The sequence below is a fragment of the Dermacentor silvarum genome, chromosome 1 (genome assembly GCF_013339745.2).
Source record: "Dermacentor silvarum isolate Dsil-2018 chromosome 1, BIME_Dsil_1.4, whole genome shotgun sequence".
In the NCBI taxonomy this organism is placed as follows: domain Eukaryota; kingdom Metazoa; phylum Arthropoda; class Arachnida; order Ixodida; family Ixodidae; genus Dermacentor; species Dermacentor silvarum.
In genome coordinates, this window is record NC_051154.1 from 78,973,899 (window position 1) to 79,104,186 (window position 130,288).

The following is a 130,288-nucleotide window of genomic DNA, read 5'->3' on the forward strand; positions in this document are numbered from 1 at the left end:
CATACATTTAACAGACGTATATAGGTATTACAAAGTTATTTTCAATTGGTGTGCATATAAAAATAAAGGAATACCATCTCCATATTACAAATAATAAAGCTGGTGATGACATCCCACAGTTACCGAATAGTAATAGTTCGTCGAAGACTAAAAAAAAGGCAAGACAAACAGAAGAACGTGGTATTTAGGCACATTGAAATGAATGTGCATGGGGTAAAACTGGATCGAACACACAGTACGGTTCTGAAAGAAAGTATTCGCGCAACTGTTTTTTAGAAAGATTGTTAAAATTGGCCCCATTGTTCTGATATTTGTTTAAAAGATATGAGACATTAAATGGCAGTGATAGTTTGCCGTAAGATGTGCGCCATCGCGGTACATACCATCTCTCATGGACTCTATAGTTCGATGGTCGCGTTTCTTTTTTTTTTTTTTTCTTTTTAGTCAGGAATTATTGTTCAAGAAATCGTGTTTTTGTTAGCTAAGAAAAACGAGTGCCGTAAACCGTACTTGATAGTATACGAGCGTGACATTTATAACTTGATAACGGAGAAAGAATTCCTCGCAGAAGGGAATTCCTTCTCTTAATTTCCTTCAATAACAGCGCATACCACTGCACTACGGGGCATTGACCAAGAATCGGATGTAATTAGCAAATAATATTAGTGTTGTCTAGAAAGCCAAGTAAACGAAATATCGCAGGAAATTGAAAATAACTCAATGAACGAATAACGCACTTGAAATAAATTATGGGGTTCTACGTGCCAAAATCACGATCTGATTATGAGGCACACCATAGTGGAGGACTCTGGAATAATTTGGACCACCTGTGGTTCTTTAAAGTGCACCTAAATCTAAGTACACGGGTGTTTTCGCATTTCGCCCCCATCGAAAGGCGGCCGCCGTGGCCGGAATTTGATCCCGCGACCTCGTGCTTGGCAGCCCAACACCATAGCCACGAAGCAACCACGGCGGGTTACTTGAAATAACTACCTTGAAACAAACAGAAATTCCACAACGGCAGGGCAAACATTTCAAAGAGTGAAGGCTCCCGGAGAAAGAATGTAAGTAAAGAAACATTCAAGTTCAAGTCGACGAAACGGCGTTTCTAAAATATTTTTCGCGAAAGAGAAAAAGCAACAATGCAAGAAAGAAATGATCGATATGTGTCAAGCAGTGGCGTAGCCAGAAATTTTGTTCGGGGGGGGGGGGGGGGGGGGGGGGGGGGGGGCTGAGGTTGCAGCGCGGCCTCCTCCTTATAGAATTTGTCGAGGGATCAAATACATGAATAATAACTGCATTGCCAATGCCATTGTATATTAGATACTGCAAACGAATTATTGAACGCTACGCACTGTCAAGTAAAATATGTATTTTTTCATAAAAGAATATATTCGTATGTCCTAAAAATTCTCGCAGAAATAACTGATATCAATGCGGCCGCGTTTTTTTTTTTTTTGTCTATTTAATAAGGAAGGAAAATATCACACGGACATTAGAACTATATGTGTTCGAAACCGAGAAAGCAGTGTATACAGCTGATATGAAGAACGTAAAGGCCATCTAATGAATAAGTTGAGGACAAATATTTTGATGAATCTTCGTCATTCAAGAACCTTGTTTACATTTTTGCACATATGCAACGGCCAGGAAAAAAACCTCAATGAGGCTGCCCCTCGTTGCAATAGATTGCGCAGGAGCAGCTGTTACCGGTCGTAAACTTGCGCACCGTAAACTTTGCGCACAGAAAGACAGATGATCTAGGCAAGAACAAAACTATGATCGCAGACATTGTGATATGTACTCGGGCCATGCAGCGGTCGCGACAGCACCATACAGGTAGAATAATAGAGGAATAATGCAGAAATCAGTACGAAAATGTGTAATTTAACTGCCTGCACAGCGGCAACAATTATTATGCACCCAAAATTAAAGGAGGGTTTTGCTTCGTTTCAAAAAAAGAAATAAAAGCAGGTAGCTAAAAAGGAAAGAAAAGGACAAACGAAAGCCACAAATGATGCGGCAAGTGACTACCCAATATCCGAGTGTATTTTTGGCAAACGCATCGTGGGCCGGGCTTTCAATGAGCAAGGTCGGTCAAAATTGGTTATTGATGTCCTGGTAATTTTCGTATTCGCATGATAATTTTGATCATGATGCTAACTGCTAGAATAAACGGCTAAAATTTCTGCGGTTTTAAAAGCTAACGAACAGTCATACGTTTTCATAATTACGAGCTTATGTACCTGAAGGAATAGAGCTTTTTACTTGCATTGATTTTTGCTGCTTTGCTATCTAAAGGACAAACTTCTCTAGGCGGGGAAGTTGAGCGAAGCGGTCAATGACTTCGGACACGTTGATGCCGACGTCTCTGTGGGTGTATAGAAGCACCAGCCTAACCATACGTTCCACAGACATTGTAGAGCGCAAGTAGTTTTTTAGTAAACTCTTGTAAAACAAATATTCTCTGTGCGCTGGCAGTGGTCACTGGAAGGGTGACTAGAATCTGGAACAGTTTGTACACATTTACATAGAACCTGCAGTCGCAATGCGAGATGGGCATCTATTCCGGTGCTAAAACCTAAAACACTCCCTCGATGTCGTTGGCATCCTTGTTTAGGTACTTTGCACAAACAGTAGGCTGTTCGATTCCGGCGATGTCCGTCGTTTCGTCAGCAAGTACGGAGAAGCAGCCTGCTTATGCAACTAGGCTTTCTTTGATAATTTCGCCACAGATTTCTATAATTTGGTTTTGTGCATCTGGGCTTAAATACGAGGCATTACTGGGGCAACTTTCCAAATGGTTCTTTAGATATGTATCTCCACAATCAGCTCGCATGCGAAGAAGCGCTCTGAAAATACCTGTATTTTCAGGGGGGCCTATGCTTGAATCCATATGGCCACTGTCCCTGTGGCCAACGAGAGCCAGACCTTGTAGCCCGCAAAAAGAATTTACTCAATAATAGGCCATTTCCTTTCTCCTGTTTTCTCAAATTTTACTTTGCCTGCCCGGGTCCAGCTGATCGATCACATTGGGCTCGCGTCCTGAAAATGTTTGGAGAAAATTAGCAGCTGCTAGCTCACAGTCACGGTAATATTTAGTATTTTCGTGTGTGTGGAAGATTGCGAGCGCGTGCTTTCATTTCTGGAACGGCTTGGACACGAGGGCTCCAGTGCACGCATGTTGGTCCAAGTTTATAACAGCATTAACCCCATAAAGTTCCAGAATTGAAAATCTTTTGAAGCACGCCTTTGGAAATGTCAGTGCACCTTTCGCGTCAAAAGTTTATGAGAACTTTACACCCACAAAATTTCGGAATTGAAATCCATGCACTCCGTAGATTCCGCGGCCGCTGCGAGATGCCGCAGCGCGCCTGCTCGCTATCGAAAAGCCCTTGAAAGTTTGTGCTCGGATGGGGCTCCTTGCGTTACGTGACCCCAGGTACCGCGAAATCCACCACAGGTGCCACGAAATCCAGCCCGAGTTTGCAATGTTCGTGCCGAAATGTCTTTCGAGCGTGAAAAAGACATTGTAGACAGATTGCAGAATGATTGAACATAGCTCGCCTACACGAACATGTCGCAGCCTATGGACACCTGAACAATGGAACATTCTGCACTCAAGAACGAATTATGGTCAACAAATGCTTCGACATACGTACACTTCCGACTTTACTCAATAACCTCGTCTTACGAGAAATAGACCTTCTGTCCTTATGCAGCCTGCACAACTACTTTCAGTCAAACTAATCCTTGTTGTTTAATGAGTTTGTTCATATGCTATACTGTATGACTTTTCCCCCCTTTATTTGCTTTAGTTTATGCTGCACTGAATATAGTGCTATGTTATGTATTTTTTTCCTATTTTCGTATAATAAGACTTTCTTTATGTAATCTATTATGCTCATATATAAATTCAATATTTCCTTGTTAATGCAGACTACTTGTTTTTCTAATTGTTAAAGTGTATTACTACCTGTCTCGTATACACATTTTTTTTTAATTGGCACCTTCCCATCTGTTTACTCACATGTGAGCGCCCGACGCCCTCTGTTGCCTTTGATGGGTTTTTGGGCTGGTCAAGTTGCCTGCGTGCAACTTTTTATTCAGAACCCCACCATGTCATTCTTTTCATGGGAAGTAAATTATTATTATTATTATTATTATTATTATTATTATTATTGTTGTTATTATTATTATTATTATTATTATTATTATTATTATTATTATTATTATTATTATTATTATTATTATTATTTTTTTTTTTTTTTTTTTATTCCCGGCATCTGTGGTAGTTTTGGTCGGCGGTGCATGCCGGCACGAAAAAATTTCGGGGGGGGGGGGGCTGAAGCCCCATCAGCCCCTCCCCCCTGGCTACGCGCCTGGTGTCAAGATCCCCACAATACTATAGCACGGGGGCACTCGCGGATCCAGAGACGCCGTCAAGACATGCTAGCACTTCTTACATATGCAATATTGTCACGGGTACAAAACTATTTACACGATGTATTTTCACGCTACTGAGACACAGCAGCTGAGACTCCAGAGAGGCTGTTGCCACTTCGTCGTCTTCTGCGTCGCCGACATTGTCTGCTTTCCTCACCGTAACACAACCCCCGGCGGAAAAAGCACCGTCCCGGTCAGTAGCGCACCCAGGATCTCTGCCAGAAGGGGGGGGGGGGGGGGGGGGGGGGTTGACAGTTTGCCAATACCATCTAAACAGCACTAATTTCGATTTCTTCACGGGAAATTATCAAAAAATGCGCTTTTTGCGAGTGTGCATGCAGACGATTGCGCATCTTACATCTTAATTGCAGTACTTAAATGCGTAAGGAAAGAAAAGGGGTTAAACAAAAGGGGGGGTTAAGTCGGCCTCAGGGGGGGGGGGGGGGGTTCCAACCCCCGAATCCCCCCCCGTCGGTGCGCCACTGGTCCCGGTGCTTCAGACGGGGACATCGGGAAGGGAATAGTAAGGCTTAAGCCGAGAGACGTGTACGACGTCAGGTGATGTGGAACCAGGTGGCATGACGGGTTTCACTGGGATTATCTCATAGGTGACATTGGTCACTTGACGTAGAACGCGGCAAGGGCCTTTGTAGCACGGAAGGAGTTTCTCGGAGAGCCCCACTCGGCGGCAAGGGGACCAAAGTAGGACGAGAGAGCCTGGTGAAAAATATGTCTCACGATGGCGGCAATTGTAAGCGTGCTTGAGTTTCCTGAGATGCCAACAAACGAGTACGGGCAAGCTGGCGCGCGTGGTCAGCGTGGGCAATGGCGTCGCGGGCATACTCGGACCTCGAATGCCATACCAAGGGGGGCGAAGCGTCCAATGGTAATACTGGGTCACGACCAAAGAGCAAGAGAAAGGGGGGATACCCCGCAGTATCGTGGCGTAACGAATTATAGGCGAACATGACATATGGTAGCGCAACGTCCCAGTCAGTCCTTGTGGTCGGGTGAAACGTATTTTGATAGCAAGTCAGTGATGGTCCGATTAAGTCGCTCAGTAAGGCCGTTGGTCTGGAGATGATAGGACGTAGCTATAGTTAGTGCTATAGTTGGCAGCAGTGCGCAGGCCGCGCGATCATCTACTAAAAGTATCTGCTTTTGCAGTGACAACGAAAGGAGCCATATCAAGGGCTGCAGCTGATCCAGGGAACCAAGTGTATCTCGGGCTGCAACTGTGCTGTCACGAAGCTAGCGCCGTAGATCGCCGCAAGGAGCGCTCTCCGTTCAGCGCATGCCGACTGATCGGAGTGACAAGCATCGATCAACCCATCAGCGTGGGCCAGCTGTCGCCCGGGCTCTTGAAAAGCGGACGCACCCTCATCTATCCTCTCAGTTGGCAGCAGTGCGCAGGCCGCGCGATCATCTACTAAAAGTATCTGCTTTTGCAGGTAAGCACCCGCTAGGAGCAATTTCTTGATCTTTTTGCGCGCTGCGCACTGCTGCCACACTTCTTGCGGTTCCCACTTTTGATTGTTCCATTTGTTGTTCTTTTTTCCAATATGTCTAAGGATTTCGCAAAAACTTTCGACGATTTTAAGCGTGAAATGAGATTAGAACTTCGTTCTGTGAAAGAGAGCGTGAAATTCTGCAGCGACACTTGCGATGAGATGAAGAAGATCACCTCTGAGGTTAAGGCACTGAGAAAGGAACTCAGCGAACTTGTTAAGTGTAATGAAGGGTTGAGGAGCGAGAACAAGCGGTTGACACGACAAGTTGAAGAGCTACAGCAGTACAGGAGGCTCAACAATTTGGAAGTAAAGGGTGTCAAGGCGAATGCAGAGCCTGTTGATGTCATAAAAAAATTGGTGAAGTTGTTGGCGAACCAGTCAGTGAATTAGACATCGATACATGTCACCGCATTCCCACTCGGAACTCGGACGAGACGAACATTATAGTTCGTTTTGTTCGACGAGAAAAAAGAAACACGTTCCTTTCTAAGGCAACGAAACAGAGCCTTAATAACAGTACGCTTGGTTCCTCGGATGGAGGGGCTGTCTATGTTAATGAGCATCTATATCAGTTTAATAAGCAGTTGTTAGGCGCCGCCATTGCACGCAAGAAATTAGTGTCATGGAAGTATGTCTGGACTATTGGGGGTAAGGTGTTCGCACGTCAAAGTGAACTGACTGACGCTCTGAGGATCCCTGATCATGGTGATCTGGAAAAAATGACTAGGTAAGATCCATTTTCTAAGATGGACTGTCGCGTCGCCATGAACTGCGAACCAACTTGTGCCATTAGCGATGCCCCATCGGGGCAAGACAAAACTATCTTTGGATTAAAGTTTATCTATCTATCTGGCTATAATGTTGAAGGCTTCAAAACGAAGCTTGGCTCTGTAGAGAAACGGCTCAGTGCTATTCATTTTAATGCTCCAAGTATCAAACACAAGGGTGACCATCTGAACTTGTTTTTTGCTTCCATAAAGCATAAATCTGATTTTTTAGTGTTTACGGAAACATGGCTAACATCCCATGAGGATCATCCCCACTTTTACAATTATACTTATAATGGATTATTAAGGCCTCACTGCAAGGGTGGTGGTCTCGCTGTGTATGTAAATAAATTGTATCAACATTCTGTAATATATTAATTTTGCGTAATAGATTCTAATGTGGAATGCATTACTGTATCAACAAAAAATGTATTGGTCGTTGCAATATACAAACCTCCCACCAGTAACAAACGGCACTTCTTCGACTTCCTAGAAAATTTACTGGTGTATCTGACTTCTACCGGACGCGTACTTATTATTATGGGTGACATAAATATCAACTTATTGTCGAACGATTTATGTGCAACGCAATTCAATAATACCATCGCATCCTTTGCCTGTTGGAATTGTATATGTTTACCTACAAGGGTAACTGTTGAAACAAGTAGTCTACTAGACGTATATATTACAAATCTGGTGCAATCTAATAACATTCTCTCTGGTGTCATCTTCTATGACATAAGCGATCATTTGCCAATCTTTTTCATCCTGCCTGTCATACACGACATAGATAAGAAGGTCTCACGGTTATACAGAGAAATTAATGCTAACACGATGAATATGTTCAGAACATTAATTGAAAGTGCACATTGGGATAATGTGTACGATACAACTGACGTAAACAAAGCATATGCTGCATTTATTAAACAGTTTCTTTGGTGCTACAACAATGCCTTTCCACTAAAAGAAATTAAAGCTTGCAAGAAGTTTAAAAAGCCTTGGATGACTCGGGAACTATACAAAAGAATTAAGACGAAAAACCATTTGTATCACAAGTTTGTCAAGAGCCGTGATGCCAACACCCTCATTGAATGTAAAAAATACAGAAATAAACTTAACCAGGAGATAAAAGTAGCTAAATCTACTTACTACATTGATCGGTTTACAAAAGTACAGTCTGACAGTAGGAAAGTTTGGCGTGAAATTACCTTTTTAACTAATAAATGTAAGTCGGACTCGCCCCTTACTATTATGACAGCCAATGGTGAGCTTACAGGCTCTGATCTCGCAACCACTTTCAATGATTTTTTCATTAATGTAGCAGATTCTATATGTCCATCGGTGACCATATCAGTGCCAGACACACTTTTAATCTAATCGCTCCCTTAAAAAATTCTATTGCGCTTATGCCTACTACTACTCACGAAATAGTTTCATTAATTCATAAGGTAAAAATCATGTTCACCTGGGCATGATAGTATACTAGCAGTACCTTTGAAGCATGTATCTTCTTTAATATGTGACGTCTTGTGTTACATCGCAAATCGTATGTTAGAAAGCGGAGTATACCCAAATCAGCTGAAGATAGCGCGCGTATGTCCAGTTTATAAAAGTGGGGGAAAGAATGACATATCTAATTATAGACCAATTTCTGTTCTACCCGTTTTATCAAAAGTTTTTGAAGGTGTCATTAATACTCGTCTCGAAAATTTTTTCAATAAGTACAATGTTATTACTTCCTCGCAGTATGGATTCCTGAAAAACAAATCAACTGAGCAAGCACTGCTAACAGTAAAAGACAAAATTATTAAGAACATCGAAATGAAACAGTACACTCTTGGCCTTTTCTTAGATTTCCGAAAGGCATTCGATTGCGTTCATCACAACACCCTGCTACACAAGCTTAACAGTTATGGCATACGTGGTGGTATTGCATCTGACTTGCTAAAGAGCTATTTAAATAATAGATTGCAGTACGTTCAGGTCAATGGCGTGCCCTCAGAGAAATTGGAAATTCAGCATGGTGTTCCTCAAGGATCAATATTAGGGACCGTTATTGTTTTTAGTATACATAAATGATATTGCTAACATATCCGAATCGCCTAATCTGGTCATGTACGCTGACGATACGAATATATTTTTTTCATCCCACTCCTTGTCCCAAATGGAGGCTACGGCAAATGCATATTTAAGAAAGCTACATAACTGGTTATTGACCAATAGGCTAAGCCTTAATTTATCAAAGACAAACTACATTATTTTTCATCCTATCAATACAGTAGAAAGTATCACTCTCAAAATTGTCTACGAGCATACTGAATTAAAGCGAGTTTCAAACCAGAAATTTCTTGGTGTTTGGTTCAACGAGAATCTTTCTTGGAATTTTCACACCAACAAATTAATGTCCGATCTAAGTAAAACAGTCGGTTATTTGCATATGATATCTCATTTGTTGCCCCCCTGGTTAAAGATATCCATGTATTACGCACTCCTGTACTCAAGGTTATCATACTGTATTCTTGTTTGGGGAACTACGACGTCCAGCAATTACCTTAAACTAATTTCAATTCAGAAACGCGCTTTGCGTGCTATTGAGGGGTCTCGATGGCAGACCTTCAGATTTACCTACCTCACCATTATTTCAGAAACATGGCATCCTTAATGTAAAGGAAGTATATAATTTCTGTCTACTTAAGTACATCCATCGTCATCAATTGTTCTTTTCTTGTCCAGATAATTCCAGCAGCCGATATGCTTTCCGGACGAAACGTAAACTTGTTCCAATCACACGCACCAATTACGGCAAGCAAACACTAAGCTACCAAATTCCTACAGTAATAAATCGGTTTCCCTTTGAAACTGAATATTACCTTCCACAAAAACGTTTTAAATCTATAATTAAAAAACGCCTATTGGAACAAACGGAATGGGATATTTATTTTGTCAATCGACTTTGTATTCATTTTTACCTTTGAGATGTTTTTCTCTTAGACACTTGTTGCCAGCTTTGTGATATTGTTTCTGTGTTTTAGGACTGTCATTTTTATGTTTGTAAAAATTATTTTATCTTTATACCGCTCATACGATAAGTTGTGAGTGCGATTTAGTTATTCTTTTCTTGTTCAAATTTCATGCATGTTCTTACTGCGTAATGCTTTTTGCAAGGCTTGAGAAATTCATTGTCAGTTTGTTGTGAAGTGCTTGTGCACAATGCCAGCTGTTCCACGGGTGACCAGGACCTTGTCAGGCTCTTGCCTGTTGTCTTGGCGCTCTCTTTTCGTTGAAAAGAAAATAAACTTTCACTTTTACTTTCACTTTCACTTTCACTGGTAGACGAGGAGCGTAGGCTATCGGCGGTGACTTGGAAGAGGAAAGTGCGGCCACGGTCAGTAAGGAGCTGTCGCGGGGCGCCATGGACTAAAATGATATCCCGGAGTAGGAAATCGGCGACGTCAGTCGCGCAGCTCGTGGGAAGCGCCTGAGTGATGGCGTAGCGCGTCGCGTAATCAGTAGCCACAGCGATCCACCTGTTGCCGGAGCTGGACTCGGGGAAAGGGCCAAGGAGATCCAAACCCACGCGGAAGAATGGCTCAGTTGGAATGGCGATCGGCTGTAAGTACCCGGCAGGAAGCATTGCTGGCTTTTTCCGATGTTGACAGGGCTTGCAAGCAGCTACGTATCGCCGTGCGGAGCGTGCGAGGCCGGGCCAGAAGAAGCGGCGGCGCACGCGGTCGTAAGTGCGAGCAACCCCAAGGTGTCCGGCAGTAGGGGCGTCATGAAGCTCCTGAAGCACGGTTGAGCGGAGGTGTTGGGGAACGACAAAGAGAAGGGGAGGACCGTCAGGGTGAAAATTGCGGCGGTACAATATCCCGTCGTTGAGAACGAACCACCGTAACGATGGATCAGTAGGATCCGATTGCATTCGGTCAATGAGGGTCCTCAAGGTAGCGTCATGGCGTGGCTCGTGGGCCATGTCCCAAAGCTGGGAAATGGAAAGAACACTTGCGGAAGCGTCCGTGTCGGCGTTGACGGGCGTATGTATAGGGTAACGGGACAAGCAGTCAGCGTCATTGTGTAGGCGACCAGACCTATACACCACAGAATAGGAATACTCCTGTAGCCGCAAAGCCCATCGTCCAAACCTCCCTGTGGGATATTTTAAGGACGAAAGCGAACAGAGGGCGTGGTGGTTCATTACAATAGAAAAGGGCCTGCCGTATAAATAGGGGCGGAATTTCTCTACTGCCTACACAAGGGCCAAACATATTCGCGCTCGGTAATAGAGTAATTCCGCTCCGCAGGTGACAAAAGACGGCTAGCGTACGCGATAACACGTTCACGGCCGTGCTGGACTTGTGCCAAGACGGCACCGATGCCGTGGCCACTGGCATCGGTGCGCACTTCTGCAGGGGCTGACGTATCGAAGTGTCCTAAAATCGGCGGACTGGTCAGTATGGTGGTAAGGCGAGAAAAGGCGGCGGCCTGAGATGCTCCCCATTAAAACGGCACACTTTTCTTCGGGAGATCTGTCAGAGGGCGTGCTATGGTGGCAAAATCTTTAACAAAGCGGCGGAAGTATAAGAGCAAAGGCCCACGAAACTTCTGACATCTTTTGCGGACTGTGGGACAGGAAACTCTTTCACGGCGCGAATTTTCTCCGGGTCTGCGGTCGGATGCCAGATGCATTGACATGTCCAGCGACAGTAATTTCACGGTGGTCGAAGTTACATTTCTTCGAATTGAGCTGTAGACTGGCCTTGCGAAAAACAGCAAGTATACAGCTGAAAAGCGCTCAAGATGTGTGCTGAATGTGGGCGAGAACACACTAACATCATCTAGGTAGCAGAGACAAGTCGACCACTTGAATCCTTGGAGTAATGAGTCCATCATACGCTCAAAGGTAGCCGGAGCGTTGCATAGCCCAAAAGGCATAACTTTGAAGTGGTAAAGAGCATCAGGCGTTATAAAGGCGGTTTGTTTCACGATCGAGATCATCCACAGCAATTTGCCAATATCCGGACCGTAGGTCGATGGAGGAAAAATACTGTGCCCCGTATAGGCAATCAAGGGCGTCATCTATACGAGGTAGTGGGTAGACGTCCTTCTTCGTGATGCGGTTGAGGTTCCGGTAGTCGACGCAGAATCTCTATGTGCCGTCCTTATTTTTGACCAGCACAGCAGGTGACGCCCAGGGACTTGACGATGGCTCAATGATGTCTTTCGCGAGCATCTTGTCTACTTCCGTTTTGATGACTTGGCGCTCCGAAGCTGAAACTCGGTAGGATCGCCGATAGATGGGAGGATTATCGCCTGTATGTATACGGTGTTTGACAAGTGACGTTTGGCCTAAGGGACGGTTGTTCAGGTCGAATATGTCCTTGTACGAAAGCAATAAACTGCAGTGCTGTTCCGCCTCCACAGGTGTGAGATTCGGGGCGATCATTTTCCTAGTGTCGTGGTCAGTACAATTGGTACACCGGAAAGGCTCACAGGAAGGTCGACGGCAAAAGTCTCAACGCAGCGAACTTCTAAAGCAGTGATCGTAGCCAGGGTGATATCGTTAGGCAGAATTTGCTTTGTGAGCCCGAAATTCACCAGAGGGAGATACGAGCGATTGTCTATAACTCTCAGTATTGTGTGCGGGACAGTAACGTTGTGGCTGAGAACGATGGCAGTTATAGGAGCGGAGATGTAATCACGATCGGGAACTGGCGCAGATGGCGCCATTTCGATGTAGGTCAATGCCTGTGGTGGAACGGGAACAAAATCAGTCGGCCTTAGGCGAATTTCGTGAGGTGTCGGAGGATTGTCTAGCAGAGGCAGGTCAAGACGCACAGTACTTGAGGAACAATCGATGAGCGCTGAATGGGCAAAGAGGAAGTCTACGCCTAGCATGAGGTCATGGAGGCATTGGTCAAGCACAGTGAAAAGGACGACAGTATGGCGGCCGGAAATGCTCACACGGGCAGTACACAGTCCGACCACAGTCACCGTGCTGCCGTCGGCGATTCGCACGACCCGAGTAACGGCAGGCGTATAACAATTTTCCTTAAATGGCGGCGAAGGCGGCTGGTCATAATCGATATGTCCGATCCGGTATCTATGAGTGCTGTGACGGGTATGCCATCAACGTGGACGTCGAGAAGGTTATGTCTCGTAAACAGCGCCAAAGGAGGATTTTGCGGCGAATCCGACATTACAGCACTACCCCAAGGTGCCGCATTTCCTAGTTTTCCGGCTGGGATGGTCCTGGGTAGGTCGGCGAGGGCGAGCAGTGAAGCTGGTGCGGACGTGGCTGGTGACGTTGAGGCGAGGGCGAGCGAGTATAGCTGCGAGTAGAGGTAGCGGCGTCGGAAACGTCGTAGAAGCGACGGGGTGAAGAACTGCGGGGGGAACTCGAATTCCAGAAAGTGTTTCGAGGCGGGCCCAGACGGCCAACGGTTACGGCAGTGACGGGAAACGTGACCGATTCGGCCGCAGCAGAAACAGATCGGCCTGTCATCAGGTGTAGGCCAGTCCGATGATTCCGCGCACTGTAGGGATAACGGGCACCGCAGGATGGACTGCGATAGGACCGAGGCATAGGAGCAGTTCCGGTGTGAGGACGACTCAAGGAGCAGGCGCTGGGGAGACCCATATTAGCGATTTCCTGGCGAACTACGGACTGGATCAGCGATATCGCCTCAGCAGTGTTGGTCCAAGACGTCTGTTGAGGCGAGACAGGAAACACTGCCTCGAGTTCGCGGAGCACAATGCGGGTCCCGTTTTCACTTGGTGGTGGCAATCTAACTTGGTCGGTTGGGTCGGTGCAAGAAGAGGTCGCTGCAGTATTTAGAAGCCTTGTAAACTGATTATGTATACGGCGGCTCTTCGCCTGCTCGAAACGGCGGCATTCCTTCATGATGGCGTCGACAGTCGATAGGTTTATAAAGACCAGAAGGTTGAATGCGTCGTCCACGATGCCTTTGATAATGTGGCCAACTTTGTCCGCCTCTGTCATGGACGTGTCAATTTTATGACAGAGGGCGATCGACGTCCTGAATTGAATATAGGAGACATACGACTCGGTAGCAGTTTGGGCACGCGTGGCGAGTTGTTGCTTGGCGGCTATAGCTGTCGACCGGTCGGATTGCCAAAAACGTCGGACAGCTTCTCTTTAAACAACTCCCAGCTGGTGAGCTCTTCCTCTTGTGTGTAATACCACGTTCGCGGTGTTCCGTCGAGGTAGAACACGACATTGGCCAGCATTATGGTCGGATCCCACCTGCTCACCTTGCTGACGCGCTCATACATCTTCAACCATTCTTCTACGTCAACACCATTGAGGCCGTTGAACTTGCCGGGGTCTTGCGGCTGAGGTAGAGAAACGTACTGGGTATGCGTAGTCAGCGATGCAGCTGCAGACACGGTGCCTGCCACTGGATGCATGTTCCCAGGCTGGGTGAGACGTCCGCTGCGGAGCTCCGTGGCGAAGACGCGTACCCAGCACCTCCCACCAAAATGTCACGTGTATAAAACGATTTACACGATGTATTTTCACGCTGCTGAGACACAGCAGCTGAGATGATGACGATGAACCTCTGTCATGGCTCGCACCCACTAAGGGGGATAGGCCAAGAATCGGGCGGCAGTGGGTATGCTAAAGAAAATTCATATTTGAAAACAAGAAACGCAAAGTAAAAGACAAAAAAGCAGATGCAGCTGAGATTCCAGAGAGGCTGTTGCCACTTCGTCGTCTTCTCCGTCGGCGACATTGTCTGCGTTCCTCACCGTACCAATATGTATGTTGCGCAGAAATTCCCCGCGCAGACAAAATTGAGCCTGCACTGACCACCGTCAACTGCAGTGCTCCTCTTCTCTCCCCCCCCCCTCTCTCTCTCCGTCCTTCGTGATGAGGCTATATGGCATGAGGGCCCCCTCCTTGTTGCCATCGTGGCTTCGGACCTGGACACGGGAAACGTTGCTTATACCAGCCGTATCAAGATAGCTTTTTTTTTAACGCAGATGCGCCGAACACGCAATCTCACCAAAGAGACTTCAATTTCTCGAGTTCGGTAAAAAATTGCTGCAAGGGAATAGCAGGTGTCAATATTCAGAGGAGTTAGTTAATATGTGGCCCGACAAGTCTATCATGGTTCCTTAGGTTAACGTGCACCCAATACACGGTACACCGGCGTTTTCGCATTTTGATGGGGGTGAAGTGCAAAACCGCCCGTGTATGCATACCATGCATTTGGTGCACGTTTAAGAACCCCAGGTGCATGGTCGAAATTAATCCGGAGTATTCCACAGCGACGTGCCTCGTAGTCATATCGATATCAACAGTATTCCACAGCGACGTGCCTCGTAGTCATATCGCGGTTTTGGCACGTAAAACCTCGGAATTTATTCTTTCACAGTCTACGCTGTGCAGCTCGAGACTCGATCAGCTAAATAAGGAAACGTGCTACTAGTAGGTATTGATACTCTTTTTACGAGCCTCTTTAAATCGCTTCAAAGGAGGAGCGAATTATTTCTCTGCGATGCCGTCTTAATATTCTTGCTGTTCGAAAGGGACAGGTGGACGCTGTCAGCTGAAGATGGGCTCGCAGCGTTACACAAAACTTCCTGTAGCATATACGTGGAATGCCAGCAAACTTGGAAGTAGAAAAAATCGAGAAGAAGACATAGACAAAGTGACAGCCACCTTCCTGTCACTTTGTCTATGTCTTCTTCTCGATTTTTTCTACTTCCAAGTTTGCTGGCATTCCAAGTATAACCATGTACCAACTAGCCCAACAAGCCACTCTCATTTCCTGTAGCATGCATGGACCAACTACGCAACTGTTCAGAGCGTAAGACGCAAGGTGTTATTACGCTTGAAAGCCCGGTGCGTTGATGCGTGAGCAAGAGGCGTAACTCCCTACTCATCAAGATGACCGCTGCAGGAAACTACGCGGACGCCGAATGCGCCTCGTGCGTGCCTTGCTGGCAACCGAGACTGCTCCAATTTCTAGGCATACGCTCAGTAACGCATTCTGCGCAGTAGCTGAGGAAGTGTTGTAGGTCACAGGTATAAACGTACGCGGAGCTGGACCACGGAAGATGGTGCACCTGTCTTCAACAGCTAGTTCATTGTTCGAGTTGGGCCCAGGCCGCCCAGTCGGCGGAAAAATCGGAGCCTATTTTACGGTTAATAAGAAAACTGCAATAAGAACTTTGATTATTTAAGAGCGTCGTTAGAGCGACGTTTCGCTGTGATCTCTTGATGGGGATGGAAGTGCTTTACAGAGTACTTTATGAAATCCATGAGCGCGTGTTCGAAGACAAAGGCTTGAGGAAGGAAAAAGTAAACAGGACAATCATACAAGCGCACCTGTTCTGGTTACTCGTTTCATCTTCAGCCCTGGTCTTCGAATTCGCGTTCACTATCTTCAACAGCACGGTATACCGTATGAACCAACTACAGCAACCACAGCAATTATAGAAGATCTCAACAGAATAAAAAGTGCTAAACTAATATAATCTGTTCAATTCCATTTTCTAGATACGTGCATGCATGTATAAGCGCACATCTGCTCAATTATGGTTCTGCTATGTAATACTCCTGTCTTCAGGAGTTTGTGCACAATTCTTTCTGTTATCGACTATTTAGTTCTAATTATTTACTCGTTGTATTTTGCTCTAATCTTGAGTATTGACTACTCCCCTCTGAGTGCTTTTGCCTTGAGTGCATAATAAATAAATAAATAAATAAATAAATAAATAAATAAATAAATAAATAAATAAATAAATAAATAAATAAATAAATAAATAAATAAATAAATCCAGACAACGAGTAACCCTAATTTTTTTTGCCGGCAAGGCTTTATTTTGCCAGGATTTCTACGACAGAAGTAAATTTAATATGTTTTATTTATTTATTTATTTATTTATTATTTATTTATTTATTTATTTATTTATTTATTTATTTATTTATTTATTTATTTATTTCAACATACTGTCAACCCCATGGAGGTTATTACAGGAGTGGGTGAACAATTTTTACACATACATGTACATTTGCAATCCTGGCTTAAGAAAATACAGGTTAGGGGGGAACACATACAGAGACGCAAATAATATCATTAAGTAAAAGAGAGGACTGCCTTCTCGGCAAGCTCAACAAATATGGAAAACGTTGTTTGCGCGGTGACACACGGGTTCAGTTCATTCCATTCTCGCACAGCTTGTGGGAAGTAGGAAAACAAAAACGCGTTATTATTGCAGGAAAACTGTTCTAGTCAATGTGGGTGCATCTGTCGAGTCTGGCGAGTGGACTTAAGGCTTATAAAGTCTGAGTTTTAGCTTAAATGAGTTGTGGAGTAACATATATAAAAACTTCAATCGCTGTAGTTTCGTTCGGCTTGATTGAGTGTGAAGGCCTGCACATTGTGATAGCTGAGTTGATGAGTCGGTACGCTTGTAGCGGTTATAAAGAAAACGAATATCTTTCCTTTGAATCATTTCGAGTGTGTGGATGTTATTTTTCCTGTGCGGAAACCAGACTATATTCGCATATTCTAAGATCGACCGAATAAGTGTGACATAGGCAAGGTATTTAGTTTCAAATGTCGAATGACGCAAGACTGCGGATGACGGCATGGTTGCGGATGAAAACACTGCTTCAAGGTGAATAAAAAAATGTTTCTTCACTTGATGACGACACGTTCACTCGATCGTAGAAACATTTACCGGCAAAATCAAAGATGATGTAGCAGGAGCTATTTGTCTGAAATCAGATACGGCACGGTGAGTCTTGAAGCCCGCACGTCACGTGTCAATGTCTTTCAGCACAATAGGTGACGATGAATGTGTTACAGTCTGCGTCGAAATGACACAGGCGCAGTTTCATACTGCGCCTGTTTTTGAGCGGTTTCAGACGTATATAGCGCTCGCGAGGCGTTTGGAGCCACGTGACTTGGCCCCTTGTCTGGAGGTGTCGCCGTGTCGCTCCGTCTGTTTCCGCTGAGCGACGCGGGCCCACCACCTCCTTGCACTTCAGTTACGCGCCTGATAACCACCCGTCGCGTAGGCCGCGAGCCCGTTTGTCTCGGTTCACTTCCTTGCGAGTCTCCTCCGCCTTCTACTGAGGGCAGCCCTTGGAAACTTGATATATTTCGTCGCATTGAGCCGGCACGCACACACTTATTCATCCCAAGACGAGAAATGCACTACATGTCCGCGGAGGCGACAAGTGGTGCACGAGCGTTTCGCCGCCGCTGCTGCTGCAGGCGCGCCCCGAGTCGCGTGGGCGACCGCGCCCGCAGGGCCACGGCGCACGCCTCCAGCTGCTCCGTCCCACGGAGGCCCATCCCGCGCGCGCCCACGGCCGCACAAGACGGCAAGCCCGAGAACAGCCAACGGCACCTGCAATTTCGCTGTGTTTGCACGCGTGCTCGTCTAGGGCGACAGCCGGGGAAGACAGGACCGTCAAGACACGACCGGCAAGAACCACTATATAACGAGGATGGACCCGCGAAGACGACGGCTGTAACTCCGATATAGGCGGTTTTATGACGCATCAGCCTGACAAGCACGCGCATGTCACTCTACATGGGCGCCGATGCGTTTCGCAGTTTTCTGACCAGGCCTGAACCGGGGATGAACACGCGTTCACCATGCACCAGTGACTCCTGCTGGTATTCACAGATATAACGGCAGTCCGTTTACGGTCAATGCTATATAGGCAAAGCGACCTGTGAGTTCGTCAGCCACTTGCAGCTGCGGAAGGCATAACTAAGCGGATCGCCGTGCAAAAAGTGAAGCAACGCGTAACAAAAAGACGACCACACATGACTACGACTGTTGTCAAGTGCAGGCACCCGTCACTGCGAAGCTATACGGAGCATGGGCAAACAGACGGACGCATTCGTAGAAACAATATAAACAAAGGAAACACTTTGCTGAAGTGCCGCATCAAGCAATGACGTCACATATTTTCGGTATCATTAAATTGGTTGTATTTTCGTTGCGCCTATTATGCTTGCTATGAGGAACAGTAACCTTTCAAATTTTCGGTAAATGTCCGACACCGAAGTACGTCGAGGTTTCCGCATATTTCTGCAAAGACGGCGAAGTACTGCGCATTTATAGGAAGTCGAATATTGCCGCCTGAACACGTCGCCGGCCTAGAGCCGCACGTGGACTGTGGGAGCTGTTTCACCAAAGCTTAGGAGATCGAACACCCTCTTTAGGAATATAAACAGCTATAGGTTCTGTGGGCTGTAAACAACCCTCGAAATAACGGCTCCTGGCTGCGCTTCTTTCGTTGGGGAAGTTTTATACTTGTCACGCAGAAAACCGCAAGCGCAACCTTTGCTGTCACGCACGGAATGGCTTTCAAGAATTTCACACAGCCCCGTCAGAACGGCCTCCGATTAGCGTTGCCGGCACGCAGAGCGCAGAGAGAGACACGCGAGCCGCAACGCGCGCTCAAGAACGGCGACGAAAGGAGATCCATGGATGAAGAGGAGCAACTACGGCGCGACAGCCACGCTTCAGCTATATAGAAGCTCGACATAAATGTGTTTAGACTGTGGACTCAGAGCGCTTAACGCTTTTGGAGCACCTTTTGAAACAGCAAATCAGCCTTTTTAGAGTAGTTAGCGGGCACACATTCTCGCAAATGTTTATATAAAGACGCTCACACTTCTGTTTAGAGCGCTCGAGCGCTGCGCTGCACACCAAAAAAAAAAGGAGTTGCCACAGCAGCTGCTATATAGGTTCAAAGTACCAGGCTGAATGCTGCGTAGCTCGCGCGGTCTTATAGCTTCCGCTGGTCGCAAGCACGTTCTGTACGCCAACAGATATCAATCACTTTGCACTGCAGCGCCACGATTCAGCCCTCTAGGCAGAAGTGCGGACACACGCTTTCCGAATACCATTCATCATCATCACCATCATCATCATCAGTCTATATTTATGTCCACTGCAGGACGAAGGCCTCTCTCCCTGCGATCTCCAATTACCCCTGCCTTTCTATTTTTATTTCTTTCAATAGAACAAAAAGAGATTACGTTATCTTATTATATGACTTTTTGTTCAATTTATGGTCAGAGACCGAATTTATCTTAATTTTAACAGAATTGGCTCCTACGGGGTAAAGTGGAAATTTTTTTCATCAGTACTGTGAGGGAAATGAGATACGTTCATCTCTTTACTATCCTCAGTTAACATTTTTGTGCATGCAGCTTCACCAGCCACGGAAGTATACACAGATATAGATCTCGTATGTTTCACTCGTTTACGGTGCCTCTCCTCCTGGGATTTTTGTTTCCTCTCCTCGACGATCTTGAGATTTTCTAAGAGTCCCAACACACAGTCCGCCTGCAGAATGGGGGTTTCTCCTGAAGAAGCGAACTGTGGACTGCATCCCAAGCCACTGGTGTAGGAGCGATTGTGATGTTTTACAGCTGCTTCTAAAGAGCATTTCCATCCACCAGGGAAACTATCGTACATCCTGGTGTACTGCTTCACATCTTGTACAGCCCGCTCTGCAAGCCCATTCGCCGCTGGATGGTATGGCGCACAGAACCTGATCGATATATTGTGTTCTCGGGTCCATCTTGCTAGTTTTTCACTCTTGAACGCTAGACCGTTGTCACATACAATAGTCCTGGTAGTTTTAAACATATCCCTTTCGAGGAGAGCAATGACGATATTTGCATCTTCTTTTCCTGCCGCGACCATTTTGGTGCATTCATCTACAGCCAGAAGAAAAGCTTGCATTTTTCTGACTCCTCGTTTCTTATTCAGTTCGGCAAAATCCAGGTGCTTAACGTCAAAAGGCACGTTCGAGTGACAAGGTAATATCATGGCGTCCGTAGGCTGCTTATATTTCACTTTGTTGACTTGACAAATGTGTCATGAACGAGCGTACTGATTCACTTCTTCCTTCACGTGAGGCCACGTAAATCTCTAGCTTGTTGTAGGTGCGCCAAAATCCGTCGTGTCATCCAGATTCTGGGCTATCGTGGTACAAATAAAGCACCCTGGGAACCAGCGTTGGCGGGACTTCATACCGACCTTCAATAAAAATCAGGTGTTCAGAGCCTTCCCACAATTTTACTTCATTGATTTTCTCCGATTTTTCTTTGTTTGACTGTATCATCACTCTAGACAGAGCATCTGCATCAGTCAAAAGAGGTCCAGGTCGGTGGGAGATAGTGAATTCAAACTGCCGCAAGTAGTTCACCCATCTAGCGATACGTCTTTTAGGTTGGGTCATGTTCAAGAGATGAGTGAGGGCCTGGTGATCGGTGTACAAAGTGAACTTCGCACCTTCTAGGTACCTACGGAAGTACTGAATTGCTTTAAGGACTGCAAGTGCTTCCTTTTCAGTAGTGGTGTAGTTAAGTTCAGACTGCTTGAAGGTGTAGCTGTAGTAATCTACTACGTGTCGCTTTTCTCGGCGGATGCTTCTGGACATTTCTGATACAAGACTACACCTGTCCCATAGTGTGAGGCGTCGGTATTCAGTTCAATAGGTAAAGTAAAATCTGGTATACGTAGAATAGGGTCAGCAACAATTTTGTGCACCAGCTCGCAGCAGACTCTCTCACATTCGTCATTCCACTCAAATGGAAGTTCTTACTGCGTTAGGCGCGTGAGGCATTTAGTTTCATTCATACACTGATATTTTTTGTGAGAAAACGAAAAATAAGAAACAACATAGTATGGAAATTTTTTAAACATATCTTTTCTGTTCTCTGTTAGCTTGTGTTTCGGTGACTTCACTCAAAATAATCTGTTTATTGTTTTTCCGTGACTTTACGGGAAAAAAATTTTAGATAGTTCATTCCACTAAGGGAGTAACTTTTACTCCCCTCGTGTATATAGTACGACAGATTCAAATGCTGGGATACGGTTGTAACTGATCGTACATGTATACAAATAAGCACGCTACGTAGAACATATGAGAAGTGACCAATGGCAAAACATCTGGCGCCAAGACACCCAACACTACGCGACACATCCAATTATCCACTATATAGAAGTTCATATAGTCATGATATGAGCGCCATGACTCGCCCTGATTGCAGCTGTATGTTATTCCGAGGCTAATTAAGACCAATTGGCTCGTACATACGAGATCTATCTGCATGTATACTTCCGTGGCTGGTGAAGCTGCACACAAATGTTAATTGAGGATAGTAAAGAGACGAACAAATCTTTATTTCACTCGCAGTAGTGATGAAAATTTTTTCACTTTACCGCATGGGAACCAAGTCTGTTAAAATTAAGAAGAATTCGGTCTCTGACTATGAACTGAAAAAAAGTCATATATAATAAACTAACGTAATCTCTGTTTTTTTTTTTTTTCATTGAAAGAAATAAAAATAGGAATTTGAAGTTCTTTTTTATTTCACATTTATTTTTCACAGTGTAATAATACGTCTTTCGAACAGGCTTAACTCCCCTGATACTGGGTGCAGAACAAGAAGCAAGCTTGTGCCGATGCTTAGGTACTGGGAGAGCGCTGTGTGCAGAGTATTGAGGCACATTTTCCAATATATCGGAGAAAATCACTCCCGATATCGCCGTCTCTTGAAGTAGAAGCTATACGAATTGCAACGGCGTGGGGAAGTCAATTCCTGCGGTGCTTGTCTGTGGCGTGATGGGCAGAATGACTTCGGCCCACGCTTCGCTGCCGTTCATAAAATGTGTCACCAAATTATTGTTCGGGCCTTTACGTCCCACACTTACGTTGTGAATTATGGGGGTCGCCGAATGGAAGGCTCCGGGTTAATTTTGATAAGTTCTTAAACATGCAGTTCGATAAGGTACACGAATGTTTTTAAGCTATAGCTCCTCAGATGCTGAAATGTGGCTGCCACGGCTGAGATTCGATACCGCGACCTTGTGTTCTAAACAGTAGCAGAATTCCCCAGGAAATGAACCACTGCGGCGGCTGGAACTAAAGCTGGTACAATAGAAGAAATACTTCGGACTCGCCGTATTCTCCCGTCCATTTTACTCTGTGGCATATACACGGTAATCGATTCGGTGGTATTTTGTCACGCACCTAATCAAGGCAAGCCACAACTCAAAAGCGCACCTATAGTCTAGCCGAAGCGCACATTAGCAAATATTATTTGGAACGTTGCGGCGGGACATGGCCTCTTTTTCTTTATCGCTTCTGTTTTAATTCCGAGGCGTGCATGGTTCACCATCCGCACGGGACGCCAAGCGTCAATAGCTTTGATTTAGTGCGAGGTGCGCGTAGTGACAGACACCGAGGAAGTCATTCAGAAACAGAATGAAAGGCACCTCGATTACGACATTCGTGTTTGAGCCAAGCTAGATGACTATTGGTCCATTCTATTCGACTGAACTTTCTGAACTAGATCCCGAGGTGCTGCACTTCGCTATTCGTTTCACCAGTTCAACATGGCGGCATCTGTACGTCGCCAGTCGATTCACTCAGTGCAGGCTTCGTGCAGGACGAGTTCAAAGTATCATGAACTTGAAAAAAAGGGGTACCAGCGAATACACAAGGACGCGTACACAAGAAAAACGCGTTAGACACGGACGGACGCTGGACCTTCAACTGTGCTTTATTGGAATGTATACATTACAGCACAAAACATCTGCTGATGTTCATCATGCGCTAACTAGCCCAAGAGCATGCGCCAATAGAAGTTCACAGTATCCCCTGCACTCGTCGGAAAGGTACTGCAGCGTTCGTGCCCGTGCCGGTTCAGCACGAGCAATAACTGCTGTGAACTGTCTATATACATAGTTCCCGAAGTGCAGGGTGAATCGAATTGACCTTTTATATCGCAGTACCTGAAGCCCTCTCCTTACTGGTGCAGTGTCGTGCGAGTTATCGTAAAATGGCTATACACATATGCAGTGACCTTGGCCGCGAGTGCTTCTGATTTTCACGCGCTGACGAAAACAGCAACATTCGCGCAGATCTCTGTATAAGATACAAAGAAGAAATAAACGCACGTTGATTCAGCACACATCTCTGTCTTACACTTGCGCGGCGAACACAACGGTCGTCGCGATCTAACGACATGGTAAGCAGCCAAGCATGGTAATCGACATGGTAAGCTTAACAAACATTCCACGAGCGCTCTCGCTACACGCGAGGTGCGCGGCAAGGCAATTCGCAGCAGGGACGCGGCTCGTTGTTTCAGTGCCGCCGTCGCCATTTGTGAGACGTGGTGTCGAGGCACATATTTTGCGCAGCCGAACTATTTGAGCGATTTAGGCGTTTTTGACCAATGACGGTATCAGTGACGGTATGGCGACAAGCTTTTACACAGAAGCCTGCGGTAACTATACGGTATAAACTGCGTATAGGCCAACGCGATACAACGCCCGATACTACCTACAATGCACGGATGCGGTGTAGCACAAAACGTCCTGCTTCCGTAAACGACACCGCGTTGCAAGTGAAATGTCCTATTCAACATTTCACCTTTCGCTTCATTTTCTTAAAAAAAAAAACCTTTACGTGGTATTACATAAGGGGCGGGAACACAAGAAATTGAAGGAAAGGTTGTCCAGAATATTATTTACAAGAGAATGTTATTTCGCCTTTGAAGGCAGATGAAGTGATGATGACCAGCGACGTGGCAGGCAAGGCCGTTGCAGTCTGCCGCTGTGGCGATGAAAAAATGATGGCGAGAAGTGCATATACGTGCATTTGGGCGAGCAACATTTAGTGGGTGGCGTGAGCGCAGCGATATGCGTGAAGGTGGTAAAATGTAAGGCGCGTGGCGAAGTGAACTGATGTAGAACTTGTGGAGTAATGATAAACCTGGCGGCGATAGAACATAGTGTATCCAAACCAGATTCTGCTTTTAATGATGATCACGCACATATATGAGTATGACGACTGAATGAACCTTGTGGCGCGATTCTGTATGAATTCTAATACGTTGTTCAGGGAAATCGAGTGACTATTCAATATGGGGAGTGCACATTCAAATTCCGGGTGTGTTCAGATAAGGACATACTAAGAGGGATTCCGAATATTTTTAGTTTTCAGAGAACTTTTTATATGAGGTGGGAAAATATCTCTGTAGAAAGGAATCAATCTTCATTTTGCGAAACTTAACACGGATTTCCTGGAAAAAGAAAATCTTATTTCACTAGGGGTAAAAAAGCGCGTTTGAACGATTTGCAGATTTTACAATTTCGAAGGTCTTTCATTATAAAATTAACGCATTGTACCCCGCCAATTTTTTTTCGCTAAATCTAAACCACTAGCACAATTGGCCAACGGGAAGGTAAATTCATGTCACCCCTAGTATGTTCTTGAAAATTGCGAAATTTGGTTTTTGAGCAACTGCCTCTGATTGACCCCGAAGTCGATCTGGGCGGTTTTTTTTTTTTTTTTTTTTTTGGGGGGGGGGCAATTTAGCTAAAGCGATGAATCTGAAAAACATTTCTGACAAATCTTCAAAAGGTATTTCGCAAACAAAAACCAAGTATGCAACTACACCACGCATTTATTTCGTTATAAAATCCTAAAATGTCCAAATTGCAAAAATAGCGAAAATTAAACATTTTAGACACGTTTAAAAAATTATCGAGGATTTTTATGAAATTTTATAGGATGCCCACCCAGTACTGGTAAGTATAGTACTGCAAACACATGTTGTATTATTTTATTTTAAGTTTGAGCCTATGTTAAGACCCATGTATTGTAATCCCGAAGATGCATGTCGTTCTAATAATAAAATAAAAATCACACTCATACTGAATTATGAACTCATTCTTCTTGTTGTATCAAATAAGAGTGACTCAGATGGTGTCTTCGTTGCCTCCATTTAGCCATGAAATGAGTTGAGCTAGAGTTTTCAGGGCTCCTGCCTTCGTATTCCTACTACGTGGCACGTTGATGTAGCAAGCGGGCGAGAGCGCGTATAGCACGTTTTTTTTTTTTTAAGACTAGTCGGGGGAACCTATTTCTGCCATTGATCTTTAATTGCATCTGCTATCTGAAATGCTCCCCGTGTACATGAATGACGCACCAGCCTAGTGGGAAAGCGCGATAGCGGCACTGCAGCGGATAAGCCATGCTCGGTATGTTCAGATGAGGACAGTCACAAAACGGGTCCCCAACATTTTTCATTTTCGCTTAATTTTTTTTTTAATTAGGCATAGAAATTCTTCCACACCACGGAACTGCGACTACTTTTCCAACACACTTTTTTTTTTTTTCACCCACAAGAAATCTTAACTAAGACAAGGTGCAGAAACCTCGTTATCGAGTCGCAAAACGTTTCAAGCTTTAAAAGCGCGTGGTATAGAGAACAGTTTTCTACACGTTAACCCTTTTACTCCATATATATACCACGCTGACACGTAATTAAGACAAAGTGAATTTAATTAATCTTAGCACGGTGTGGAAGAAAACAACGAATGTTCGTTTTTAAAAGACAAGGCGGAAATTGTTTAAACACATTTTGATGGTAGTTTAAGAAAAAAATTTTACGTGCCTGTATGAAACGTGTGTCACAATACGGCTTCTTTGGACAGGACTGCAATATTCAGGAGCATAGCCTTTGGTGATCCCAGCAGCATAAATAAGAACTGCGCCGTTTAGCTCTTTTCAACCTTTAGTGAAATAAGATTTACTTTTTCAAGAAATCCGTGTTAAGTTTCACAAAACGAAGGTTGTTCCTTTCTACAGCCATTGTTGCCAGCTCATATAGTAATTTCGCTGAAAACTAAAATAGTCGGGACCTCCGGTCTCTCCTTATCTGAACACACCCTTCCGGCCTAACAAGTGCCTAACACCTGCTAGTAACTTTACATGTTGAGGAGCATTGCTACCGTTACGTTTTAGAAATTCTAATGCTTTATTAGCAGACGATGTGACGTTAGCCGCATGTGAACACCAGTTTAGGTTATGCGTGATAGTAACGCCTATATACTTGAACACGTCCAAGGTGGCCATGGGGATGTTAGTAATATTCTAAGGGAAGCGGGAACGATGGCGACTACCGAAAAAAAATGACATTGCTTGACAATGAGTGAATGACAATGAATAGGGTTTAGGACCATTAACCAGCGATCATGCCAGTCTTTAATGCTGTTTAGATTATGCTACAGCGAAATGTCGGCATTAATGTTAGTAATAGATCGCTAGACAACGCAGTCGCCAGCAAACATTTGAATCTGAGAAGAAATTGCATTGGTAGATCGTTTATGTTTATACAGCAGGGGGCCTAATACCTAACCTTGGGTAACGCGAGATGTTACGGGAAGAAAATGTGAAGTAGTGCTGTTAATACTGACGGACTGTGAGCTGTTGCGAATAACTTCCTTTATCCATGTTAAAACGTCAAGGTACAAGTTCAACCGGGAAAGTTTTGAGCGTTGATGAGCTACTTCGTCATACGCCTTTGCGAAGTCAAAAAAGATCATATCTGTTTGAGTGTTAGTATCAAGGTTTGAATGTGGGTGACAAGAAAGATAGCTATTGAGCGTCACATTACAGACCTTTGCGGAAGCCGTGGTGTGATGGATGAAAAAAGTTATTGCGCATGCCATCTTGGAAATTCATTACGCGTGAGTATATGACATGTTGCATGATGTTTCAAGGGACACTAGTTACAAAAAGGGACGACAGTTAATCACGGTTACCTGATTTGTAAACTGGAACGACCTTACTCACTTTCCACACGTCCGGTATAGGGCATGCCTGATGACAGTCTTTGCGAAAGCAGCCAGGCTAAGTAAATCGCGGAGATTCGCTTTAGGTTTTTTAAAAGCTTAGAGGTGATTTCATCGACACCGGCTGATGCGGATAATCTCAATACTTCACTGTCAGTCGTGTCACGTGGCAAGCCATGTTTCGGTTAGTATAAGTAAGTCACTAGCTGGCGGATGAAGATACAATGTTTGATACCTGTTCACGCTTCGGAAGAAAGCTTCTTAATTATGTTAGTAAAAACAACCCGAGAGAGAAAAAGTGGGTTGAGGGGTTGCGAATAACAGCGCAATAGCTGTGATACAGTTCTTTCATTGATTGCGATGATTCGTAAAAAACATAGCGCTTCTGGCCGATAAACAATGTATTATAGCGAACTGAAAAAGTGGAACAGATTTGTGTTGGGCTACTGAGCACGAGGTCGCGGGATCGAATCCCGGCCACGGCGGCCGCATTGCGATGGGGGCGAAATGCGGAAACACCCGTGTACTTAGATTTAGGTGCACGTTAAAGAACCCCAGGTGGTCCAAATTTCCGGAGTCCCCCACTGCGACGTGCCTCATAATCAGATCGTGGTTTTGGCACGTAAAAGCCCATAATTAATTTTTTAACAGATTTACTTTGTGTAAAAGCGATAAGATGTTTGCGCGCGTTCAGCACTTCCTTAGAATCCCTATGCTGTAGGTAGTACCTTTAAGCTTACGGGCATTTGACAGGATCGCTTCTTTTGTTTTGAAGAAGGGCTTGGCAATAATGGGCCGGTTGCGACCAGGAATGTATCGTCCGAGGCAAACCACGCGCTCGATTTCTTTTGATCCTAGAGTATAAAATTAAAGTGGTCAGGACACTGCCGAATGACCCGTTCTTCTAAACGAGCAAAATATTCAGCAGGGTTAGTACCTCTAACGTCATAAAAGATCAAGTTATTGCGCCGAGAGCGGTTTTCGGTCTCATCAAAGCTGGTTTCAAGATTACAGACCCGACGGACCCTTTGAGCGGTGTCCGTTTGCACGGTTCCGAGATGCTGCCTCAAAGGCTCGATTTGCTGACAGTTTATTTCCACATTAGTTAAGCGTATATTTAGGTCAGACAGGGCGTTATTGGTTGTAAGGAGCTGATTTTTCAATCTTGGAGTTCGAGAGAAGTTTGAACTATACCCCACAGATACTTTTTTTTTTTTTTTTTTTGTAGTTCTGCTAACAGAACGGCCGTACCGGGTCCAGGGTTCATCTCGATGTTGCCCGACAGCAGCAGCAGGAAATGTACAGCAGCAATACATTCACTAGCCTAGGCAAGGGTCTGCGGTGCGACCCGACAACCTCCTTACAACCCCCTTCCAAGCTTGGGGGACATGTTGGAGCGACACAGAAAGCAAGGCAAATTCGACTCCGCAGCAGAAACAGCACCCTGGCAGCTATTCGGCGTCTCACAACACTAGCGTTGCATGCGTCGCACCTCAATGGTGTCAATTGTGTATGAGATGAAACAAAAGGAAAACTGTCAGCGTTTGTAGCTTGAAGTGTACTGCACTCAGAGCACTGTACGCACCATGGCGTGGTTATGTACACAGCCGCACGGATGCCAGCAGCGAAAAGCAGGGCGATGTCCAGGCTCCGCTGCAGAGTCGATTGAGCGTTGTTGTGTCTGGCGGTCCTTCGGGACAAAAGGAGGCCGGCGCCGACTCAGACGCGCCAATCTGGCGCTCCTTTCTCGCGGCCGAGAATTGTCACCTGGGACTGAGGGATTAGCAGTTGGTCTCCAGGCTATCTCATGCGTCGCTAAACGGCAGCGTCACCCCTTCGGTGCGGTTCCGTGAATTACCAGCGCCCCCGAACCACGATGAGGCCCGGCGCCGATTGCGACGCGCCAAACTGGCGCCATTTCGAGACAGCCACCGCTCTCCCTGGTTCCGCGAACTGACCGCTATGGAGAGGCGAATCTTGAAAGGGGCCAGTGTCTGGCAATCCCGGGGGAACGACATCAACCTTCGGTTCCCAAGGTGTCAACCACTGCCTGTATTCGGGGGCGACCTAGCAAGATTGGAGGCGGAGCCCGGCGGGAAACGACGACACATCACGTGCGGGATATGGCCACCTGATCCAAGATGCTGTTTGGCTCAAGAACTGCAGTGTATTCCCTCGACGAGTGAAAGAGGGAAACGAAAGGGATAAATACAGCGGGACTTGAGTGTTGTGGGACGCTGGAGGCTTGACCATGTAGAGCACGCTTGACGATGTAGAGCACGCTCGACCATGTAGAACGCTCGGAGATGCAAACGCTACCACATGCAAAGATGTAAGCACGTAGACGGCTCCAATATCATGGAGCCCTTCTTGTAAAATACCATGTACAGTGTATATAAAACAGTTTTCTAATCTCCCTGGATATCTCCTCCTCTCGGCACCGGGCACGGCACCATACCTGGAAACCTTCGTGGCCGCTCGGACCATCACAATTCGCAACAGCGTCCACTTGGCTTGACGGCAAACGCACTGCGCATCTGTCGCGTCCCTCCACCCGCGGGCCGCACGTGCGCGGTCAATAACGGGACAGCACGGCGCGAACGCGCCTTTGCACAGAAAACATCTCGAGACAGACTCGTTGTTAAAGGCACATGAAAAAAAAAATGCCGGAAAAGGCCCATTTTTAAGCTTCTTGCTAAAAAAGTTCAGTTTGTCGTTTTTGTTTGTATTGTGGGCTGGAGCATACAATTGAATTTATTTTCATTTACAAAGTTGTGTAGTGTATCAAAAGCGTGAAAGCATAGAAAATTTAGAAACGCGCTTGACCCGCTGATGAGATTCCGACGATCGCATCGCCGACTGTGCCAACGCAGCTCCTAGATAGCAGGCCTGTGCACTCTGCATTATGACGTCATGCTATTTGGACCGACATTTCCACTGTCAAGCCCGGCGTGAAGAAAGTGGTGACGTCGAAATCACCGCGGCTTACTCGGGAGCATCCCCATTAGATTAATGCAGTCGAGCAAGGTAGCATGACGTCATGGATCTAAGCGCATAGGAATTGTGCTATCTAGGAGGCGTTGACTATGCTAGCCGCGGTATCGTTGTGCTTCGAGTGTCACTTGCTTTTGTGGGCACAGGTTCGCCCAATAAAAAGTTAGTTTCGTCATTCACAGTCTTCCTACACTGTTGTTAACCGTCACTACAACGTGACATCTGGTGGAGGTGCTCGTGCGTTCATGTACCTAACGTCCCCGCAAAGCCGTGATCCAAGCCCGAACCGCGAAGACAACACCAACGTCGCCAAGGGTCAGCGAGCTAGCCGCAGGCTACAAGGACTGCTACCTGGGTACGGAACTCCTCCAGAGATGACCATATAAATTAAGGTCAACTCAACAACCACAACGGAAGCCCCAGCGTCCCCCAGCGTGGTGCAACAGCCCAGGTAGTCACCGATCTCCCGCGGATCGTCACTCGAAGACGCGAAAAGCTGGCTGGAAACGTACGAAAGGGTCGCTACGTTCAACAACGACGACAAGCTACGCCATGTCTACTTTTCCTTGGAGGACGCCGCTCGAACGTGGTTTGAGAATCGAGTCAGCCCTGACTACATGGGACCTACTTCGTAGCACCTTCTTCAAAACCTTCACGAGCGCCGTGCGAAAAGAAAGGGCCGAAGCTCTGCTAGAAGTCCGAGTGCCACTACCCAACGACACCATCGCGATTTTCACGGAGGAGATGACTCGCCTGTTCTGACACGCTGGTCAGAACAGAACAAAGTTCGCTTCTTGATGAGGGGTGTGAAGCAAGAGCTCTTCACCAGATTGATACGCACCCGCCCAAGAGCGTTGCTGAATTTGTTTCCGAGGCCACAACCATTGAGAAGACGTTCGATATGTGGACAAGGCAATGTAACCGCCGAACGCTGTCCCCAAACTACACCGATGTTCAAGCACTTGGCACCGACGACCTGCGCGAGACCATCAGAGTGGTCGTTCGCGAGGAACCGCACAAGCCCTTACCGAGGTCGCAGCCTCAGCTGGCCTCAATCGCAGTACTCGCCAAAAAAGTTCAGCGATCACTCGGAGTCCCTGAGGTGCAGCCGGAACCGCTGCAGCCCCAGCCGGAAGCGATTACCTACGCCGCCGCCGCCAGGGTCCCTCTCCGCGCCCATGCCAGTAGAGTTACTCTATATATATGCGTGGCTCCCACAGCTAGGGAGGGACCTGCGGGAGCCATATACAGTAACTTTACGTGCCAGGGCTCTACAATGCTGCAAGTCCGTCGTCCATTGCCGCCCGCCTGTCGGCCAGTGCAGCTTCCCTATAGGTACACAGAAGTATAGAACGCTCCTGACCACCGCCCACTCTGCTATTACTGCGGAGAAGCCGGCCACATCTACCGCTGATGCCCTGACCGCGAGATGGGACTGCGAGGTTTCACCGTTAACGCGCCGCGCCCACAGCAAGGTGAACGGCCACGAGACATCGTCGACTATATCGCCGCAAAGTAGTGAAGGCCCCGACGTCCTTCGCCGTCACCAGGATGCTACCTGTCGCCCCAGCGGCGACCGCACACAGGACCAGCTTGTGGCCGGTCCGTAAGCGCATGTCCGCAAAATTAAAAGCAGCAACTGATGGAGGTGCGGTTGCTGTTCGTTGAAATACCTCCGCCGCCGAAAAGACCTTCTGCACGACGTAGCGACGACACGGCGCCACCCGAACGAAGCCTCGAGGACAAGAAGACGCCGCCCAAAGCCGACCTGACTACCCGACGTAACATCACCGGACAACGCGACGCAGCCGTGACCTGACGCCGCGCCCTCACCGCAAGACAAAGAACCACTGACTTTGACGTGCTTCTCGACGGCCACGAAGTCACCGCTCTAGTAGACACTGGAGCCGACTACTCCGTCACCAGTGGATTATTCGCCGCAACGTTGAAGAAAGTAAAGACTGCATGGGACGGTCCTCAAATTCGGACAGCTGGAGGACACCTGATAACGTCGACTGGAATCTGCACGGCAAGAATTACAGGTGATGGCCGGACCTAAACTGCGACGTTAGTTGTCCTCCAACAGTGCTCGCGAGACGTAATTCTCGGCATGGACTTCCTGAGCCAACGCGGCGCAATCATCGACCTGAAGTCCAAGTAGATAACGCTATCCGACGACCACGTGATATCGCCGGAGAGCTCTCTGAGTCACTATGCATTGAGTGTGCTTGAAGATCAAGTCAGCATCCCCTCTTGCTCCAGTATAATCATTTCCGTCGGCACCAAAACACTGGAAGTAGGCATCGTCGAATGCGACGAACATCTACTGCTACACCGCGAAATTTGCGTCGCAAGAGGAATCGCTGGACTGCTTGGATGAAAAGCGACAGTAATGCTGACAAACATCCAGCCAGGAGTACAAACACCTCAGCAAGGGCACGACAATCGCACGAGGAAATTGTGGAAACCAGCGATGAGTTTGTCCTCTCCGAGCAATGAGTTTGTTACCCCGATGGCCATAGTTCCTGAACCAGCCTTCGACATCAATCGGAGTCTTCCCATGAGTAAGCAGCAACAGCTCAATAGTCTTCTCCGACGATACAAAGACTGCTTTTCGATGTCACCGAGGATTCGACAAACACCAGTTGCTACGCATCGCATAGTAACCGAAGAATGCGCTCGGCCATCCCGTCAGAGCCCATACCGAGTTTCGACGCGTGAACGAGAAGCCATAAAGCAACAAGTCGATGAAATGCTACGCGACGAAATCATCCAGCCTTCGCAGAACCCGTGGGCGTCTCCTGTAGTTTTGCTGAAGAAAAAATTCACCGACGATTACGATACTCCCTAATGCGAATTTTGAGCGCAGCTGTTCACCAGATTGATGGCGGTGTTCTGAATTCGCGACATATAGTGTGGCAAATAATTTGATTCTGAACGACAGGGTCCTCTCGGCGGCGGCGCTGAGCCTCTGCTCGGGCAGTTCGTTTAACATGAAGCTAAACATTTCGAAAGAATTACCTGTCTGGTTGGGAAAATTGATTAAGACTTAGCGATTGACTCCAACCAAATAAGGAAATTTACTAGCCCGAGGTTTCGGAACCAGTTAGGCTCCTTCTTCAGGAGGTATTCTTCGGAGGTGGCGGCACACCGCCACCTCCGAAGAATACCCCCTGAAGAAGGAGCCGAATACCCGAAGAATACCCCCTGAAACCACCGAAAAATACCCCCTGAAGAAGGAGCCGAATTGGTTCCGAAACGTCGGGCTAGCAATTTCCTTATTTGGTTGGAGTCAATCTCTAAGTCTTAATCAATTTTCCCAACCAGACAGGTAATTCTGTCGAAATATTTACCTTCAAGTCTATACGTGCAGACTTCGGACAAGTGGCAGTGCAACTTGCAAAAGCGGCACACCGCCACCTCCGAAGAATACCCCCTGAAGAAGGAGCCGAATTGGTGCCGAAACGTCGGGCTAGTAAATTTCCTTATTTGGTTGGAGTCAATCTCTAACTCTTAGTTCGTTTAACAGCAGCGGCAGACGAAGCATTTCCACCGGTTGCGTCGCTCATTGTTCAGAAAGAAAGCGTGAACATGTTTCTCTATATATGGCGTGAACACGGAAACGCGTGGCTCTCGCGGAGCGCATTCTCTAGCGGCGGCGGCGCAGGCGAAGTAGCGCATGCGCAATGGGTCCGAAGCCCACGCTAACGCTTTGTTTCCATATACGATATCGTTGGACGCGCTCGCCGCATGCCTAGTAATGCCTGGTCGCCGCCGTTGGGCATGTCTCGTGCGGCACTCCGCTTTCCTCCTCGCGCTCTCGCCGTCTTTCATCCCCCGCTGCGCTCCGCGTTCGCTCTTTCATCCTTCGCTGTGTTCGTTCACTCGGTTACGCCGAGGCACGCCGACGCTCAATGCAGGAACGGGCGCCTAAGAGCTGCGCTCTAAAAGGACGGAACCCTGTGTTTCTGAGTGGATTATCGGCGGTTGAAGAAGTTAGACAGTTTAGTTCCAAGTACGCAGAAGCTTTGCGTACGCAAACATGAGAGTTCTACATGTTTGCGTGCGCAAAGCTTCTGCGTACATGAAACTAAAACTGTCTGTTGACGAAGAAGGACGTATACCCGCTCCCACGGATAGACGACGCATTGGACCGGCTCTGCAACGCGAAGTATTTATCATCGATGGATCTCGAGACTGGCCACTGACAAATAGAAGTCGATAAGAGTCATCACGCCGGGCGGCCTCTACGAGTTCAACGTCATGTCATTCGGACTGTCGGCACCTGCAACTTCCAGCGCGTCATGGACATGATATTAGCAGGGTTCAAGTGGCAGACGTATCCGCCGTGGTTGCTTAGTGGCTATGGTGTTGGGCTGCTAAGCACGAGGTCGCGGGATCAAATCCCGGCCTCGGCAGCCGCATTTATATGGGGGCGAAATGCGAAAACCTTCAGTGTACTTAGATTTAGGTGCACGTCAAGGAACCCCCAGTGGTCCAAATTATTAATGAAACCCCTGTACCTCATAATCGGATTGTGGTTTTGGCATATAAAACCTAAGAATTTTTGGTGTGACAGACGTGTCACGTCTACTTGGATGACGTCGTTGTCTTCGCCGGGAATTTCAACGATCACCTTAGGTGGCTTAGGACAGTAGCAGAGGCCATCAAGCCATCAGGGCTCGCTCTGAAGCTGAAAAGTGTCGCTTTGCCTACGATGAGCGTCTGTTCCTAGGCCACGTCATCAGCAAATCTGAAGTCCGTCCTGATCCGCAGAAGATATCTGCCATCGCTGACTTTACACAGATCACCGACAAGGGAGTGCGCAGATTCATTGGCCCTGCGTGCTTATCACAGGCGCTTCGTCAAAGATTTTTCCCGCATCGCCGAGCCATTGACATATCTCATCCGACGTCGAGTTCAAGTGGAAACGCCGCAAATCGAAGTATTCGAAGAGCTTAAACGACGCCTGCAGTCACCACCAATACTGGCCCACTTCCATGACGATCGCCCACACCGAAATCAGCACCGACAAAAGTAGCCTAGGCACTGGCGCCATCCTAGTCCAAAGGAAAGACGAATTTGAAAGGGTCATTGCTTACGCTAGCTGGCCGCTGTCGAAATCAGAAGCCAATTATTCGACGGCGGATAAACAATTCCTTGCCATCATTTGGGTTACCACGAAATTCCGCCCATACTTGTACGGCAGACCCTTCAGTTGTAAGCGATCACCATGCCTTGTGTTCGCTGGCAAACTTAACGGACCCTTCAGGACGCCTCGCACGATGAAGTCTCAGACTCCAGGAATTTGACATCACCGCCGCGCACAAGTCGGGACGGAAGCACTCTGATGCCGACTGCCTATCACGCGTTCCCTTTGAGCCGCCACCGCAAGACGAGGGTAACGACGCTTTTCTGGGAACAATAAGCCCGGGAGACTTCGCTGAACATCAACGAGGATACCCGGAGTTATAGAAAACCTCGTCGAGTAATTGGAAGGCAACACCGACGTTGTCCCTAGAGCATTTAGGCGAGGATTGTCTTCGCTTTCCCTGCAAAACGACATCCTCGCAAAGAACTTCTGACAAGTCCACGCCACTTTCTTGCTTACTCAGCACTGCGTCCTGAGGTTCTGCACGCCCTACATGACGATCCGACAGCTGGGCACCTCGGATTCTTCGGTACGCTAACGAGGGTAGTACGTGGCCGCGCCTGACTACCGACGTTGCCCACTACGTCAGGACATGCCGAGAATGCCAGCGACGCAAGACACCACAAACAATGCCAGCGGCATTGCTGTAGCCGATCGAGCCACCTTGCCGACCTTTCCAGCAGATCGGAATGGACTTGGGGCCATTTCCAATGTCAACATACGGGAACAAGTGTATCGTCGTGGCTACCGGCTACGTTACCCACTACGCCGAAACGAAAGCCGTATACCCAAAAGTACTGCTGCCGAAGTGGCGAAATTCTTCGTCGAGAGCATCCTGTTACATGGTGCCCCAGAAGTCCAGATAACCGATAGAGGAACTGCTTTTACGGCGGAGCTTACTCAAGGCATCTTGCAATACAGCCAGACAAGTCACCGCAGGACAACCGCCTAGCACCCGCAGACGAGTGGCCTTTTACAGAGCGCTTGAATAAGACCCTCACCGACATTGTTATCCTGTAGTACATAGTACGTCAAACACAAGACCTGGGATGAGGTCCTTCGATTTCTCTACATAACCTTCGCCTATAACACGGCGGTGCAAGAAACAACGCAGATCACGCCATTCAAGCTGGCTTACGGAAACGAACCCGATGACGGCGCTTGACGCCATGCTGCCACACGTTATCGGCGTAGAGAATCTCGACGTCGCCGCCTATCTGCAGCGCGCCGACGAAAGCACAACATGCCCGCCTGCGCATGAAGAGCCAGCAAAGGACGTACAGCTGACACTACAATCTTCGACGACGCTACGTGGAATACCATTCCGGCGACCGCGTTTGGGTTTGGACCCCGATACGCCGACGAGGACTTCGTGAGAAACTTTTGCAACGATATTTCGGACCCTACTATAGATCATCCGACGTATTGGGGCAGTGGACTATGAGGTCGTGCCAAAGGGCATTACGCAATGACAGCGGCGCCGCTCGCGACCTGAAGTAGTCCATGTTCTACGTCCGCTGACGACATTCGGGACATTGCTTCTTTCTTGTTTTCGTTTTTTGTTTTTTTTTTTTTTTTTTTTGCTACGGGAACTTTAGTTTTTCGCTCGTGTGTTGGAGCATCGGAACGATGCTTCTTATTTGGACCGGGCATTGACACGTGTACTTATCTGTCTCGGATTACCGATTTTCCCCGGCTACGCTAAACGCTGTTGTCAGCGCAGGAAGTGCCTGCAGCCCTGCATGTATCGGAAGTTTCTCGAATGTTATCGTCTGTGATTTCCCTACAGGCCTCCTGGGGGGGATACCCCCTTGTTTTTCTGAAGGCACCTCCTTAATTTGCAACAATTTTCCTTTCTTTGGTTCTAACACGCGGCGGGAAATTTTGTGTAATAGCACCGGAAGAAGGGCATATGTACGCGAAAGGACACATTGTCCATAGCTTGCTTGTGATGGGAGACTCCAACACGAAAGAAAGTACGGCGCATACGACGACCGGGTTTTTTCGCGCATTCGCGAGGACGCGTAAAGGACGCGCTCACATCGCGCCCGCTTTCTCGGTGTTTTTTGGGTGGACCACCTCCAGGGACCAACCGAAGATTTAGACCATCTTATCCGGGAAGTGTTCCGGAATCCGACGACACCAATTATCCGCGAGACGCCGTTCCAACAGACGACGCCGCGATAGAAGCAGGATGGGAGAGGGTCCTGTCTTTACGCGAAAAGTGGAAACAAGCAAAGGAGCGCAAGCAGTCCCAGGAAGGAGACGCGTCGCTGGGCGCGGAAGCTAAGCCTAGCGCACATCGCAGCCATCCGAGAAGATGGCGGCTGCCGCCTTTACCCCGAGAGGATCTGACGATAACTATCCGTCCGCACCAGGGTCTAACCCTCAGAAATGTGACCAGCCAAGAAATGGCGCGAGCCGTAGTGGAGGCCTGCCAAAACAAGGTACCAAGTGATGATTTCATCCTACGCATCAAGCCGGGGTCAAACATTGCCATCTTCTCTACACCTGACCAGGATACGGCGCGCCGGGTACAGGCGGTCAGTTCGCTTAACATTAATGGCCGACCTCACCCCATCAACGCATACGTGACAGCTGGTGAGGGGACGGTGCGTGGAGTCATTCACGGCATCGAGCCGCATACGCCATCCGCAACGTTCAAAGCTCATCTCAGGCTTCGTACCCAGCAGGTGGGAATCGTGGACGCTCGAATTCGCAGAGTGCCCTGATCACCTTCTTCGGAGACATCGTGCCAAGATGTGTTTATTATTACGGTGGCGAAAAGACATGCCGGCCATACAGAAATGCGGTGCAGTTTTGCAGGAGCTGCTTCAGGGTGGGACATCGCACAGACGTGTGCCCACAACCCGACCTTCCCGTTTGCCGCGTGTTCGGAGCGCGGGAACCAGCCGACGGACATGACTGTTCTCCCAAATGTGCCATTTGCGGTGAAGAGCATCCGACGAGGGATAGGGCGTGCCCCAAACGCCTCAAACCTCTCAGACAACTTCGAAGATGTCCATCGAAAAGCGGCCACCAGAGGAGGCCCCCGCATTGGTTCGCCACAGAGGACGAGGACGAGGAACTCAAGAATTTCCCGAATCTCCAGGAAAGCGGGCATCGCGGACATTCTCTAACCCGGTCGCCGTCGAGGGAGCAAGCCTCGGTGGACCAGCGGGATCAACAGAGATCATTGTCTAGACCTCGGACACCGCGTCCACAGCAGAAGCAACAAGGACGTGAACAGAAGGGGCAGAATCAGGCCACATCTTCTGGGGCTCCGCTGGCAAAGAGCCAACCACAACAGAATCAGGTAAGCTGGGCGCAAGTCGTGTCTCCCGCTGCCAGACCCAAGACAACAAGTACACCTATTACGCAGCACCCCGAATACCGTAAGATAGTAGAAGAGAATCTCCTTTTAAAGAGTTGTTTATCTGAGTTCAGGGCTGAGCTTGAAGATCTAAAGAGGACGGTGGCAAAGAACACACAGATAACACAGATACAACCTAACAGACCAAACAATGCGCAACCAGTAACAACAGAGCAATTGGTACAGAATATGCAACTGCTGTTCGCAGAGTTTCACAAGTTCAAACGACACACGGAGGAGTGCCTCGCGACGCCTGTGTCGCGAGGCACTGTGGCTAGTGAACTAGCCACAGTCCGGGGGCTCCCACGAGAGGACCCAATAACTTAGAGGTTACGGACAGCGATTGTACCAATCATGGCTATAGGCACCCGAAGACCAGATGCGAAGAACGCATTGAGATATGGCAGTGGAACTGCTGCACGTTGGACAGAAAGCTCGCCAACTTCACACAATATATTGAGTCGGCGTCAGTGCCTCCGGACAATATTTGCCTACAGGAGATAGGAAAATTTCGCCGGAGCCTTAAGCGCTATGATTTATATGAGCATCCGGACTACCCTCAGATAGCCACGTATGGTAAAAAGGACGTGGCGCTGAGTGTATAGTAACTCTTAAGTACATTCAGGGGGAACCAGTACAGCATCAGAGAATTACAGTTTGGCCGCACAAACGGGGTAAGCCTAAGACGGTAATTTTAAATACTTACAGCCCCCCCCCCCCCCCCCCCCTCCCAGGGAACGACACGCGGAGTTCGGGAGCATAGTGGCGGAAACGAAAACGATGGACACAGGCGCGGATCCAGGGGGGATGTCCGGATGTCCTGACCCCCCCCCCCCCTCAAATTTCTGCATCCCCCCTCGCTGACAGGGGGATGGCCCTGTCGCAAAAAAAAATATGGCCACCAGCATTCTTCAAAAGTATTTTTCGCGAGTACCATTGGTATCAGCCCTGTAGAAGTAAAGCTAGGTCGCTCACAAGCTTAGGTTGTATTCCGTAGGAGTGTGGTGTCGCGAAGTTGCCGTAGTTTTTCTCATAAACACCTTGGACCTCCTGGCGCCGACTCGTCCTGTCGGTGGCGTCGAATGATCGAGGGGTCGTCCCTTTTGCCAAGCACGCCGAGGTCCGCTCGAGCGCCTTAGCGCCTGATTAACTTAGTTTCCCCTTGGGGTGTCACCGGTTACCTCATTCCCTGTCATCGGTTCCGTGACCAACCTGCTTAATGAAAGAGATCTCTCGCTGAAGTGTTCATATATAAATAAAAAAAAACTAACATCTAAACTAAAAACTACGCATAGGCAACTGTTTTTAACTGTAGCACTCATTGTGCTCACAGTTGCACGTTGACAATATCCAGTACGAGCACAGTACCGTTCGTACGCTACCAGTTTTTCATTGTGACTTCGCAGTTTTATTGTCGTACATTAAGCATAGGAGGCTCAAACCCGCCGGATCCGTTTATCTGAGTGGGCGTTCTCGCAGGAGCGGGGCGAAGTCTCGAGCCGTGGCTGCGAAGTGGGGAAGCGTGACGTCAGCGGCGAACGACAGCGCGCGGGCCTAGGATGGCGTCGCGTGGTTAGAGAAACGGGAGCAGATGCGCGCCTTGTGTAAAGGATGACGTCGCGTGAGAAACAAAACATGAAGACGCTGGCTCGCGCTCTCGGCTACTACGCCATATCGTTATTCTTGTAGGTGGCGTCGTGAGTCTTCATACGCGGTAATTCGCATATCGTAAACAACCAGCGTAGTGGTTGCCGCGTTGGAGCGGAGGGTTACGCCCGTATTCAAGAACGTTCCTGTAGTCAACGCAACACCTCGACTTAAGAGGAAATATAGCACCGCCATCCCTCCAAAGAAGTGGTCACTGAGCTTCATGATCATGCACGGGAATTCTTTAGAATTGTCGCGTCTTTATCAGTCGAGAGGAGGCGCTGTGCTCAACAAGGTGGAGTGGAGGAACAGCTTCGAGTCGAGGGCTGTTTGAGAATAGGGGAGTTAGTCCTCCAAATCAAACGAAGGTGTATCAGCCGAAAACAAAGAATCTTCTTAAGGAAATCAAGGTGTCCCAACAGAACTCCAAAGACGGACCCGTGCTTACGCATTTAAAACGAACCTGCAAAAGATCATCCCAAATTTTATTTTAAGAAACAATACAGGCTAGATATACCGGGTGTTCAAAATTAAGTTTTATGGTTTTCTTAAAATTAGACACTGGCAGGCACGTGAAGACCATCTGCGCAAATAACTTATGTGGCCAGGGGGACACAAGGTGAGATGATAATTATCGCTGTTAGCAGCCGAATTAACTGAAATTGATGATTAACTTTTTATTGGCTGAAGTGTGTATGTTTGTATTCAAAAGTTAAAGCCAGTCGTGTTTCTACACAGTTTCACTTGGAAGAATTCTTCTAGCATGTCTGTGCTCCGAGATATCCAACTCCAAATTTTAATTGTCGTTCGCATGATTACACATGCAACTTGCAAGAGAGTGAGGATCGGCGCAAAGATCCTCCCTGATGTGACGCCGCTGTTGCGAGCGGCATTTAGTCTGACAACGGGGCGGAGGCATTGGCAAAGATAATAATTGTCCCCCTTCCCCTCACGGCTGGTGAAATGAAAAAAAATCGAAGAACCCGTAACCGGGAGAGGGGGGGGGGGGGGGGGGGGGCTGTCGTAACACGCGACCGCGCAGCCTGTAAAGATGGCGGCAGCTGCCATGCCGAGATAATGGCGCGAGCGGAGAAGCCGGAGGGCAGTACGCGTGCGTAATGGTGACTAGACGACCGGGCATGGTCCTTGCCTGGGCTACGCAAATAAAGTGACTGCTGATTTCCAAGTATTGTAAGTTTTATTGAAATCAAGAGTAACAGCGGCACCATCAACAGCAGAAAGCTTTTTAGCTATGCTAACGAATATTTCATACTGCCGCTTAAAGTTTGGTGTTGTCAGGCACAAATCTCATGACAACACTTCACCCATCAAGATGTCAATGCCCTAAAAATGTTCAAAATGTCTCCCTTCCACAGCAACGCAAAGCATAAACCGCTCTCGCGTCGACTCGATTATTCTGCGCAGTACGACAATTGAAATTTGGAGTCGGATATCTCGGAGCACGGACACGCTAGAATAATTCTTCCGACTGATACTGTGTAGAAACACGACTGTCTCTAAGTTTTCAATACAAACATACCCACTTACTGCAGTCAACAAAAAATAGTTGTTCAATTTTAGTTCATTGGGCTGCTCACAGCGATAATTATCATCTCACTTTGTGCCCCCCTAGCCACATAACTTATTTGCACAGGTGGTCTTCGCGTGTGCCTAATTTTAAGAAAACGATAAAGCTTAGTGTTGAACACCCTGTATTATCAGGCACAGCCGCCAAGCAAATGGCTGTATTGGGTAACGTCCTTTGCTCGGAGAAACCGATACCTGGCTTCGCTACAGGTCTTCTTCGTCTTTCTGGGGTTTTACGTGCCAAAACGAGTTCTGATAATGGGGCAGTGGCGCACCGACGGGAGGGGGGGGGGGGGATTCGGGGGTTGTACCCCCCCCCCCCCTGAGGCCGAGTTAACCCCCCTTTTGTTTAACCCTTTTTCTTTCCTTGCGCCTTTGAGTACTGTAACTTTGATGTAAGACGCGCAATCGTTTGCACACTCGCAAACTTGCGCAGAAAGCGCATTGTTTGATAATTTCCCGTGAAGAAACTCAAATTAGGACTGTTTAGATGGTATTGGCAAACTAAGGCAAACTGTCAACCCCCCCCCCCCCCCCCCCCTGGCAGAGATCCTGGGTGCGCTACTGCTATGGGGCACGCCGTAGTGGAAGGCTCCGGATTAATTTTGACCACCTGGGGTTCTTTAACCTGCACTACAACGCAAGGACACGGGCGTTTTTGCATTTCGCCTCTATCGAAATGCGGCCGCCGCGGCCGGGATTCCATCCCGCGATCTCGTGCTCAACGCCTGAGCTGACTGAGCCACCACGGCGGACATCAGGTGTTGCTCTAGCAGTATAAAACGCGGGTTTATCGTGAGCAAAAACGGTAAATTTCGGTAAATAAGAAAGGATACTATCATCATCATCATCATTGACAGAAGCTGACCCCCCCCCCCCCCCCCCTCAGAAAAAACCTGGATCCGCCCCTGGATGGACACGGCAATGGACAAGGATGGATGGATGGATGTAAAACTTTAATTAAAGTCCTGAGGTACGCGACTCAGTGCGCAGCGGGCCGCTCCCACGTTGAGGACAGTCAGGCCATGTCCGACCGTCGCATCGTGGGCCCTCTGGATAGCCCATAGTTGCACCCCGGCATCGGGGCTCTTGATAGTGGAGAGCCACTTGTCCTTCATTGACTTGTTCCTTGCCTCGCAACGAGGGGCAACGTCAGCATAAGGATAATGGGCAAGGATGAGATTATTATTTTAGGGGACTTTAATGCGCAACACGTAGAATGGAGTTATATATAACTTCAGTTCTACGTGTTAACCCTATAGGGTTAACTCTTCAAAGGGGCAGACGCTGCTAGATCTCATGGGAAAATACGATCTCGCACTTCTAAACCAGGCCGACATGCTCATTAGAAGGGGAAACAGTGCATCCAGAGACACATCACCCGACTTAGCCTTTACGAATAGGGAGGAGGAAGCGGTATGGACAAACCTGGGGGATAACCTTGGAAGCGATCATTTCATACTAAGCATATCCGTAAACTCTGCGAGAATAAGACGGAGAGTGACCGAAGCTAGGTTGACAGACTGGACAAAATACCCCGAGCAGCAGGTCACGACAGGATCGATCACGGACATTGCGGAGTGGGCAGCTCAGCTAAGGGACACGTTAAAACGAGCGACAAAGACAGTGGCCACAACCAAAAATTACACCGTGGTGGACAAGCACCTAATGAACTTATGGGAAGCCCGTCGTGGGTTGACCAAAAGATGGAAGAGGCAAAAGATGAACCGCAAGCTTAAGATAAGGATCGCTCAACTGGCCGAGCAGGCGAATTCGTATGCGCAGGAACTATATGAGGGGAATTGGCGTCAATTTTGCGACTCGCTCAGGGGAACGCTGGGGACGAAGAAAATGTGGTATGTCCTCCGCAGCATGGTGAACCCGGGGGGAACTAAAACGGCTGCACAGAAAACGCTAAAACGAGTACGCAGGCGACCCAGAGGACTTGATCCAAAAGCTCAAGCATTTTTATGTGGGACCAACTGAGGGTGACATAACGCCTCGCAAAGAACGGTACGAGGGACCGCCCCAGCCGGATATGGACGCCCCGATTACCGTGGCTGAGGTGTGCGCGGCGGCTCAATCCTTTCAAAGGAACACGGCACCGGGACCGGATCAGATCACAAATGCCATGATCCGGAACCTCAGCCACGAGAGTTTGGAGGAGCTCACCAAATACTTTAATGAACAGGTATGGATAGAAGGAGGAGAGGTCCCCATCGAATTGAAATCAGCCAACATCTTCTTGATTCCGAAACCGGGCAAGCCTCGAGATATACACAATCTCAGGCCTATGTCCCTGACCTCCTGTGCAGGAAACCTCTTCGAAAAAGTAGTACAAACTCGACTCGCGGACCACATGGAGACAAACTACCTTTTTCCCGAGAACATGTTTGGTTTCCGTCCCAACATATCTGCCCAGGATGTTTTCCTAGCTTTACAGCAGGAGGTACTACACCCACATATTGGGGCAGATGACAACGTAGTGCTGGCCTTAGACTTGCGGAAAGCCTTCGATACAATATCTCACGAGGCCATTCTGCAGGGCCTGGTGTCAGTGGGCTGCGGGGAGGAGAATATATCAATACGCAAAGAGCTTCCTGTGTAATCGTAGGGCGACCATAGGAATAGGATCCACAAGGTTAGAACCTTTCACGCTGCCGAACCGGGGTACCCACCAGGGCTCCCCACTTTCTCCGCTCCTCTTTAATGTGACCATAAGGAGGTTAGCAACAGAGTTGGAAAGGGAAGCGAGATTAGGAAGTGCCATATACGCGGATGATATCCCCATATGGGTAACTCAAGGATCCTACGGTGAAAAACAGGACCTTTTGCAATGGGCCATCGACCAGGTAGAGCTTTTCGCACGAGAGGCGGGAATGGCATGCGCCCCCGAAAAGTCGGAGTTCGTTCGGGTGCGTGCAAGATAAGCCAGGCGGGCAAACCGGTCGAGTATAGAACTCACTCTGAACGGACAGGAAGACCGCGAAGTGCAAACCCTAAAAATTTTGGGGATATGGATTCAACCGAAAGCCAACGCGGAGCACGCGATACGGTTGCTGAAGGGCACGGTGATGAATGTAGCGAAAATGATCCGCAGGGTCACGCGCAGTCGAGAAGTCTTTTCGGAGGAAGAGACAATTAGACTAGTGCACGCTTTTGTCGTCAGTCGAGTCACGTATAGCATCCCGTACTTAAACACCACCGCACAAGAGATTAAACAGTTGGACATTATAATACGACGAGCATATAAGGCTGCTCTTGGGCTCCCTCAGAGCACCAGCACGGAACGGATGGAGAAGCTAGGGGTGTACAACACCTTCGAAGAGCACGCAGCGGCCGGTTTTGTGTCTCAGAGAGAGAGAGGTTAGGCAAAACCAAACAAGGGAGAACTGTTCTAAACAGACTGGGGTATGCACCTCGTCCGTTTTATAGCGCAGACGATGCATTACTTCTCGATAGGGAAATTCGGGCACGTATATGCGTGGCACCAATCCCAAAAAATATGAACCCGAAGTACCACGGGGGAAGACGAGAGGCTCGGGTGCGAGCATTGCGAATGAGTTTCGAAGGCAAGCCGGACGTCTACTACACGGACGCAAGTTACTCTGGATGTGGCATACACATCGCAGTCGCCACGTGTCAGGAACGAGTAGTAGGGGCATCAGTGAAAACCGCATGCACGGCAACGGCTGAGGCGACCGCAGAAGCTTTAGCTTTGAATGACGCCGAATGCCGAGGGACATCCGCGGCTGTCCTCACCGACTCACAGGCGGCGTGTCGCCTCTTCCTGTCAGGGACGGTACCCCGGGCGGTGATTAGGATCACAGACAATAAGCTATGCAATTTTCACAGCCTCACGTGGTGCCCGGCACACGAAGGCATGGAGGGAAATACGAGGGTGGACCGAATAGCTCGAGTACTAAATATCCGAGCGTCGGACATGCCACGTAGGGACTTTCCAACGACTGCGAGAGATATATTGGAACAACAAAGAGAGGAAAGACGGGAGTTCGGCAGGCCCCATCCTAAATTGACCAGACGGCAAGCGACGGACTGGCGCTGACTCCAAACACTTATCCTAATCTACACAAGCTAAGACAAATACATGGCGAAGCGTACGCAGACAAATGTCCGTGGTGTGGCGAAAAGCCTACATTGGCACACATCACACTCATATGCGCCAGAAGACCTCCACAAGCACACACACACACAAATTTACTATAAAAAAACACTTTCTAAGGCAGTGGGAGGCATGGCTTGCGGACGACGAACAGGACAGTCAGCTGGCTCTCCTGGACCAAGCCCACCGAGCCACTCAAGCCAGTGGGGCCCTGGACTAGGGGCTCCACCCACATTTTCCTTCTTTTTTTTGCCTTTTCCCAATAAAGTTTACTCTCTCTCACGACGACCGCCCGGGCTTCAAAGCGTCAGGACCAGGGCGCAAGCGTGGGAAGCGTGCAGCAAGGCGGTGTTGCCGCGCGGCGACACCGAACCGAACGCCGCATCCGTCCCCGTCAACGGCGGTGACACGCCGCTATGGACAGCGCTGAGCGTTTACGTCGCGCGCGTCGGAGAAAGAGGAAACAAAATTACTCCTCTCCCGCTAAATGGAACCATGTGTGGATGCAAAGCAGCGGGGAGATGGTTAGCTTGAGCGGGAGATGGTTTCGCGGCAGCGGCCCGAGCGCTCATCGCGGCGCTGCACATCGCGGCGCGCGCGCTCCGTCATTTTCATACCGCGGAACTACCGTGGCGCCAAGAGTATGCAGCTGTCGCACCACCTGTCGTGCGCGCCGCTCCGGATTCCTAGAGGAGAGAAAGGGGGGTGGGCGTAGAAGAGAGAGGGGACGCGCGTGCGCTGTGGGGGTGTGGCACGCGGGCGCCGCTCCGTGCAGAATTCCTAGATGAGAGAAAGGGGGGAGCGTAGGAGAGGCGAGAGGGGGGAGGGAACGCGCATGCGCTGTGGGGGTGTGGGACGACGCGGGAGGGACGGACAAAGCCGTCGGCAAGAAATGCTTCGCATTTAAAATTTAACAGTGGAACGCGATAGCGTTATCGGGACCCGTTCGCATCGCATTTTTCTTTGAGTCGGTTTCACTTCAACACAGAACGTGGGAAAGCCAGCTTAGAAAGACCAAGCTTGCAACGATCCTATTAAAGTCGGCTTCACTTTTGAACAGAAATGCATTGCTGGGAAGACGTTTTTCCAGAGGCAATATAAGTCGTCATATTAAAATGTGAAGTCCCTAGGACCTTTCTTTATTATTTTAATCATTGTTTGCTTTGCCCCGACGCGCGCGCGTGTCCAAAACGCATTAAGTAGGCCAAGTCCCAATTTGACGATGATGATGATTTATTGGCATCCCCTTTGAAACGGGGCGGCAACAAATAGTCATCTAGCCTGCTTGATTTTGAAGTTGAATTTATTTTCATCACTATAGTACAAAAAATAGCAGGTGATCCGGTATAATCAGATATACTATACATGTTCTTTAGCTAGCATTTTTTATACCTCTCATTAATATTTTTCTTTTTTTTAATTACATTGTACCGCTACCTATGATTTTAAGAGATCATGTGATATAAATCTTTTCCCTGCTTTTTTTTCCACCAGTACTCTAATCGTCTCCTTCTTATCTATACGGCTGATCTGTTGATGTTTCCTTCCACTTTAAACCCAAGCGCTTCTGGGAGTTGCACGTTACCAACGGTTCTCGATGGGTGGATGCCGTCGCATTCCATTAGGATGTGCTGAGTGGTCTCTGGATCTTTACTGCAGCATACACATGTCACATCTAGTTCCGAATATTTGCTCCGGTATGTTTTGGTCCTTAGGCAACCGGCTCGAGCCTCAAATAGCAAGGCACTGCCCCTTGCGTTATCGTACAGATTTTCCTTTCTAATTCATTTCTTCGCATTCTTGTAAATCTCCATAGTCATTTTTGTTTCTATTCTTTGCATCCAATTCACGGCCTCTATTTCTCTCACTTTCTGATAACTCCTGGTTGTCTATTTACAGTTCCGATTATCCTGTACTTGGATGCCAACTTCCTTGACCTCTTCCTCCATTCTCTGTCCACGCTTTTCATGTATTGTGCACTTTAGCCGCCCATTTATTTTCATCCATGTTCCTGGGCCTTTCTTCAAAACTAATTTTGCTCTGACCTCAAAAGAGGCCCAACCCATGTCACCCTGCACTACCTCATTTGTGGTATTACCGTGGGCTCTGAAAGCCTTTGGTTACTGATCTTTGGTTAACTTCCAACCCCGACAAGATATCCGATTTTAAGCATAGAATGGCATTTGCGAACGTTAGCGCTGGCACCATTACTCCTTTCCAGATTCCACGCACCACCTCATACTTATTGTGGCCCCACAGTGCTCTGTGTTTCATTATTGCTGCATTCCGCTTCCCCTTTATTTTCAGATTATCTTGGTGGTTGCTTAAGTAATGATGCTGGGCGAATGAAAATTCTACCACTTATAGAGCTCGACCTCTTCATTCAAAATCTACTTTTAGTTTTAGGATATTTCAATGCTTTCATGTCCTAAGTGCCATGCATAAGTGAGAAGCAGTGCATGTTTGTGCAGCTGCTGGACTTAGCAGTTAGCAAGATAGAGCAGTGCAAAATTACTTTCCTTATCCCTAACACTCCACTGAGTGCTAATAAGCAAGATCATGTGATTCCCTTTACAGGCAACATTTTAAGAGAATTTCGTATCTGGTGCCCGAGTACATTAAAAATTTTCATCCTTAAAAAAGTAAAGTGATTGCATCAACTCCTAGATAACTGCATTCTACATATCCTAAAAATTACGCCCATCAAATGTGGTCTTGATTGGACCACAATAAGTACATAAAATGTTGTACACAAATGCCTTGTTTTGCTCAAAATATGAAGTTAAGAAAAATGCGATTGAAAGTTATAAAAGTTGTTTACTTCTGTTAATTATTATTATTACTTCCCGGGGAGATTGTGATGCGGCAAAGCTAACCTTGGAGAGAAAAAGCTTAAGCCTACTACCTTGCACGAGCAGAATGGCGTGCGACACCGCGGTTTGACGTATCAGCGCATGAAAACGTGTCATATCTGTGCCTTTTCTTGCCACCGCGAGTGCTTTAACCGAGTTTATTATACTTTTCCCGATCATTTCTGGCTCCGATTTCTTGATATGTGAAATAGGAGAGATCAATGTTGCTGAAACAACTAAAAACACAAAACCTATTTCTTTAATGAAAATCACCGTTTTTTGACCCGCCTCTCCCCTTTTCTTTTCTTAGTTTATGTGTAAGCCGAGGTACTTATATTGCTTCACTATGGGTATTACTTACTTGTTGAATTGACACCACGAAGTTACTAGTCTCTTCATTAAAGATCATAATTCCCGATTTCTCTGTGCTGCCGTTGCTGCCAGTGCCATCTGGATAAGATTTTCGCAAGTAGCATACCCGAGCGCGCCGCTGTTGGTACGGTAGAAATGCTGGCAAAAGAGGTTTGTGTTTGAGTTTCCTCATAACAGAATTAAGTTTTCTCGTACATTCACATAACAGTCCGACGCCAAGATGTCTGTAGGTTGTGGTTAAGTCGTACTTTAGCATTTTTCTGACGGATTTCACTGTGAGAAATTAAATTTTTGTTCAGCATCACCTTGCACCACGCGGAGGGCCTGCGCGTTCCGGGTGGTTTGAAATAATTTACTCCTGCCCTAACACCTTGCGCCACGCGATCGGGGTGGTTCGGGATGATTTTCTCTGCCACGGACGCTGGCATGCGCACCAGCGAACATGTCCCAGCACACGGCCCCGGCCCTCCTCCCCGCGATCTTGGCGAAGCGGCGCGCGCCGACGGAAGGCTCGAGAAAGTTCCGGAGCTGTCAAAAAGACAGAGGAAAAGGGACGTAGACTTCCACGTACTGCGGCTCCCACCCACTTTCTCGGCGCCCCTTTCCGTTTCTAGATTTTTTGAGCGTGCTTATACAGGAGCGTGCCGCATGACGTAATTCGGTTTTAGGTCAAACACGGGCAGACTGAGGCAGTCAAAACGTCTACCACTTGATAAACTTGCTGTTGTATCCACCCACTTCTGACCAGATTTTCCGCATTACGGTAAGTAATCCTTTTGTTTACTTGCCTTCGTACGCAACATTTCTTGCTTTATTTCGATTTTTGACTTTATATTAATAACAAAAACTACATTAATACTGTCGAAACGATACTCAAGCATAATTCGATGTCTTCGTAATTCGCGAATTGCCCAATATGTCATATTTCTTAATATCTTATGGAAATGGGTGTTGCAGTATAAACTGTTCCAAATTTTTTATCAGAATATTACATTTAGTTGACCAACCTTTCTGGTATTGCTTTCGATTCGGAGGGCTTAAAGCACCGAGATATATGCTTCGCCTAAATATATATAAACGCTGATTTGTTTCAGCATGGTTGATAAGAGTCACGCCTTTGATTGTTGGTATGCTGTGCAGGATGTTGACCTCTGTTCATGGCATAATATCCCTGGTGTGCTACATGGTAATCTTTCTTATTCGCGGATTTATTATTTCCTGGGTTGAAGAGATTATTTATTCGCGCATGTTTGCTGTGCTTTTTTCTGAACAGTAGAAGTGATAAGCGTTGTTGAAACATTTAGTCTAATAACAAAAAGTATAAGCAACAAACTTGTACTATTGATTCTAATCTACTTGTTTCGGTGCAAAGTGAAAAACCATTTATAATGCAGGAAAGGTGTTCTGCCTTAATAAAGAAGAGCATGTGAAATCGACTAACCCGCGAGGCATACAGTAGATGTAACGAACACACATGATAATTCTATGATCAGGCTTACAATTTTTTCTTTGTTGTATAGGTTACGCCGGCACTGAAGCGGCAACAACCTATCCAGAGCTTCTTCCTTCCTTTGAAAACATCGAAGCAAGATCAGTGTAAAAACGTGGGACACTTCCGCTAGTGCATCTGAGTGTAGTTTCCCGCCAGAAGGCCCGCAGCTGACCACCGAAGAGTGCACTCAGCCAAAGGGCATTCCCGGTGTTCATAGGTCACGAGATTCTCCTTCATTGAGGTTACCAGTGACGACTACTGGTGCAAAATTTGCAAAAGGGCATACAATGAAGGGAAGCTTCTTGTTGATGGAAAAACCGGCGGTGCATGGATCATCAAGCCAGTCAGCAAGTCCAATGCATCCAAGCTTGGTGAAAAGGCCGCGAAGCACGACACTCAGGACACCACAAACATGCTATAAACATTTTGAGCCAGTCGCAGTCAATTTCAGAGGTCATAAATGAGGCTGCAAAAAGTTCCGACGATCAAACTAAGGTTATGAGAAAGAACATGGCTGCAGCATCCTTTCTTTTCAAGCAGGAAGTAGCCCACACTACCAACAGGAGATCCTTTCCGAGTACATTTTCCATTATGAATCCTGAAATCGAGCAGTGGTTCAGGGGAAGACCCACAAATGTGCATTAGCTTTCTGCAAGCAATTCAACTGACTGGTTGGAAGCATGTGGGGCGACGGTGAAGAAAACAAACGCTTGAAAAGGTCCAAACCTCTGTTTCCACGTTCAAGAAGTTTTCCTACATGGCCAACGAGCGCACCGACCTTAATGGACGCCAAATCCTGTGTCACTGCATACGCTATCTTGATGTCAATGGCGAACCGACGGACGCGTTCCTCAATGTCGAAGTTATCTCTGACGCATTGGCTTCTTCTGTGACCATGCATATCCTGCACGAGTTGAGCAAGTCTGGACTCGACGCAACCAAGATGGCTCCTTGTTCATTTGATAGGGCTGCAAACTTCTCTGGAAGGCACGGAGGGGTGCAGGCTTTACTTAAGAAGAAATGCAACCCTCATCCTTGTTACACTCACTGCAGAGGTCATTTACTCCAGCTTGCCATAGTGCATGCTGCAGAGTCGTCAAAGGAAATCAAAAGGAGTCTTAATCTCGTCTCATCACTCCACTCTTTCTTCAGTAAGAGTCCTAAATACTTGAGTATTCTTGAAAACATCGAAGATGCTGTCGAGTTGAAGCTGAAACTCATGCAGCCAGGAAAAACTCGGTGGCTCTCTCATGAGCAATCGCTGGCTGTGATACTGAAAGTACTTGAGCCGCTGATACTCGCTTTGGAAAGCATTTACTAAGATGGTGCTGACATGAGTAGTGAAGCTGGTGGACTATTGTTACAGCTACGCTCAGAAAAAACTATCACTGTTATTACACTTGTCGATCATTTCCTGGGGCCATTGGCGTCTTCAAACAATGCCATCCAGTCAACTACGACAGCGGTGGATCTTTGCCCTGTGATTCAAGCAACCACGGAGGCTATTGCAGCAATTTCTGTGGAAGTAGTGCTCGAAGATAGTAAGAACGTCAGCAGAGAAGCTCCTTGAAAATGGCACTTTAGTGGAGGAATTAAAAGACGATAACAAGAGCAACCTCACGCGTCAATTAAACAAGTACAAATCCCTAATTCTGGACAACCTTTGGCAGCGACTTATCGACCCCACCTCAAACCTGCGATCTTTCTATGTGTGCCTATCGCAAAAGCAAGACACACTAAACTGGAGGGAAGTCCTCCCAGCAATTGGCTTGCCGTACAATGAACACGCGAGGAATTTAGATGCGGAGTGGAACATCTTCCGACGCCTGAAGGAGCATTTGACATCCACATCATCTTTATCTTCCCTTCTTCGTTGTTCCCCACTTCGTCGCTATGTTTCCCAAGTTGCAAGATGTTGTTGGTCATCTTTTGTTGCTACCGAACACCACAGCCACCGTCAAGTGCTCCTTTTCATGCCTGAACCGGGTTTTGTCGACAGAAAAAATCCGCCTTCTCCCTAACCACGTGAATAAGCTGCTGAGCATCACCATTGAAGGCCTGTAACTGCCAGATGTCCGAGATCCCACCGAAAATGACCGACGCATTTTTCAAGATTTTATCGTGAAAGTGGTGGGGTGTTACAGCAAGAAACCCAGGCGGATGCAACTGTTCGGAATGTCGTTGCGAATGCCTACATATATTTGTGGCAGTTTAGTTTTATTAGTACGAAGGACATTGATGCTCACTTTTTGGTTAATAATTCTTTTATTAGTTTAGTTATCCAATGAATGGTCAGGATGTGCAAAGTGCCTGTGCTTGTACATATTCAACCAATTGTGTGTAGCAGCTGTAAATTCATATCTTGATATGTCAATGTCATGCATATCATCGTCACCAATACCTAAGCTCCCATATACACCTTCTGTGTGTGCCCTACAGTATTCAGCATAGATTCGACTACCTGGTGTGTGTGCTTAATTAAGAGTTGATATGTGATGCCTAGTGCACAAGCAAGCATGTTTTACAGCATTTTCCACGACTGCATTCCGCGAGTGGGGTTGAGCAGCTAGATTTTGTAGGTTTTATTGCAAGTAGTCTGAACTGCCGCATAGTTTCTCGACACGTGTTTTGTAGTCATTCTTTAATTTTGTCTGTTCAGAAATCAGACTTTCGTCTTTGTGTAAAGTGAAGTAACTGTTCGCAATCTTTGTCGCGAGTGTTGGAGTCATGGACACTAATAAAAAATAAAGATGACTACCCGCTCCTAGCTCCTCTATTCTCAATGTCCCCCCCCCCCCCCCTTCCTAATTTCAATTCCTGAGGAAACCCCTGGGGCCGTATTCTGAAACGTTCGCCTAGGCGAAATCAGCGTGCGCACTGATTGGCTGGTTGAGCAAAATTGAATGACGTCGCGCTCAACCACCCAATCAGCTCATCCAATTTTGCTAAAACAGCCAATCAGCGCACGCCTGAAAGCGAAAAAAGAAATTTCGCCTAGGCGAACGTTTCAGAATATGGCCCCTGGATAGTGATGGTTCTGTCCGTTGTCACCAAACCTTCTGCATTCTGATTGCATGCGCGAAGAGAATGTGTAGCACTTTCTGGAAGACAGGCGGCACCAGCCGACGCGCTTCACCCGCTGATGAGGTTTTGACAATCGCCGACTGTGCTCGCCACCATCGCCGTGCTTCGAGTGTCACTTACTTTTGTGGGCATAGGTTCGCCCAATAAAAAGTTAGTTTCGTCATTCACAGTTTTGCTACTGTGTTCTTGACCGTCACTACAATGTGACAGTAAATTTGTGAATAAATACAGGGTTCTTCTTTCTGGGGTTTTACGTGCCAAAACCAGTTCTGATTATGAAATACAGGGTATTCCAGTAATCATACACAAAGCTTCGAAAAAATTATGGATCATTTTACATGAATAAGACCAAGTGCCTGTTGTCCAGTTGAAAACTGCCAGTAATTCTTTAGTCCCCTACATCCAATTATTTAATTCAGAGCAATTAGCTGACTTTTCGAGTGTTCTGTCAAGATGTCAATTAGGAATTTGTAAAGAATTCTAAGATACATGAAAATTAGGTACTCGAACAAGGTACACATCGTCCGTTTACTTCTTCCAGCAAAGAGAGAAAGTCTATGAAATATTAAGATATCAAGGTACGCCAATATCCTGAGCCACTACAGACTGGGTAGGAGGATCTACCCACCCCTGCATCTCAAGCTGACAAGAAAAGAGGTGGTGATATTCCGCAAACTACAGACCGGTACATTCCCGCACGGCACCCTCCTACACGCCATGCATACTATTAGCTATACTTACAAGTGCGCCTTCTGCTCTGCGCCCAATACCCTCTACCACATGGTATGGGAATGTGGGCAAAACCCATCGACACCACACATCACCGGACCAACCGTCGAGCAGTGGGAGGACCAGCTGACAAGCCCGAGCCCTGAAGACCAGCATCGCAGAGCCAAGCTATCGACTCAGGCCCACGGCATCCTGGCCTAGGGACGCCACTCACCTCGGACGATTTCATCGTCAGCTGATTTCTGTAGATAAAGTTTATTCCTGCTCCATGTGACTGTGTCCATGCACACTATGCATTGAGGCAGGCAGGAGCAACTCTAAAGGAAGAGGGGGGTGCAGCCAATGCAACCCCAATGAAGATGGAGAATCATGCTGTGCCCCCACAATATAAAAATTCAGGCATTACCCCTGCATCAAGGCACCCTAGTGCACAACTTCTCAGTGATTTTAGCAAGCAGGGGATAGCGTCATCAAACAGTCTCGGCGGGAAAGCAAGCTGGGCTATGCGTGTTCTTTTCAAAATATGCAAACAGCTCCTGGTAATTATTGCGTACCAACATCAAGGAAATGTGCTGCACTGAGCAACAACCCTCTAATGAAAAGCTTGCTTCCCACTAAGACTCTTTGATGCCACTGCTATTCCGAGCGCAATGAGTAGTGGCATGGCATCTTTCATGCTTCGAGAGCTTTTCTTTTTCTTCGAAAGAAAAATTTCAACGCGATGTGCACCTTGCTCGAAACATCTCATTTTGACATCTCTTACGATTCTCTACAACTCTCTCATTGGAATCTTGACAATTAGAACCAAAATGTAAACTAATTACCTTTAATTAACTGCATGTGAGGGCCTAAAATTTACTGGTGATTTCCCAACAATACTTCAAACAACATGCACTTGGTCTTATATGAGTAGAATGACCCATCTTCTTTAAAAGCTTCTTGCATAATAACTGGAATGCTCTGGATATTAGCACCAGCTTGTGTAAGCACCACATGGTGACTGACAAAGTACAGTGCGAGTGAGTGCACCTCTGTTGTGCGTAATGAAATAATATATCATGATATAAAACCTGTACATAAAATATGGCCTCATAGGTGTCTCTAAAGCACACATACCTCTTAATTGAATACTGCATGATATTGAATGGCTTCTTTGACTTTTGGCCTACACCATTTTTAAAAATTGTGCCTGTGTCACCGAATAGAACGGAATTTTGACCAACAAAGCAGTGCCAGTTAGTGCACTTTCGGCATTACGTAAAACCCAGAAGTATATAATGTCGACTCATAGCTATCTTTAAAGCACACAGACCTCTTTACAGAATAGCACAATATTCAATGGCTTCTGACATATTTCTTACATTCGGTCTACCCCATTCTGGGCCACTAGGTATGTGCCCATCTTGGCCAATCCTCTAGAATGGGCATGGGTCACTTAAGTGTGCCAATGGATATAGACGCCTGTATATTTACATGTGTGTTGCACCTATCTCCGTGTACACGTCTCCGCAGTATTCTTCCCTTGACAAATACCAAAGATTGCCTTCGCGCTCACGACATCGCTGTGTTGACGCCACACCATGCACATCTTACTGCCACTACAGTTTATATTGAAACTAATAACATTGTCACTAGCTCCCTTGAAAACACATTGCTGTATGGCTTCCTGCAAAAAATTTACTGCGGTAAGCTACGAAGAGATGTTGCAGATTGAAGTGGAAAGAGGCATAAAAACACATAGCTAATGACCATTAGCACAGGTTAGGCTGCTTTAGTGCACACCTGGAAAAAAAAAAAACACATTTATAGAGTTGCTTAACACCAATATCATGTGGCACAGGATGCTCTTCCAGAACTTTGAGTATTTATGCTTCACAGCATAGCACAGACCCAATTTTGCCTGCCTGCAATCTTGCAGTGGCTGCTATTCCCAAAGTCTATAAGCAAAAGTCTCCTGCAGTGAACCAACGCCAGAGGTATACCAGTGCTGTAGAGATGTATGAACACTCTAGGTAAACAACTATCGCTGCATAACTTCAACACTGCTTTTCCTGAATTAGTATCCCAAGTTGGATGTGCACCATGACTGAATTTTAGGAGGTGCCTTAAATTGAGGTCCCTGTGGTCACCACGTTTTTAACAATGAAATTGTAAGAAAACTCGGCACTAGCGAAATGTGACTACTTGGCTTCTGCCAAGCTTTTTTTCAAGTGGTTTGGCCGGTGCAGCAATATGGGACCCTTTAGCATCACAAGAATGGTGCCATTTCATACAGAAAACACGGAGTGCACGATATCAACCAAGTAGTATTAAACTTGTGTCACCTAATAAAAACAAAAAACAGAATTATTAGCTCCTGTACCAGGTACTACTGTTTTTCTTTATTATTTATTTGCAGATACGTTCATGCAAAGGGTTCAAGTTCAAACTTTAAGAACAGCACGTGTTTAAGCACTCAACTTGACAGGAAGTGTCGCCACGTACAAACGTAAACCAGTACAGCAACCCAATCTCAAAATTTACCGCAACGCCTCCGACCCGTATATTTTGAGTCTGGCCTTGTCTCCTTGCCCTGCCTTCGACGACGTTCCTTTTTTTCTTGAATCCAGGCAGCTGCGCTCTTTGGGCCCTTGCCACGCAGTTTATTAAGCCGCTGTTTTCGCTCAGTGCATTCAACTTGGTCGCGCTGTTCCGACGACGCGCCAAGAGCAGCGGGCAGCTTTTGCGGTCCGCCGGTGAAAAGCACGAGGAACATTTTCTTGGCTTTCGAACTGTTTGGGTAGTCCACCACGAGTCCTCCGGTGAAGCCTGCGCGCATGGCCTGCTGAGTCAGAAGCTCCACTTGATCGGCATTCTCCGGGTAGAACTGGAATACAGCGCGTCGGCCGCGTCCCAGACAAGCATATAGGCTGGAGAAGAATGCGTGCAGGCGTTTCACGGGGTTATGGCTTTTCTTGTCAGCGTTGCACAACCACTGCAAAGCTGAGATGCTAATTGCACCATCGAAAGCACCTGCGCGGAAGCAGACACCTTGGCCTAGGTCGCCCAAAAGCATGTCGCCTGCTGCTTCCCGTTCTTGTGCCACATTCAGCATGGCACGACTGATATCGACGCCGACCCAAACGTGGCCCTGTTCTTCCAGAACGTCGCCACTCAGTCCGCTGCCACACCCAAGGTCGAGTATAAGGCATGTCTCGTCATCTGGCAGAGCCAAAAGCTCTACGGCACGCTCCGACATGGCAGTCTGAATCTCCATGATGCGCGAGTTGCTTGTATACTTCTCCGCTTCTTGTTCGTTATAAAATAGCTCTGGAGGAGCTGAATACTCAGGCCTTCGGGACATTTCAAATCTTAATTTAGACGCGGTCCACAAAAAAGATAAGAACAACAGTCAGCACTGTCCTTCCACGGTTACAACCACGATGATCATCACTCCAAAACAGTCATGACTTGATGCATAACTGGCACGTGCAACTTCGCCGACTGGATTGGCTGGGTCACTGGCTTGGCTTACGTTCGCTTATAGGGGGGGGGGGGGGGGGGGCATATGACGTTGCGTCTGGCATCTGCGATCATGCTAAATTAAAGAATGTGAACACTACTGTGGTGAACACTATTGTTCTTATACGTGTAATTTTCTGCGCGCTTGAGTGCCGTGTTGTATGCCTTTCACGTTAATCAAACTGGATCACTTGCCTATTTTATTTTTTTTTTTTAACTTTTGTGTTGCCGCGTTTCTATCCGCCAGGTGGCTTTTCTGTTTTGGTATGTTTTGGTCACGTGCGCGACCATGCGAGGCATGCATGGAGGAGTCCGTGCCACAGCGTGTTCGAAGCCACATTCTGCTATTAAATAGTGAAATAATTTTAAGTATTGGTGTGACTGCCCGTTCAGCGTTAAAGTTTGAGGGTGAGAAATCGCTCGTGAACAAATGACAAATGTTTTCGAGTCGACAGGGCGTGAGGCTGACCGCTCTCGCGAGGAACGTTTTGTACTCGTCTGGAAGCCGGCAGTCAACATGTGCGAGTGACTTCCCCCGCACGGCACATAGGTCTATTCCAAGAACGCTGGTTGAATACAATTGTTTAAGATCTACTGTGCCTGTCCAGCCAAGTAACCCCAAGCTGCTTCGTGTGGCCATCATAGGACAGCCGAATGTTGGTAAATCCACGTTGGTCAACAAACTGATGCATTGGAAGGTCTGCGCCGTATCGAGCAAGGTACACACGACCAGACACAATGCTAAAGCCATTTTAGTGAATGGTGAGACTCAAATTGTGTTTCTGGACACTCCTGGTATCGTCGACATCCATCACGGCAAAAAGCACCACCTGGAAGCATCGATGATTGTTGACCCTGAGCACGCACTTCTCGGCGCCGATCTCGTCGCAGTAATGGTGGACGCATCTGATCACTGGCGTCGTCACATGCTCGACGAGGAGACCCTGAGGTTACTCGAGTGCAACGCACACTTAACCTCAATTTTGATTGTGAACAAAGTCGACATTTTGAAGTCAAAAAGGCAGATTTTGGAGTTCACGCATTCATTGACTGGTGGGGTGGTTGGAGGAGTAGTTGCCAACCGCGAAAAAATTGTGAAGAAAAGACTGAGCCCCGAGGAATTGTTAGCTAGAGCCGAAGAAACATCAAAAACAGGAACAACAAACCTCCAGAAGGAAGCTTTGGGCGGAAGGGAAGTTCTTGAAAAAAGTCAAGGTGAGAACAAGAACTCCTGGCGTAATTTTTCCCGTGTCTTTATGATATCTGCACTAAACAATGATGGAGTAAACGATATCAGAAACTTCTTTCTTCAAGCAGCAAAACCTTCAGAGTGGATGTATCCATTTGAACTGGTTACTGACCAAAATCCCCATGAGCTGGGAACCCTAATTGTGCGAGAAAAGGTTCTCAACCATTTGCCTCGGGAAGTGCCATACAACCTTCATGTGAAGGTAGCAGGGTGGGATCTGGACACAGCTGGAGTTCTTCATATTGTTATGGAGATTGTGGGGAAAAATACACGACATGTCAAGCACATCCTAGGTGAAGGTGGGAAGACAATAAAAGCAGTTGCTGCTGAAGCACGGCAAGATCTTGCAGCGACCTTCAGATCCGATGTGTCCCTTAAATTGGTTGTAAAAACTGATGGATAAGTGTTGCTTTAGTGATATTTTATGCATCATTATTCACTTTGCTGCTTGTGGTCAGAATAATGCAGCACAATAAGCACATGAAATAATGTACAAGAGCGTAAACTTTTGTAATGACTCGTTACAAAAGCATAAGAATAAAGTTTGATCACAGCATAAGTTATGTGTGAGCATTTTGTCATCAGAATCCTGTTTGCAGTACTACTTCTATGCACGCAAGTGAGTTTGCATTAGCTTGGAGCAGCTTTTGTCGTAGGCATCTTTTTTTTTTTTTTTAACATGTAGCCAATGCTAGATCGAGCAGTTTTGATGTAACACTATGTATGTAGGGCTGGTATGACTGGAGAAGACAGGTTAAATCTTTAATCAGCATTAAAGGGGCCCTGAAACACTTTTTTGAGCATAGCAAAAAAATGTTGCCGATCTGTTAACGAGGCTTCTATAAACATGTGAGCCAAATATTATTGCACTGGATGCAGCAAGGAACTTACAATCTCGTGTCAAAAGCATTAAAAAATCGCTCTCTACTTCTCATAGTCTTCGTGCAGCATCATCATAAAGCAGTGAAGCCCACAACAGCTATAGGCTGATTTAGGGATCGTGAGAACTTTCTCAATAATACAGTTATTGCTCATTTGAGTTAAATAAATGAAAAAAATATATATCTATATATCTGCGATCTGAAAAAGACCGGCTATTTCGTCTTTGAACAGCCGGTTTAAACACGACAGTTCCTGCATCTGCTGCGCATGGGCCTCCGAGATGAAAAGCAGAGCGTAGATGATGCGGCCGCCACAAGCTGTCTCGCCACCGAGATGTTCAACCTTTGGGCGTGGCCAGCGGGGCATTGCTCTCTTATGCCCCCTTGCCGTCTACCTTGTGTAAATTCCCATATGCTACTGGAAATGAAGGGAGAAAGAAACCCGCTCATCGGTCTGATAACGTCGTCTAACTTTGTGTGTGCTTGAAGGATTGGAAAAATTTTTGCAGCATGAGATTTGTGAGGCAATGTAATTTAATAGTGAGGCCATTCTATGAATAGCTAGAAAAGTGTTGCAGGGCCCCTTTAACAGTCAACAGGTCAGATTTCCTTCAGTACCATTCTCTTGCACGTTGTTATGCTGCGGTGCCCAGAACAGACCAAATACATTATGTATGGCTCCCTCTTAGATGAAGCACAGTTTGCCCACTTTGGAGGCTGCTGTAGACATAGGTGCCCATCCTGATAAAAATACTAAGCATTGTGACTGAACTAGCAAATCCTTGAATTGAGAATGTTGACACGGTGTGATGGCTGCACTTTCTCGGGCGCACACTATTTTGTTCTTGTGGCACAGGCATTAGAAAGGCCAGGAAATCAGTCTAAACTCTAATGCTTCCTAGGGCACTCTCTGGCATGTAGTGTTACAAGCTCAGTAGAGGCCAGTGACACCAGCTGAAACTTTTTTGAGAGTTTACTAGTGTTGTCGTAAGCTTCCCCAAGCACAAGTTGGGAGAGCTCTGCACATACCCAGGACAACCTGCAATCCTAGCCCTTGTGATAAATGATACTAGGAGAATGTTTGCACCAACCAACCATGACAAGGAAGAATCATTTGTATCTGTGTAGCCATGCCGCTGAGAGCAAATATCAAACATAACCAGCCACCAATGCACATGGAGCACTACAAAGCATGCATGCACATGAATTAATGCAAGATTACCCAGCAGCCGATGAATACAGTTTAAAACTGCTGATGGCAACAATATTAGTCAATGTTGGGTGATGGTGTAGAGCACACTATATTCCACAGTGCTGACACATGCAGCACTGAACTTCAGTACAATGTCATCTATGTCCAACCGAGAGAAAGGGAGAGAAATTTATTTACAGAAAGGGGGGCAGAGAGGGCCTTAGCTACTGCTTGCTCTTGCCTGCTACTCTGCACTGGGGAAGTAGGAAGGGAAAGGAGTGATAAAGAGAATGAAGTGCATGTATACAAGTCCATCGTGGATGCAGCATCTCTAAACCCATTTGTCTAGTTTAGTGTCTTGTATAGAGGTTAGAGGCTGGGCCCTATAATCACAGCTGCACTGTCATCAGATGCGTTCTGCTGTCAATGTATGCAATCAAAGAGACTAGCTTCTATCGTCATGTGTACGCAGTACAAATGCAAAACACGTTTGCAAGTGCATCTGGCAACTGATGGTGTTCACAGTTTAGATTGATGTCACTGCAACCTGTAAGTTGTTCTGTAGGTATTGCCACACACAGGGGCACACGGCATGAAATAACACACACAGCTCTACTTTCATCAACATTCTTTATGTTTCAGGAGTGCTGTATACCATGCTCATTAACACACATATGCCATGTAAACAGAGATGCACACTTACACAAAAAAATATCTAAGGGATTGAGATTGAATGATCTCCTGACCTAGAAAGCTAGCCCATGCGCAGATATTCCAGTTCTTTGAATGACAAGGCCACTGACAGTTTACTTACACACGAGGCTCCAAAAGTGGCGATGCATTTCGCTTCAATAATCAGCCAGGTTGCCTCTGACTGATGTAATTCAAAGAACAGTAGAGGCAGATTACGTGATAGACCCACCATTATGTGTATGTTTGCTGTACTGTCTGCCGCACATTGTAGAAATGTGAAACAGAATAATTTGCTTGAGGCCAAGAGATGGCATGCAGGACTTCACAATCCCAGAGATCTGAAGTTTGACCAAAGGTCTAGGCAAGACCCACAAAGGTGTTTCGGGAATACTGGTGGGAGAGAATCTCGAAGGTAGAATGTTGTCGTGGTATATGGTCCGTGAGAAGCTGCAGCTACGGTGGGTTGCAGATAGTAAAGACAAGGGATTGTGCCTTTGTTGGATCAACAAATGAAGGTACACTCTAAAAGGCATACATCATATATATACACCGATAGGGAAAGCATAAGCTTGTGCTATAGTACCAGTGTTTAATGTGCTGGGCAGGTCCACCCAAGCATATGCACAATGCTTGAGCTTGAATACTCTCTAGTCTGTGCATACAGCTAGAGCTTATACTTGTCATACCTGAGAGCACTGGCATGTTTTACTGATTATACCCTACAAATAGTGTTGGTATAACTGGAGTAGAGATGCTTCTGAGAGATGCCACCTAGTTCTTGCAATAACACGGTGGACGTGAGTGAAGCTGTTTAGCTTTGATTTCAGTACAGTACATCCGCCCATATACCCAAAAAACAGGTCCGAGCCATTGCAATGGTTAACACTAGGCTGCTCACATAGCAACAGCACCATAATTGTTTAGTAAGGCTGCGAGCATTCTAGCAGACTTGTCATCTCGATGCCTTTGGCATATTCAGGTGCCTGTCACTCAAAACAGTGCCCTCGCGACTAAATTACGCTTCTTTCCAGGACAACCGATCTGCTTCAGCATATGCAGCCTACATCCCTTCAAGCACATTATGCTTGCAAGGCCAAGTAATAAAGAATTGCTGATGCAAAATTCTTGTCTCTTCCTTTTCTTTTTCTTTTTTATTGATAGATGCCAAACCAGTAACTGCAGCATGCAGTCTGACTTCCTCCAGTGTGAAACAAATAATAGTATCATTTACCACAAACAGTTCAAAATGCATGTACCAAGTGCAGTGCAGCTTCGTGCATTATGTGAAGTCATGGTAATTGGACTGGTTGGTTAGTTGGTTCGAAGTGAAATTGGCGCAACCCACTATGGGAAGATAGGTCAAGAATTGGAAGGGAACCAAGAGGAAAAAGAGTTGCGTATGAATCAATATTAAACAAATATTTATAGTAAATAAATGAATTGGAGATTATAAACAAGTGGCATCACAAGCCACTGATGCTTATGCTGCCGACCAGCATGATTACTTCTATACCATGACTGTGCAGCCAAGGACTGAGCATGTTCAGGCATCTGCAATGTCGTATCAGCCTTTCTATTATGCCTCACTCAATGCTACTTCTCACTTGACACAGAGTACGAGGAGATAATAGATAAAGAGAGAATAGCGAAGGAGCCACTTGGCATTTCCAGAAAAGTTACAAATCACGACTTACTCTAATGCAGTCTTGTGGAGAATAAACATCAGATGGGATGGGGAAAGCATATGGCTATAGTGGTGTAGCAAATGGCTTAATTCACACAATTTATAGTTACTCTAGGTGCCTCCAGTTTCTGGCATCATGGTGTAGATGTGCAGTGGCTTTGACACTATTTCTTTGGGTCCCCAATACGTTTGAGGCCCCTATTCTAAAACTCTAATAATTGCTGGGGTTTTACGTGCTGAAACCACAATATGATTGGGAGGCACGACGTTGGGGGACTCCGGATTAATTTTGGCCACCTCGGGTTATTTAACGTACACCTAAGTACACGGGTGTTCCTGCATTTCGCCTTGATCGAAATGCGGCCGCCGTGGCCCGGAATCAAAGACGCGTCATCGAGCCAGCAGCACGACACCTTACAAGCTAAGCTAACACGGTGGGTGAAGTTCATGTGATGTGGTGCACTGATGTCATCGTTGTCATCGTGGCAAATATGTTTCGATATTGGCAGAATGAGTATCTGCATCCATGACGTTACGGGCAAACCATCTAGAAGTAAAAGCACCAGAACCCACCTTTGGCGCGGGGTCTTGCTCCCATTCTTTTTTATACGCTCTCGCATACTTGGCCCACTTCCCCATGTTTGGATTCTCCTCCCTGAGGAGGATCCAATCTTACGTCCAATCTATCGAAATGAATCTCGAATCTAAGCACGAAGAAAAATTCATCTAGCAGGAAAACGAAAATGGCAGTAAAGCTTCGTGCCAGAAACGTGGGGTACGTCGAAAGCTGTGCCCGGCGCGATACTTCATCCAGAAGACATGGCCATGAACACTCTGGAGCGTATCATCCACCCGTGCTTCCCTTCTTTCATGTCGGCACCATGATCGCCCGACGGTCCCGACCCTATGTTATTGCTCTGCCTTCCTGAGCTGTTAGTATAGTGTACTGTGAAAAACCCACTACTCCCAGGTTCATCCCGATGCCCGGGGATCGGGTGCCTAAGGGAAAAAGCAGGGTGACAACAGCGCAGAGAGGGAAGGAAAGGTAGGGGGGGGGGGGAGGGGGTCATTTCGCACACACACACACGCACAGCCACGCGGCCGGCTCAGCCAGCTAAAACACAGCCTTCGAGATTTGCTTCTACCCAATCAGAGCCATCTCTGGAGCTTGGATTAGGGCGCCACATATAGCCCAAACACAGCCAAGTCGCAGATTTTCAGTAGCCCAAATATAGCCACATAGCCAACTCGTCCAAGTCGACGCCAAAAAATTTTTCCCGTAGCCCAATTTGGCTATATATAGCCAAACCTGGCAACACTGGTGACAACAGCGCAGAGAGGGAAGGAAAGGTGGGGGGGGGGGGGTCATTTCGCGCACACACACACGCACAGCCACGCGGCCGGCTCAGCCAGCTAAAACACAGCCTTCGAGATTTGCTTCTACCCAATCAGAGCCATCTCTGGAGCTTGGATTAGGGCGCCACGTATAGCCCAAACACAGCCAAGTCGCAGATTTTCAGTAGCCCAAATATAGCCACATAGCCAACTCGTCCAAGTCGACGGCAAAAAATTTTTCCCGTAGCCCAATTTGGCTATATATAGCCAAACCTGGCAACATTGGCGACAACAGCGCAGAGAGGGAAGGAAAGGTGGGGGGGGGGGGGTCATTTCGCGCACACACACACGCACAGCCACGCGGCCGGCTCAGCCAGCTAAAACACAGCCTTCGAGATTTGCTTCTACCCAATCAAAGCCACCTCTGTAGCTTGGATTAGGGCGCCACGTATAGCCCAAACACAGCCAAGTCGCAGATTTTCAGTAGCCCAAATATAGCCACATAGCCAACTCGTCCAAGTCGACGCCAAAAAATTTTTCCTGTAGCCCAATTTGGCTATATATAGCCAAACCTGGCAACACTGGTGACAACAGCGCAGAGAGGGAAGGAAAGGTGGGGGGGGGGGGTCATTTCGCGCACACACACACGCACAGCCACGCGGCCAGCTCAGCCAGCTAAAACACAGCCTTCGAGATTTGCTTCTACCCAATCAGAGCCATCTCTGGAGCTTGGATTAGGGCGCCACGTATAGCCCAAACACAGCCAAGTCGCAGATTTTCAGTAGCCCAAATATAGCCACATAGCCAACTCGTCCAAGTCAACGCCAAAACATTTTTCCCGTAGCCCAATTTGGCTATATATAGCCAAACCTGGCAACACTGCATGTCCACCATTTCACTTCTGGCAAGATATTCCACATGCTATATATCATATATGCAAGCAAAACTTGGTCACCAAGCAGTGCCAGTAGTTCAAAACAAATGTGTAAAGATCTATGGCAGACTTCTAATTAAATGCAAAATTTAATGATATTCTCTCAATTGATCATGTCAAACTACAAAGATCTCTCATATGAGGACTCAGCTTGTAATTATACTATTATTATAATTAGTCATGGTACTCATCTAGTGACTTCCTATTGGAACAATTTACATATCAAGCCCCATTGAAACCAATCTGCCTTTAGCTCCAATTATAATACAAAGTCGAAAAGAAATGTGCATGGCCTTAGTCTACTACTTCAACTTACAAGGCCAGAGAGCTTTATCTGTAATAGTCTTAATGCACTGATGGTGGGCCTAATATATATTTCTATTAGCCTATCAGCAAGCACTATTACTTTTGTATCTGTGGAAATTAACCATAGACTACCTAATGAATAAGCAATTATACTAGACAGATACAAACTTTCAGACTAATAAATATCCTATACATCAAATACAAAACTATTTAGACTAATACAAATCTGTATTGGAATTTTCGCTACGGGGAGTACCATCCAGTTGCCTACAAGAATTTTCAGAAAGCTTGCACTGCAAGAAAGGCTCGAAGACTTATAGCTAAAGGGCTCCTCTCTGAGTAACATTGGAAATTGTGGTTTACACTGAAAGTTGTAAAGTGCCATCCAAGGAGCATTGTGCTTCAAAAATGTTCAAGTACTAGCACAGATAGAATGAGGAGGTGGGCTACCCTACCTGAGCAGTTGCGCCTCAAAGAGTACCCATTAGCGACATTTCTCTCATGCCTTCTAAGCGCCTACCTCATTCTTTTTTGTAACAACGCCTGCTCCTGAAACTGCCGCCTCCTTTGTTTCCCTTCTCTTATTTTCGTGTGCGCAGTGTATTTTTAGAGGCGGTTCTGTGTGCTCTGTATTTTACCGGAATCCCCAGCTTTTGCACACTACTGCATGCAGGCTAATTGTGCAGTGCAAGCAGTTTGCATGTGACAAAGAAGCACCATTGCACATGATGTTACTTGCTTGCTGCCTTCCTGGATCTTTTGAGGAGAAGAGGACACGGGCTTTTGTTTGAATTTTCAGCTGTTTTAACAGCATCTAGCAGTGTAATACTTTGCAGATGTGATCTGTGCACCGCAATTGTCTGTCTGCAACACTCAAACCTGTTGAGGGGCCCTTTAAGAGGTGCTCTTCATAGGCCAGAAGCCCTAGTGCAAAATTTAATGCCATCCTGCGCACGCATGCAGAGGCCACAGATTATATCAACATTCTGAAATCTCTTGAAGTTATGTCACTTAATTCAGTTTAGTGAATGAGAAAGATGAAATGTTGGCCGCAACATACTAATTGCTCCCCATCACGCCAACCTACAACACTGCAGCACCTATGGTACACAAGTAATCGCAGTCACACCCGCCTCCACTGCCACCAAACCACTTGGCTCAAGATCATCTTGCTTTTCAGAGCACACATTCTCTTTACAATGATATGAACACCTCCTTCTGTCCTTCACTGCAGTAGGCAAAGGCGCCTGTCCTTTCAAGGAACCAATGCTGAAATTCACTTGGCTCATAGCTGTACCAAACAGTTTTGGCAAACAGCAAGTTGTTTCACAGTACTACCTGCCACCACTTCTCTGGAGAAACCGGTGCCCATCTACTGCAAAAAGTAAACCTGCGTATCTGTCTTGCGTGTTAGCACACCATGCACTGACTAGCAATGTTTCAAACAGCTGTTCACCTCTTGTTGTTCTAAATGTCACTCATGACAGTCGAAGACACACAGTACAACCTCACACTATCCCTCATTCCATTTCTAATGAACGACAGGTGCTGATGTGAAAATGTAGATATTGCAAAATCAAATTGCATAAAAACTACACCAACACCAAGGTGATAAGGGACCTAACTCCAATTTTTTAGAAATATAACATGAACCTACAAGCAAAAATAAAGTTTCATGATAGAATAAATAAACTTTGCATTCGAAATTTGTCACCGCCATGGCCACATCGTGGCCACACTAGCCACAATGTTTGGTCTGGCCAAAGAAAACAGCCCCATACATGAGTTAAATTGTAAATGTTTAGCCTCTCTCTCTCCATACACGTGAATTCTGGTATAAACTTATTAAATTATGCTTTAAAATGACACATACAAAAAAGTAGAAAACAAGCACAGAATCACGCAATATTTTGTCAGATATTTTCTCCTGCTTTTCTTTATTTTTGTTGCGGAATGGGCAGCAAAGCAAGCTAGAGAAATTTTATCACCATACGAAAACAATATACACATAGCGTACTTCAACCACTCTCAAGAATGTAATTGATGAAATAAATGGCACAGTGTTAATCCTGCAAATGTACAAAGGCAATTTTTACATACATGCATATGTACAATTTAAGGAAGCTCAGTGTAATTACTTGAGAGTTAAGACACGTTTGTGTTTTGGTCTTCTGGGCACTAAAATGTTGCATGGATTTGCATGGCTGAACTGCGCTTTGCTTATACTAGCTGCACATATTTGAAAAGGTTGAAGTGCAAAACACAAGACCACAGGGAAGAGAATATGGATGAGACGGGCACTACTAACAACTGTGAATGTTTATTCTAAACCTTTTTGCCACAGCAGGACATAGCCTGCAGGCCCCAAGATTCTCCGAATCCAGCAAGACAGCAGACAACATGTGCCATCTGCACGTGTTGTCTGCATTTTCTGTTGCTGAATTCAGAGAATGGCATAAGCAACCACTCCTTGATCCACTACACTGCCAAAGTGTGAATTTTATCTCTCAAGAAATATAAAAAACTCCACAACTATAGCCGAGCAGACATTGCATCAGTGACGGCTGAAATGGAATCGTTTCTTCTTGATTAGATGAGCAATTTTTCTAAGCCCTGAGTTGAGCAGGACTGCTGTCTCTGTAACAACAAACTACAATGCGAAGGTTGTGGGTTCGGTCCTCACCGGCGACAAGTGATCTCTTCATCCACTTTCATTCAACCTTTTCTTTGTTTCTACATTTCAATTTCAACCACAGCTAATTACCCCTATGCTTTTCTTGACTTCATTGCCTGCTGCCTTTATATGGTCGTGATTAACAAAAGCTGAGCCCCTCTGTTTCCCTTCTCTTTGTCATTCATAGCAAAGGTCTCGAATCTGGCAGTCTTGATGCCATTAGGTATATATGAGAGCTTATTAGCCACATTTCTGCTCTCCTAAGTTGACATGTTACGCGACTCTATCGGGCAAAAAAGGGTGTTCCACATCCGTCTGCAATGGCTCTGAGTGGCACTGGCTGACACTTCCAGGGCTAGATCTAGTAAACATAAATATCCAAGTTAGTGGAAGAATTGGTGGCCATCACTGTAGCTCAATCAGTAGTGCATCACACATGGAATGTGAAGTTTGTGGGTTCGGTCCCCACTGGCAAAAAGTTATCGTTTCATCCACTTTCATTTCCCCTTTTCTTCTTTATTTTCTACTTCTAAATTTCAGCCATAGCTAATTACCCCTATGCTCTCCTTGGCTTCATTGCCTGCTGGCTTTATATGGTCATGATTAACAAAAATCGAGCCCCTTTGTTTCCCTTCTTCTCATTCTTTCCTTAGTCGAGCATTTCATACCACTACGAAAGATAATTTCTAATCCCTGGTTGCCACGGTTTACTCCATCTTTAAAATGGCTATTCAAGATAAAGTGTTTCCTTGATTGTGCAACCAATGATTTGAATCATTGGAAAGCCTACTCTGAAATTGACAAGTGCGAGAATGTGTGCCAAAGATTAATTTTTTAACGCTATGTTGCCAGAATTGCTGCAAACAAACATGTGCAAGTTCTGGAATATTATCTATGGCTCGGATAATAGCCCTATTCACTTGATCCGTAATGGTAACACCACTGCCTCTATTGACTCTATCCTCTATTGACTCTATCCTCTATTGACCAATGCGGTTCTGTGTTGAATAATGCCTTTGCTTTTTTCTGCAAAATCACTCCTGTTTCTTTTTTGATATTAGTACATGACTGCAGCTTCCTTTCCATAGATCCTATTAGTGTCGGTTCCGTCAGCATTAGTAACCTTATTAGTAACCTTAAGATTTCCTTATCATCTGGCTGTGATTCTATTACTGCAAAGATATTGAATATGACCAAGGTGTATTCCTTTAATATCCTTTCTATTATTTTTGTTCAATCTCTAGAGTCTTCTACCATTCTCGGCGATTGGAAAGTAGGGGAAGTGGTTACTGTCCATAAATCATGTAACACATATTTTTCCAATAACTACTGACCCATATCACTAACAAGCATACCATGTAACCTTTTAGAACATGTTATTGTATACTCTCATCTCATCTCATTGAATTCCTAGAAGACAGCTCTTTTTTCTCTTTCAGCATGAATTCAGGAAAATGGTTTCTTGTGAAACACAGCTGTTATCCTTCACTGTTGATCTTAGACACTGACAATGTCTTCAATGTTGATTGTATATTTCTTAATTTCGCTAAAGGCTTTTGATGGGGTGATCACATGACTTACTTCTTTTTAAACTTATCAAGCTTAATAGTACTATTGTCACCAAAGTATTCAGCTGGATTGAAGACTTCCGTTCTAACCGCACCCAACATGTAACGGCTAACAATTGTTCATCCACTGTCTCCTGGTTTTGTCTGGCATCCCACAAGGATCTGTCTTGGGTTCCCTGCTCTTCCTTATTTCCATTAACGAACTCCCTGTCTGTATTTCCCAACGACACTTTTTGCTGACAATTGCATTATTTATAGGAAAATAACTAACTCCTCAGATCATAAGTGGAGAGTTCCCATTTTCAGGGGGCGAGGGGCTGAGGTCCACTAAGCTCTGTATATATAAGCACGTTTTCATGCATACATCCTCTTATAAAATAATACTCCAGGAAAACATTCTGTGGGTATATATATGGTATGTGTGTTTGTGTGTATTTATTGTGTGAGCCTTTCATTGCTTACTTTATTGCGATTAATATTATTCAGTTGAGTTGATTTCTGCAGAACATTTCAATTCATGAAAAACTACATCTACTTCTGAAGCAACACCACTGTTTGAATAAGACTGCGGAATGATGCGCAGGCGTTTGCAAAGTTTTGCTTGGCATTGCCAGAACTTTAGATATGTAGTAGCTGCATTAGTAGTGTGGGGGAATGCACGACTCTCACACTTCCCCTGATGTTAGAAGAGTCTGTTGCTGGGTCTGTTGGTACATACTTGTAGAAACGATGGAACCCAGCCTTTAAGACGCAAACACCAGGAGAGAAGTAGACGGACACACGCTGGGACTAGTAACAATCACAACAATCACAGAAGTTCGCAGGGAAGCCAGAGCATGCATGCGTCGTACATACCACGTGACTGCATTATCAGCAGTCCCAGTGTGACTATCAGTGCATACCAAATGACCATCAGCATTACTATCAGCAGTCCCAGCGTGTGTCCGTCTACTTCGCTCCTGGTGTTTGCGTCTTAAAGGCTGGGTTCCATCGTTTTTACCACTGATGTTGTTTTCCCTGCATGGCTCCCACGTCTCCTGTAATCCGGCTTCTCCGCGTTGCGCTGCTAACGCCACCTAATGGAACGGTTACTGGGGCGCAAAAGTGAGTTGGCCTGTAGTTGGCCCTTCCTCCTCGTGCTCTTCAATCCTCTTGGGCTTGGAGTCGACGAGTGACACGGACGTTCCGCGCGTGCCCCAATCCATGCTTCGCGGGACCGTCCCGAGAAAGGTTTTGGAGCGCGGCACTGGGATGGACGAACGTGGTCGTTTGAATGCGCCACCGTTCGCGTGACCGTGCACACGAACGAGTTGGTGTCCAGCATGGAGCGAACATATTCGCTCGCTATCCGATCACGGTGAGTCGGACTTCCTCAATTTGTCACGTGCCCATCGGCATATTCTGTGGGTAGTAATTCGGCTAGCAGGCATTAGTGTATGAAAGGTGCAATAAATGCCCATTTGATTAGCACTATTGTGTTGTTCCTTTGTCCCAAGAGCACATTATGAGACCCCACAGTAGATAACGCTTATTGAGGCTGTCAAAAAATACACTCACGATAAATGTTAAATAGAACACCAATACATTACGCCGCATATTTTCAGAGTGCTTTTCTATGCGAGCTTGATAGCTTCAATTTTGCATTATAACATATGTTCCAAAACTGTTGTTGCAAGCTTAATTAGTAAGGTTTAGTATAATTACGTGCTTGATGAGTGCAATTGTTCGTGCATGTCATGTTCACTGTGGGGAGCACAAAACAAGCCGTATAAATCACATGATTATAGAGGTAAGTAGCTATGTTTTCATTACGGATAAATGTAAATAATAAATGATCAAACAGTTACTTCGTAAGCTGTTAGCACGGCCCACTCTGAAGAGAAGCAATAATGTTTCAACATATATAATTCAGATCTGTTTTGCCCGTCATTGAAAACGACTCCACCGAATTGCTAAAGTCTGCAGGCAAATTTTTTCACAAAAAAAGGAGGTGGTCACATTACCAATTTTAGTTGCATGTAAAAAAAAAAAAAATGGCGCCGTTTCACCCGAAAGGCGATACAACAATTACGATAGCAAATTAGAGAGCTATACGGAGTAGGGATAGTAGTTTTATCAGCTGCATAAACTTGGACACATTCGCTTACTGACTGGATTAACAATTAAGCGTGGTGTCAGCGCGCACAAGCAAACATGAATAGATCACACTCGATGACCGCAGACAACCACTGTCAAAACGCTGGCGTGAGCAAGCGTTTTGACAGCAAGATCTGCGGTTTGCCCCCCCACTCGAGAAATAGTTGGTACGCCTCTGGCTGTTTCTTCATGTTACCACACCAACTCACCCAGCTCATTTTACTTTTGTTTAAGGAATTTTCAACCAAAGCTGTGCTTCACTCATGCACTTTTAATTACTATGGGATTTTACGGGATCACGACTCCGATAGGAAGGTTCGAGAAGCACCGGCGAAGGAATAAAAGCGCCGTGCGGGAATCAGAAGGGGGATCAGACCGCGCCGGTGAAGAAATGTGACGTGAAGACTGACCGTCTGCGGAAGAAGGAGATTCCCCGCAAGCTACTCGACGAGTTCATCGAGCGTCTCCATTTCCCCAAGAAGTTCCTTCTTCGAAATTTGCCTTGAGCTACGCCGAGGTCGTCCGGCTCAAGACCACCACGGGTGAATACAATTGGACACTTAGTATTCCTATTCATTTTGTACTTTACGTGTTGGACTCTAAGTGCTTGTTAATTATTTTCCTGTGTTTTGTTAATACCCATCTGAATTGTATTGTGATGTGTCTAGCCGAAGTGTGCACGTGTGTTTGTAACTGCCTTGTTTGAAGAATATATTTTGTTGTGTTTTGACAACTCTGGGCTCTGACTCGGTCTCTGGACCACAATTGGCGTTCGCTGGCGCACCAGAGGGCCCCTTACTAATTGTCCTTGCTTTCGTGGGGTTGTTTTCGGAAGCTGATAAGTCGGCTTTGGAATTTGGCCTGGCGTTGGTGTCTCATTCACGGGGTGTGTGACACACGCATAATATGCCCCATATTCATTCAGAATGTCAACTTTGTGGCGCATTTAGTTCTTTCAGGACATTGGACAAACTTCCTGCACGGTTCGTAAAATACATGTGCACTTGTAAAGCTTTCTGCACAATTCCCAGGAAGCACAAGTTGGCCACTAGCTATAGCTTGAAACAGCTTGAGCAGCTAGGCTAGAAGCAGTTAGAACCAGGTCAAGCTATATATAGTTTAGACATCTTCAAGATGTCTAGCACTTGATATCTCTAAGACGTTTAGTTACAAAAAATGTCAAAAAATTCAACGCCATGACTAGCATTTGATGTCTCCAAGCCATATGCTTCTAGCCATTGTAAAGACAATTACTTGGAAAAAATGTCAATTTCCAAGGCATTGCCAGGGACGATCCAGGGCAGCCTCAACGAATCAGAGGGGGGTAGGGGGGGCTCGCCAATACATAATGAATGGGGGGGTGACAGGGTGACAGGGTCAGTTTTGTAAGCGTGGAAGTTGCCTGCATGCTTCGGAAAAGGTGAGGGGATAGTTCGTTGATAGGGCATATGAAAACACGTGTGGCCTAATTAGCTCCTCAAATGGAGCGCGCGGAAACCGCGTTTTGAAGCACGCACGTTCGCCGGTTCAAATCTGGCGCCATATTGATAGCATGCTGTGACTTGCAGCCCGCAAAGGGGCGCGCTGTTTAGTATGTATATAAAAAGCAAGTAAAAATAAAATGTTTGCTTTCGAAAAACATACCTGTTCATTAAAATTGTTTTGATGTGAAAATATATAAGCATGAAAAAAGATTACACATCTTTATTCCAGTACACCCCCGCTCCGCGCTCTTTTTTGCCGATTTTGAAACTTTCAGTGGTGGTTCGTTCGTGCTGTTAGCGCGTGCTTAGAGTGGTGCGATTTTTCTAGTGGAGAACTTCGGGTCGTGTTTGCAAGAACGGCAGCAACAACACCACTTTATTTCGGTTCGTTAAGTGATTTTATTTTATGATTGAAGGGTTCCTACTTTGCTGGAAATCATGCTGCACGATTTGAACAGCTGGAACGTCAGTTAACTTTCGGATTGTCGCGTTCATGCAGTTATTGAGGGAGCCTGTTTCAGATTGCGAGTTTCTTACAGCGGAGCTGTTCAGCCTTTCGTAAGTCCGTTTCGTGCCGAGGGAAAACTCGACCCAGCTGTGCGTCGCCGAGCCACGCAACCTCCTCGCATCACACACGTGTCTCGCCGCGGCATGCGTGCGCTCCGCCTTCCCTCTCCTCAGCCGAGAAGCAAGTATTCGCTTAGCCGTGACGTCCCTGATATGCTACAAAACTCTGACATAGAATAAAGACAAACTCTGAGCAGCTGGCGCGCCGACTGACGTCACACGTGTCGCCTCCCTCGTCTAGTGAATACGCATGCACAGTTACCATGGGGCGACCGAAGAAAGGCAAGACACCCGAGGAAGAAGCACGCGGCTCAGCGGGTCTACGATTGACGAAGGCGACCCGATCCTGCCCATAGCGCCGAGGCCGCTACTCTCGGGGACTCGACCGAGCTTATCCTAGTCGATCGTAACTTTGTAAAACTTGTAGAGGGAGGTCTCCACCAGGTACTCAAGCCAGGCGTAAAGCTCGATCTACTCGGTCATGTAGGCAGGCTTCGAAAGGATCCTCCGCTTCAAATGGACATCTATGGCCACGTCATCCGGCACACTGCGTGCGGACTACCGCGTTGTTGAAACTCGACCACTTTAAAGTAGTTACTGGGGCTTGTGTGGCTTACAGGCCTGACCGTGTATGACGTCACAAGAACTTGGCGAGACTTAGCAAATCTTGGCGACACTTAGTATGAGCATAGTTGAGCCATGCATAACCTCGTAAGACTTACCAAAACCTAGCAACGCTTGGTATGAGCCTAGCCAAGCCACGCATAACATAGCAAAACTTAGCAAAACCTAGTAGCACTTAGTATGAACCTAGCCGAGCCATGTATAACCTCGCAAAACGTAGCAAAACCTAGCAACACTTACCAAAAGCCGGAGCTAACTCCGCTGTGACCCAGCCTTGCACCACTAGTGCAAACTGCCCAAATTTTTTTTAGGTTTGTTAGCAGCATTTCTTTCTTTTTGCCTGTTTGCAACTTGAATATGGTACTGGCTTTGAAGCTATGGCAGGAGCTGTGTAATTTCGTTACTGACTGGATGTGCGGTTGCGATGATAGGCATCACTCTGCACTGTATTAAAACATGATCGTGTAAATAACACTTGCAGGCTGCCACTACAGACGACAAATAAGCGAAACCACAGAAATATTGCATGAAACTCGCCACAACATCGTTGACCTTCCAACTTGGGGGGGAGAGGAACTTTAGGCAACCTTAATGTTTCCTTTAAGTGTCTTTAGTGGCGCTAGCCCCTAGACCTTAGGTTAACACACGTCCTTCTCCTACCACATCCAGAGGAGCAACTGACAACGTGTCCTAACGCGCCCACACTCCGCTGGTGCATTAGGACACGAACAATTAATGCTTCATACCCCCTTAAGCAATGGCTCATACGCCCGTAAACGCAGCCTCCCCATTACGACGTCAGAAGAGAAGTGAAATTGTACGCTGGAATGATGAGTGGTAACGGAGCCAGCTGTGGAAGACAAACGCATGAGCGGTGGCACAAAGCGCGTTCGCACGGTTGTGCCTAGGGGCCGTGCGAACGTAGTATGAGCCCCGGGGCGGTTCGCAATGATCCTCACACCCAATAAGTGCGTAAGGCATTTTTTCCACTATACATGCATTTTTCATCTAATCATCGACGACTATCATATTAACTATCATCATCAAACATTGCTGATGATGATAGTTAATCATCATAATAGTGAGAAAGACCTGACGGTTAATTGGCCCTTTCCTTAACTAAAATTATGCTCATATATCATATCTATTCTATACAACTCTTAACTTGAACCATTACCTCCTTTTAGATGGGTTTTTATTATTATCACGGTTTCGGAGACACCTCAACTTCCGGTTGCCTGAGGTCGACTTCCGGTGTGTTCCTTCAGAAACATACAGGGTCCTGACTATTTTGCTGCGCGTGTTTTAAAAAAAGGTTTTGCGCTCACCACTGCACTGTTCTTCCTCAAATTTTGCAGAAAGATTGCATTTTGGAGTCTACTTCATTTAGTATAACACATGGCACGATTACTCGCCTGTTTTTTAAGACAAGAATGAGAAACTGCTTTTGTCTATGCGAAAAATTGCGTCCGCAATGTCGGCCCTAGCACAGACTTGTGTCACCGCCTGTCGGCAGCTGTAGAAAGCAGTCGGTCAGGGAGGTTTGCCGCATGTTGCCCACTCCTGGGACACGCGGCAAACCTCCCTGACCGGCTACTTTCTGAAGCAGTGGCAGGCAGCGACACAAGTTTATGCTAGCACCTTCGTTGCAGCAGCTTGCATCCCCATAAGTGAAGGCAAATTTGCACTTTTTTCTTAAAAACTAGGCAATTAGCTGTGCTAAGTGCTATACTAAACGAAGTCAACTCCAAAATGTGATCGTTCTGCAAAATTTGAGCAAGAACAGTGCACAAAACCTTTTTTCTAACATGCGAAGTGAAATATTCAGGACCCTAATGTTGCTAGGTGCTGGCGCCATAAAACCTGCTAATGGCCCCACATTTAGCTTATGGAATTCATGCTCATGGTCCACTCCACTATTTGGCTTAATCGCAATGCAAATAATACCAGTGGCAGTCAGCAAAGAAGCGCAGTCGCCGAAGGTAACGGCTGCCTGCTGCTCAGGCCTCATTTGTACAATGATGACACTAAAGAGCAGTAGTTTATGATGGTAGTTTCAAGAGAAGCCGCAAGAAAGTAAAACAAAATCAGCAGCAGCTCATAAGCATACCAAATGCAACATTTCGTGAAAAAACTTAAAGTGGTTAAAGAATCTGATGGGCACTGCATGTTATTTTCAGTGGAAAACAATTATCAACTTTACACATAGCTAAATCAAACTTGAAATTTAGCACTGTGTGACTCTTTTCAATGTTCCTGTGTGAAATGTAAAAAGCCTATCCACAAATCATGATGAACTTTAAATTACTTTTGCATATATTTTGGTTGAATGCTTATATGGAAACTGAATGGTTTCTGCGCTGCAATAACCCATGTGACTGTCAAGACAGCTGTTTCACTTGCAGTGTTGTCACAGAGTAGTGTGAAGTCAACGTAGTCTGCATCTTTTTCCATTGTTGTTGTTCCGAGCTTTTTTTTTTTTTTTTTTTGAGCACTTGTCATCACACTTGAAGGTCGCATTTGAAATTCTGTGCAAGCTATCACTGTTCATATGACATTCTACCTTTCTCACTGCAAGAGGAAAACCTTAGATGGAAGCGATTCATAGATGTCATTTAATGTGAGCTTGAAATAATGTAGGGTTAATTTGGCTGCAGAGAGAAAGCAATGACTAAATTTGAGACGAGAAACAAGGCTAAAACAAGGTGCATTTCGTTTGTTAAATGGTGGACTATCACATTTAAACTGTTTTCTTGACATAGCCAGCGCAGGCTGTTAATAGCCAATGTGCTATTATTTTGCTATTCTAATTTAAGTAGTCGTTGTACTACCTTCATCAGCTGATCAGTGTTGTCTGAATTTCAGAGGCTGCTAAGAACAACCCAACGTGAGCTAATATGCTGTCACACGCTATCAAAACAGTGGAAGACTGGCTGACAATACTGCTGCTTGAGCATCATCTGCGACTCAAAGGTAAATGTCATGCATTTTATAAGCTTAATTACATAAAATTCTTACTGTGTTTTCCAACATATATGAAAGTGAGCTATATTTGCATTTATTGGTGGAGAACTTTGTAGCTTTGTCGTTTAGCTCTAAATATATGTCTAAACTCTATCTTGGCAAATTGTGATGTTTAAATGCTGTCAGCTTCAGGAAAGGGAGTTTTGTGTTGTGCTATTTGTCAATAAGGAAGTAGGACTTTCCCTTTTGAAATTTACCATATCCAATGTGAATTTGACATCAAAACATTCGTGATGAGGTTGTTTTGTCATTGTTTGTGCTGATGAGAGAGTACATCATTTTTTTTTAGGAGTATACCACACAATTTTTGTATCGTTTTATAACAATAATAGATGGCTGTCAACTCAGTAATTATGCTATGGAGCCTCGATTCCTTGTTTAATAATACAGAAATATTAATACTGTCACGCTGCATGGCGCAGCCGAATGAAGAAAGCATTTGCGAGGTATAGCCACCCGTCGCCCACAGCGTGACAATACATTACCTTTTAGTGTGACAGCTCAGAACATGTGCGAAGTGTAGTGTGGCTTTGGACGTGAAACGGAAGTCTATTCATGTCACCAAAACTCGGATGCAGCGGTCTCATGGTACCAGGCACAACTGACACATACACACACACTATGACCATGCTGTGAAAACTACGATCCTTTAACACTCGACAGGATAACAGTGGAGAGAGTCCTCCAGCATTTAAAAAAAAAGGGTCAGTTTGACGGCTTTTAGTGACAAGGTCATTATATCACCGTCAACTACTGCACTGAGCCAACTGGCTTGTGCTTGAGTTGCTTGTGACACTGCATGCATTCCAACTATTGTTTCGGTGATGTGAATAGTCTCCTGCTTCCACCTAAAATAGTGCTGCACTTGGAGTATATTTTAAACTAGCTGCATAAGATTTGATGTAATAATTATTTGTGCTGCTCAAGGAATTAAGGCTCCATGCCATAATTGTGGGGTCAGCAACTACCTAAGACAGCATGAAAGTGGGATACAAAATTTTTCTGTCAGTACTCCCTTAATGAATTTGTCCTAGGTGCATTGATTTATTTTAAAGGAGAGTAATAATTTTCAGGCACAATTTGTTTTACACTGTTGATGTCTTCTTTTAACTCATGCAGAATACTAGATACCGTCGAGCCCGTACATCCCTGTGTAAGCAGCTGCATCTTTCCCTGAGGTGGCACAAAGAAGGAAGTTCAGTACCCGTGATCTCATCGACCAACCTTCTGCATGGGAGTCCCGGTTGTCAGGAGAAGATTGCGACAAAGTAGTCCAGGATGAAAATCAAGCCTTTCCGGTTAGCAGAAATGGTGGGCCTCCTAATCCAAACATGGCTCGAGGGCCCACAAGGAGCTCTTCTTGGTAGGTCAGCCACAGTTCAGTTGTAATTCAAATTGGTAACTTTTGAAAGCACCACAAATCAGTTTTGTGTGTGGGTGCGTGCGTGTGTGTGTTGTGACAGTGGTATAATTTTTACAGCCATGATTTAGCCAAAATAAGGCTTGTAAAACATACATTAATGTAAATATACCAGGTGTTTCAGCGAACACTTACAAACATTTTTGAAGGTTGCCTGTGGCAGATAGCACAATTCTAGTTCATGAGCTGGTCTACTCAGAGAGGCGGACATTACTTGCTCAACAAATTGAAATGCACAATCGACTAATTAAAAAAATCACTAATTACATTTTCAACTAATTACATGGTGGCCTGTATTGCAATTTACAAGTTCTAGCTGTGGAGTTCGCAAGGCGAGGATCCACTTGGAACGAATTCTCAGGATGACATCACTTACCGAACTTTGTGGAGAAATGCATTGGTGTTCCAGTTACTTTTGTGCTTCAATGCAAAACACGACGTTTTGTTAAGAAAGTAATTGGAACGCCAATGCATTTCTCCACAATGTTCGCCAATTAATATCTTGAAAATGGTGTCATCCTGAGAACTCGTTCCAAGTTCAAGTTCAAGTTCAAATTTATTGTTTGTTATTGCATGTACGAAATACGGGCTTACATATTATATACAGCATCAGGAGGTCCCAGAGTAAGCAACTGCCAGGGGGACCTCCTATCATTAGTGGCTACATAAGAGTATTAGAGTAGCAAGAAGAGGGTGAACAAACAAAGAAAAAAAAAAGAAAAAAAAAAGCATCAAAAGTACAACTCGTAGGGAACAAATTAAGTTATAATAAATAAAAAACAATTAGATATGTATTAAAACAGCACTATACAATAATATCACAATAAATGATCAAAAGCAGGAATATCTAGTAATGCGTAATTAAAAAATTTCGCTCTTCTACATATTACTTAACAATAAAAATACAAATTGTTTTACAGAAATATGAAGCCTAACGATACAATAACAGAAGTAATGCAAAGAAAATGTAATAATTATGAAAATGTATTTATGACAAACGAAAAGATGGTTCTGCTAACAGTATTCTTTTCATATTGTGTTTAAAAAACTGCAATGAAAGAGCTGACTTAATATTAACAGGGATGCGATTCCAAAGTGAAATACCATAGAAGCAAAGTGTAAATTTTCCATAGTTGGATCTGGGGATTTTAGGTAAGAGAAGATTATTGCGTTCTGAAAACCTAGTATTATTTTTGTTCATGAGGTTATCAAAAGGAAGGCTGTCTAGTGATAATTCACGATGAAAGAGACGAAATGTAATGAGTGACAACTTGTGATAGAACAGCTGTTGAATATGTAAAATGCGAAGATGTTGATAGATAGGTAAAGAATGGCAACAGAATGAGCTAAAAGTCATTAATTTTATTGCCTGATTTTGAAGATGTTCAAGTGGTTTGAGATGAATGGCATATGTACTACCCCATGAAGATAAACAGTATGATAAATGGCTATTAATATAAGCATGATACAACGAGCTAATCACATGAGGTTGGAAGAATGCACGTGAGGTTGGTGGAATACAAGTGGATCCGCCTTGCGAACTTCGCGGCTAGAACTTGTAAATTGCAATACGGGCCAGAAGGTGTAATTAGTGAATTCTTGCTAATAAGTCAATTATGCTTTAAAATTTTTTGAGCAAGTAATGTTCGCCTCTTAGACAAGACCAGCTCATGAACTAGAGTTGTGCTATCTGCCACAGGCAACCTTTAAAAATTTTTGAAAGTGTTAACTGAATCACCCTATATATTCAAGAGAGCATTGTGAATGCACCTTTGCTACCGTTTAAGCTCACAATTCCTTCCACGTATTAGCCTGTTCTTTGTCTGTGCTGTTTGTGGTTTTTGAAAATTTAGTGTACTACATTTAGTAATGCTCTCAAAAAGCTAATTGGTCCATGTACGCATTTTATAAACATTTTAATTGCCATTTTAACTAAAGATACATTTATTTTTGGTTGCATGTTACTAAAGAAGTTACTAAGGACCCACTGTATTGGTCATATTCATGACAACCATACTGAATCACATTTGTATTTCTGAAATAAACTAAATTTTTGCTGCTCCCTTAAAGGGGCCCTGAACCACCCCTCAGGCTTGGTGAAATAACATATGCTGCTGTGAATATCTTAGCCAAGTTTTGCTATCATATGCAGTGCATGGAGGTCGCGAGTGGAGCACAAAATCACCTTTTTCTCAAACGCTCTCGTTTCAACAGAAGCCATGATCCTCACTCTTATCTGGGTGCTTTATTTCGTAATAAAGAACATTCCCATATGTGGCTGCTATTGGTTGCTATGGTTGGCTACACCGCGACCACCGCAGGGTGGCGCCACAAGTCTACTGGCTAAGCGCACTTTGGCTTGCTGAGGACAACCGCGTTTGGCTTATGTTTAGTGTGTCATAGGCATCAAAAGCTAAAGTCTTGGCATCGACGTTAAAATCTGAAATGAAATTTTACCTGCGCGCCACGGTGACATTTCGAAGGCAGAACGTTGTGACCCTGCCCCACTCCGCCGTAGCCTTCGCAGTACAAGGCATTGAAGAAACGGGAGCTCAGCGGAGGCCATGTTTGGTTGCCAATAACTCCGCATTTGCTGAACAGATTGAAGTGCTTTTTGTGGCGAAGTATTTCTAAAATTGCATATTTTCACTTCAAATGTCTTTCTCCGCTTCGATAAAAAAAGGTTCAGGGCCCCTTTAAACGGTGTTCTTCCTTTAAGCGGGTTCGACTAAAGCGGACGCGACATATGTGGGTGCGCCAAGCATCTATGAGCCATTATGGAAGGTTGTGTCTGTATAGAGACAGAAAACAGCCTTTTTTGCACGCTGTTTTATCTTGCTTGAAATGCACTCTCCACACACTTGCACTCAGTTCTACCGCCATTAGTACCGCATGCAACCGTTTAAAGTGCAGTTTACCTGAAGCAGTATTGGCATTTATTGGCTGTATTTGGTCATGGAAATGGCATATGTGGCTTTTGCATATGGATACATGCATTTCTCATCTACCTCATACCAGTGCAAGTCTACTGGCACATAAGATGGACATGCAGTGCAATCTACACATGGCCTGTGGAACAAGGGAAATAGAATGGTACATTTATTGTGATATTTCAGACAAACATGCTTAGTAAGTGCCGTGCTACAGCCGGCATGCATGGTATAGTATGCTAATACTGATCCGCTAGTATCACAAACATTTTCTTGCTGAAAATGTAGAACTATTTACAGGCATGGTGCTGGAACGTCGAGAATGGCTGAACAAAATGAGTGCACTCAATGTGTGCTTAGGCTGAACTGCTGCACTTGTTTATGTTGTATCTTCTCGAAAATAAAGAGGCATAATGAAGAGTTGCTTTTTCTGTCACACATGCGTTCCGGCAGACATCATAATTTGTATAAAAGCATCCAATAATGTTTTGTTACTAACTTTGGTGCACAATAAAGTTTGGTTAGTGCTGACGCCACTTGATCACTAGAAATGCTTATACTTGCACTAGCGTAGGCAAAAACTGTTGTCTTGCAGTTTAAAAGGAAGATGTGGGAGAACAATATATAGAGTACAAATACATTTCTTTGTGAATGTTGGGATAACTATTTCGTTACTGGTGCTATGTATTGACAGAATGTAGTTTGTTGCACTGTATTTATTACTTCCTTAAATGATTATCAATTTCGAATCTGTGCAATACAGTCGAACTTCATTATATCCATTATTGCCATTTACTGCAACATATGCTTTTTCTTTTTTTTTTTGCTGCTGAGCACGAGGTCGCGGGATCGAATCCCGGCCATGGCGGCCGCATTTAGATGGGGGCGAAATGCGAAAACACCCGTGTACTTAGATTTAGGTGCACGTTAAAGAACCCCAGGTGGTCCAAATTTCCGGAGTCCCCCACTACGGCGTGCCTCATAATCAGATCGTGGTTTTGGCACGTAAAACCCCATAATTTAATTTAATTTTTTTTTGCTTTTTCTTTTTCTGTTCTCCTTTGCTAAGTGTGCCTCTCCCCTCTGTGATGTATTTGTACCCTGAGGGTACTGCAAATAAATAAACAAGTATGCCTAGTAGGGTGCACAATTGTAAACATGGAAGTAAGATGACTTTAGTAAACATTTATACCTGTAGACAGCCAAAAAACAAAGGCTTAGTAATTGTCATTTAGTCATTAATTAACCAACACATGTGAAAAATGTTCTGTGTATTACCGCTAATACTCCCCACATTCCCTATAAATATAGCTCATAGTTAATAGGCAGTGCACTTGAAAAAACACGGACAAAAAAAATGAAGTGATTAAAAAATTCAGTGCTTCTTGGGTATCCTCATTTATGATGTCCATGTTTTACAGCGAAGCCATTTATGGCTAGGGCTTTATGCATTTTTTGTGTTCTTCAACAGATCTGCATGTGCAAAAACTCAGCTCCCGAATTTCATGCAAAATAGCTTCATTCTAAGCAAAACCTTGTACGTTTCATCACTTCGATATGCATTTTGATTAAATTAGTTATCAATAGGCACCATTTTCAAGATCAGTAGACTTTCTGGTAGATAAGTGTTTCTCTAAGATTACGGCTGTGCGGCCCGCGTCGGCCATGTCTACGTTCACACCGCCCTCTCCTTTCGTCTTTCCAAACTCGTGCGTGCCTAATTTCCTTCCGCTCCCGGGGCGGCGGCACCGTCATGCGTTGTCGGCATGGAGAAAGGAAAACAAGCTGCCGTTCTCCATTTTGAATTTCACTTCTCTCATCATAATGGGGAGGCTGCATGTAGTGCGTACTCCCGGGGAGCAGTGCGCCTATGAATAGCAACGGTGAGAACAGAATTTTTATTTACCAAGAAGCATTCTTAATATGCTATATTTTTTCTTGTTTGTGACGTTCACTTCCAGAAAAATAACTCTGCGCGCCGATTGGCCTCTGTCCTTCCTCACGTTCTAATTACGTCAGCAGACCGCACAAACGTGATGGCACCACCACACTGAATTCTTCGAAAACCGAAGCGTTACAGAATATGGCTCCTGGTTATCCACCTTCACAGAGCGGAAGGGCTCATGATTTTTTAAATGCGTAAGCATTTCTATGTTTACCCAACGAGAAAACTGTCCGTCCGTCATGTAAGACGATCGCATTCAAGATAAAGCCCACAGCAGCGAGCGGCTTTGCCTTCGTGCTGCCTGTCGCTTCAACGCGAACGAAGCGGCGAAAACATGGTGCTCACGGAGCTCTCGGCACACGCTGCACCCTGCTCGTTTCACAGATCGCTTTCAAAATACGGGCCCGCGCGTTTCTCTTCAACGCTAGTAAGCGGTGAGAACACAGCGTGCCAAGCTATCAGCAGTCGGCACTCTGTTGGCATCGTGGATCGCTTTCAAGATACGGTCCGTGCGGCCGTGCCATATGCAGGCGCCGGCGGAGTATGTTTGGTCACGGTTCATAATGGTTCGAAGCGGATGGGTAAGGATCTAAAGGGCGATCACGGCTTATAATGATCGGAACGTCATCAGCACACCTGGCGCCGCCGCCCGCACCTGTTTGTGTCGCCGCAGCGCTATCGTTTGTACTGGCCAGGTGTAGTTTCATAACACTGGTAATGGCATCGGGCTGTGTGAATATGAGCAAGTGGCACAATGCTTACGAATACTTAGACAACTCCTAGAGGAGTTTCTGCGTGAATTGTTTTCAAGTGCAATGCTATAACTGAGTCATAAATTGCCAACTAACTTATCAGGATGTCGTATGGTCTAAATATAAACTTCGTGAAAGATCTAGTTTTCCCAGAATACCATTAAAACAAGCATATAACGTTTTCTAGCGCTTCCAGTTGCACTAGTTCCTTCACTGTAACAACTTCCCGAGCAATGTTAGAAGCAATGTGAACATTCAGCAACAAAATGTTACGGGGAATTATTTATTAACTCAGACTGGTAACTTGTGGTCCAGCCCTGGAACCAAGGCCAAGGTCTCCACCAAAACCGTTGTCGTCTTTGTCGATGCACAAAGCACCCGTCACACAACTCCTAGTGGCAAAAGCACTGCCCGGTGCCTTTTATGGCAAAGAGCGAGCAGCGGTGTACTATGGCTTGAGATGGGAGACATGAACGATTTCAGCCGTAGGTCCCGTGGATGAGACCTCAGGGAGGAGACCTCATATGTCATGTTGGTGACTAAGATGCGGTATGAGCCAAGATAGCGTGAGAGGAGTTTCTCAGAGCGTCCAGTACGACGAAAAGGTGTTCAGAGCAAGACGAGGGATTGAGGCTTAAAGTGCACATCCTGGTGGCGACAGTCGTAACTGGTCTTTTGAGCAACCTCGGACGCGGACAGATGATTACAGGCAATTGTTTGGCTGATGTCAGCGTGGGCAAGCGGATGCTTGTGCTGACATCGCCATGTACACAGTACTCGAGACCACATCAGAAGGAAGCAGCTTGTCGAAGGGGAGGAGGGGATCACATCCAAGCAAAAGGTGAGAAGAGTAGCCGGCAGTGCCATGTTGTGAAAAGTTATATGTGAATGTAACGAAAGGTAATGCAGTGCCACAGTCCTGATGATCGTCAAACACATACATGGAAAGCATGCCTGCGAGCGTACGGTTCAGCATTCTGTAAGCCCAATAGATTGGGGATAATATGCTGTTGTGAATTTGTAGCAAGTCATGCAGAAGCGCTGAAGTTCTACCGCAACTTTTGAAAGAAAGCAGTGGGCGCACTCAGTGATGAGCTCACGAGGGGAGCCGTGATGTAGAAATATGTCGTGGAGTCTGGGAAGTTGGTGGCACAGCTAGTCAAGACAGCCCACTTAATTGCGTACCGCGCGGCGTAATCTGTGGCAACAGCAATCCATTTGTTACTGGAAGTCTTTGTGGGGAAAGGTCCCAGAAATGCCCGTCTAATGTGAGAAAATGGGTCGTTAGGGACAGCAACGGGCTGAAGGAGGCCGGCTGGGAGCAAGGAAGGCTTCTTCTGATGTTGGCAACATTCGCCAGACACAGCATAGCATCAGACGGATCAATATAAGCCGGGCCAGATGAATCGCCATCACACACGGTCAAAAGTACGAGAGACACCCAAGTGTCTGGCATTTGGGGTATCGTGAAGTTCTGTAAGGACGGCAGAGATCTTGTGGAGCAAGGAGATCTCTCTAGGTAAAAGCTGCCTGTATACCATTAGAAAAGAAGATTAGTTTGTTGAATTACTCTTTAATGCTCTTTTCCCTTGATTACCAGCATTTGCAGAAATTAAGCGAAAATATTATTAAAAAAAAAAAAACGGAGCACAGCTGCACAAACAATGTAACAAGCTTTTAGTCAATTGAAAAAATTAGCAGTTGAAGTTAAGAACGACAGAGGCCTGGCAATGACAAATTCGGGTGCAGGGAGAGGGGGCTCAGGGGAGTGGGCTCTGCAACCCCCTCCCCCATTTCCCCTGCATTCGAAAAACTTCCAAGGGGGCTTGAGTTCCCTCCCCCCATAGTCGGTGCCTATGCCTCAAAGTTCATTTGACATTGCACATACAGATATACATGATGCGATGTCAGGGACACAGACAAAAAATCTTAAAAATTAGCTTGACACAAGTCTGGGCCCCCTCAGAAAGCAGAAAAAAGAAATTAGTGGTAACAGGGATAATAAGTACATATGGTGACATATTTTGTTTTTTACAGTGCAGTGGCATTATACAATTTCTAGTAAAATGAAACATAATGTTACGCCGAGAAGCGTTTATTTAAATCTGCAGGGCAGATGAAAAGGAACGGTTGGCGTGTTGCAAGCCCGGCACAAAAGCAACCAGCCGAACGTCGTCTTCCTTCTTCACCGACAGTCCCCGTGGTCATTCGCGCTGTTTCTGCCCTCTGTTATGAGAGCTCGTGACAATATATTTGCAATAATGTTATACAATAGAAAGGAAAATTGCATAGTGAACAAGACGATTGCAAAGTATACGTATAGCAGAATTAAATCACAATACATGTCGACAAGAAACGAATATATCATAAATCGGTGGATAGTCGTAAGAAATTCGTTTTACATTTTAAGGACACAGTGAGTTCAGAAGTCATGGCAGTGTGTGTAACATTTGAGTACCGTAGTTAGTTCGTATGTGAGGGATGTGCATGTCTCATGGTGATGCGTTGTGTAATTGGTAGTGTTTTTTGTTAGGCTCAACAGCTGCTCAAAGAAAGGGTTGTTTTTGCATTTTCCCAACTTATAGCGTTTCTATACAGTATGATTGTATAGTGAATCAATTTGCTGCAAGCCAATTTTAGTAAATAGTGGTTCTGTATGAGCATCAAGTGGCAAGTTCCTAATAGCACGCACGGCTTTTTTCTGAAGTACTTGAAGTTACTGAATATTTGACGCAGTTATTTTCTCCCAATCCAAGGAGTGATAGTTAATATGGGTAAGAAAAAGGGCATTATAAATCAAGAATTTTATGTGCATTGGTACTAATGAACACAATCTTGTTAGCACTCAGGCCACACGAGCAAGTTTGTTAGTAACCATATCTATGTTGATTCCAAGCCATGTTCTCTTGAAAAATAACATTTAATGGAGGGCATAACTTCAATGATTGTATTGCCAATTATAAGGTCACCGCAAACAATATTACGCTGATTCTTTGGTTTAAACAGCACTGCTTTAGTTTTGTTAGTCTTTATAGGGAGTAAGTTTAGTGAACTCCGCTCATGCAGATTGTCAGAAGCTTCAGGAAGACCTTAACAATACAAATAACTCACCGGAATCGCACTAATAATAGCATGTACCATCTTGAAGGCATGACACTAGATCCTGTGTTGTCTTACAAATTTATCGGCATCCACATCAGTAGCAATCTTTCTTTGCGCATTCATGTCGACTATGTTGCTTACAACACTAACCGCATTGCTGGGTTACTTATGTCATAATTTTTTCCTGATCACCATCGTTGCTAAAACTGCATCTGTATAAAACACTTGTTCACCCTAAACTAGAATATGCATGTGCTATCTGGGATCCTAATCACATAATGCTTTCCGCTGGCAAAAGCAGCCTTGTCATTCTCTGTGAGTTCTAATGGGTTAAAACAAACTCACCGAGGGTGACAAGGCTGCCTTTGACAGATTGTATCGAAAAGTAGGCCAGCCTTTCTCAGGTGCTTTATCCCTGTTTATGTAGCTTCTCGTCATGCCAGTATTTCATCCATGAAGACCACACTCACCTTACTTGACCTCTTGAGTCTTAAATGCTCTCGCTTTGCTTTGCTCAGATTTTTTTTCCAATTGTTAAAGATGTTTATTTTCTCTTCCCATGTATGTATCATCATGCTCAGATCACAACTTCAAAGTTTATGTGCCTTTTTGCTGTACTAATGCGTGCAACGATCCTTTAATGCCCCAAGACTAGCACCAAATAAAACCGCCTTCTCACCTTCATCTCTGCCATAACAGACACCAAGCTCTTCAAGGCTATCGTTAATGATGCATTTTTGTTAATGTTACTTGTTTTGAAGTTGCCTTTTTATCTGCACAATGCTTAGAGCATCACTCTCCTTCCTGTAATGCCCTTGGAGCTTGGAAGCTACCGCGGCGCCGTACTCCCATCCACTTTCTCGGGTATTTATGGTTTTTACTACTAGAACTAACTCTGGGATAAGTGCAGGGACATCACATTGGACGCCATCAGCCTGGGCCCCTAAAGTGCTTCGCACTGCACCCAGAGATACTAAGTGTGCGAACAGGACAAACTGAGCAGTGTACAGAAATATGGTAAGTTCTCCTCAAGATCAATGACCTCGATGGTCTAAATAAATGTTTTCTCTCTCTCCACACATTAAAGCACAGGTGTAACCACATTGCTGGCAATCTTAAAAAAGAACCAGAGTGTTAAATAGACACTTTATTTGAAGTAACAAGAAAAACCACCAAGCTAAAAAAGAGAAGAAAAAAAAAGGCTTATTCCACTGCATCATCCTCTTCATCATCAAACTCTCCCTCGTCATCGGGTGCTGCCTCCTGGTACTGCTGGTACTCAGACACGAGGTCGTTCATCTTTGATTCGGCCTCTGTGAACTCCATCTTGTCCATTCCTTCCCCGGTGTACCAGTGAAGGAAGGCCTTGCGACGGAACATGGCTGAAATAGAAAACCAACAATCTCACAAAGAAGGAAAAACCTTTACAGGGTCACCACCATACACAGCGGGAACAAGTCCCAAATCGTTGCCAATATACCATACAATGGTGACCAAACATTGGAAGGAACATTTTTCAATCTGAAGCTTTGTTTGCGAACCCTCCCGGACTTTCCCGATCATGGCTGCTGGCTGGGTGCTGCTGCTGTCTTGCTGAATAGGTCACACAAAAAAACTGAATTACGTGCCCGATGCACAGACAGAACTTCAGTCTCCCAGCACAGCAGCCTGCTGTTCAAACCATTACACCACAATCGCACCTATACTTCTATTGTGCCAACACCAACTAGCTCTTTTGAGATCATCGCCTAATCTCATACTATGGCACATACCCACTATGGGGGATTGGCCAAGAAGTGGGTGGTAGATTTAAAATATATAAGAAATTAAGAAATACAAACCAATATAACAGTCGTCACATTGTGTAGCACAGGTGACGACACGCCAGAGACCCAGGAATGAAATAGGCAAATTTATAGCATTTCATTAACCGTTACACAAGAGCTTCACTTCACATAGATTCCAACTTGTGGATTGGATCTGCATAATTTTGGGGGGATGAAGTGGCATAACTGATCTCCCCAGCCCACCCCTCGTTTTCAACTGCCACTAGACCTTATTTATCACTTGCATTGCGTGCAGCTGCAATGCCACCCCTAATGATTCATAACTGCCATATGCTCACACCAGCACATGCACCTCGAGATCCTTGTCTGCATGCTCTCCCATATATGCAAGCAACGACTTTGCTTACAGCTACGTGGACACTCGCAAACAGACTATACTGCCATGAGTGCATTTCATTTCACAAGATGCTAGATAACCAACTATCTCGTTTATTCATCCAAGGAATGACTACCGCAAGCATTTTGCATGCCATTTGTGTCAAAGCTATTATGAAGATAAATATACAGTTAAACCTCATTATACCGGAATGCGATATATTCATTATTTCATTATATCGCATTCCGGTATAATGAGGTATATTTCTACTGAGGTATTATATTTCATTATAACTAAGTAAGTGGTTGATTCCAGTACATGTAACAATAGACATAACGAAGTATTGGATGTAACAAAGTAATTCTGGCTCCTCCGTCAACTTCGTTATGACGAAGTTCTACTGTATTACTGTAAAATTTTGAGAGAAATCTACTACTCATAAAGAGATGGTGAGAGTACAATCTGAGGACTGACCATTGAACTGTTCGGAGATTCTCTTGAACAACTCCTGGATGGCAGTGCTGTTGCCAATGAATGTTGCAGACATCTTGAGACCACGGGGTGGAATGTCGCACACTGCAATCTTGACATTGTTTGGGATCCATTCTACGAAGTAGCTAGAGTTCTTGTTCTGCACGTTGAGCATCTGCTCGTCAACTTCTCGCGTACTCATTCGGCCCCTGAAAACAACAGCAACTGTGAGGTAGCGGCCGTGGCGCGGATCACAGGCAACCATCATGTTCTTTGCGTCAAACATCTGCTGTGTCAGTTCCGGCACAGTCAGTGCTCTGTACTGCTGGCTGCCACGTGAAGTCAGTGGGGCGAAGCCAGGCATGAAGAAGTGGAGGCGTGGAAAGGGAACCATGTTGACAGCCAGTTTACGCAGGTCGGCATTCAGTTGGCCAGGGAACCTGAAACAAACATTTTAACAGTAAGACACTGCAGTGCACTGGAAGGAAACCAGATGGCTAGGGATATGTGCTAAACAGTGTAGTAGTAAAAAACAGCAAATATACAGTAGAAAAATATGTGGCAATGCAGGGGGAGCATGCATGCATACCTCAGACAAGTTGTGACACCAGACATCGTTGTCGAAACTAGGTGGTTGAGATCGCCGTATGTAGGAGTGGTGAGCTTGAGGGTTCTGAAGGATATGTCATAAAGAGCCTCATTATCAATTAAGAAACTTTCATCAGCATATTCCACCAGCTGGTCCACAGAAAGGGTCGCATTGTAAGGCTCAACTACAGTGTCTGAAACCTGCATGAAGGATGGGTAACATACCATGAATGATAAGCAACGCACACAAGGAGTATTCACAAACCTTTGGTGAGGGGACTACACTAAATGTGTTCATGATGCGGTCAGGGTACTCTTCGCGGATTTTAGAGATAATGAGAGTGCCCAGGCCTGATCCAGTGCCTCCACCGAGAGAATGGCTAAGTTGAAAACCTTGCAGTGAGTCACAGCTTTCTGCTTCCTTGCGAACAACATCAAGAACCGTGTCCACCAATTCTGCCCCTTCAGTGTAATGACCTTTTGCCCAGTTGTTGCCAGCACCACTCTGGCCTGAAAAGGTAGATGAACAGGAGGCATAAGATCTGGAGGTCAAATTCAATGACGAACAACTGTGAAAACATATCAAGAATACTGCCGGCACCAATGCCAGAGGAACATATTGTGTTGCCATTAAATTTAACACAGCCAGGGTGTGCTCAAGAGCATGTACAGTCGAGTGCAAAAGTATGGAGACCACGGGAGTGGCTACGAAACTGCATCGCTGCGCCTTCTCACGGCTGCGCGCAAAAGTTCAAGACCGCGTACTGTGCACGCATATCCTTTCTCCTTTCTTACTTGCCAGCCTGCTCGTTCGCTCGATTCAACTCAGTGCACACTGGAAAGCAGATAAAAGCACAAGGTGCCACTTTTGCAGTTGCCGTGGAAGCGCCCGAGTGATGATATCGTGGCGAAGCTAGTGCATTTGTACTGGCAGCGCTCTCTTCGCCTTGCTTCTACACGCTCTGCGATGCGGAAAACATGCTTGATAAGCTCAGCCAGCAGCGATGTTTTTTGCGCTGTATTTCGGGGAACTTACGCATGATGCCATTACTTGCGGTACTCAGTCCAAACATCATGCTCCCAGACACATGCATGAAACCACTGAATATCGAGCAGCTGGAGATAAGAGCCAGGGAAGAAAATGGGGATTAAGCGCAGTTTATTTTTTCTCGGAAGCAGAAAAAAAAAAAAGCGTGACAGAGATGAAAGCGGCCACCTGATCAGATTCCCATCGGGGGCAATCACTTGCGCCACACGGAGTGGCATCGACTCACTATTTGCAAAACGCTATTTTACAAAACAAGGTAAGCGAAAAACACTGAAGCTTTGGAAAGGTCCCTTAATGGGAACTTTTACGATTCAATGCAGTAAGTTATGCCACTCCGCGTGGCGTAAGCAATTCCCACCGATGGACATCTGACCATATACTGAAAGCGGTGAACCACCTTGCATCTTCTTCATGCTTATTTCTCTTTTTTTTTCCCCATTTTTTTTTTTGCTCAGAAAATATTCTGCGATTATTCGGGCTCTTCTGCCCTGCTGGTTTCCGTCATCTCAATTGTTTTGTACATTAAGTTTACTTGTTTATGGTTAACGTAACATGAAACAACCAGAGGGAGTGAATTCTAGAGGGCGCGCTGGCCGTAATTGTAAACCAGAGTGAACTCTCCCTATTTTGTGTCATTTTGGTCTTGCATGGCTTACAGCTTTGCGTGTGTGTTCCAGTGTTCCACCTCATAGGAAAGGAAAACAATTACTTGCATAATTATTTGTGTCGTACCATGTCAAATGAATTAGTCGTTGACGTAAGAATTGCGCTGGTGCTTTGCTCCAAATAAGCGGCAAACTTGCAGTTCGTTTATTAATGGATGATCGTGTTTTCCTTCATCTGTAATTGCAAATCTGTTTTTCAACCAACTCGACGCTCTCTTATTTTGTCTTTTCACTGTATAGATGCCTCATACTACCTATCATGTCTGCTGGTGCTACCTGGATGATGGGACTTCATCATTATGATCAGTGTAAGTCAATGTACTGTACTCTCTCTGGTCCTCGCAGTGCTTTATATATGGGTTAGAGACCAGGGATCAATTCATGTTAAAATTGCTAGTTGGTTTTTTACAAACGGGCACTTTTTGCACTGATCCCTAATAAGCTGCCACCATTATTCCCCGCGTTTCCGCACCTGTGTGTTGAAACCGTTTACTTCTGCTATGTACTTAGTTTTCCGAAGCCTTAAAAACTTAAAAGCTTTAAGTAGTCAATACTGTGTAAGAGCTCACATTAACTCTGTTGTGTCACCATTTGCCAGTATTCTATACACAACCGTAATGTTGCTAAAACAGCATACGTTGTACCTGGTTTCTATGATGCACAATTCTATTTTAGTAAGCATGCAATAAGTACTGTATTCTAAAATGCTCTGCGTGATCTAGTTTCTTCTTTATAGTAAATTACTGTACAGCATCAGCAAGAAGTCAAATCTCAGTTCTTTGTGTGTACTGCAGCGCGTGTGCATTGCTGCTACGAGTGATAAAACATGGGCCAGAGCTTTCATACAAGAATGAGCTTTGATTTGGCCTTACCCCAATCACCACTCAGTTGGCGCCTGCCGAATAAGTACCCTCAGGTAGGTTGTGCAGACCATTTTTTGGCCTTATTGCAGGTCCGTTCGATTTGCTTGCACCACAGTTTGAGTTCATGGCAGTGTACTCAATTTCTGTGGTGCAGGCACAATGAAACACTTGAAACGAACGCCAAGGTGCAGGCATTATGTTTCGTTTGACTAATGTGCACTGAGTGCGTAAGTTTGAGATGTCCCGAACTGTTCGATTGTATGATTGTTTTCTGAGGCATAAATACATCCCGTGCTTGCGTAGACAAAGCAGGCACACGTAAGTGGGATTTCAGTGGTGCTCTTGCCCGTATGCTGTGCCTGCTGCGCTGCTGCTTTGCACCTCTACGTCGGCACCAAGTTGGCACCGACAGTAGAGAGGGTGCAGCAAAATTATGAACCAGCTCTGCACCTTTCCTGCACCTTTTGAAACAAACGGCATGGTTCAGAGGGTGCCATTGCTGCACCACTGAAACAGATGGCAAAGTGTAGCACACCTTATGAGGGCATTGCGCAAGGACACGTGCGGAGGTGCACACGTCCGAGATTCTGTTGTGGAATATGTGCATGCAGAACAGGTATGATGCTGTGGGTTCCAGCAGTATGCAGAGGTGCTTTGCAAATTTTTTTCATAACTTTAAATTTCTCGGTGCTGTTTTTTAAAATCTATTTCAATAATATGAATTAGAGGTGTTATCGAAATTTAGTAACTTATTTGCCTTGGCCCTCCAATTAGGCTGCCACATTTGACCTTTGACTAGGTGTGCAATTAGTATTCAGCATGGGCCATCACTTGAACATGTATTTTTTGTGGTGTGCAGTGGCTTCTCAATATAGCTATATAAACGTAGGTGCTAAGAATTACCCGAGGCTACCCACGAAACACACAAGCAGCTATTTGATTTCTAAAAGATGTCTTGAACGGATAATTCAAAAGTCTAATAGCTGTCCTGGTCAAGACATTTTCTAGCCGTGGACGTCTACAGGTACTTCAGTAAGCCCTGCTAACGTTACGCTAAAAGTTGGCTAATAAACATTTCGACAAGAACAACTTCAAGAATTGTATTAGACATTCTCAGAATTCTGTAATAATGGCTTTGGAAACATTATGCAGGCTTTTATAAAACATCTTGACAAGAACAAGTCAAGAATTTTATTAGACATTCCCAGAATTTTGTTATAAATTATAACAGAATTCTGGGGACGTCTAACAAAATTCTTAACTAAGCTATAAAAGCCTGCATATTGTTTCCGAAGTCATAACGTATAATGGCTTCAGAAACAATATGCAGGCTTTTATAGCTGTCTTTAAAGCAGCATTTATAGATTGTCATTCTACAGTGACGTGGTAAGCAAAATTAATGGCCACTTCAGCATACCATGCATCCGTATGCTAGCTTCATAGTACACATGTTACTATATAGAACTGAAAATTAAATTGAAGCATTACATTATATTATTTATAATAACTTGCATAAAATTGTTTAACATATTGTTACGAAGAGTTGTGACGAAATGGTTTTATTTACAGGAGATGGACGATGATCGGAGCGTGATCGTAGCGCAGCCCGGCTTCTCAAGCTCTTCATTCTCTTCGTCTTCTCTCTTCTTGTACCCACCTTTCGTATCCGTTACAATTCCCCGCAAGCAGACGAAGCCCGTGGGGCGAGTCAGGATGGACAAGCAGGGTAGAAAGGCTTTAGGAGAGCAATACGAGTCAGCTGAGTTCTGCTTGATCGCCCACCATTGCACAGGAGGTGAGCTATTACACGAGTTTGCTCAGGTGGTCCGCAACTACAAATGGGCCCGAATATTGTGACAAGAGCTTTTAGCACAATCCACGCTTGCATTGCGGTGTCCAAAGAAGGACCAAGTCACCTTTTTCGAACGATACTTGTACGCGACGGTCGTCGTATTGCTCTTTCGAACGACTTTGCGAGGCCAGAGTACGAAGACGAGCTATTCGACGGGCGAGACACAGTCTTCGATACAGAATCGTCATTGTGCAGAACGAAGGGTAAGAAAGTGTCTAGAGGGCTTCGCGGTAACCTTGCATACAGGAGATAAAATGGGCTATAGTTGGTGGTTTCGTGTTTCGCCGCGTTATATGCGTAAGTGATGAAGGGTAGCACGTCGTCCCAGTTCTTATGATTGGAGGAGACGTACATGGCAAGCATGTTGGTCAGCGTTCTGTTTGTCCTTTCAACGAGGCCATTAGTCTGTGGATGATACGGCGTGGAATGACGGAACTGTGAAGTGCACAAATGAAGTAACTCTTCAATAGCATCAGCAGTGAACTGGCGACCACGGTCGCTGATGATGACATGTGGTGGGCCATGACGAAGGACCACGGAACGCAGCAGGAAGACCGCCACGCAAGCAGCGGTGGAAGAGGGTATGGCTGCAGTTTCTGCATACCGTGTAAGATGGTCTACGCAGACAATTATCCAACGGTTATTGTTGTTGGATAACGGGAATGGACCCAAAAGGTCAATGCCTACTTGCTCGAACGGCGTACTAGGTGGTGTCAATGGCCGAAGGGGACCCGGGGCTGCGGTGGTCGGTCGCTTGTGACGTTGGCACGTTTCACAACTAGCGACATAGCGCTTGGTTGTTTCGTACATCTTGGGCCAGTAAATGTGCTCCTGCATGCGGTGTAGCGTTCGTACGAAGCCGAAATGTCGGGATGTCGCATCGTCATGCATGGCGCTCCATGCCCGGAGTAATTAGTTTTGTAGAGCAACTCATCATGGACAGTAAAGCGACCGCTGCCTTGAGAAGTACGGGCGGCAACAAAAAGCGGATCGAGGGCAAGATCATTTCGTTGTTCTCGCTGAAAGTCTGCCGCGTCAGGGAACCTACAAATAACAGCAGCGAGACAGTCGTCAAAATTCGCAGCATCGCAGTCGGTAGTTGCAAGAGGAATCCGAGAGAGGCAGTCTGCGTCAGCGTGACGACGGCCACTCTTGTACGATACCACAAAGTCGTATTCCTGGAGGCGCAGCGCCCAACGTGCGAGGCGACCAGAGGGATCATGCAAACCGACCAGCCAGCATAAAGAATGATAGTCGGTGATAATCTTGAATGGTCTACCGTAAAGATAACACCGAAACTTCTGTACAGCGAAAACAGCTGCCAGGCATTCTTGTTCCGTAACCGTATAATTGCGTTCAGATTTGCTCAGGCAACGGCTGGCATATGCGACAACATGTTCTGCGCCACTGTGACGTTGTACAAGCACCGCTCCTATCCCGATTCCACTAGCATCAGTGTGAACTTCAGTCAGGCAAGATGGATCGAAGTGACGCCAGAGGGGTGCGGACGTTAGTATAAACTTCAATTGAGACAATGAAGCGTCACACTCTGGTGTCCAATTCAAGGCCACATCTTGTCGCAAAATACTTGTCAATAGGGGCGCGATCTTGTACGCGTTCCAAAATGGAACGGAGGCGTTCCGTTCCATCGAGCCGCACACGATTGGCCGATTTCAACCGCGACGTTCAAATTGACCAATCGTGTGCGGCTCGATGGAACGGAACGCCTCCGTTCCATTTTGGAATGCGTACAAGATCGCGCCCTAGGTAAACGATGTCGGCAAACCAGGGAACAAAACGGCGGAAATATGAACATAGGCCAATGAATGAGCGAAGTTCTCGTGCTGACTGCGGTGGCTTGAAGGAGCTCACCGCTTCAGTCTTAAAGTGTCCCAGGACCAGTGTTTGGCGTTCGCCAAACCGGCATTGTTTTTTTTAGTTTAGAACCAGTCCAGCTTTTTCGATTCGAGAACAAGGCTGAGGCGTTCATTATGTTCTTCAAACGTGCGGCCAAATATTACAACATCATCGAGGTAACACATGCATATCTCCCACTTTAGACCACGTGTACTGTGTCCATGAATCTTTCGAAGGTGGCAGGAGAATTGCAAAGGCCAAAAGGCATAACATTAAATTCGAATAGGCCATCTTGAGTCACTAAAGCTGTCTTTTCCTTGTTGGCAGGGTCCATAGGTATTTGCCAATACCCCGATCGCAAATCAAGTGTTGAGAAGTACGAAGCAGTGTGTAAGCAATCAATAACGTCATCGATTCGCGGTAGCGGATAGACATCCTTCTTGGTCACTGCGTTTAAACGTCTGTAATCCACGCAGAATCTCCAGGAGCCATCTTTTTTTCGGACCAGGATTACTGGGGCTGCCCATAGACTAGACGACTCTTGAACGACACCTTTGTTCATCATCTCCTTGACTTGCTCTGCAATAACTTTGCGCTCGGAGGATGACACTCCGTAGGGCTTCTGGCGGATGGGGTGTGCCGAGCCGGTATCTATTCGGTGACGAGCGCGGGACGACGGTAAATGAAGGGGCGCATCTCCATGCGTGAAGTCGAAGGCAGCCTCATGCCTGGCAAGGACCTGTACCAGTGCTTGCCGTTCCGATGTACAGAGAGCCTTGCTGATCATGCCAAGCATTAGCTCTTCAGAATGGCGATTATCGCAAGGAAAGCAAGCTGTAGAGACGTCCGCAGTTAGTGCCGCTATTGAGCTACATGCGGCTTCATTGAATAGAGCGATTTTCATACCGCGAGGGAGGACAACCAGCGTGGATGAACAGTTCAGCGCCCCCAATGTGGCGACTCCTTTCATCATGCACACGACAGAGCAGGGCACAAGTATACTTTTTTTAGCACAGTTTATGCGGAGAGGCCTAACTACAAGGTCAACACAATCAGCGTCAACAGTATTTGCAAAAACACGAACGGGCATCAGGCACCACGATGGTGCAATCACTTCATCAAGAACATTGAGTGTGTCTGTGTCCCTGTCTTCGCCACGCGAGCTTTGTTCGGGATGTGCTGATATAAATAGAACTTGTTAAACGATATTTTGCCACAACCACAGTCCACGGAAGCACCGCATTGTTTAAGAAAATCGATACCAAGAATAATATTGTGCGAACAACGAGAAAGAACAAGGAATTCCGACACAAACACTTTCCCAGCCAACAAAACACTCACAGCACAAACACCAAGGGGATGAAGCCACTTGCCGCCTACTCCACGAAAGGTAATACATAGTTCCAAGAAAACATAACTTTGTGGCCTAGATGGTTTTTGAAAGCGAGGCTCATCACAGACACAGTTGCTCCAGTATCAACTAACGCCATGGTCGGTATTCCGTCAATCAACACATTCACTTTGTTTTTGTGCATCACAACAGGCAGAGGTATTTCTTGCAAAGACCGTCCGGCGACCTCACCTCCATTGGCAGGAAGAACGGCGCCGAGGGGACGGAGAGCGACGGGGACGGTTATTTGGTGGCATCAAACTGCGCTCAGATGCTGGCGAATCGCTGCGTCTGGTCGCGTGCCAGAAGCGGTCCATTGGAAGGAAATTGGTCGTCCGCAAGTCATATGAAGTACGGGTTCCGGGTGGCGAGAACATCGGTGGTGTCCTTCGTGATTGACGGCCTTGGCGACAATACTGAGCTATGTGGCCTGTGGAACCGCAGTTGTAGCACACGGGAGGGTCGCGGTTGATAGCATCTTCCTCGAAGCGAATGCTAGCGTGCTGCGGGCGGCGAGAAAGTTCGTTGTCATGTGGATAATGTGTCTCTGCTGCTCGCTGAAATCCGTTGTAGCGGTTATAAGCCACATCGTGGTAGTAGGGTCGGTGCTGTTCTTGGCGCGGCCTCACAGGAGTTACAGGGCCTCGGGGGTAAAAACGCGGCTCTTCTCGTTGTGGCTGAGCGTCATAAGTAGGGCCTCTGTCGTAGAGACGTGGCTGCTGTCAGGGCGCGAGTTCATAATCCTGAATGCCCCTCGCCGCAGCATACGGGGAGAAGGATGCCACGTTTGACTCGAAATCTGGTGGTAGGCGGAAGCTATGAGTGCCTGGGTGTGTCACTTGCACGTGCAGGCTGAGTTCTTCCCGAACTATTTGTCGGATCGTTGATGCAAGATCGAGGGGCTGGTTGCTCTCTATGCTTGCAACTGTCGTCACATTGGCTAGCCTGCCAAACTTCGGCGTGATGCGCCTCGTCTTCAGTTGCTCGAAAGTGCGACAGTGCCGAATGATGTCGGCGACAGAAGCCAGGGTGTCTTTAGCGATGAGGAAAGTGTAAACATCCTCAGCAATTCCTTTGAGGATGTGCCCGACTTTGTCGTCCTCAGACATTCCAGAATCTACCATCCTACACAGTTTTATTACTGCCTCAATGTAGCTCGTGCAGGTTTCGCCTGGCACTTGCGCGCGTTGCAGTAGCCTCTGTTCTGCCCTTTTCTTTTTCGTCGCGGAGTCGCCGAATCGCTCTTTGATTTCCGAAACAAATCTGCCCCATGTTGTTAATGTTTCCTCATGATTGTCGATCCACACCAATGCAGTATCCGTTAGAAAGAACACGACGATCGAAAGCTGAGAAGCGGTGTTCCACTTGTTGGCGGCACTCACCCGGTGATAATGGATGAGCCATTCTTCGACGTCTTCGTCCGGTCTTCCGGCGAAGGGACGCGCATCTCTCAGTTGCTGAACGGAACTGGTCGGCGCAGCAGTTGGAATGGGCCGTTGATCGTCTGCGTCATAGGACATATTCAACTCCGGTGTATTCGGTGGGAGTCCAGTAAGGCGACGGCTCCGTCGAAAAACTTGTGGTTCAGCCTCCGTCTTCGGGTGTCGATTACCCAGCACCTTCCACCACAACTGTTACGAAGAGTTGTGAAGAAATGGTTTTATTTACAGGAGATGGACAATGATCGGAGCGTGATCGTAGCGCAGCCCGGCTTCTCAAGCCCTTCATTCTCTTCGTCTTCTCTCTTCTTGTACCCACCTTTCGTATCCGTTACAATATATCAAATGTGCACTACACATCCAAAGCAAATGAGCATAACAACATGCAGAAAAAAATTACCTGACCATGTGAGAAAGCGGCTCGATTGACAAATAAATGAAAGGACATGCAGAATTATTTTACAAAATTTTTTAATACAATAGAAAAGGTGACCACAGAAAATAAGACGTAGCTGCAGTAACCACAGCAATCCAGGTCCCTTCCCTCTTGGATACCGCTGGCTGCCCACAGAAGTTTGCTCTGTAATACAGCAGTGAAGGAAAAAGTGAGTAAGCCACACTTGATTTACAATAAAGATATGCGATTCGGTATTTCAAATAGCAACATATGTGCCGTTGTTTTACCTCGGTCACATTTACTTTACAAATTTAAGCAATACTTTCTCTCAAAATCTTATGCTGTACGATGACGTTCAGAATTATGTTGCAGATATGATATGAAAAAGCTACTGTAGATTGAAATTAAACTGGCAAATGGTTTGATCCACAGATGACTTGCAGTAGGTCATTAGCAGTTATATGGTTTGCAAACAAATCTCTTACAAGAGTATGCTACTTTTATTTAAGTAGTGGTGTCGGTGGTTTGTAGCAACAGGAGGGCTTAGCCTGACAATCAAGGCCGGCAACTGCTCCTTCTGAGTGTCTCTTACAATATCACTGCGGTATTGTACCACATGTCAATAAAACCATTCTCTTCCTAAAGGGACCCTAAACACTTAACTTATCACAGAATGACCTCACTGTTAAAGGACGTCGTCTCATGAATATCATGCCGCAAAAAGTTTTCCAATCCTTCAATTATAAGTGAAGTTACGACACCAATGCAAGACTATTTTCCTGCCTGCTAGCGTGCTGGAAGCTACACAGAGGAGAAGCCAAGAGAGCAAAGCCCCAGTATACTACGCAATGCAGCATGCTGCTGCCATCTTAAAGGCCACATGCAGCTAGAATTTCTGTAATCGTTCAACCAATTATGTGAAACTTCAGCTTTACCTCCCAGATCACAAAAGAATGTTCTGCTACATACCGTGCATGCAAATATATTCGAGTCTAAACTTCGCGTCAGCACGGGCCCGCCAAAACAAAAGTGGCATGCAAGTTGTAGCAGGTAAACGTATACGTACTGTAAGGAACTGCACCGTATCGGCGCTGATCAAGTCTTGAACGTGAGCAAAAGAGTTGGGAAGAGAAGCATGGGCACTGGCGAGCGAACGCTTGCGAGCATGAGCACGGGCCTTTGAATCGCTCGTGGAAACTTCAGCGCACCCCCTGGTGCGGTCCAAGTGCAGATAGCAGTTCGCTCAAACGGAGCGCACGTTTGCGACTGCGTGCGGCCAGATCTGTTGGTGACGATAGCTGGTATCGCAATTCCGGCTTCTTCACCGCTTGTTCACACAAAGGGAAAGGAAGGCACGGCTATGATAAAGACGCTGAACAGGCACGCACGTGTGCGCCCGGCCGTTTTCTTTTTCTTTTTTCTAAACTTTGACTGTTGTGACAGACTCATCAAATGAAAAAATCGGAAAGGAATGAAATAACCCTGCAGGCTTTTTCTGCTTGTTCACCCAAAGGGGGAAGCAGCGAAAGGCTATATGATGCGATGTTAACGGATTGCTTGTTAAAGTGGCACGGAATGTAACGCTGCACGTCGGGCACGCGCATTTTAAATCTTTTTCACTTTCACGCGCACGCCCAAGCATGTCGCACATTTTCCGACAAAAACATCTAAAAAGTTCTTGAGTTATACGCTCTCAAGACGTTCACCAAAGTATACTCCGGCGACGCAAGAGGTGGGCTGTTACCACAGCTGAAACACAATAGCATATTTGATTAACCGTACTTCCTGCTACATAATGTTTCCAAGAACATCTGTTTAATGTCTTCGCGTAGACCAAGACGTCTATAGCCGTTTGCAGCCGTTCCGAGAAGTTTTCAACACGTTTTGTGTTTCGTGGGTATAGATGCACTGATGAGTTTACAAATTACTTTGCACTTTCTAGCGCAAACAAAAAGTAATCACTGCCAAGACAGGGGGCAAAATTTTCGTTTGATTACATCGTGAATTTGTTTGACGTATCATCTAGTGTGACACCTTAGTGGTGATGGACTTAAGCCAATTAGGGTCAGCTGGAAATTATATCAACAAAAGTGATTGACCCAGATTGCTGCCCTAAAAACTATTGCTTTGTAGTACTGAGTAAAAAAGCACAGGACACCACACAGCGTCATGTGGCGTCTCCTGCTTTTACTAATTCCTTGTCCAGTCTCACTGTTGCAACCCTGAAGCTATACCAACTTGGCCAATTTTCCATCCTGCTGAAAGTGCAAAGGTCATGGCCTGCATACACCTAAGCATCAACAGACAATACAACAAGTGACGCACAACGTGCAGCTCCTCGGCATGACCTCAGAGATTGGGAACAGCCTGTGGCGCACTGAAAAATCACCAGGTGGACATGTCATCTGCTTATGTTCTATTTAGAGGCTGCTATTAAGAAAATTAGACAATTGCCATCCCTGTAGCTTTGCCAAATTTGCTTTAGTAGTATATGCTAAATCAATTATTACCCATTTCACCAAAGTGAAACTTCGTTGCACTTGACCTTTAAGGGTCCAATCAAGGCTTCTCAACACAATTGAACTGCAACTAAGCATTGAAACATTTTGTACATGAAAATGTGTCACTTTAATAACCTCCTCCTGGAAGAACTCTTTATAAACAGTCTTTTGTATCAGTCACATTTACACGAGACTTTCAAGCCACTAAGGGTGAGTAGACATGCGAGTGCAGGTGACTGCACAGCAGACAAAAGATTGTCATGTTTGAGCGAGTGCCCACTTAGTTTGCCAATCTAGGATGTGCAAGGCATGTGCTCACCAAACACAAAGTTGTCTTGTCTGAACATTTGTCCTAATCGTCCTGAACGCACAGCGTCCATCGTCCCGGGCTCCAAATCCACAAGGATGGCTCGCGGAACATATTTGGCTTCTAAAAAGAAAAGCACCATTTCATGGTTAGTGAGAAACAGCTGGGCGAGAATAATCGCGTAGTATCAAATAAAACACCTCCCCCTTAATAGTGGCTGCATTTACACAAATGCTATTGAAAGTCTTGGAACAAGTGCGAAATACATAGCTTCAAGATTCTGACGCTAACTACAATACCACTAAAAGGCGAAAAGGGCAAAAAACAAGCTCTGTCATATCCCGCAAGCAGTGAAAAACAAAGGCAAAAATTAAGAGCTAATGCGATAGATGCATTGGTCAGACATCTCAGACAGCTCAAAGTAGCTGAAGGGCGATCCTGAACCGAGCTGCGGCCACATTTTGTAACATTTGACCTTTCATTCCTTTCACTCTTTGTCACTGTATCGGACAAAGCCGCCCCATGAAACACAGAATTAGCTAAAGAACATCTAAAATACTTTTGAAAAAGTGTTTTAAACGTTCTTTAGATGCTTCTTGGCATGACCTCCGAAATTGAGAACAGCCTGTGGCGCGCTGAAAAACCCCCGAGTTGACATGCCGGCAAAACATCTGAAGGAAGTCTCAGTTAATTCTATGTGTGCTTCTAGAAAACCTCCTGTCACTGTGCTGACGCCACGTTATTAGATCGGAACTAACAACAATAGCCATTTCATCATCACCCTATATTTATGTCCACTGCAGGACGAAGGCTTCTTCCTGTGATCTCCAATAACCCCTGTCTTGTGCTAGCTGATTTCAACTTGCGCCTGCAAATTTCCTAACTTCATCTCCCCGCCTAGTTTTCTGCCGTTCTCGACCGCGCTCCCCTTCTCTTGGTATTCATTCTGTAACCGCTAAATCAGTGAAATAGCGTGCCCGACGCAAAACCCAAACGCAGTTTGCGTCTCGCGCATGCGCAGTGGCTTCGACATTATTTCTTTGGGGCCCAAAAAAAGTTTGGGGCCCCTATTCTAAAACTTTGTATTGAGTGTCAGGGCGATAGACAATGCAGTGATTTGGGCTTGTTGGTATGACATCGTGAGGCTTGTAGCGCGTGAAAATATAAGGACGAAGGAAGAGGTGACACACACAGGCGCTTACTTGTAACAATGGTCCACCGTTATCCATCCTAAGCATTTTATGGCCTGCCCAGCTCCATTTTTTCTGCTTAATGTCAACTAGAATATCGGCTATCCCCGTTTGTTCTCCGATCCTACCGCTCTCTTCCCGTCTCTTAATATTAGGCCTAGCATTTTTCATTCCATCGCTCTTTGTGTGGTCGCAAACTTAATAGCCATATATGCGGTCATAAATAACTGTGCTGAAGAAGAACTCATGACCTCGCATTCCCAAGTCAGATGCCCTAACCACTAGACCATGTTAGGTCTTCTGAATTTCTGGAATAGTGGGAACATCTCATGCAGCTCAAAGCAGGTACGCATCAATCTGTATGTTATGCGCCGGGAGTTTGACGTTTCATGTCCTTGAAGCCATATGCGACTGCAAAAGAACAGCTGACCGATTTCTTGTAAAAAGACTAAACCTAGACATATAAACCTAATGCGTAGCTAAAATGCGGAACACAAGATGAAAGAACACAAATATTACTGTGTTGTCTTGACAATTGCATGCCCCTTTTGCACTACACATCACGTAATGCAATATCAGCCATAGTCCATCACTTTGCTCTGCTCGTGTACAGAGGGGTCCACTGTTAAAATGAACACTGGAGCGTGTGGCGTCGCTCGGTGCCCTTGCCGGTCAGCGGCTGCAACGAGTGTCACGCAGGCGCAGTGAGTGCTGTGGGCGGTGCCGTTTCGTCGTCTGCTACGGTCATCTGCCGTGCTTCGGATCGTCGCGAAGCAAGCAGCTCGCGTAATTCGTGTTTGAACGCAGTCACTTTCCTTCCAGCTGGAAGGAAAGTGTCTGGATTGATGTATAATCAGATAAATGCCCTTAACATCAGCAGCAATGACTGTGCCGCCTGTTTTTCGCCTTCTCGTTTCATAAAGATTTGCCCGCCTCAGAAAATGTCTACTGTGCACGTCGATGCCCATGATTCAGTGATAACTCGTGTGATAGCTCTTTATAAATTAATATGCTCATTAAAAGCGCTTGTGGATTCTTTGTGCAGCCTACGCACTGCACCGACTCGAATATGCAGTAGTACAAATGAGATGGCCACTACACACGGAGAAGTATTCTCAATATAGCTGTGCCACAAAGAGACATCCATGAAGATCGTGCTTGTCTAAGCTGAAACGGCAAAAATACCTGCTTGTTAATGTTTTACCTCGAAGCACGGCAGCAGACGGTAGCAGATGATAAAAGAGCACTGCCCACAGCGCTCATTGCGCCTGCGCGAAACTTGTTACAGCCACCGGCCGTTGGTGGCGCTGAGCAGACGCCACGCGCTCCGGTGTTCCCTTTAACAGTAGACCACTCTGTATATACGAGGTCTGTTAGAAAAGTATCTGACCTTACCTTTTTGCGAACACCTGATGGATATGAAACAAGCGCGCTTGCATCAGCCAACCTTGAACCTTCGTGCGCATGCGCGAATTTTTTCCCACCTGCCGATAGCGTCAGTCGTTGGGGTGCAGCGTTTGAGTGAGGTAGTGCGTAGTGCTCTCGTCGGTTTTTTATTGCAAGGAAAATGGCGGAGCGACTGGAGCAGCGCTACTGCATCAAATTTTGCCAGAAACTGGGCGACAGCCAAGTGGAAACCATTCGGAAGATTCAGACGGCTTTCGGTGACGATGCTATGAGCAGCACACAGATTAAGGAGTGGTACAACTTGTTTAAAGACGGCCGCATATCGGTGGAGAGCAAGCCACGCTCCAGTCGGCCATCAACATGCTGAAATGACCAGGTCATTGCCGAAGTGAATGTTGTGGTGATGCGGGACCGTCGTTCGACTATCCGAGAAATTGCGGAAGAGGTGGGCATCAGCACTTTGTCTGCACATTCCATTATGACCGAAGATTTGGCCATGAAGAGAGTTGCGGCGAAATTCATGCCGAAGCTGCTCACAGTGGAGAAAAAGCAACTTTGTGTTGAAGTCTCACAGGACATGCTGGATTCCACAAACAGTGACCCCAACTTCATCAACACCATGATCACTGGTGGCGAGTCTTGGGTGTACGGGTACGACCCAGAAACCAAATCCCAGTCGTCACAGTGGAAGCATTCCACGTAATCAAGACCAAAGAAGGCCTGCCAAGTGCGCAGCAACGCCAAAGTGATGCCGACTCCCGCGATTTGGTACACCACGAGTACTCACCACAGGGTCAAACAATCACCAAAGAGTACTACAGGGATGTCCTCCGTCGTCCACGTGTTGCTGTGTGGCGCAAGAGATCGGAGTTGTGGCCAACAGGAAATTGGCGCATCGATCGCGACAATGCTCCTGCACATTCCTCGCACTTGATTCAGACTTTTTTGGCAAAAAACCAGACTCCTGTAGTTCAACAGGCTCCTTACTCTCCTGATGTGGCCCCCTGCGACTTCTGGCTGTTTTCCAAAATCAAGAGGCCATTAAAAGGAGCGCGACTTCAGACAAGAGAGGACATTATGGCTGCAACGACAGCTGAGCTAAACTCCATTCTGAAAGAGGGCCTTCTCGAAATGCTTCCAACAATGGCAGCACCGCTGGGAGAAGTGTGTGGGGTCTCAAGGAGACTACTTTGAGGGTGATTAGGTTTCCAACGCTCTAGTTATGCCATTTTGTTTCTTCGGCCAAAGGTCGGACACTTTTCTAACAGACCTCGTATATGTTTATTTTATTATTTTATTTTTTTATTTTTATTTACAAAGACCTTACAGGCCCCCATAGGAGCATGGCATAAGGAGGGCATAAACGGAAACAGAACTATAAGAGCTAGTAGACATATTGTGTAGCAAGTGGCACTTATACATTTCTAATGTTACAAGGACTGTCAGCCAATGAGCAGCCTGTACACATATCTATTCGGAGAATGGCATATAAGAGCTCTGTTCTGCGTATGGACATATCCTATCATAGGAAATGCAAAATTTCTTTTCCTGGCATAATTACATGTCATTCGTTTTTCTTTTTTTCACCTCCTAGGTGGCCATATTCATGCAATTCGTGAATTCTACTTTGTTAAGCATATCTAAATGCATGCGTTTTACTATGTGTGGATAATCGAGGCAATACATCGTTTTATAAACCAAATTAACCTTCCTGCACCTCTTTACAAATTATAGTAACTTAAAAATGCAATGTACAAGAAGTTATTCACAGTCGAAAAACAACAGCCCAAATATGCTCTTCAAGGTTGACGTCTTGGAAACGTTTTTCAAGAACCTCTTGTCACAAATGCTGCATTCAACATTTTATAATATACCAAGATGTCTACGCACCTTTCAAGTCATTTCACAAAGTTTTCTAGAAGTTTTATATTTTGTGCATTGTGTATCCGAATCGGCCACAGGGCCAGATGGACATTAAATGAATGAAAATGATATGAACAATTAGGAAAATAGTCCCTGTACACAGCAGGTGACTACACAGACAAGTGTGTCCACCTAAGATATGTTAGTTTTAGAATAGGGGCCCCAAAAGTTTGGGGCCCCAAAGAGCTTTGCGGGTGTTAGCGTTGGGGCATGCAGAAGTGAAGAGTTTTAGAATAGGGCTTTGCAGTTGTGGATAGCGTCATGCGCTTGCAGCACCACTATGGTGTCAAATAAAAATTATTGTAAATATTAAAATAACCTATACCATATTATGATAAGAAAAGTAATTTTGACTTTCGTGTTTTTACGTTTAATTACAATTTAGAGGTTATTCTATTAGCACCAAGATATTTGTCGCGCTTAATTTTGAGTAACCAACTTTATGTGCCTTCACCAGCCAAGCTAATCCATGTTAGGCCTACAAGCCATGAAATTGACAATCTGAATTCGGAATCAGCGGCGTCAAATGAATCTTCATTACAAACGCTAGTAGAGAGAAAGTGATAACCGCAGTCACTTCTCCTAGCTTACGAACTTCACGCATTACCACGGCGCCCATCGAAGCCATCGCTTCGATGGGCGCCGCCATGTTTGTTGATGCAAAGCTTTTGGGGCAACTTTAGGGGCTCCCGCTAAATCAGTGAAATAGCGTGCCTGACGCAAAACCCAAATGCAGTTTGCGTCTCACGCGTGCGCAGTGGCTTCGACGCTATTTCTTTGAGTTGGGGCCCGTATTATAAAACTTTCTATTGAGTGTCAGTGTGATAGACAATGCAGTGATTTGGGCTTGTTGGTATGACACCGTGAGGCTTATAGCGCATGAAAAGACAAGGACGAAGGAAGAGGTTGACACACACAGGCGCTAGCTTGTAACAATATTTATTTCCAGAAAAGGACCCACACATATATACAACTTTTTCGCATACATCATCATACATGCACCGTTTACAAAAATACCTTACACACCATTACGCAGGTAAGCTAACTCTTTGCGGGAAAGGGCAATTGATGGTTGTGAAATACAGTTATCCCCGAGCCTATCAATCATTTCTGCTTCGATAATTTCGTGAGTTAATCTTCCTCGTGCTCTTCCCACGATGGAGCAGTTTCTGTATGCTAGAGCACACATCGAGCGGTCACCTTCATCCGCCCCGGCATCAGCCCACTTGCAATGCCTGGAGTGAGCGTCAAGGAACCCACCCCGCTTTTCTGCTACAGTATACCAGTGTTCCTTTAAACGCTCGTTGAGGCACCTTCCGCTTTGTCCCAGGTAATTTTTTCCACAATTGCTCCCGCACATTCAACAAATGGGTCCTGGTGTTTCTTTTTGCACATGCGCTTCTCAGACATGCCTGGTCTGGTTAGTCTGCACAGACATTGCAATTTTGTAGATGCTGAAAATGCAACCCTAGCATTCGCACGTTGACCTATTTTCTTTAAACGGTGTGATAGGCCGTGGATATACGGGATGACAGCTACGTTCTTATCTACACAAGGCAGGCTGGAAGAATTCTTTGATAACTTTGACTTGAGCAGACTCTCAGCAACGCTAATAAGGACATGTGTAGGGTAACCTGCCAACCGAAGGCGGAGGATCTGATCATTGAAGCTGTCGGTCATCAGCTCAGGGCATGACTTACATAACGCGCTTGGGGATAACTCGGGGATAACTGTATTTCACAACCATCAATTGCCCTTTCCCGCAAAGAGTCAGCTTACCTGCGTAATGGTGTGTAAGGTATTTTTGTAAACGGCGCATGTATGATGATGTATGCGAAAAAGTTGTATATATGTGTGGGTCCTTTTCTCGAAATAAATATTGTTGCAAGTTAGCGCCTGTGTGTGTCACCTCTTCTTTCGTCCTTGTCTTTTCACGCGCTATAAGCCTTGCGATAGACAAGCTTTTTCATTCCTACCCAACAAGCCAGGAAAGATCCAATGCCTAGTGTGCTGTATAAAAACTAGACAAATGCAATATCTGCATAGAATTTCAGCGCTACACTACTGAATTGTATCTTAAGGTGTCGGAAGAAATACACACGGCAGTTTCTAGCCATAATGCAAATATATACCTGATGATCCAGCGACCTCATTAAAATATACATTTACGCGCTCCAACTGGACGTTGGCGTCGCCACGGTAGATTCCAGTGGGGTCTATGCCATGCTCATCTGAGATTATCTCCCAGAACTGCAAGCATAAAAGGTACACATGAGCATTCAGTACTTGCATAAAAGCATGCTAACTATGGTCAAAAACTCGATTCAGCATGTATTTAGGAATAATGGAAATTAAAATATAACTCAAGCAAAAGATTCGCTATTGAGGCGAACGTACGGAAATCTGGGCAAGGCTATGAGAAGCAGAACTATAAGGCAGTGTTGCCAGGTTTGGCTATATATAGCCAAATTGGGCTACGGGAAAATTTTTGTGGCGTGGACTTTGATGAGTTGGCTATGTGGCTATATTTGGGCTACTGAAAATCTGGGACTTGGCTGTGTTTGGGCTATAAGTGGCGCCCTAATCCACGCTCCAGAGGTGGCTCGGATCGGGTCGAAGCAAATCTCGAAGGCTGTGTTTTAGCTGCCTGAGCCGGCCGCGTGGCTGTGCATGTGTGTGTGCGTGAAATGACACCCCCTTCCCTCTCTGCGCCGTTGTCTGAGCCGGTGGCTTTGTCTTTGATGCACTTAAACTTACACCCGGCTTGACCGTTAGGCACCCAATTCCCGGGCATCGGGATGAACCTGGGAGTGGGGGATTTTTCACAGTACACTGTACAAACATGGCTATGCTCAGGAAGGGAGAGCAATAACATAGGGTCGGGGCCGTCGGGCGATCGCGGCGCCAACATGACAGAAGGGAAGCATGGGTGGATGACACGCTCCAGTGTGTTCATGGCATGTCTTCCGGATGAAGTATATCGCGCCGGGCACAGCTTTCGACTTCACGTTTCTGGCGCGAACCTTTACTGCCATTTTCCTTTTCCTGCTAGATGAAGTTTTCTTCGTGCTTAGATTTGAGATTAATTTCGATACGTTGGCCAAGTATGAGACAAGTGGGCCAAATATGCAAGAACGCATAAAAAAGAATGGGCGCAAGACCCCGCACCAAAGGTGGGTTCTGGTCCTTTTACTTCTAGATGGTTTGCCCGTAACGTCATGGATGCAGATACTCATTCTGCTAGTATCCAAACATGTTTGACACGATGACATCAGTGCACCACGTCACATGATCTTCACCCACCATGTTAGCTTGTGAGGTGTCGTGCTGCTGGCTCGAGGACGCAATATGGGCCATAGCTTAAGGTAATATATATGGCCCATATTGCAATTTACAAATTCTAGCCATGAATTTCACAAGGCAGATCCATTTGGAGCAAATTCTCAGGATGACACCAGTTTCGAGATATTAAGTCCCAAACTTTGCCGAGAAATACATTGGCGTTTCAGTTACTTTTGTGCTTCAATGGATAAAACGAGGTTTTGTGAAGAAAGTAAGTGTAACGACAGTGCATTTCTATGCAAAGTTCTACGCATTTTTACTGTATAAAGGGAGCCATATACAGTAGCTCTGATATGATGCACAAATCAATAAATTCATCATCATCAGAGCTACTGTATATGGCTCCCTTTAGGGAGAGCCACTTCCTTAACGAAACGTTGTTTTATGCATTGAAGCACAAAAGTAACTGGAACGCCTATGCATTTCTCCGCAAAGTTAGGGAATTAATATCTCAGAACTGGTGTCATCCTGAGAATTCGTTCCAAATCATGGATCTGCCTTGCAAAATTCACGGCTAGAATTTGTAAATTACAATATGGACTATAAGGTAATTAGTTTAACATATAATTAGTGAATTATTGTTAATTAGTCGATTATGCATTTAAATTTTTTGTGCAAGCAATGTCCACCACTTCGAGTAGACCAGCTTATGAACTAGAATTGTGCTATCTGCCACAGGCAGCCTTTAAACATTTTTGAAAGTGTTCACTGAAACAGCCTGTATATTATATATTTATTTATTTACAGTACTTTACAGGCCTTCAAGAAGGCAATATGAAGGGGGGTAAGGGGGGATGTACATAGTCATATAAGCATTAAAAAGGCATTAGTAAAACAAGAAATATCCAAACAACGTAAATAATCAGAAATATTATAACACAAAAATAAACAGAAATAGCCGAAAAAACACAGTAAGCAAAATTTCATATTACGGCGATCACATCACATGGCATTAACGTCACAACTTGCACGTCTACATTATCCAAATGATCAATGAGATGTTTAATAAGCACCCAGAAAAATTCAGGCGAGACAAGAAAGCAAAAATGTGCTATACGGCTGAAGCGACAAAAAATGTTCGAATAGAAGATCACGAAATACACTGTTTTGAGTGAGAGGGCAATGTTGTCTGGGAGGGCGTTCCATAAACGTATCACACGAGGCGAAGCTGAAAAATTTAATGCCTATGTATTGCCATAAACTCGGGTGTAACTAAAGGTATTATGCAGCTGTTGTGACATTGAGGATGCTTTTTTCAGGTTTTGTAATGACAGACCAACCGCGTGAATGAATCTATGAAACAATAATAGCAAAGCAATGTCACGGCGAGTAGATTGTGGTTGCAAAGAGAGGTCGAGTTTTATTTTGGTTACACTTGACAGATTGCTGTAGTTGCTTGTAATAAAACAGCTCGCTCTATTCTGGATGCCCTCCAGGAGGTCGACGAGATATTATTTTTGATGCGGATTCCATATGGAAGAGACGTTTTGGAGTGCCAAGGGGTCAGTGGTGCAGTTAATCCAACGGTATAAAACATAGTTGTCAGCAAATAATCCCACACAAGAAGATATGTTAATTGGCAAGTTGTTGATGAAGACTAAATATAGTAGAAGTCCTAGTGCACTGCCTTGAGGTACTTCAGAGGTGATGACAGAAACGGGAGAGAAGTTGCCAACAACCAACAACACACACAATTTCAGTGGCGGCACCACTACGCAGTATTCGTTGTAAAGCAGCAAATCAGCTGTTGGGGATGCCTAAATCCCATGCATGATTGTACAGCCAAATTCGTTGTACTGGTCCTCATTGTAGAAGCTTTCACAATACGTATGAAACATAGGAATACAGGTGGGCCAAAATCAATCCTGCATTTACAGGGTGCTGCATATTTCGCAGTGTACGTTAGAAAAAAAGATTTTGCGCTTACCACTGCACTGTTCCTGCTGAGATTTTGCAGAAGGATCATATTTAGAGTCTACGTCGTTCAGTGTAACACTTGACACAGTTAACTGCCTGGTTCTTAAGAAAAAAATATACAAATTTGTCTTCATTTATGAGGATGCGAGTTGTTGCCGTGACGGCGCAAGCATAAATTTGTGTCGCCGCCTGCCGGCTGCTACAGAAAGCAGCCGTTCAGGGAGGGTTGCCCTGTGTTGCCCCCTCCTCGGCAACGTTTATAGAACCTGCTTCAGTTGCCAAACTCTCCGCCTCCGCTATACTCCCGAAGCGGCGCAAGAACGACTTCCGGTACAGGTGGCGCGACCGAAGCAACGGGCTCTATGTAGCAGACGACCGAATACGAGTGAAGGCGGCGGCTCACTTGCAGTTGCGACTATCCGCGCGCAAATATTGAATTGCCTAGCCAACGAATAATTTCCCCCTTTAGGCAGTCGTGCACTTAATATCTCAGGACTGTTCGACACTTGTAATGGGAGCTTGGTTGGTGCAGGCTCGCGTCAAGTGCAAGGCGACAAGGGTCAACGTTGCGCACTGATTAAACGCACCTTGCGACCGCTTGCGACGACAAAAAGAGTAGCTTTGACACAGGTTCTATAAACGTTGACTTTGACTGACCGTTTTCCTGGCCAGCAGAGAAAACTGAAAGGTTTTCGTAGGTTGGGGAAGCAAATGCGCTATTGCAGAATTTCATAGGGAGGCGCGCTCGGCGTGCAGGCACATCATAGTTAGTATAACATGTATAGGATTCGGCTCTCGGCTCGCATGATACTATAATTTGTACCGAGAGCCGAATCTTGCATAATGAGCCTTAATCATTCATAAAAAGGAAAAATAGCTCTTAATTTTGTTTCAGTCATTTGTTATTGCCACTCTTCGAATTACACTTAGAAGATTAACAGTTTTTATGTTGCTTATTTTAAAAATTCATTGAACATTACAATGCCGCCTTATGTTTTTGATTGTGCAAGGACGTACCTCCTTTTCTCTTTAAAATAGACTTGCCTTCACTTCTCCTCTAAACAGACCTCATCATCCTGCTAGCTTAGGACCATCTTAGATCTAATAATCCTGTCAGTGCATTTCTAACACCTACCAGTGCTCAGGAGATATATAATGCATTCATAACTTTTCGGAACAGTAGAAGCACTGATGTTAATGGCTTGCAAATTCGCCCTGCTAAATATGTCATAGATATTATCTCCCCGTTATTAGAGCATGTGTTTAACCTCGCATTTTTAAATGGTACATTTCCAAAAGCACTGCAAGTAGCGAAAGTTACTGTTATTTTTAAAGGTGCTGATAAGAACCTATTATCCAATTACAGACCTATATCGATCCTACCGGTCTTTTCTAAATGTATTGAAAAATTGATTAACATTAGAATGCTTTCGTTTTGTGAAAAACACCACATCCTTACCGACGATCAATTTGGCTTCACGAAAGGACGTGCAACGGAACAGGCACTCTTAACCCAAAAAGAATTTATACTTAATGCATTTGAACAAAAGTTATTAACACTAGGGGTGTTCATAGACTTTTCCAAGGCCTTTGATCGTATTAACCATGAAACACTAATAGGAAAACTCGAAATCTATGGCTTTAGAGGCGTATTTTTAAGTATAATAAAGAGCTATCTGGAATACCGATGTCAAGTGGTTGCAATAGGAAATCATACATCAGATCTTAAATTAGTAACAAGTAGGGTGCCTCAGGAGAGCATTCTTGGGCCGCTATTATTTAATGTTTATATTAACGACATAACAAACATTACTTCAGCGGCTAAATATATTATTTATGCCGACGATACCACCTTATTATTTAGGTCTGCTAGCTGTAGTGAACTGGTGACTTGCGCAAATTCAGCATTAAATAAGCTTAATACATGGTGTCAAGTAAACTCATTAACCATTAACACAAACAAAACGAAAGCCATTCTATTTCAACCTAAAAACTCTAGGGCTAATATTACTGACCGTATATTTATTGGAAACTCAACTGTGGATGTAACCTCCTCAGTTAAATGCCTTGGCGTCATTTTTGATGAACATTTAACCTGGAATAAACATGTCGATTCACTCAGCGGTAAACTTGCAGGCGTCGTGGGTGCCCTTGCAAAGGTATGCTCTTTTCTGCCCACTTCCGTCAAATTATTAGTGTATAACTCTCTCTTTCTTTCACACCTTAAATACTGTCACCTTTTCTGGGGAAACACAACAGGGTCAAACATTACTAAACTTTCTCTACTACAGAAAAAAGTTCTTCCTTCCTTGTATGTTCATGGCCTGGCAGACGCGACGAAGGGAAGAAAGGACCCCCCGCTCTAGGTCAGCAACACCAAAACAACTCGTCCTCCCCCCCCCCCCCTCCCCCGTCCCTCGTCAACGAATTCCCGCGACTAAAGGGCACCCGGCACCGGTCATCCTAGCCGACCAGCGACGCCGAAGCCCCCCCCCCCCCCTCCACCCCACCCCACCACCCCTTTGGTCTGTCTAGAACAGGTGCCAGGACAAGTGTCTCCGCACCTTAGGCTCTCTCTCCCTTCCTCTCCTTTGTTACGACGGACCTTTAAAAGCGGCACACCGCCACCTCCGAAGAATACCCCCTGAAGAAGGAGCCGAATTGGTTCCGAAACGTCGGGCTAGTAAATTTCCTTATTTGGTTGGAGTCAATCTCTAAGTCTTTGCCTTTGGGCTCGCGATTCTTAAGAGCAGGCAGTTCATCATACATGCTGTGCTGTAGCGTGCCCCTCGAGGAGCTTTCGCCTTCGCTTGCTTTAAAGAACTTTCAATGGCAACTTGTTGAATAGGTGGTAACACACTCAGAGCTTCTTTGAGGTGGTAGTCGGATTCTGATTCTAGCTTTTTTTTTAGCTCTTTTACATTGTTCAAAAGTTTGCTTCGCCGACACGCTGCTCGCACGGCTCTTTTTTGAAAAATGTCCAGTTTCTGCTGCCGCTGCCTTTGCCTACGACCTTCCTGGCTCACCTCTCTGGTCAACCTAAGTTTAAGCTTCGAGCAACAGCTGCAGTTTGAGCTCTGTGTTAGTACTTCACAGCAGCTGCTTCTTCCTTCGTACAGCAGCCCTCCTGCGCATACTTTATTTTCACAGCGCTGGCACACGTTCAGTGTGTCAACATGCGCGAGCACATCTGTCAGCTGTGACACGGCGATGACAACAGCTTTAAAGGATTTAGCCACACGACCATTAGCACTCACTCACTGACATATCTTGAGCGACAATGACGCATTTTTCAATAACCAGCGTGCTTTGTTCAGCCTTAATCTCGTAAAAGGCAACAAAACTGCTCCTCTCGTCACAATCAACAATTCTACGCCAACTCGTAGACGGCAAGAAAACGTGTTTGATATCCTTCAAAGTGTGAACACCGCTATTCAAAGTCAAGTCAAAATTTCCTGCACAATCTTAAGTTTCACAGCTCGACTGATTCGAAGATCTCTCTAGCACAAGCTTGTCCCGATCAGGCGGTTTTCTTTTTTTCGTTGGCGCCTTTGAAAGATACGATGGTAGGTTGGGGAAAACTTTGGGCGCACTCCCTTCCACAATACTCCATTTACCCCTATCGATTTCGACTTCTTGTCCGTTGACAACGTGGGTGCATGTACGTCTTCAAGATGTCCTGGCAGTGGAAATGCACATCGCACACGCGCGATTTGTCTGACAGCCTTTTGTGCAGACGGGGAATGGCCCGATCCCACGCAGCGGGGAGATTCGGATCACGCGGGGCCCAGAAGAAGTGCCTCGATTTTTGTTGGGCTTATAGCCGATTGTGCAGCCGGGCACACAACACGTCGGCATTGTGGACGTGCAAACAATCACACTCGGTTAAAAACAGCAGCACGTGTGCGCTTTCTGCCTGTGTACTGCAAAAATCCACACGACACGACCAGACACGACGCACGCCTCGACTTGTTTGCCCACGCCTGATGGATGAAACTTGCTAGAGCCTGGTGCGACTACAGCGCCACTCGCCGTCGCTGCTTGCGGCAGCGCCGCGCAACAGCGACGAGTTTGAAAACTGAAAGAAGTTCTATAAACGTTGCTCCTAGGTGGGTATTTTGTAAGAATCCACCTAGTGGACTGTCCGCTTCGGCTGTCGCCATTGGCTCCAGCTTCACGAGCGCGAATGAGACTGGCTGGCACTTTTGCACTCTTGAAGCTGGAGCCAATGGCGACAGCCGTAGTGGACAGTCCACTATTTATAGGTGGATTCTTGCAGTATAGCCCCCCCACCCAGAACCAACGTTGCTAGAACACACGGCAACTCTTCCTGACCGGCTGCTTTCTGTAGCAGCCGGCTGGCGGCGACGCAAGGTTATGCTTGCGCCGTCACCGCAACAGCTCGCATCCCCATAAGCGAAGGCAAATTTACACATTTAAATGCGTAAGCATTTCTATGCTTACCCAACCAGAAAACTGTCCGTTCGTCTGTCCGTCCCTCCCGTAAGAGAGAGAGAATAAACTGTATGCAAAAGAGCACGCGAGCGTAGGTAGCTCCTCCGCTCTGCATTGGGTGGTCCCCTCAGTCCAGGAGTCCAGCGGCCTTAGCTGCCATTCTCGCTCGGTTGAGGTCCGTCGAGTCGGAGCTGACAGCGCTGCGATTGTTCTCTGATAGAGCCTGCAGCAGCGAGCGACTGTACCCGACTGTACCTTCACGCTGCCTGGCGGCGAGAACACGGCGCTCACGGAACTCTCAGCACATGCCGCTCTGCCTGTTTCGCAGATCGCTTTCAAGATATGGACCCGTAAGTGAGCGGCGAAAACACAGCCCGCCAAGCTATCAGCAGTCGGCACTCTATCGGTATCGCACATCGCTTTCGAGATACGGCCTGCGCCGCCGCGGGAGGAAGTTTGATCGCGGTTCATAATGGTTCGACGCATGGGGATTATGCGCTAAAGATCGATAACGGTCTATAATGATCGGAACGTCATCAGCGCACCTGGCGCCGCCACCTGCAGTTGAACAAACCAACAAGACACGGTGCACCTAATAAATGTTGCAGATATTTAATTCATCTCCTACATCTCCCTCGTCATTTCACCCCACATCCATATCCGCTGCGCGCTATAACACGAGTGAACATTGCTTCTAGCTACTCCCCGCTTCTACGTCGTCTCGCACTTAACAGTTCGGTGTTGCAACCGCGCTTCTCTGTTTCACGATTCTTTCGCGGTCGTTCTCGCAATTATACGAAACACACCAGCGTACGTACGACCACGTAACACCACGTCGGTACTACGAAATGCTTACGCATCTTTCAGATAACTCCCACAGGAGATTCCACGTGGATTTTTTTCTTATATATAAAGACCAAGCAATTAATTGTGACAAGTACACTGAACGACGTAGACTCCAAAATGCGATCCTTCTGCAAAATTTGAGCAAGAACAGTGCAGCGGTGAGTGTAAATTAAACATTTTTTTCGAACATACGCAGCGAAATATGCAGCACCCTGTACAGGTCATCTCGCTGTAGAGTCGTTCGACTGTATATGCCAATCAGCTGGAGGCTGCCTGGATAGTTTAATTGGCAAAAATACTCGTTAACAATGCTCTCCATATAATGCTTATCTGTCACTGGTAGTACAAAACCCAAGCCACTGCTGATGAAAATTCACACAGGTTAAACAATCCCTTTCGATGCAGACAATTTTGGGCATAGGAACCTGCCATCTTGTACCTTGCACTTCGGGAAGGAAGGAAACTGATGTGCCATGCATGTGTTGCATAAGAATATTTTTATCGTGCTGCCTGTCATGTGCAGCTTAACTGCTGCAAGTCAGGTCCGTGTACTCTGGCTTAGAGTCTGTCGACTTGTGGTGGCCAGTGAGTGTGTGTGTCGGTGGCCAAGTGGTTTAACACAACCTCTGCGATAGCCGTTATGGTATTTCGAACACTGCGGCGTGCCTAGTTGATGAAACTTTGCGTCAATGTTCTCTTGTACAAAATGACAAAAGGTCGCGAGCTCAACGTCGCGAATCAACTTGTGGTGGCTGCGCCATAGGCTGATGGATCGGTTACGAGAAACACCTGATCGAAAATTTTTGCAGTAGTACAGGTTGTTCGGCAACGCGTAGGCTGATCACGTTTATATTTCGAAATGCTTGCAGACACGTCTTGGTGTAGGCACAATTTGAAAAAGCCTTTAGCACATAAGGTGGGCGCAGAATTTAAATGGCGCGCTAATAGACTGCGAAAACATGGCCAGCATGGTGAAAACTGGCTTCTGTCAACAAACTACAAAGGCTACCTACTGCAGCCTCAGTTCATCGATGAACCAAGTTTTTGAAAAAGATCGCAGCCCAACAAGACTCTGGATCGTATCAAGCTGAGGCATGCGAAACGAACGGGTAGCTATGCCAACGTCTGAGGCAGAGTGCCCGTGCACAGCAGTGACAAACCACACCATTTCAAGAATTTAAATTTCGCTTTCAATTGAAATACTACAAAGCAGACTAATCCGCGAGGCACACAAAAGCGACAAGCCAGTAGAAGACCGGGTTACCCGAGCACATGCCTTACTGTGCCAAATAAGTGTAGTACGCCTGCCACAGTGAACAAAGTTCTCGTAGACTGAAAATAAATTCGAAGTAAAGCAAGGCACATTAGGACATATTTAAGCACTAAAAAGACAGCTGCAAAAGTTCAAACTGGAGCAACTTGCAGTACCTATTGATAAATGAGAATAATGTGTCGCGGTGTAAATTCCAGATTGCACATAAGGATGTTCTGCTAACGGCCCCAAATTAGATTTAAATAATGGAGGGTACCGGTGTCACACGGCCACTTTCGATCACGATCGAGCCAGATCTGGATCGTAATTCTCGACCGGCGATTGGCTTCCTCCAGCAGCTTGCGTAAAGGAGCCAATCGCGACCGAGAAATTCAATCCCGATTGGGCCCGATCCCGATCCAATTTTGCTATCGCGATTGGCTCCCTTCCTCAACCTGCACAAATGAACCAATCGCGACGGAGAAATTCGACCCCGATCTGGCTCGAACGCGATCGAAAGTGCCCCGTGTGACACCGGTATGAGGACACCTGCATGTATAATGTTCCGAAACTGCACAGTGGGTTATGTGAGACGCCGTGGTGAAGGGGCTCCGGTATAATTTTGACCACCAGAGGTTGTTAACGTGAATTTAAATGCAAGTACTACACGAGTGTTCTTGCATTTCTCCCTCATCTAAATGCGACCGCCGTGACCGAGAATCGAACTCGCGACCTCGATCGTGCTGAGCATAGAGTTACTGTATATGCTACCAAAGGTAGTAGTGAGCATATGCAGTAACTCTAGCTGAGCAGAACTGGAGGCGAAACGTTCGACCGTCCTCATCGACCGTCAAGCATCACCTACCCCGGTCAGGCCGGCCCACGTTCGATTCTAAGTATCAAAAAAACTTTCGCATACCTTCGCGCCGATCTGGTTTCCGCATTGGCCTGCTTGCAGATACACTATCTCACGCATGGCGGACAGCTTAAAACGTCACTGATACCACTGACGCCTTGACAAGTCTGCCAGCTCGCCTGGTGCAGGAAGGAATTTATACCCGTCGAATGCTGCTCATCCGTGTTCTTACGCGTACGGTTACAATTTAATACCTCATCGCCATACGTTCATTTCAAGTATACTAAATCGAATACATTTGTGGATCTCAGCAGAATGTATTTCACTCCTTAAATCAAAGCAGCTTAAAACAAGTGATTGCGCAGAAATTAGAACTATTTCTTCAGCGTACGCGCCTCACGAACCACGTGGGCCGCGCTCCAGGCAAGCGGTTTCCCGGCAAAAAACCTCCAAGTTACAATTCCACAGACAGACTTTAACAAGGTCGCCGGTCGTTGTTGTTGTTGCCTCAAAACATGGCTCGTACCCACAGGGGGGATTGGCCACATTAGATTGTTTGAAATGTGCGTCTAACAAAACACAAAATGGGGGAAAGGCAAACATTTAACACAAAGCAATAGTTAACTCCATGCCAACAGAAAGTTTGAGAGGCCATATTCATAAATTTAGGGGAAAAAATCAAGTGAAATGTCCCACGGTCGATACCCTAGCAGTGAAGCCTTCCTGACGATTCAATAAACTTGTGGATAGCAGAGATCATTGTCCCATGGCTTGTGCCTAATTGACTCGCACCAAAGGACAAAATGTTTGGTGTAGTAAGCGCTAAACCCAGCTGGTCGCTGGCGATACACTGGTTCGTAGGCACGTGACCATATCTTGTTGCTTCTTTCTCTTTGGGCTCATTCAGTCAATTCAGTCAAATGTGTTACCATGACCACAGGGGTACCATAGAATGGATTACCCGTGGTGTTACTACACTGTTTACGAACTGTTCTTAAAAACGTGTGCCTCTGGCGCGTCTTCGCTTTTTTCTTGTCTTTGTCGTACCCACACAGCTGCCATACGGTATATGGCCATTTTAACGCGGTTTAAGGCGGGGGGGGGGAGGGGTTATGGGAGGGAGGGAGGCGGGGCGACGCTCTGTTGCGGCACCAAAGGCGTATCTTGCAACCGGGCGCAAGGGGAACTGGCCACTCAATCTCGCACGCAAAAGCAAGAAAGCGGGAAGGCAGCGCGGGAGGGAGGGGGGGGGGCGCAGCTTCCACTCTGCCAACAACCGCGCTCGTATACTTTGCCCGACTGTGGCGGTCGCCTGCACTGTCTCTTATCTCCACACGGCTCTGGCCTTTGTATGCGCTGTACATTCTCCGCTCAGTTTCCGTTGAAGCGATAGACCGTACGAACCTTCGCCCGCTGAAGCGTTGCTGCCAGCGTTTTGACAGTCGTTGTCTACCGTCCTTCATTGTGATCTATTCATGTTTGCTTGTGCGCGCTGACACCACTCTTGTTAATTCAGTTAGTATAGCGAATGTGTCCAAGTTTATGCTGCCGATAAAACTACTATTCCTACTCCGAATAGCTCTCTACTAATTTGCTGTCGCAATTGATGCTTCGCCTTTCGGGCGATACAGCGACATTTTTGAAACAGTCACTGTCCTCGCTGGCGGAGACATCGAGGCTGTAGTCGGCGCCGCTTAAACAGCATAAGTCGCCGCGACCATGTCGCTAGTTAACACGTCAATGAATAAACGCTGGACGCCCGGAGCCAACCCGAATGCACTACCGAACGGCTTGCCGGAGTTCGCTTGACGGTTTGGGCGTGGTCGGTGCTGGATTAACTAGGCTTCGCTAGTTTCTGTTTCCAGGAGTTGTCGGCAACATGGCCGACCACTATGCTGCGGCGATGCCAGCGACGTATCAACGCCAAAATATTGGTATTTCCGCTCAACTGGGCGGTAAAATTATCACGCAGTCGTGCAGGCGGACCCCGAATTATATAGAATTAAGTACCTTGAGGTGTCCGAAATTTCGGTCGTACTTATACTTTAAATTGATGGCCAAGTGATGGTGCCTCAAAGTAGCCCGAATAATCGAGCTTGTTTGAATTGCTGGTGTCGAAATAATCGGTGGACGCCTGTTGAGAATCGGCCAGTTGCTGAACAGAGGCTTCAGCTTCTCGAGGAAAAACAGACCATTGAAGAGTACCTGGTGTCCTCTGAAGCAATGAATGAGCGTTACGAGGAGCTCCTCAAGGCTAGCTCAGAAAAGCATTGCTGACATTGAGTCTGGCCAGGTGTTTCTGACTGATGCTAGAGCCTTGCTGAAAACATAACAAAGTGTCAGCTGTCAATGAAAAAATCATACGATGTAAAAGGCAACATCTGAGCATCTTCACTCAACTTAAAATAAACTAATTACAGCACACTGTTGTCTTCATTTAAATTAAAGGGAAACTCATGTATTTAGAGGCAAAGCAACATTGTTTTACAGCAAGCAAATACTTTCTGGAATAACGCTTGTCAATTTTAAGTGTTTGAAATAGCTTAGGACGTGTCCAGCAGCTGCGATTTATTAGCTCCAAAATGCTCCGAAATCTGTATGTGGATGCTCTAAACTGCTCCAAAATTAAGATTTTGCTGCTCCAAATCTCAGTTCGTCAGTGGCACCACTGCGGAATAACACTAGGCGCGCGGGGAGACAGCGCACGCGAAGGGACCAGCCATCTCGGATGGCCCAAGCTTGGACTCGGCGCAGATTAACTCCGAAATGAAGCGCGTGACCCATATATGTATAGCAGAGGCAGGAAAAGTAGGAGTTGAGGACCCGTGTGTTCTAGCCGCTAGGCGAAAGAAGACTCCACGCCGCTATCAAGAAGGTTCCTCAGCTCACATGTTTCCATCAGCGAGTGACATGTACCTCCAGAGGTTCTATGAAGTACTTGACACAGTGCTGTCTTCGTTAAACAACAGGTATCCGCCTGATATGTGGCAGCATAAGTCCCACATTGAGCAGCTTAGGGAAGGAAGACGAAGCATCTATAACATACTTCTACGATGATGACCTTGAACCAGGACGCCTGATTTTGCACAAAGATATGCTGATTGACATTTTAAGCCAGCAAAGGTGGGTATCATTGCACACATTTGGGGATGTCGTGCACATGTTTACGGGGGGCAAGGGCGAACACCTGCGAAACATTTTGCGGAAATGGACAAGCTAAAAAAAATGCGTTGGCCCTACCGGTCTCGTCGACCACATCCGAGAGGTCCTTTTCTTGCCTTCGGCGACTGAAAATGTACTTGCGGTCGACCACTGGACAAGCCCGTCTGAACCATCTGGCAATTTTGCACGCGCACAAAGAACTCTCCCGCAAAATCAATTTGAATAAGATTGCCGACGACTTCATTTCCAGATCAAATGCCCGAATGAACACTTTTTCAGTGATGGTGAAATCATCGCATCATGCAGACAACGAACTGATGTATTTAATAGGAGAGAGAAAGGCACCAAGTCAGAGAAAACCACCTGGCTTAGAAAACAACGCAAGAAGTTATAGAAAGGAACGAAAATGGGGTCCATAACCACGCAAGCAGAATGAGGCCATTTGGGTAAGAAAAGACGCGTGGTTGCGCTATTTGTAAAACTCCCTAGTCTATGTGTGCATTTTCCTTATTAATTTTTATTCCTCGTATGCTGCATTTGCCTCTCAATAACACAATCCACGTTGTTCCTATATTTGCTGTCGAGTCCTTTCGCGCTTTTGAGATATCGCTGTCTTATTTATTTATTTGTTAACATGTCTATTTGGGCACCTGATAGTTTTTACTCTATAATCCTTTGTTCTGCCTCCGGAAAACAAACGAAACCAGTGGCATAAGGCATGCTTTGACATGTAATGAAACTATATGGCGTTATGGAATCACATTATACTTATGCTAATAATTCTAGTCATAAGTGGTGTTCAGAAATTGTTTATATCGTTTAATGTTTATATATGTTATGTCTTATCTTCTCAATAACTGACCTTTCGTCAGGAAAATCTTTCTTGATTGTATCTTTTGTATTAAATCTTTTACAAGGCGTTACATTGCTTTTTCATAGATGTGTATTTGTGCGACTTAATACGCACAAAACACATGTATCTCCCTAACGTGTTTAACTGAATCCGCTTGTCGCATGGCTCAACCAAGAGACGCCAGTCGCTTGGTTGAGCTCGTCATTCAAGCTCGTCACTTCAGTGACCGAACTTTCGAGGTCACACAAAGTTTCCAGTGTAACTGTTAGTAAAGGTAATATATATATATATATATATATATATATATATATATATATATATATATATATGCATACATGGGTGGCGTTCGGAAAGCTGGTCAGGCCCCAGCCCCCCCCCCCCCCCCTCGGAAAAATGAAAACTTTCCGCCTATGGGTTAGGGCTACACTTGGCCTTCATGTTCCAGCGCGATATGTTGCGTATAGGCGCTGGCTCTCGTGGTGGCGGGTCGAATGCGAACGGCGATTCGTGGCTATTGAATTCGTCAGAATCATTGCTGTCACTGTTTGATAGATCCGAAGTGGTGGTGCAGCTTACAATGTCACCTGAAGGTCCGGCGCGGTCATGAACCAGCTGAGCGTCTGCTCTTCGCCGGTTTCGTACGCCCCGCGGGCGAGACTGGTCTGCGTTGCGCGCCTTCCCCGCCTGTGGAACACTCGTGACGGCACACGAAGAGGTACGCTCGGCTGTTTGGTCAGGTTTCGGTTTCGTTTTCGCGCTGTTTTGCTTATTTAAAATTATTTTCGAAGTTGCGGAACAATTCTATCAGACGCGTGACAGGTGGGTCTCGGGAACCTAAATATTCCACTACCTTTACATGGTCAAAAATCGCCGAAGTAGCCCTTTAACCACAACCTCGTATATTTGAATATACGAGAAAACATAATTCTGTTACGCAAAAACTCAAACACAAACCCCCTTTCCAACATTTCTACCATTCATATAGCGGCGCGCCCCGGCCGGCGTTCCTTGCAAAAACACCGTCCAGATGGCGCTCGCCTCCTCGGCAGCGCGGCAGCGGCGCGCCGAGGTGAAGGTGCAGAAAAAAGAATGCTGCAGTTGCCGGGAAGCCTGCCAAACAGTCAGGGATCCTTGAATGCTATCGCGTTCCACTCTTAAAGGCGAAGCTTAAGCGTTCTCCAAATTTTTAGAGCACGATTAGAACTCTCAGTCTTAATTGCATTCATATCGCAGATAAAGAATGGAATAAATAGAATGGATAAACGCAGGACATCAGCTGAGGTTTCGTTTTATTACACTGTTACACATGTACACGAAAGCGCGATATCCACTGTATACAAGGGAAGGTGAAAACGCCCATAGTGACCAATATCTAGACAGCGGAGGTATATCTTACACAAATCTCTTCGTGATATATACAGTGTGAAGAAAAAGATGCGCACTGGGTCTTGAGCGCTCGGACCGCGAGCGAGGAAAAGGAGGCAGAAGTAAACCAGGCGTTCTGGCGCAAGGCCGATTGTCTGTCTCTGTTCCTTTACAATGGCGCAGTCGACAGGATTCGAACCTGTGCGGGGAGGCCGTCGTATTACTGTGGGTATGCCGGAGGATGGACTTTCACCGCCCGCCTCTACACGGCGCGGCTGCTTCTCTTGCGGTCGTATTGGTCACAATGCCAAGGATTGCCCTTAGTCGACTAAAACCCGGATCCATTATCAGGCCTGCCAATCTCCCGTGTTACCGGTCTTTGTGGAAGGCATAGGCGACCTGCTGGCGCTTGTGGATACCGGTGCTGCGAGGACGGCGCTACATCAACGTCATGCTCCTGACACCATCCGCCCATGGACGCAACCCCCACGCGGAGGCAGCGCTATGCCAGTGGGCATGCTCGACATTCATGTCCGGACGTCGGCCGGGACAAAATTTACCCCAGCAGTTCCAGTTTTCGAGGACCTTCCTGCCGACATGATTCTGTGGATGGACTTCTTGCTGTCCTACGACATTCGCATCGCCATCGACCGCGGTCGTGTTGAGCTCTGCCCTTCTACAACCCTGGTCCGGGACACTACGGCCACTTCTACGCCAGTCCCGACACCGACAGGTGAGCCTGCAAATTTGCCTACCTTGCCCTCGGTACTCGCTCGCCACGCTTCATTGTTCGCCCAAAGCACGGCCGACCTCCCAGGCACTAATTTGTTGGTGCATCGTGTACCTACGGGGGACCACTCGCCGATGTGTGCGCCACCGAGGAGGTATGCGGAACGGGAGCGCACCGTGATCGCGGAACACGTGCGTGAAATGCTCGACGCGGGCATCATTCGGCCCTCTTAAAGCCCGTGGTCAGCGCCTGTCGTGCTTGTTCGGAAAAAGAATGGTTCTTTAAGATTTTGTGTAGATTACAGGCAGCTCAACAAGTGCACGACGCCCGATGCGTACCCACTACCTCTAATTGATGACGCTATTGAACGGTCCGTCATTCCAAGTTCTTTTCATCGCTTGATTTACGCGCGGGATACTGGCATATCAACGTCGCGGAAGAAAATAAGTGCAAGACTCCCTTTCGGACTCCTTCAGGCTTGTACGAGTTTAACCGCATGCCGTTTGGATTGCACACGGCTCCTTGTACCTTACAGCGCGCCATGAATTGGGTGCTAGGACCTCTTAAAGGGACACTAAAGAGAAACAGGAAGTTCAGCTGGAATAAAAGAGGAACCTTCAGGAATGCATGCAGATTTTGTTGGGTGCAAAAATATGAGTTATTAGCGGAGAAATTCGTAAACAAAGACTAAATATCTCTTCCTCAATTTCTCTCACCCCAGATTTGGCGCTGAAGCAGTGTCGTCACAGATTTCATTGCTCTCAGCGAATCAGAATGCGCCATGATACGTCACCGCTTGCGTAAACGGCCGAGGCGCTGGATGCATCATGGCTGCATGCATGGTCGCTGCGTTTGCGTTCGCCGCGATGGATACCGTAGCTGCCGCTGAACCTTGCAACGAAGAGCTCGCCAGGGAAGCAGGACTGCATTTCAGCGATATTCAGTGAAACGGAGCGCGAAATGATCCTCCGTGCTCAAGCGGTAGGTGTTTCCGCGTGCGATGGCGGTGAGCCGCCGGCCGCGCCGGCGGAAAGCAGAGCTTCGTTTTCGTCGACGGAAGGCGAGGCGTCCGGTCCGCCAGGCGACGATGTTCCCGACAGAAAAAGCGTAGAATATTGCGCACGTACTCGGTATGGTTGTTTCGTGGCTTTATTTAATGAGATTCAGCACTCACCGAGCCGCCAGTTTGCTGCTGCAGGGGCACCGGTAGGGGGTTTGATGAAGGCCGCAATGAGGGAACAGCTGCTCGAGAAAGGACTGGCCTCTGGGGCACGCCAAGATACTTTCTGAGAGCAGGATTATATACATAATCCAAGGGCGAGAAATGCAGAGAGCACACCATCAGTTTCTCTGGCCCTTTTGCCGTTTATCATCGGCAGAGCGCTGAGCCATTGCGAACGTCGGGAGCCGGGGCTCATCTCGCGGCACCACATGAAAGGATACAATCGAGTCAACACTGCCGCTGCCCCTGAGCAAGCGCCTTGGGCCATTTATACCACCCTCAAGACTACACACGAGGCATTTTCTGGCTGTTTCCCGCGAAGTCAACGTTTTTCGAGCCACACAACCAAACACTGTAGAGCGGAACAGGCGCGCGCGATGATGCATGGAGCAAAAACTAATCTACGAAACTCTCACGACCGGATGTAGCCATGTATGGGTGTCCTGTGATGTAGCGCCATGCCATTTTTTCTTATTTATTTAATTTTGCGCTAAACTTGTACTTCCTCGCTTGAAACGGTCTAAAAAGTTGGCAAATGCTGTTTATGTACGTTTAAGGTGTATTTCATTTTGCGTTATATTAACAGCGATAAATCGCTCTCGACCAATCGCGACCGGCCTGTGTCTGTAATCTCCGACGTCACGAACGTGCACATGTAGTGTGGGAAATTCGAAAGGGCGTCAGCACCTATCCTTCAGTTTTTCGCTATTTTCTCGCTTATTAAACATCTGTTTGCAGTAAGAATGGTATGACTGTGATCGTGAGATGATAATCTACTATTTAAGCTCAACTTCCGGTTTCTCTTCAGCGTCCCTTTAAGAACCAAGCTTGTGTCGTATATCTGGACGACATCTTGGTCGTTGGCACAACAGAAGAACAACATCTGCGCAATTTGGACGAAGTACTACACATGCTCTATGAGGCGGGGTTTCGGTTGAACCGCGACAAGTACCAGTTTGGTCTCTCCAAGATCTCATACCTAGGCCATACCTATTCTCCAAACGACATCCAGCCGCTCCCGGAGCGCATTGCTGCTGTGGACCAACTTGCCTGAAACAAGTTCAGTCGTTTGTGAGTATGGCTTCGTATATGCGCAGATTTATTCCCCACTTCGCATCGACTGCCGCTGCCCTGACCAATTTACTAAAAAAGGGAGCTTGTTTTGAATAGGGCGCCCCACAAGAAATCGCTTTTCTAACTTTGAAGCAGCAGTTAACTCACTGCCCCGTACTAAATCACTTCAATGACGACTGTACTACGGAGGTGCACACAGATGCCAGCCAGATGGGCCTTGGAACAGTACTATATAGTGCAACGTGACCCTGATGGTATCGAACGTATTGTCGCATATGCGAGCCGCAAACTTTCATATACAGAGCGTCACTACCACTCCAATGAGCTGGAATGTCTAGCGGTGCATGGTATGGAGTGTGGATGAT

At 46.0% G+C, this 130,288-nt stretch overlaps 3 protein-coding genes and 1 long non-coding RNA gene across 4 annotated transcripts; 2 read left to right on the plus strand and 2 right to left on the minus strand.

The window, feature by feature from the left end:
• Positions 1–57,141: 57,141 nt before the first annotated feature.
• LOC119431252 (probable 18S rRNA (guanine-N(7))-methyltransferase) lies at positions 57,142–58,283 on the minus strand. Its single transcript, XM_037698732.2, has one exon. It carries the CDS (start codon positions 58,128–58,130, stop codon positions 57,300–57,302), a length of 831 nt encoding a protein of 276 aa, XP_037554660.1. The 5' UTR covers positions 58,131–58,283; the 3' UTR covers positions 57,142–57,299.
• A 280-nt stretch (positions 58,284–58,563) lies between these two features.
• On the plus strand, positions 58,564–60,096 carry LOC119431262 (GTPase Era, mitochondrial). The gene has a single exon (XM_037698738.2). The coding sequence runs from the start codon at positions 58,726–58,728 to the stop codon at positions 59,938–59,940; it is 1,215 nt and encodes a 404-aa protein (XP_037554666.1). The 5' UTR covers positions 58,564–58,725; the 3' UTR covers positions 59,941–60,096.
• A 24,666-nt stretch (positions 60,097–84,762) lies between these two features.
• Positions 84,763–94,633, plus strand: LOC125946654 (uncharacterized). Its single transcript, XR_007467746.1, has 3 exons — positions 84,763–84,872; positions 93,964–94,031; positions 94,518–94,633. It is a non-coding gene; the product is annotated as an uncharacterized LOC125946654 (long non-coding RNA).
• LOC119431275 (tubulin beta chain-like) lies at positions 89,923–121,637 on the minus strand. Its single transcript, XM_037698746.2, has 7 exons — positions 121,581–121,637; positions 110,982–111,099; positions 104,342–104,449; positions 92,276–92,520; positions 92,012–92,211; positions 91,426–91,862; positions 89,923–90,170 (listed from the first exon to the last, which is right to left on the minus strand). The coding sequence occupies exons 1-7, from the start codon at positions 121,635–121,637 to the stop codon at positions 89,992–89,994; spliced, it is 1,344 nt and encodes a 447-aa protein (XP_037554674.1). The 3' UTR covers positions 89,923–89,991.
• Positions 121,638–130,288: the final 8,651 nt, after the last annotated feature.

Excerpts from the sequence above, each read along its gene's own strand:
- LOC119431252 (XM_037698732.2), bottom strand. The coding sequence starts at position 58,130 with ATGTCCCGAAGGCCTGAGTATTCAGCTCCTCCAGAGCTATTTTATAAC.
- LOC119431262 (XM_037698738.2), top strand. The coding sequence starts at position 58,726 with ATGTTTTCGAGTCGACAGGGCGTGAGGCTGACCGCTCTCGCGAGGAAC.
- LOC119431275 (XM_037698746.2), bottom strand. The coding sequence starts at position 121,637 with ATGCGTGAGATAGTGTATCTGCAAGCAGGCCAATGCGGAAACCAGATC. Across the intron at positions 92,521-104,341 it reads ACAAGACAACTTTGTGTTTG|GCCAGAGTGGTGCTGGCAAC; the intron begins GTGAGCACATGC and ends CTACCTTTTCAG. Across the intron at positions 91,863-92,011 it reads GGTGTCACAACTTGTCTGAG|GTTCCCTGGCCAACTGAATG; the intron begins GTATGCATGCAT and ends TGTTTGTTTCAG.